At 45.0% G+C, this 144,179-nt stretch overlaps 1 protein-coding gene across 1 annotated transcript; it reads left to right on the top strand.

The window, feature by feature from the left end:
* Nucleotides 1-24,966: 24,966 nt before the first annotated feature.
* Nucleotides 24,967-126,471, top strand: PHT4;5 (phosphate transporter 4;5). The gene is made up of 14 exons (XM_086511249.1): nucleotides 24,967-25,130; nucleotides 25,726-25,825; nucleotides 25,912-25,964; nucleotides 30,814-30,888; nucleotides 31,000-31,080; nucleotides 52,926-52,984; nucleotides 54,004-54,101; nucleotides 76,479-76,594; nucleotides 94,776-94,812; nucleotides 94,903-94,998; nucleotides 95,157-95,298; nucleotides 125,447-125,499; nucleotides 125,792-125,878; nucleotides 125,956-126,471. The coding sequence occupies exons 1-14, from the start codon at nucleotides 24,967-24,969 to the stop codon at nucleotides 126,049-126,051; spliced, it is 1,257 nt and encodes a 418-aa protein (XP_086367375.1). The 3' UTR covers nucleotides 126,052-126,471.
* The last annotated feature ends 17,708 nt before the right edge of the window (nucleotides 126,472-144,179 follow it).

Genomic DNA, 144,179 nt, shown 5'->3' with positions numbered 1-144,179 from the left:
CCCTACCATTGCCACCACCGAAAAATATTCCTAATGCTTTTACCTTGTTCTTTGATGGAGCTTTTCGACGAGTCACAGGAAAAGCAGGGGGAGGGCTAGTGTTGCTCAACCCAAGTGGGGAGGTGGTCATGAAAGAGAAGGTCAATCTACTAGGTTCAACTAGCAACAATGAAGCAGAATATGACACACTACTTCATGGTTTAAAGATATGCATTGGCCAAGGTATACAACGTCTCATGGTAAAAGGGAGATGCACTTCTCATTGTTAAACAGATTTTAGGCATTTGGGCATGCAAGAATGAAAGCTTACAGACAAAAGTTCATGCCATTCGTAGGATGTTTAATCACTTTGAAGAAGTGCAACTATATCATATTCCTAGGAAACAAAATGAAGATGCCGATTTACTTGCACAACAAGCAGTTACATGTGTTGAGAAAGAAGTGCAGGTCATCATGGTGGCAGCAACTGTCAAGCAACCGAGATACCAGGGATTGGAGTCATTGACTCCCATTATTAGCTACATTTTGGAGGGTGAGTTTCCGCAAGACTTCACGAAGGCTCAGAAGAGGAGACTCATGAAAAAGGCAAGCGCGTATCTCTTCTTAGAAGGATCCCTCTATCAAAGAGGGAAGGATCAAGTGTGCAGAAGAGTAGCAACTATCAAGGAGATTCCAGCCATTCTAAAAGGTTTTCATGAAGAGGCATGTGGTGGTCATTTTGCCCAAGAGTTAATTGTGAAGAAGATTTTGCTTGCGGGGTATGTTTGGCTAAGCTTGCACATTGATATTCAACATTGGTGTAAAAGCTGTCACAACTGTCAGATTAATGGAAACAAGCGTCTGTTACATGGTCCACGTCAGTTACTCCTTGCAAATGGTCCATTTGAAAAATGGGGCATTGATGCTATGGGTCCATTGTCTAGGACTAAAAATGGGAAATTGTATATCTTGGTGGCCATAGACTACATGACGAGATGGGTAGAAGCACAAAGTGTGGCAAAGGTAAATGAGAGGACAGTGAGCAAATTTGTCTACACTCACATTTATTGTAGATTTGGCACACCTTTGGAGATTGTTTCTGATAATGGTCCAGGGTGTAGAAAGGGCTTGCTCACAGAGGTCTGTGAAGAACTTCACATTCTACATCGTCATAGTACACCCTACTATCCCCAATCCAATGGTCTGGTAGAAAAAGCTAATGGTGTCATTGCAGGCATCATTAGAAAGATGGTGAGAAACAAGACAAAGTTGTGGGATGACTTCTTGGATGGTGTCTTGTGGGCGTATCGAACCATATATAGGGAAGCCACGGAGTTCACACCATTTCACTTGGTCTATGGTCAAGAGGCTTTACAACCAATTGAGCTCAACATTCCAACAATGCGACTTCATGGCAAAGCAACACAAGATGATCAAGAAGCATGGATGGATCGACTTCTTACCTTAGCTGAGCTTGAGTGGAAAAGAGAAGCAGCATACGAGTGCTACAAGAGGAAAGCTACGCAGGTGAAGGAGAAGCTTGACAAGAAACTAAAGGACAAAGGCATCAATGAAGGAGATCTTGTGCTAAGGTATGACAATCGACTCGATAATCGTTTTGATGCCAAATTTGAAACTAGATGGCAAGAGCCATACATAGTTAAGAAGGCTTTCAATTCAAGTTACTATCAACTTATGGACTTGAATGGGAAAGAGCACTCTAGGAAGGTAAATGGTTATCGCTTGAAGCTCTATTTGAGTCGCCTTCTACCAAAAGATCTATCAAAGATCTGTCAAAGGGCAGCTGTCTCATGTAAGTATTGTTACATGAAGCATGAGTGTAACTCCAGCCAAAATTCTGAGGGACCAAACAATCAAGATCTTGTCAAGGATTCTGAAGCACTCTCTTTGGAAAAGATGCTCTATGATAGTACATGAATATACCATCATCCTGCGGGAGGGTTAATGATAGACTTTTTCGGCTCTCCGTAATTGCCATAGTGAGTTAACCCACCCTACCAAAATCATCTAAACAGTGTGGCTATCCCTACCATTTCACTGTATATAGGTGTGTGTGAGTTAGGAGACTTTTCCCATATCTTCTTAAAAACCCTTAATTAGCTAGTCACTGGGCTAGTTGAGCCAAAAAAATAAAAAATATATAAAAAATATAAGTATATTATGGCCCATTTGTGTGTAAATATTTCATTGTATATAGGGCTTAAATAAAAGGATTTTTTATAATTATTTTGGTATTTATTTAAATATTTCTACCTATGGTGTGTTATTTATGCTATGTACATTGACTCACCATTACGCTATTTTTTCTTACGATCTTGCATACTCTTTATTCCATATAAAAAATAATTTCATGCAAGCTTCTCTTATTTTTGGTGTAACTACATCCCAACAAAAATCCAAAAAAATTAGTTTTATTTATGTGTATATATTTTTACTAATGTGATTTTTCCTTCCTACATCTATTCTCTTTTACTCTCATAAATTAGAACACCAAAAATATTCATCTTTTTATGGAAGACTTATAATGAGACAGATTTATTTTGACCCCTTTATATTTTTTTCACTTATATTATTTATATTTGACATGTACATATTTTTTTAGACCCCTCAATATTTGATTTTCTTAGTTGTACTATTCACTTATATCATGATCTCAACAATATCTTCAACTATAGACCTACCAAATAAGGTCAAGGGTATGTGGAATGCATGCATGCACCATGGGGAGCTCACTCTTGGAGGTATTCAAAAGAATCATCCAAAGAAGGACCTCACAAGGACCTTGTGCAGTGGAAAAAACAGTCGGTTTTGCTGAATTTTTAAAGATCACATGCTCCCCGAATTTGAAAAGGTGATACAAACAAAAGTTGTAGCTCGTGGGCTGAACTTTCACCTCAAATTTTTTGATATTTTTTTGAGCTACGAGCTATGAGCTATGATTTTATTGGTGGACCCCAGTTTGCCCATGCTATGCAGCCACACTCCCTCTTCCACTTTACCATTTTCCTCTTTCACACACACCTCTCCACTCATCATCCCCACCTCTCTCACCACTCCTCTTTGCACACTACTCACCTTCTTCTCAACTTTGAAGAATAAGAGAAACCATGGTGAACTCATGTCTCTTACACACACTTCCATTCCAAAATTGACCACCTAGTCTCATTTTTTCTCTTCCATATTACCTATATTTATAAAAAAAACCACAAAATTCAACTTCTTCTCTTGAAAGACAGCATCATGGTGATTGATTACTCATGTTCACTTACCTTGGCTCCCAAGGAAGGTCAAGAGTGGAGAAAAAACGTATCGTCAAAGCTAGTGGACTGTCAACAAGCGTCAAAATTGACCCTACTCAAGACACTTGGAGCATCGACATTGTAAGAAATCCATGTTTCTTACCTATTAAGAGTTTTTTCTTCCTTATTTGTATCCTACATGGATACTCCCATTGTAAATATCCAATTCCATTTGTAAATCAATAAAAATACTAACTCTACTAATTTACTAACACTAACTTAGTATGAAAAGTCCTATCACCTCCACTTCTCTCCTCTCTCTCTTCTTCATCTATCTCCATCAACTTCTTGATAATTCCAAGAAAAAGAAATTAGATAAGTGCTGAAAATCTAACCCAACCATGGTTAGAGGAGTAACCCTAATCCTCAAAATTGCTATAAAAGGAGGGTGTAGCTAGCACAAAAAGGGAGAGCCATAAGCAAGAGCACTATGCTATAGCTTGAGAAGCCAAGCTCAATCTCTCTAGAAGGAGCTCTTGAGTAGAAGCTCATTGTCGTATGCTTGTGCATGTGTTGTAATAGGGGTGATTAGCCCGGGAACTCTATGCCATTGTAAGAGAGAGAGCGATCATTCAATTGAGAGTGGAAAATCTATCATTCCTCCTACTAGTGTAAGCCCAACATTTGCTGAATCAAGGAGGGTGGATTTGGACTAAGCTTGGATACTTTGTCTCTCTTCCAACGTGAAGTAATGGACAAGAATGATGTGTAAGTGTCTTGGTGATATTTTTAGTTCTTGATAGCTTGTGTCTGGGTGTTGTCATCAATTTAGCCATAAATCCCACATATTGTAAGAGGGCGACAGGGTGGAGAGGACTCCCCTGGCCTTAAGACAGTGATTGGGGTGGCTTTTCTTGTGATGTGTCGTGGGGAAATTTACTCAAGCTATGTTGAATAAATACTAATCTCACTTTGATCGGTCATGACAGATTTGTAAGAAGGTATTAGTGCAACAATCACCTCCTCCCCCTTCCCTCTTTTTCTTACATATATAATTGTGTTTGCTTGATCACTGTTGAACATTTCAAAGCAGTCCGAGCACTCTCTCTCTCTCTCTCTCTCTCTCTCTCTCTCTACGCGTCCTAGTTCGCATCCAAAACTAGGTGGCGCCCCAAATTTGTGTAGGGTTAGGTTGCGGGTTTGTGTGTGTGTTTGTTGTTTTTTCCAACCCCAACCCAATTGAGCAGTACAGGAGCCTAGAAGGGTGCTTAGAGGCCACTCTTCTTGTTGCCCGCCCCGGACCGCCTCACTGGCAAGCTCACAAGAGGGCAAGGAAGTGACCTAATCTGTAGGGCCACACTACTACTGGGGAAAGGAGAAAACATGGAGAAAGGAAAGGTCCATACTCCAACATAACCTCCTCGTACTGTTGTCATTGTTGGCTAAGGGTCTGGCACCACATGCTCCATCTCTAAACCTCATCCAAGGAAGTCAGATGATCAAACAAGAAGTGGTTCTGGAGGTAGAAATATCCCCCTCTGCCTATCAAAGCCAACTCCGACACATGCACTGGAACATGTACCTGAACTGCTGTATACCGGATAAACAAAAAGTCTATTGAAGTTGTAACAGACTTGGACACTCCAAGTCAAGAATTAATCGCGACAATGCCAAGTAACCACTTTAAAACAATTCACAGATCACAATAGATTTACACTGGCTCGGCGGAGTTCCATGCTTAGAGATATTGGCCCCAAAGACTGGGGCCCCTTTCGGTATTTCTTTATGTATTTATCAATCATCAAAGTACAAGAGAGCGGTTAGGGTTTCACTCTCAGACTCTGCGTCCAAATGCTCTGAGAAGTGAGGCCCTCACCGCATATAAAAAGGTGACCAGGGATGCCCAAAAGCAGAGCCCCAAAAAGCTTTCAGTTCAAAAAGCAATCTCCCTCTCTCTCAAGAGAGCAATTAAAATAAAGCATATTCTCTCTTTCTCTCTCTTTCTCTCACAGCGCAGCAAAAAGCTGGGATTTGCGTCGCTCAAAAATAACCAAATTTTTTTTTCCCCACCTTCGCGATTTCCGGAAATTAGGGTTTCTAGCAAAAATTAGGGTTTGCAAGAATTTTAGGGTTTCTGGCAAAAATTAGGGTTTCTGCTGTCGGTAGCCACGTCATCACTTTGTGACATACCCCCCTCTTGAAAGCATTGTAATTGACCGCGATTACGTCTGTAAAACCGACAAAAGCCATAAAGCGTCTTAGCAGACACTGAGTTTTAGTACCTACGTACTAGGGACACACATCTAGCACATGTACCAAATCGACAGTCACATCACACGACATCACTAGACATCACAGGACATCACATGAAATTCAGCATTCATTCGGATCTTAGACCATGATTTATCGGCAATGTAGCTAGCAATCACATCTAGGTCCAATCGGGATCTCATCGATGTCCGATTGACTAACCCCTATTGCAACCATGTCTATTCGAGATCAATCAGACCAAAATGCTGCAGTCATTTCGTTTATCAGTTCTTGCACTCAAAAGAAGTCAAGAACAAATCAGTATCATTATCAGGAATTCCATTTCATAAAGTCATCCAACAGATTACTGCCAGCTCTCAGTATCCCTGAAGCTCAAAGAGACATCAGTGACTTTAGTATCAAAATCAAGGCATCTGTTGACAAAGGAGCGGAGTAACTCCCCTCTTCTGCATCCCACTGCACTAGATCTTCGGCCAAGCTGAATTTCTGGGTTCCGTTTGGAGTAGACTATGCTAAACTGAAACATCGAGGTAAAGTTTCACAATCTGAGGAGTATCTGCTAGGTCCTCCTTCTCCATCTACTTCGCATCAAATGCAGGAAAGTTCTTGAACTTAACCAAGAACCGCCTTCGGACTTTACCTTTCTTCGTATCCTTATGTGCCAAAATCTGTTCAGGAACAAGGATCTTCTCGTTTTCTTCCACTTCGGGTTGCTCATCAGGCTCCCCATCATCAGACACGGCACATCACCATTAACAGGTTCCAAGAGACTCACATGCAATGCATTGTGAATCCTCCAAGTATCTGGCAGTTTCAACTGGAAGGAGACATAATTTATCTTTTCAGTGATCTGGAAAGGTCCGTAGTATTGCATACTAAGCTTTGGAAAAAGCCTGTCCTTTCCCTTTTTCTTTCTTAGGCGTGCCTTCTCAAAACGTAAGAGCACCCAATAATCCTCCTTCAATTTCAAGTCGCGACGATGGCGATCCGCTGCCTTTTTCTGTCGTTCTTGGGACTCTTGCAAAGTCTCGCGAACCTTGGCAAAATCCGTATCCAAAGCTTGCGAACATTCATCCTCTTCAAATATCTAATCTTTCGTGCTCAGGAAGGATGGAACCTTCGTAGCACTTTCAACAATCTCAAATGGTGTCTCCCCCGTCGAAGAGTGTATCGTGTTATTGTAGGCAAATTCCACCAAAGGTAAGTTCTTTTCCCATTGAGTCTTCTGATCAGAGATACAAGACTTCAATAAATCTAAAACCATTGAATTTGCAATCTTTGATTGCCCGTTAGTGTGCAAGTGGAACGATGACGAGAACTGCAACCGCGTGACCTTTTCCCTCAACGGCTGTGTAACGCACAACATAGTCTTTCTCATCAAGTAGCCTTCCCGAAGGGAGTATCCAGCTACTCTCTCCCCATCCCGTATCCGTGTGAAAATATCTGCAAAATCTGTATCTGTGGCATAATGATCGACCATATCCTTGAAGCTCCTATGATGTTTCGCGGAAATAGCCAGAACCAACGGCTTCCGAGACAAAGCATCTGCCACCACATTCTTCTGTGTCTGCACATGGACAATCTGGAAGTGAAACTGTGACAAGATGTTCGCCCACCGCATCTGCTTTTTCGAAAGACGCTTCTGTGACAAGAAGTAGCGCAAACTCTGATGGTCTGTAAGACAGTAAAATCCGCTCTGAGTAGGTAATGCCGCCACTGAGTAAGAGCATAGATAATCACCAAAAGCTCTTTCTCATAAATTTGTGCTGTCATCTCTGGCCTAGAGAACAATCGGCTCTCGTAAGCAATGACATGGCCTTCTTGCATCAAGACCGCACCCAGACTACGACCATAAGCATCACAAAATACTTCAAATGACTTCTGCAAGTCCGACAAAGTCAAATCTGGTCTTGTAGTCAATTTCTCTTTCAATGTCTCAAGGGCAGTCACCTCTGTGGATCCCCACGAGAAAGGGACTCCTTTCTGTATCAAGATATGCAAAGGGGAAGCAACCTTTGCAAACTTTCGAATGAACCGTCTGTAGTACGAACACAGTCCCAAGAAGCTTTCAACTTCATGGACATTCTTCTAATCGGGCCAATCACGGATAGCGTCTATCTTGGCCGGATCCATTTGCACTCCTGCTGTACTCTCGAAAAATCTTGTCCATCATCAGGTTAAATGTCGCAGGAGCATTGGCTAGCCAAAAGGCATCACCAAAAACTCAAATAACCCAAAAGTAGTCCGAAAGGCTGTCTTGTAGACGTCTTCTGGTGAAATTCGGATCTGATGATATCCACTCTTCAGGTCAATCGTGCTGAAGCACGAGGATCCTTGTAGCCTGTCGATTATATCATCGATCCTAAGAATCGGAAATGTGTTCTTGATGGTGATTTTGTTGAGAGCTCTATAATCGATGCACATTCTTCAAGATCCGTCTTTCTTCAAATCCAACAACAGTGGAGAGCAATACGGTGAAGTACTATGCTGGACAAGACCCTTTTCCAAGATGTCTTTCACTGGGTTCATAATATTTTCATTCTGTACTCGGCTCACATGGTAAGGTGGCCGGTTCGGTGGTGTGCTTCCAGGTATCAGATCAATGGTATGATCTTCAGGCCCTCTGAAAAGCAATCGGCATGAGTGTGGAGAAAAATCTTGGCGTTCTTTTGATCAGGTCAAAACATATTCAACCTTTATCCATCGTTCAGTTCTCTCCCAAAAGAATGAGTAAAGAAACTGAAGTTCATCAAGTACAATGTCTAAGCCCTTCATTTATCAAAGTCGCTTTCTCGGCCCGGTAGTCAACCACGGGGTAGTTCTTGTGGTACCAAGGGATCCCGAGTAGAACGTCACTCGCGTGCCCTGAACACCCCTAACATTGCAAAAGAAGTTTGCCAATGCTCGGTGTAATGGCAACATCCCATCCGGGTGCCAGTCGAACTACCTCCGCCTGTGGCGTCAGTCTATTGGGCGTAATTCCAAATCGAGCCGCCAATTCCAAGTGAAAAGAAGTTGGATTTTTTGATATTTTATGAGCTACTTTAGTTATTTTCTTTCTATTTTTGCTAATTTCTTGGAAAAAATAAAGAAAAATACAAGAATGATCAGTAAACAAAGGACATCATATGGTGAAGCCTATGCATAATTATGAAAAAAAGGTTGCGAAAGCCCAGTTTGACCAGTTTTTAGACGAAAGGGAAAATATCAAGAAATGGGTCGAACGGAGTCCAAATGGAATATTTTTTGAGCGTAAAGTGCAATTCATGACGATATAAAATCACATGTCAAATATCATGGCAAGTGGTCGGGAAACCCCAATATAAGATATTTCGACCTCACTTATTCTCTCATTTCTACTATTCATAAGTTAGAGGAGAGAGCTAGGGAAGAACTAGCGCATGAACTTTCAAAATCTTTGTATGATACACATAGGACACCAATGGGCGCTAGATATGAGAGGTAGGCTCCTCACCATGTACCCTATATGTTGTATGCTTACTTCTTCGCGAGAAACCAATGAAAACAACAATGTGGCATCGCGGGGAAGAAATTGAAAAGGAGTCGCAATGCAACAGCCACTAACCCGATAGCTATTAGACTCGATAGGGGGATAACCCTAGGCTAGTGGAACATGTCTATGTTCTCCTATATTGATTTAGACTAGTCAAAAAAACCATAACTTCTTGGAGCTTGTAGAAGCCGACCCGGAAGAAATTTAGCAAAACCCTACCAAAATTCAGGAATAGCTGCTCCTCAAGGGTCCCTACAAGCCTATGCAATTTCTTATAGAGTCAGAATATCAAGAGTTGGTCAAAACATAAAGCTAGGCTTCGAACACGCAAAGCGTCAATTGGCTTTCACGGCCAAACAGTGTGTTCGTTTGTCACCAAACTTTAGGGGCATCATCGACATATCACCAACAATCGTAGCCGACCATATCTTCCCAAACAGATGCTATTTGAGCGACAAATCGCCAAAAAGGGTATCTGTAAGGCCAAATGTTACACCAAAACCATGGAAAGGTTCCCTTCCTGATCTACAAGCTTGGGAGATGGAGCTCAAGACAAATCATTGCGGGAAGTCGTCTCCAAATGGAGAAATCTCTTTTAGAGAGTGAAATGCCAAACAGGGAGTTTCTAAGCTAAACATTTGACTTTTCAAGTTGAAAACTAGGTAGTAGGGCTTAGGGCACAAGCACAAAACACCTCAAGGCATCAAACTCACCTTTTATCAAGGTAGACATCTCACGTTCACCTTTTGCACAAAAACCACTCACTTGACTTCACAAACACATTGTGCATACTCTAAGCATGAAGCACGTAAAAGTTCATAAGGTTTGGAGCTAATTAGGATACTCAAGACCCAAAATACACAAAGTCTTAGTCTAATCCTATAATTTAGATTTGAACTTACCAAAAGTGCTCCAAATCAAGTGAAATTTTACACAAAGCAAGCACACAGCTCATGTCCCAATGCTCAAATATCTAGTTTGCAAAAGTAGACATCATATGCTTATGACGTCTAGACTTGTCATAGAGGAGTTTGTCTGAACATCCAGATTCATACAGCATGGTACATATATCCTCAAGACCAAGTTTGGGCACCTTTGGGCATGTTTTGAACACCACCCTAATCATTTTCCCAATCTAAGTGTCCTAGACCCCTTCTACGGCCTTGGACACATAAGCACTAGTCCAAGTTCATAATTGCACACATCAGAGAAATACACACATCAAGAGCTACCTCTGCACCAAGTTTGAGCAAAAAATGCGAACCTAGAAATCATACACGTATGATGTCTAGACCCGTTAAATTAACATGCTGCTATGGTTTTGGAAACTCTAAGAAGCGGAAGTGCAAAACAGACCCAGTGGCCTCTACACCAAGACTATATACGATAGCCTCATCATTGGAGGTACACAATAGGGGCACTACCTAGCAAGATATATGGCTAGGATGCATACATATACACAATCAAATATGCCATGGAAAACAATTTTAAAATCCACGCCCGTGTGGGATGGGGTGGTAAAAAAAAAAAGATGAGAGGAATGGTGAGTGAGTGAGAATGGGTTTGCTACTTGTGCATGTAGTAAGAAAGATAATGAGATAAGGGAAACATGAAAGTATGCTCACTTCTCATACCAAAGGTTGCAAATCCATACACCTTGAGATGCAAGTAGCAAAGTGATAGGAATATGAGAGGGAGAGAGAGTGTGTGTATGGTGGAAAATCCGCACACCTTAACATAAGCAAAATGGAAAGAACGAGCATAAACCATACTCACAATAAAGTGTATTTATCCCAAATGACACAAGGTATGTCACCAAGATGGAGTGTGTTGATTGCTTGCAAAAGACGAATACAATACGTAGCATAGGGAAAGAAGATGACAAGGGGACAAGACCATTGAAGCATAATGGAGGGATGGGAGTTGATGCGAGGAATATCATGAGTGTAGCCATCATTTGTCTTCTTGAAATTGTGCCTTCAATCCTTCATTATAAGTGTGTGGAGATATGGTCCTCATTTTGTGCATGGTGATGGTGATGGTATTGTGATTATGTGATTAGGGTTCATGCTACTAGCATGTAGCACAAGGGTGTGTATGTTTAGGTGTGTGGGTGTGTAGTGTAGTCTCCGTTTACAAAAGAGAAGGCCTTCTTTTATAGACCAAGAGAGTGATTAGGCAATAGATTATGAGCAAAAGGAGTTATTACAAAGTAACCTCATTTGAAGGCATTCCCCCAATGAGAGAGGTCTCTGTGCCTTGCTTATTGACCAATTTTCTCTTAATCGCCTTCATCATGGCGAGCTTCGTCTCCATGTCACCTTCCATAGCTTGAGTCCAAGAGATTTCTTATAATATTTGAGATAATCTTGACAAATAAGAGAAAATATAGCAATTATGGAGAGAAACCTATAAGAGATTGATGTGTGTAGCTGGATAACCATGACTTCTTCCCAATTGGACAGATAGGCTCCACCATTTTGATCATTTCTTCCAAACCGTAGCTCTAGAAATTATAAAAAAAATAGGAGTTAAAAGATCATCTCAATGCCTACAACTTTGGTGCTGAAAACATTTTCCAATTTGGAATGAACGAAATAGAGAAAAATCCCACAAAAATATGTGTCCGTCTTTTCCCTTCCAAAAGTGATTGCAGCAGTCCCTCGTGGTCTGATGAGCTTCAACATTCGGCGCTGATGGGACTTCTTTGAATACGACTTTACACGTTTTCTCGGCGACTCCTCAGCAGACCATGAGGCAGCCTGCTTCAGGGTTCATGTTCTGTTCCTTGTAGCTAGGGGGATAGAGGCCTTGGACTCGGCGGTTGGCTTCTCTTTTCTCCTTTGCGGCAAGGACCATACTGAGTGGACTCTCGACTTAGTGTTGGAGTGGTTACATACACAGGTCCTAGAGTTCTCTCACCACATGGAACACCTATGAGTTACAGACATGCATCAGACTTTGTGGCCATTGGCCAAGTTTGCGGTGACCTCTCCAGATACAGCAGGATGTAGACACATTGTGGTTCACTTCTTTGCTGATACGCAGTGCTTGCCATGCTATGTACACATTCATGAGGACTCCTGGACAAAGGAGGTTGCTTTATGTACGGCTCGCTCTACTTGGGCTTGGGCCAGGTACTCGTTGCAGTCACACCTATCTAGAGGACGCTCGGATGTGGATTACTTCCCATCCAAGCCAGCCTCGAAGATAGCACGTTTAATTGCTACGGCAGCATCTGTTCTCTCTCGCTCCCCATGAAGATCGTCTCATGGAACGTGCAGGGACTTGGTGGGCCTCAGTTTCAGCGTCAGTGGGGCCGACTACGTTAGGAGCTTCAACACTGTCTTGTGGGAGGAGAGATTGATCTCCTTATGTTACAGGAGCGTGATCTGTGTGAGAGCTGCATTAGACGTTGTGGTCAGCTCTTACCTGGACGATATGATACTTTTTGGTCAGCTGCTTTTGGACCTGGAGGCATCCAGGGTGGGGTATGTATAACTATTGCGGATTCTTTGCAGCAAGCCATTGTGGGCAGAGGGATTATTGTGCCAGGCAGGGCTCAGTGGATCACTATGCAGGTTCAGGGTTGCCTTGTGGGCTTCCTGAACATATATGCGCCCAATGTGGCGAGTGCACGAGCAAACTGCAGCCTGCGCAAATAAACAATCTAGTCTTTGCGGTAGGCAGAACATTGGTGCATAGGGGTGACTTCAACATGTTGGAGGACCCTTCTGACTGGATTGGTGGTAGCCATGCTACTGTGCATGGAGTTGAGCTGGCAGCTTGGGAGAGGTTTTGTATGACTCTGAGGGTCTCGGATGTGTGGCAGCACTCTAGTTTTGTGAGGCCCCCAGACAGCCTGGCCTTCTCTCGTTCGGACCACAGAGTGGGAGGAGTGAATCTATCGCGGATAGATCGCTTCTACACTATTGACCATTTCAGTGACTTGGGTGGGATAGTTGGCATTCTGGCAGGGACTTTCTTCTCGGACCATGCACGAGTGATCCTCATAGTGTCAGACAGACAGAGGAGAGGGAGCACGATGCTTCGCATCCTTGAGAGGGTCTTGCTGGACTCTGCACCAAAGAGCGAGTAGAGGCTCTCTGGACAGATAGCTTGGACATGCAGGATTCTCCTGCTGACAGAGTGGCCTCAGGATTAGCTCAGATTAGTCGTTTCTTTCTCCAGGAGTCTCTGGCTCGCCTGGCTACAGCGAGAGAGGAGGAGCAGCGCCTCAGACGGGGCGTTGCTTCCTTGCAGAGGATGCAGGAGTATCATCCAGACAGTCCTTGGTTGGAGGAGCAGCTACAGCAGGCTCGCTAGGAGCTTGTTAGCACAGAGGAGTGGCGCCATGAGTTTGCTTTCTATCGACAGGGATCGCAGTGGACCCAGGTTGGTGATAGAGTGACTGGTGCTTTCTTCGAGACAGTGGGACCTCGGTATACGCATGCCAAGGTCAGTCAGTTGAGGAGGCCTGACGAGGCCCGACGGGTCAGTTGCTCTGAGCCAGAGGACATGCGTGCGGTTGCTACTGACTTTTACCTTGAGTTATTGTCTGCAGAGGCTCAGTCAGAGTGTCAGGATGCATGCAGGGAGCAGGTGTGGGCATAGATGCCTTGCCTTGTGACTGAGGAGCTGCGTCAGAGGCTTGAGCTGCCACTTCAGCTTGAGGAGTTGTACACGGCTCTGAGTGCACTCCCCCGTGGTAGCTGTCCAGGTGAGAATGGCTTGACTCCCAGTTTTTTCTTGGAGTACTGGGACTTGCGTGGCCCAGATCTCTGTAGTGCTTTTCAGTACATCTTGCACGCAGGAGAGATGCTTGACAGCATGAGTGAGGATCTGATCTACCTCATTCTCAAGGAGGGTGGCTCCTTGGATGAGATTTGACAGTGGCGCCCCATCACCATCCTCAACTCAGCCTACAAAATTCTTGCCAAGGCTGTGAGTTTGAGGATCCAGCCACTTATAGAGAGCCTTATAAATGGGACTCAGACAGGTTTTGTCAAGGAGCGCATTATCCTTGACAACATCTTTACTTTTTGGGAGGCTTCTGCCCTAGCGCGGCTCCGTGGTGAGGATCTAGTGATTTTTCTTCTCGATTTTGAGAAGGTCTACAACAGAGTTGACTTGGACTTTCTAGAGGGCACTCTACGTAGGATGGGCTTCTCAGATGCTTGGATCAGAGGGTGTCAGCTTTGTATAGACGGGCACACAGTCAGGTACTTTTGTCAGGAGGAAGAGGTGACCGTTTCATGCTCGCACGTTCGGTCAGATAAGGCTGCCCTCTTGCCCCCTTCCTCATTCTGTTCTATGCTGAGGCGATGAGTAGGTTTTTGGTGTCGCAGCAGGTTGGTTTGCGGGGCTTAGCACTCCCTATTCGGGGAGATGAGCTACTGGACGCTGAGTTTGCTGACGACTCAGCCTTGTACTTGGATGGCGAGGAGGCCAACCTTCACAGGTGTGAGCAGGACCTCCTGTTGTGCATCTGGTGCACTGATGCATGGAGAAAGACAGTGGCTTTCTCGGTTGGTAGTGCTCTTGTGCCCGACTGGATGCCAGGCGATGGTTTCAGGTGGAATCCTAGGGACTGCAGCTCGGTACTTGGGCTGTCAGGTTGGTTTGGACTTGTCTCCCGAGCAGCAGATTGCTCCCCTCCTCCTGTCTATCAAGAGGAAGTTGTTACATTGGAGCTATGCACGACTTTCTTTGGCTGGCAGAGTTATAGTGGCCAACCAGGTGCTGTTGGCTAGTACATCACTTCTTGCTGGATCTTCTCGAGTTCTTGTATCAGCCAGGTAGAGCGGTTGATCAGGAATTTCCCTGGGTCAGGGCGAGACACTCTGACAGCCCGGGTCAAAGTGGCTTGGGAGGTCATCATTCTTCCTTGTTCCCAGGGAGGGCTTGGGATCATAGACCCAGCACAGCAGAGCAGAGCCCTTCTTGGGAAGTTCATCGTCCAAGGTCTTCTTCCAGGTTAGGAGCCCTGGAAGGAGTTCTTGTTACAGCGGCTTCGTGCTAGGGTGCCTCAGGCAGGAGGCCCCTGGCAACCTTCGACCAGATGGATCTTCATAGAGATGCGTAGAGTTGGTTTGAGCAGGACACTGGAGGATCGCTTCGCCGTGGGGTTGCTTTGATCTTGGGAGCACTTGCGGCGAGGCCTGGAGCAGCGTCAGCCTACTTGCACGGAGGAGCGTCTACGATAGCCCCTTGTTTGGAACCCCATGGTTAGCTCTCAGAGAGGTCACTTGGTTGGTAGTCGGCCTCATGTTTCCTGGGGTTCCATGGCAGCGGGTCCAGCACGCTCTTTAGGTGACTGGTTACAGTTTTCAGGCTTGTGAGAGGCTCTATAGGGCTTTCAGCTATAGGGCATGAGAGGGGTGCAGAGCATGTGCCAGGACATCTCAGAGGTAGTACCAGCTGAGTGGCTCACGCCTCTCGAGTCAGCATCGCCCAGATGGATGGGAGCCTTCACGTGACCGGAGGTTCTCATCTTTGTTCGGGCTTGCTCAGAGACTGTTCCCTCCCTGTTTTTCGATTTACAGGGTGAGGGACGCTTACAGCGAGTTGCAGTAGAGGCCCCGTAGGTGGCAGAGTGCTGTTTTCAGAGGATCCGAGTGGTGGGCATCTGTGGAAGGACTTCTGTCATCGATCCTGACCCAGCTGCTCTTGCGAGTGGACATTGGAGACTGTGGGCTTGGGAGTGCTGTCCACTGGCACGAGTACAGTGGGATCCTGGAGAGTGGCTTTGGAGGGACTCCTTCTCTTCTGCAGACCACCCAGGTGTCCCTTTCTTTCACTACACTTTTCGACTGGGATGTCACATACTGGCAGCACAGAGAGAGGCTCCCGCTGCTGCAGCACCTCATTGGCAGGAGGAGGGTCTCACAGCTGAGTTCTTGGTAGCTTTTTGGGAGAGGTTGTGGGACTCCAGACTGTCGAGGCGAGTCATTTTGTTTCAGTGGCTGGTCGCACACAGAGCTACAGTAGTTGGGAGGTGGCTGGTGCATAGTGGCCTCTCGTTTGCATGCACAGCTTGTGACCATTCTTGTAGAGAGTCAGCGTCACCGTCTTTGGGACTGTCCCTTGGCACAGCAGGTGTGGCTTCGTGTTCTTCGGCTGATGCCGGCTCTTTCCACGGCTCTGCAGTACACTTGGGGGGCAGTTGCTTGGTCCACTCTCACGGGGCCGGCACTTCAGTTTGAGCTATCATCCACCAGCAGGATGATAGTGATGCAGGGAGGGTGACCTACACTCCAGCCTGCCACAGAGCTTACTCCACATGAGTGGTGCAGTGAGAGAGAGGTGTGTTGGGAGCTCATCAGTGGCCTGACACTCTGGTTCATCTGCCCGGCCTGTTGCTTCCTTATCTTTGAGGCTCGACCTACCCTTCAGCCTGCCACAGAGCTTACTCCACAGGAGTGGTGCAGTGAGAGAGAGGTGTGTTGGGAGCTCATCAGTGGCCTGACACTCTGGTTCATCTGGCGGGCCCGTTACTTCCGCATCTTCGAGGCTTGCCGTATACCACCAGCAGAGATTGTTTGGGATCTTTGGCTTGAGCTGGTTCATACTCTCAGAGAACAATTTGAGAGACTCCAGGGCAGTTCCGACCGCATGTAGGAGTGCAGAGAGGCTTTCCTTCGACTTTGGCGTCCTGGGCCATTTTTCACCATGGTCCAGGGTGTGCTCAGATGGCACTACCTGTCACGTACACATCCCAACCCTATGTGTCCGTGGACAAGCTACACCACAGCAGGGTTCAATCAGTTCAGTCAAGTCTAGATTAGCAGTGATCTGGCACTTTTGTGAGTCTATTCGTAGACTGTGCATGCCCAGTCACTTAGCATAGATGCATATCCTCCGGTTGCACACAGCATGATCATGGGAATTCCCAAAAGAATCCATTAGCATCAGTTAGGGGAATTTTCCAGTGCAGTTAGCCTATTTTCCTATTTTTGGTTATTTTCACTTATTATTTTTAAGTGACTTTCCAACAAAAGTAGGTAGGGCAATTTTGCTAAGTTAATATATAAGCAAACCCAAGTTAGCACTTTCTGGCAGAAGAGGCAGCAGGAGCTTCCCTCTCAACAAGCAACTTCTCAGCAGTACCCCCTCAGCCATCTAGCGTTTTTGCATCTTCACCCATCCCTAGCGTTTTTGCATCTACACCCCAGCCTTGGTGTTTCCTTCCATAGCAGGACATCGCTATCGACCTTCAGCACCCTAGCGTTAGCAAATTGCTCCCATCGCCAGGAATTCACCAGCTTCCCTAGCGTTTTCCCAAACAACCCAATCAGCGTTTTTAGATTACAGAGTCAGATCAGCCCAGCGTTTTTGTTTTCAGCCTTAACCCGCCGCAGATACATGCAGTTTTCAGCCTATGGTACCGCAGCAGATCAGCCCCCAGTCGGTTGCAGATGTTCCCCCATTTTCAGCCATAAAAACGCAGCCAAAACAGTCATTTTCAGCCACCAAAACAGTCCCGAAATTCAGCGATTATAAGATCTCAAATTTCAGCCATCAATGCGTCGTGGTCATCACCGTCGTCGTCATCGGCATAGTCCCATTGCATCAATCCATTGCATAAGCATTGTACACCTTTGTGCAATCAAAGTAGACCACTCTCGCCGACGAGAGTGGGGCCTTCGGAGGAGGGTTTTACAACCTCTCGGGTGTTGTATCTCTTCTCTCTCCTTCTCTCAGTCTCATTCACTTGCACGCACAATATCCACCCACTTTGTTCGTGATCACAACACTCTCCATAAGACGGAAAGCTCTCTCTTTCCCTAAGAACTAAAAGGAACCTTGAGCAATAAAGATCACTAATCTTGAGAAAATACAACATTCATTCCGCTGCACCTTACATTGGTATTAGAGCTTTGGAAGTGTTCTGCATTACTCAATCAAAGAACCACAATAATTTTTTTTGCTTGTTGCAATCGCAAGAACCCAAGTTTACTTGGGCGTGGCGATTCCTAATCGTGTTTTGTTGAAGAGTGATAGGAATTCCAAGAAAGAAGGGCTTGTCTAGCCTCCCCTTGTGTCTCTTTTCACTTATTGAGAGCGGACCGTGCACTTAGCGGTTAGCCAATTGACATGAGGTGGGAAAAAGCAACCTTGGTGTGAGCGCAAGGCCGCCAAGGGGTGCGTCCGCAGAAAGGAGTAGAACTTGGGTGAAGAGAAGATCCTTCTCTAACGCGATTTGCAAGCGAAAGAAAACCTGAAGAACCCAAGACCCTCGAGACTCAAGAACCCAAGATTCTCACGAATCAAGGACCTCAAGAACCTCAAGACCCTCAAGACCCAAGTTCCTCGCGAGCTTAAGATCCCAAGATCGTAGTGCATGGTTGTCACCCGAAGCGGAATGGATACTTCGCATACAGGTGATGAGCATGAGAGAGGCGACGAAGACTCATCCCCACCCGGAGATGATTTCTTCAACCCTCCCCCTTCGCCATCTACGCCACCAAGTGCACGAGACTCTATGGAGGCAATGGTCAAGCAGATGATGGCCATGATGGATAGACAGGAAGACAAGCGCCTTGCTTTAGAACGTGAGCGCCTTGCTCAGGACCGTGAGCGCGATGACAGAATTGCAAGAATGGCCGCAGACCAAGCAGCCAAGGACCGCGAGCGCGATGACAGAATTGCAAGAATGCCCGCAGACCAAGCAGCCAAGGACCGCGAGCGCGACGAAAGACACGCAAGATTGGCCGCACAGCAAGAAGAAAATCGACTTGCTCTCGAACGCGAGCGCGATGAACGAAATGAACGAAAAGCAAAAAGGGACGCCGAGCGAGAAGCTCAAAGGGAGATTCGCAATCAAGAATTTATTTCCCAATTGCTAGCCTCGAAGACCGAACCACCCAAAGATCTTGGGAGTTCATCAAGTGGCGCAAGCCACGACGCGGATTCCAACCATCCAGTTATAGAAAAGTTGACTTTCAGTAAGTATGACGGTAAGATGGATGCTACAGTTATTCATTCTTGATTGCATCAATTTAATGCTTATTTTGCGACAACTAAGAAGACAAGAAATAGCAAAGTTTTGACGGCAGCTATGTACCTTGCTGGTGATGCCATCAATTGGTACCACGCATGGCAAGAGGCACAGCTAGCCGCGCACCTAGAGGCAGCCGACGATTTCACGCCCCTCTCTTTTAGTTGGGCTGATTTCCAGGACAAGCTCAAGGCGTGGTTTATGCCACCTCAGTACCTCGCACGATTGAAGGACGATTGGCATGCTCTCAAGCAAAATGGTATGCCGGTTATGTCTTTTTCTAATCGTGTTTTGCAGCTAGGTACCCAATTACGCATGTTGGATAATAAGCGCAAAGAGGCTTTTCTCTTTGGATTGGACGAGTATATCAAGTACGATGTCGAGGTATTCGATCCAATCGATCTCAACAAGGCGGTAGCGATTGCTCTCTCATAGGAGATGAAGCACAACAAGGGAAAGCCTAAGGAGAACAAGACTTCCATAAGTACCTCGTAGACTTCTCAAAACCCGCAGAACGGTAAGAACGGTAAGAATGATAACTCTTCTAACCAATCTTCCAACAATCTCTCATCAAAGACTTCTTCCAATGAATCTAAGGGTAAGGCTAACACAACTGCTAAACCTAAGCTTACTCCAGATGAAAAGGTAGCACAATGAATTGTAGGAGGATACATCACTTCGGAAGAACAAAGCACGTATTCTAAAGGTCGTTGTTTTCATTGTCACATTAAGGGTCACATAAAACGAACATGTCCTAAGCTTGAATCGAATGAATCTAAAGAACCCACAATACCCACTACATCTGTCAATGCAATGAATGATAACACGGGTGTGCTCAAAGTTTCTCAGGACCCTCCCATTGATGATTCTCTCATTAAATGTTATGGTCGTACGTCGGGGCACCGTTTTTTCATATTGTTCGACCCAGGTAGTATACATGATGTGATGAGTTCCTCTCTTGTTGAGAGAGCCCGCCTCGAAGTTAGTCCGAGATCTCCTATCGAGGTCTCTGGCTTTCGTCCTGGTATGGACGCTCTCATAACGAAGCAGTGCCTTGATGTGTTGTTTGCAATTCAACAGACTGCCTTCACTAGAAGATTTGTTGTTTCTCCTCTCTCAGGATGTGATATGATTTTAGGCATGAAATGGTTTCGTGAAGTGAACCCTCTCATTGATTGGGAGGCTAACACTTTAACTCTCAATGCCAAAAGTGATTCTCCTACTGTCTTTCATGGAGAGGACATTGTTCATTCTCCATCTCTCATTGCTAATATGCAGGACAAGGTTGAAAGGATTCGGGATAAGAAGACTCTCTCAGTCTTTTTTTCTCCACAGCATGACACACAGGATTTGCATAATTGTGTGAAGCATGATTATGATTTGATTGACAATGATTTGCATGATCAAGATGTGATTTCTCACAAGCATGATGAGTTGCATAAAGAAGATGTGATTGTTCACTAGAATGAGGTATTAGTGAATGCTTTTTCTAGCAAAGCTAACGTCATTGCAGATTCAATCAATCACGAAGGATCGATCTTGGCTCTCGAGCCTTGGTCAAAAGCACCCTCACAGGAAGTATTATGTGTTCGCATGATTGATACGCACCCATTGTTCGAGTGTTTCATTCGTGAAGGTTTCCTGTATTTTAGTCAGCATCGTTATGTGATCCCTTTTCCTAAGCATGACATATTGTATGCTGAGCACGTTTCTATCATGAATGAGCACGAATGTATGCGGATTGTTCATGAAAAGCTGAAAAGTTTGTATGTAAGGAAGTCGCATTCCATGTCTCTTCCTTGGCATGACACAGTTTCCGAAAGAGCAGATGATTGTATGAGCACCAAGCATGGGCATTTCCATGGTGATTTGCCACAGTTGATTGATTTCGATCAAACAGATAAGATTCGATCTCATTGTTTGCATATGTTTGATGAACGGGTTGTCACTCTGTCTCTATGTTCATCTACATTGCATACACAGTCTTTAGCGAAGACAAGATTTTTTTCCTTCACTTCACATGGAATGGGTATGTTCATGGTTTTGTGTTGGAAATGGTTTCAGGAATTTTCAGCCATGGAGATTCTTGAAGACGAAAGAAGTAGATCTCTAGACGAAGTTGACGCAAGAAAGGAGATTCAAATGACTTTGTGTCGCTTTCGGCGCAGCCCAAAGAAGCAAGCATTGCAGACCTTTATGAAGTTCAAGTACCGCCCGACCCACACAGCAGAGTGGGCCGGCGAAGAGTCCCTTCAAGGATTCCGGATGCTATTGGCGATCTCCCTCGACGCCATACAGTTCGGTACTAGTACCTCACTTTGAAAAGGAGGGGATGTCACGTGATACATCCCAACCCTATGTGTCCGTGGACAAGCTACACCACAGCAGGGTTTAGTTAGTTTAGTCAAGTCTAGATTAGCAGTGATCTGGCACTTTTGTGAGTCTATTCGTAGACCGTGTATGCCTAGTCACTTAGCATAGATGCATATCCTCCGATTGCACACAGCATGATCATTGGAATTCCCATCAGAATCCATTAGCATCAATTAGGGGAATTTTCCAGTGCATTTAGCCTATTTTCCTATTTTTGGTTATTTTCACTTATTATTTTTATGTGACTTTCCAACAAAAGTAGGTAGGGCAATTTTGCTAAGTCAATATATAAGCAAACCCAAGTTAGCACTTTCTGGTAGAAGAGGCAGCAGGAGCTTCCCGCTCAACAGGCAACTTCTCAGCAGTACCCCCTCAGTCATCTAGCGTTTTTGCATCTTCACCCATCCGTGGCGTTTTTGCATCTACACCCCAGCCCTAACGTTTCCTTCCACAGCAGGACATCGCCATCGACCTTCAGCACCCTAGCGTTAGCAGATTGCTGCCATCGCCAGGAATTCACCAGCTTCTCTAGCGTTTTCCCAAACAGCCCAATCAGCGTTTTTAGATTACAGAGTCAGATCAGCCCAGCGTTTTTGGCTAGCAGCAGGAACCATCAGCGTTTTTGTTTTCAGCCTTAACCCACTGCAAATACACGCAGTTTTCAGCCTATGATACCGTAGCAGATCATCAGCCCCAGTCGGTTGTAGATTTTCCCCCATTTTCAGCCATAAAAACGCAGCCAAAACAGTCATTTTCAGCCACCAAAACAGTCCCGAAATTCAGCAATTAGAAGATCTCAGATTTCAGCCATCAAGTCGTCGTCGTCATCACCGTCGTCGTCATCGGCATAGTCCCATTGCATCAGTCCATTGCATAAGCATTGTACACCTTTGTGCAATCAAAGTAGACCACTCTCGCCGACAAGAGTGGGGCCTTCGGAGGAGGGTTTTACAACCTCTCGGGTGTCGTATCTCCTCTCTCTCCTTCTCTCAGTCTCATTCATTTGCACGCACAATATCCACCCACTTTGTTCGTGATCACAGCACTCTCCATAAGACGGAAAGCTCTCTCTTTCCCTAAGAACTAAAAGGAACCTTGAGCAATAAAGATCACTAATCTTGAGAAAATACAACATTCATTCCGCTGCACCTTACACTACTGTCCACATGTGTGGCTCTTCCCTCCTCCCATCCCCTAATCTAGCCTCATTGTACATATGTTGTTTTTTCATTGGGAGAGTCTCCCCATCATGATTGTTGTAGTCCTCTCTTGTAGAGGAGGTTGTAGCCCTATGGGTAACTAATAGAAGGATCTTTTTCTCGAAAAAAAACTGTGCTCTACAGCCCCACGATCTGGTAAAAGTCACTTATTAATAAATAAATGCAAGATGTGGTTCATATGCACTTTGGGATAAAAAAAAGGGTTTATGCGGTGGAAAATGCTCATGCTGGGTATTGATGGTTGTGCAATCAGAGGGTATGCAGCTACTGTAAGTACCTGGACATGCACGGCCTGCGTACAGGCTCACAAGGGTGCCAAAACACTTCCTAGGCTACCTAAACCTTATAAGTAGGTATAGCTTGTCCACATGCTCATAGGGTTAGATGTGCACGTGAACCCCTCTGTTCAAGGTGAGGTACTGGTACCGAGCTGCATGGCTTCTTTGTAGTCTGCCAACAACTCAGGGTAATCTGTAAAAATATGCTTCATCAACCCACACTGCCTCGTGGGTTCCTCGATCTTTGAACTTCAAAAGGTATTGTCGTGCTTGTTTCTTTGAACCATGGAGAAACCGATGCAGCAAAATCTACTCCAGTTCCATGACTTCTGCTTCATCAATGATCTCGGGTCCTTCTTCTTCGGAAATGTCTTTTGGTGGGTCTCCCTGAAACAACTTCAACCAAGAAACATGGAAAACGTTGTACATTGATCATGAGTTAGGCAATTGTAATTTCATAGAAACCTCATTTATCTTTTTAATGACTGGAAATGGATCATATATACGAAAAGACAACTGTGGACACTTCTTTCCGACTTGCTTGAGATGTTGCTTTATGATCCTAAGATAGACCCAATCCCCTTCCTTGATAGTAATATCCTGACGATGCTTGTTAGCGTGACGAGAATAAGATTCTTGAGCCTTGCTTAGCCGAAGCTTCACTCTCTAAGTAATCTCATCCAAAGACTGGCTCTCAGCATTTATGGAGAGGGGAATAGAGCAATAGATAAAGAAAGGATCCATGCAAACAGTTGATAGACCAAGCTTCCATGTGACGATTGCTAGCATCAACCTCCACACATGAGAATCCATGTGCAAATTATGAAAAGGAAAAAAAGACTTACCACAGATTCTCACCACTGGCTTGCATGTGTCCCCCTTACTCTCCTAGCGTCCCATATCACCCTATGCAAGAGGGTAGAGAGTTTGTCACGCTAGGCCATCACGGCCTCATGAGCTCTAATGGTTTTTTGCATGTTGCCATGTCGAATGCCTGAGCAAGAAGAGGCTCGGATGTCATGTTAGATCCATCCTGCACACATGACGTGACACAAGCCATACTCTTGCATAAACGAGCGTGGAGAGCGGACATCAGGCTCACCCCCAGCCATAGAGCCAATATAGGCTCACCCGCAAGCCCGGGAGCATGCAGTCAAGGGGCTAGCCTGTACCACAAGGGCTAGCGTCCCATACCACCAAGCCCATACCGATTTGTGTGTGCGGGTAGAGCTTTTGAAGGCGTAGATTCCAAGTGTCGTGATCACACAAGATGGTTCACAAATGAGCCTAGGGTCCTATTTATAGGATTCGTTAACGGCCCTAACCATAGGGCCATGTTCACACTTGGCCAGACATAGCTTAAGCGCCCAACCTGACGTCCGGGGATGTAACATTCCCTTGGGCCAAATAGTGCATCTTGGAAATGTATGCTTAATAGTGCTCAGCCATGTTATGTTATATTCATGTCTTCAAAAGGCCAAAGTGGCCTATGAGACCAAAAGTTACAAGCGTATCAGATGTGATACAATCATCCGAGATAAAGCATAAAAGGAAACATCCTAGATCCTCAAACAATCCTAGCACGAAAGGTAATGAAGCTGGTAGGCAAGTAGGATACAAACTCATGCACCAATTTTAGGAGGAGGGGTATGGCAACGAGGAGGACACCCTAATAGGGGCTCGGGGGGCAAAAATAATGAGTCATCCCATGAACTCTCGCATAGGCCATTGCAGCATAGCATCAATCTCCTGCATGGTGAAAAGCCGGGGAGGTCTAACCTGGTCTGGAGCGATGATACTGTGTATCGTCATGTCTGCACGCCGCCTATGCATAGAGGATGGCCTTGTCATTTTTGAGAGACAAACTAACATTTGGCTTCTACCTGTTCATGTTTCTGAAACTGGTCCTTTCTTATAGTCCTCCTTGTTCATGTTTCTGAAGATGGTCCTTTCTCATAGTCCTGCTTGTTCATGGTTTCCTGAAGCTGACCCTTTCTCATGGGCCTGAAAAGCTATGATTTGACTTTGGTGTGGTTGATTTTTAGTATCAGTGGATAAGTTTTGGAAGAACATGTTGACGATTGTGCAGGTCAATCTCAGCGTGGCTATCATACCAATGTCAAATCAGCTACATTGGACTGCATCAACAGCAGGGCTTGTACAATCTTCGTTTTTCTGGGGCTACACTCTAAGCCAGATTCCTGGAGGATGGCTTGCAAGATGGTTCACAGGGGAGTAAGTGGCCTACAACTTTTCCTACTGCGACAAGCTTTTCTTGTAATGAGGTCTCGAGTGCACAATCAGCTAGAGGATCAATTGCAATGCTACATTTGAATTTCTTTTCTCCGCAAGAATTGGCCATAAAGTTTGCAAGCATAAAATAGAGCACTTTTAGAAGTGGAATAAAGACTCTACTTACCATCCATTGGAGGCCAAAGTCAACCAGACAGATCATATACATCGTTTCAGTGCATTTCACTCTATTGGCAAATATGTATGCGCAGAATATGACATGCAGCAGGGTAGTTGGTTTTATCATTTCCACAGGCCTTTATTAACGCTTTCTGTCGACACAAGCACCACATTTGTTCTCTTAGGCACTCACACCTCTGGGCTCAAGCTGATGTCAAATGATCTCCTCATTGAAACCATTTCTACATGTCTTTTGTACACTTGCCATGAGCACCACATTTGTTCTTTTAGGCACTCACACCCTGAGCTCCAGCAATTTTGAATGATCTCCTTACTTGATAATTAGCATGGCATGCTCATATTGTGTGAGACAACTTTAGCGCAAGGCATAATGTTTTTTCTATTTTTGAAAATACAGGGCAGTATTAGCAGCAGGTGTATTTGTTTGGTCAGTGGCTACAGCAGCAGTACCATTAGCGGCATCTTTTATCCCATCTCTTATCTTCTCAAGGCTCATTGTAAGTGGCCTTGCAATCTGTTGACATGCTTGTATGTTAGCCCTAATAAGTGGAAACCTAAGGACTTCTTTCAATGACTTTTGCAGGTAGGACTTGGTGAAGGAGTCTCACCTTCAGCTGTCACAGACTTGATTGCAAGGTATGTGTTGATCAGCTGAAACCCTTAACTCCTTTGTTACTGCATAGACAAGAAACGTGGTCTTCAGGTAAGGCTTGTGTTTTAAGGTGAAAAGATTGGGCCCTCATTTATTACGTATTGCTAATCGGTCTCACCCCGGTTTTCGTGTTTCAACTTTCAAGTATTGAAAGATTCTGTGGAATTTCTGGATTGCTGTGATCATGGTACAGAGTTGAATAAAGTCAATGCTTTGGAAGACAATGAGAAAGAACTAGATGCATGAAAACAAATCTCATGATAGGAAGGCCTTTCTCTGAAGGTAACTAAGCCCTATCATGCATGGGAAGAATTAATGCAATGCGGAATGGGGTTCTTGAGCCTTGTTCTCAAGGGCTTCTGCTGTCTATGCTTTCTTGTTCTATACTCAATAAGCAAGGACTTGTCCGTGTAGCCAAAAAGAATTGAAGCTATTTGGTGCGTTCCTTGCTGGTGGAAGGGTTGACTCGGCAATGGGATATCTGATTTATTGGTTTGTGGCACTTCGGGAGCCAGATCTATTTGGTTATTTGTGGTTGGCTAAGGGCTTTTGAGTTCTGGTTGAAGGTGTTACTTCAATTCCCGAAGGGGCTCTGCTGATAACAAGGTATAGCCCTAGTATACCCTGTAGAAGCAGGCTTCGCTCTGAAAAGGAGGAAAAAATGGAAAGAGTTTCTATAGGACACAGAATATCTCGACAGTTGTGGTGGAAATATTGATTTGGGCTACTGCCCCATGAGGCTGACCATTGCTCGCTCTTTAAGGGATAGGAACAGAACCACCCAGAATGTCCTGGCAGCTTTAAGCTTCCTATCTAAACACTAATTAGCATCTTGCACACCAAATACACTGACCAGTAATACTGGCTGAAAGGTCAAATATCTCTGTACTCGTGCTTTTCTGTCTAGCAAGGTTGGAAAAGTTAATAATGCCTAATATGGGCATCCTCTTGTTGTTTTGTGCCTAAGACTACGTAAGTCAGGATTCTAAAACAGGGGCGGGCCAAGTCCTCAATCAAGGGGATCCCAAGCCATTATGAGGTGTCACTCACTGGAAGTTTGTGCTGACCATTCTCCAAGCTAGATGTGCAATCTTAAACACCTGAAGGAAGCGGTCATGACACGGCATGTGCTGTTGCAAAACAGTACACTCATAAAATCAGCAGTCCCACTTTGTTCAACATGATGTTTCACCAAGAATGTTCTGAAATTCGTTTTCCTTTCATTTTCTAAGGTTTGATTGACTCATTGAGTTCGACCATCCTTCTCAAGATGATTACAATAGTTCATTTTGTTATAAGTATTACATTCAATCCCAAACTGCTCTATGAGCCTTGATAGAGCGATAATAAAGACCATAGAATTTTTTTCCAAAGGGCCTACCATAACAAAGTTGTCTATACAGGTTGATTGTTACCATACGTGTGAGTTGCATGCCACTTACGTGCATTGGTCACAAGGCATATTTCTTATCCTTAATGATTGTTCAAATGATTTTCTGGTTAATATGGCCAAAAGTTTTAAAAGTGGGGCAGAGGGGTTATTGTGCCAGGCAAGGATCAGTGGATCACTATGCAGGTTCAGGGTTGCCTCATGGGCTTCCTGAACCTCGCCCAATGTGGTGAGTGCACGTTTGGTCTCTGCCGCATGCAGAGCAATGGTGCATTGGGGGTGACTTCAACATGTTGGAGGACCCCTCTGACAGGATTGGAGGTAGCCATACTACTGTGCAGGGAGTTGAGTTGGCAGCTTGGGAGAGGTTATGTATGACTTTGCGGGTTTCAGATGTGTGGCAGCATTCTAGCTTTGTGAGGCCCCCAGACAGCCTGGCCTTCTCTCGTTCGCGGACCGCAAATTGGGAGGAGTGAATCTATCCGATGGCCTTCTCTCTTCGGACCGCAAATTGGGAGGAGTGAATCTATCTCGGATAGATCGCTTCTACACTAGTGACCACTTCTGTGACTTTGGTGGGACAATTGGCATTTTGGCTGGGACTTCCTTTTCGGACCATGCACCAGTGATCCTCACAGTGACAGATAGACAGAGGAGGGGGAGCGCGATGCTACATATCCTTGAGAGGGTTTTGATGGACTCTGCGCTCAGAGAGCGATTGGTGGCTCTTTGGATAGAGGCCTTAGACATGCAGGACTCTCCTGCTCACAGAGTGGCCTCTGGACTTGCTCAGCTTAGTCGACTTTTTCTTCAGTAGTCTATGGCCTGCCTAACTGCAGCGAGAGAGGAGGAACGGCGTCTCCGACGGGGCGTTGCTTCCTTGCAGAGGATGCAAGAGCAGCATCCTAACAGTCCTTGGTTGGAGGAGCAGTTGCAGTAGGCTCGCCAAGAGCTTGCCATCACAGAGGAGAGGCGCCATGCGTTTGCTTTCCATCGACAGGCATCTCAGTGGACCTAGGTGGGTGACAAAGTGACAGGGGCTTTCTTTGAGAGAGTCAACCTGGTTAAGCCAGATTCTTCTAAAAAGTCTTTGAATGATGCAATGACATGGGATTTAGCAATCAAAGAAAAAAGGTTTCGCAAGAAACAAAGGTTTAAGACAAAGGTTCCAGATTACTCAAAGACTGAAGATTTTCGGAGATTCAATGCTTTTCTAGAGTTCTATAAACATCAAAAGTCATTTTTGACACATGCTCTCATTTTAAATGGGAGGGAATGTCACGATTGTGACGTATTCTTCGTCTTTGTATAACCTTCTTCACTTGATTCTTTTGCAGATATGAAGATACACCAGATCCGAGACCCCCGATTCTCCTAAGGATGCGTCTCTTCGCCCAAGAGTCACACCTGTTCGGCGAATAGCCATGCCTCTTCAACGAATGGCTGCACCTTTAGGCTGAAGGGTCACGACTCTATAGATAAAGAACACGACTATTGGCCTAGAGTCACGACTATTGGCCTAGAGTCATGTCTTTTTATCGTGTCTCTTCCGTTTCTATATAAGAACGCCCTTGTAACACATTTCAAGGGAATCAACACACATTCAGTCTCTGAGTCTCTTGTCTTCTAGTTTCGTTCTTAGTTCAATTTTTATTTAAGTTCAGTTAGGAATAAACACATATAGTCAGCGTGTTCTTCATAACAAAATCAACGCATTTCCCCTGCTTTTCGGAGACAGTTTTGGTAATGTATTTGGACCCTTAAGATTAGTTGCACGATAAGTTATTTCATGTGGATGATTGCACATGCACGATTGCGTGTTGGTACTTGGGCGGCGATTACTGGTTATGATCTGACGTGACAGAGATGTACTTTGTAGCCTGAGTCCTTGAGGCATTATTTCTGGGTGCCCACGTGCTCAGCCAGTGTGGAGGGAAATTTATTGTTTGTTGATTAGATTGGGCATTCATGATGGGTTTGTGGCGTGGGGTGCAATTGCATGGCTTTTGCAATTTCCTGGGTCACACCCCTTTTTTGAGGGCTTACCTACATATCAGGTCTTCATGATTGCTTCATTAGGCTATAGACCAGACATTCCATAGATGATTCCAAATATAGGTCATCAGTTGAACTTCTCATAGAGCGATGTAATTTTTTTTAACGATCTTCAGCATTGCTCTTTGGACCATCTGGAAGGCTCGTGGTGCTCACAGTCTTCTCCTACATCCACCACTTTGACAGCTATTTGTGTTGAATAGCTACACACTCTTCATAGCGAGTGGAATACATCAGCAGGCTCTTCCAGGGCAGTGGAGAGGTGTAATACTCTTTTCTTCAGACATGGACGACATTTTCAGTTCTTTTTAGTTTGAACCTTGGTCACATCACATGGCATTATGCACCTTCCCAGTGGTTCATTTTGCATTCCTCATATAGGCCACCTTGATGTTTACACAGCCTTCACATTGTTCTCCCTGTTTTGCACATTGTCTGGGTAATAGGCCTTTGAGCATCTCCAGAGGTCTCTTTTGTACACTATATATAGCCACTTTTCCTACCAAAAAAAGGAGTTTGTCTTTGATGAAGAGATTGGCATGGGTCACCTTTCTAGAGAGAGAGTCTTTATGACTGGCTAAACGAACACAATGATCAATTGTGTCTATGAACTCGATGTAGAAACTTTAAACCTAAAACCTGTCACAGCATCCCTCTCCACCATCGTCTCCATCTCCATATACTCTCTTGTTCAGCTCGGCTAGTTGTCTTCGAAGTATTAAAGTATTGAAGTGTTGCAGATTGTGGTAGTTCATTGTTTCCAGTTTGACCACTCATCCGAAGTGGTTACAGCAGACATAGATAAACATGAATTTCGTATAATTTCTTCCAGCCTTCCTAGAGCCATTTGTACTGTTCTGGACACCAAAAGTTAGTTTCTTGCCTGGTAGGAGCATTCTAAAACTCTTGAGATTGTTTATTCATCAAAGCAGGTTTCTGTGGACCTAGTTTTTGTTAGGTAATTGCCTGTTTTCAAGCACGGAGAGGGTTGATAATTCTTCCGACCCTGAGGCAAAGTTGTATCTTCATGAGAGGTAGATATGTTTGTAGGATTGGTGTTTACAATACTTTTACTATGATTAAGTAAACGAGGGTTGATACTGAGATATTTTTTTGGCATAAGCAATCTGTTAAAGTAGATGGTACTAGGTAGGAGAACTAGTAAAACCTGTTTGCCCATACATATGAAGCTGTCTGTGGGGTTGCAGCATGGAATTTCCATGAGTTCGGAAATAAGAATGTGCAGGGTCTCATGTCAACTCGTAAAAAATACTTGTAACTATCTTAATAATATCCTGCAGGTTTTCATAAGTTATTCAATGATTTGAAAAATTTCTTTATTCAATGAGATGTTTTGGTGGTAACGTATGTGTGTGTTTAAATTGCAGAAATGTCCCTGCAACAGAGCGATCAAGAGCAGTGGCCTTTGTCTTCAATGGCCTTAATGTAGGCAGTGTTATTGGGTAAAGTAGAGTCTGCCTCTGTAATGCAGTTTGCTTGTGTTTGTATAAATTTGTCACACGATGTTTGAACTTCTCTAAACTCATATGCTAATATGGTTTGTTACTTTTCAGATTAGTCATTGCGCCACCAATCATTGAGCATTTTGGGTGGGAATCAGTGTTTTATATGTTTGGTGTGTTGGGTATTTTCTGGTATGCTATGTCTTTGGCTCTACATTTAAATGTAGTATTGATCATGAAATCTATTGTGTGTAATGTAATTCGAGTGCTGCTATGAAAAGATCCAATTTTGTGGTATGAGTTTTTGTCTATAGTTGTGTATCTGCTCAAAAGGCTGCGTTCTGTAGATAAACAAAGCCATGGCCTTGATTGCATCTCATGGCTTTATGCATGTATATGTGGTGCTAGTCATCAATAAAAGGGGCCAGTCGTGCCACGATAATAAAACAGCTCAGCATGCATTAGAAATTCATATATTGAATATGGATCTCTAAACAAGGATAATATAACCAGTACATAATTCTTAAAGTAATATTTTGAAGATGAGCTCCAATAGTCAACCAAAAAAACATTCCAGACAAAACTAGTTCTTCACACTCATAATTTTGAGGAAACGCAAAGTGTACAACTACACAATCATAAATTTTGGAAGGCCTTGCCCTTATCAACCAAACAACTGCATTTTTTTTCTGAGAACATGATTCTTCCATCAGTTAACAAACTGCCCACAGGGCTACAAACCACCTCTACTAGAGAGGGCTACATCAAGAAAATGGGGAGACTATCCCGATGAGTAAACAAAATATGTACAATGGGGCCTATATCACGAGATGGGAGGAGGAAAGAGACACATAGGTGGACTGTAGTGCCATTTGGGTGCATCTTGGACCATGGTGAAGAAGGGCCCTAGGTGCCAGAGTTGCAGGAAAGCCTCTCTGTGCTCCCCCAATCGGTCAGAGCTTCTGTGGAGGCTCTCGAACTGACCCCTAGGAGTGTGAATCAGCTCCAACCAAAAATCACGAACAATCTCTGCCGGTGGAGCAGGGCAAGCCTCGAAGATTCGGATGCAGCAGGCCCGCCGAATGAACCAGAGTGTCAGGCCACAAACGAGCTCCTGACACACCTCTCTCTCACTGCACCACTCCTGGGGGGTAAGCTCTGTGGCTAGCTGAACTGTAGGTCGACCCCCCTGGATCACTATCATCCTGCTGGTGGAAGCCAACTCAAAATGGAGGGCCGGGGCCGTGAGAGTGGACCAGGCTGCATCACCCCAAGTGTATTGTCGGGCTGAGGAAAGGGTCAGCATCAGCCGAAGAACGTGAAGCCAAACCTGTTGTGCCATGGGGCAGTCCCATAGACAGTACTGCCGACTCTTCAAAGGATGGCCACAAGTTGCACAAGCTGAAAAGCCACTATGTACTAGCCAGCCCTCAATTGCTGTATATCTGTGTGCAACTAGCCACTGGAACAAAGTGACTCTCCTCGGCTGTTTGGAGTCCCACAACCGCTCCTTGAAACTTGATAAGAATCTAGCTGAGACCCTCCTCCTGCCAATGAAGTGCTGCAGTTGGGCAAGCCTCTCTCCGTGCTGCCAGCATGTGGTGCTCGAGTCAAACTGTGTATTGAAAGAAGGGATCCCAGGGTGATCGGCTGAGGAGAAAGGCTCTCTCCAAAACCACTCGCCAGGGTCCCACTGCACCCGTGCCAGAGGGTAGCTCTCCCAAGCCGATATCTGCCCGTGGCGTGTCTCAAGATCTGGTGGGTCAGGATGTATGACACAAGTCCTCCCACAAATGCCCAAAGCTCGTATCCTTTGAATGGAACACTCTGCAACCTGTGGAGCCTCTACTAAGACTCGGCGAAGGTGACCCTTGCCCCGAACCTCGAAAACCATGTGGGCTATGGTCTCCTAGCAAGCCCGAACTGCGACGAGGACCTCCAGTCGCGTGAAGGCCGCGTGAAGGCCCCATCCATCTGGGAGTTGTTGTCTTTGGAGGGGTGAGCCAATCAACTCGTAAAGCCTCTCTAACGTCCTGGCACATGCTCTGCACCCCCCTCATGCCTCGTAGCTGGATGCTCTGAGCCGCCTTGGAGAAACCTGATAACTGGAGCGAGTCACCGAGAGTGCGGGTTGAACTCTCTGCCATGGGATCCCAAGAAACATGAGGCCGCCTACTACCAACCAAGTGGCCTCTCTGAGTACTAACGATGGTGTAAGGTTCAACGGAAATGAATGTTGAACTTTGCTCAAGATGAGTGCTCCGAATTGTGCTCAAGATTCCTTTTACTTAGGGAAGGGAGAGCTTTCCGTTCTTAATGAGAAAGTGCAATGGACACAACAAAGTGAATGGACACTGTGTATGGAAGTGCATGAGATTGAGAGATAGAGAGAGAAGAGAATACGACACCAGAGATGTTGTAAAACCCTCCTCCGAAGGCCCCACTCTCGCCACCATTGATTGCACAATCTGGTACAATGGCTGATGCGATGATCCTAAATGCTTGCTATGTCGATGTCGACGGTGTGGACGACGAGGACGAAACTATGGCTGAAAACTGAATGCTTCGAGTTGGTAGCTCCTGCACCAAGTCAGGGGCTGATCTGCTCGCTTGATGGCTGGAAAAAACTCTGCTTTCTGTGGCCTGAAAACGCTTGACAGCATGCACAAAAACGCTATGTATGCTGGCTGAAAAACGCTGTGCTCTAGTGCTGAAAAACGCCAGATTGATTTGGCTCCAAAACGCTGGAAGTGCGATCCCTTTGCTGGCTGAAATCACCCAAGGGCTGAGGGAAAAACTCTAGCATGAAGGGGAGGTTGTCTTGGTGAGAGGGGTTCTTGTTCTTGTTGAGAATTGGCTTGTTGAGCACTGCTCTTGTTGCCTCATCTGCTAGAAAGTGCTAGCTTTGGTTTGCTTATATATTATCTTAGCAAAATTGCCCTACCTAGTTCCCAACAAAAGTCACTTAATAAATAAGTGAAAAATGTCAAAAATAGGGAAAATAGGTTTAATGCACTAGAAAATTCCCTTGATGGATTCTGATGGATTTTGATGGGAATGCTTATGATCATGTTGTGTGCAACCAGAGGATATGCATCTAATCTAAGTGATTGATCATGCACGGTCTGCGAACAGACTCACAAAAGTGCCAGATCACTTCCTATTCTAGACTGACTTGACGGAACTGAACCCTGGTCATGCTATAGCTTGTCCACGGACACATAGGGTTGGATGTGTCACGTGAGATCCCATCCTTTTCAAAGTGAGGTACTGGTACTGAACTGTATGGTGTCGAGGGAGATCGCCAATAGCATCCGGAATCTTGGAAAGGACTCTTCGCAAGCCCACTCTAATGTGTAGGTCGTGCGATACTGAACTTCATAAAGGTCTGCAACACTTGCTTCTTTGGCCCGCGCCGAAAGCGACACAAAGTCTTTTGTGGCTCTTCAATGCTTCAACTTTGTCGATAGTCATGTGCTACCTTCTTCAAGAATCTCAGAGGCTGAAAATTCTTGAAACCACTTCCAACACAAAAACATGAACATACCTATTCCATGTAAGGTGATTTGAAAAACTCTTCTCTTTTCTAAAGACTGTGCATGCAATGTAGATGAACAAATAGACGGAGTGCCAAACCGTTCACCACATACACGCAAACAATGAGATCGAATCTTGTCTTGTTGATCTAAATCAATCAACTGTGGCAATTCACAACGGAAATTCCCATGCTTAGTGCTCATAGTTTCTTATGCTCTTGCTACGATTGTGTCGTGCCAAGGAAGAGACATGGAATGTGACTTCCTTGAATGCATACTTTTCAGCTTTTCATGAATAATCCGCATACATCCGTGCTCATTCATGAGTGAATCGTGCTCAACGTACAATATGTCATGCCTAGGAAAAGGGATCACATAAAGAAGCTGACTAAATACAGGAAACGATCACGAATGAAACACTCGAACAATGCGTGCTGACTAATCATTCGAGCACATAGTACTTTCTGTAAGGGTTCTTTGGACCTAAGCTCAAGAGCCAAGATCGGTGCGTTGTGTTTGATCGAATCTCCGGGGGGGGGGGGGGGGGGGTGCTGTGGACCTTGACTCGAAAGCCAAGATCGACTCTTCGTGATTGATTGAATCTGCAACGAGGTTAGCTTTGCTAGAAAAAGCATCCATCTACTAAACCATCATCTTTGTGAACAATCACGTCTTGATCATACAAATCATCATGCTCGTGAGAAATCACATCGTGGTCATCATGCTTGTCATTGTCATTCAAATCATCATGCATATCATTATCATTCAATTCATTATGCTTATCATCATGCAAATCCTGTGTATCATGCTTTGGAGAAGACGAGACCGAGAGAGCCTCCTTCTCCTGAATCCGTTCAATCTTCGCTTGCACATTAGAAATGGGAGATGGAGAATGAACAACTTGCTCTCCACAAATGACAATGGGAGAGTCACTTTTGGCATTGAAAGTGAACGTATTTTCCGCCTAATCAATGAGAGGGTTATGCTCACCAAACCATCGAATGCCCAAAATCATATCACATCCCGAAAGAGGAGAGACTAAAAATTTTCTACAGAAAGCACCTTGTTGAACTTTAAACAATACATCAAAGCACTCCTTCGTGATGAGAGAATCCATACTGGGTGCGAAGCCAGAGACCTCGAGAGGAGATTTCTGACTAACCTCTAGGCGGGCTCTCTCAACAAGAGAAGGACTAATCACATCATGCATACTGCCTGGGTCAAACAATATGACAAAACGCTGCCCCGTCATATGACCATAACATTTAATGAGAGACTCATCAATGGGAGGGTCATGAGAAACTCGGGGCACACTCGTGTTGTCATTGATTGCATTGATAGAGGAAGGGGGTTCTATGGATTCTTTAGATTCATTCGATTCAAGCTTAGGACTTTTTCTTTTTATGTGACGCTTAATGTGACAATGAAAACAACGACCTTCCTCAGAATAAGTGCTTTGCTCTTCCGACGTGATGTATCCTCCTAAAATTCCTTGTGCTACCTTTTCATCTGGAGTGAGCTTAGGTTTAGCAATTGTGTTAGCTTTACCCTTAGGTTCACTTTGAGAGAGCTTTTCTGAGAGACTATTGGAAGACTGGTTAGCAGAGTTACCGTTCTTACCATTCTTACCGTTCTGAGGGTTCTGAGAGGTCTGAGCGGTACTTGTCGAAGTCTTGTTTTCCTTAGGCTTTTCCTTGTTGTGCTTCATCTCCTGTGAGAGAGCAATTGCCACCGCCTTTTTGAGATCGATTGGATCGAGCACCTCGACATCATACTTCATATACTCGTCCAATCCATAAAGGAATGCCTCCTTGCGCTCCGCATCGATTTGCGTGATTGAGTGCCGAGCTGCAAAACACGATTACAGAAAGACATAACTGGCATACCATTTTTCTTGAGAGCGCACCAATTGTCCTTCAATCGTGCGAGGTACTGAGGTGGCATAAACCGCGCCTTGAGCTTGTCTTGGAAATCAGCCCAACTGAAGGAAAGGGGCGTGAATTCGTGGGCTTCCTGTAGGTGCGTGGCCAACTGTGCCTCTTGCCATGCGTGGTATCAATTTATGGCATCACCGGCAAGGTACATGGCTTCCGTCAAAACTTTGCTATTTCTTGTCTTCTTATTTGTCGCAAAATAAGCATTAAATTGATGCAACCAAGAACGAATAACAGTGACATCCATCTTACCATCATACTTACTGTACTGGATCTTCTCTGTGTTTGGGTTGTTGGAGTCCGAATCTCGGCTTGCGCCTCTTGATGAACTACCAACATCCTTGGCTGGCTCAGACTTCAAGGCGAGAATATGTAGTACAAACTATTGCATGTGTTGTTCACTCCGTGCCGCACGCTCTGTCTGTCTTTCTTCAGCCGCCAAGCGCGCTTGATCACTCTCACGCTCAAAGGTGTCTTGTCTGACTTGGCGTTCACGCTCCAAAAGGCTTTCCTGTCGTTCTGCTTTTCTTTCTAGTTGTGCCATCGCAACGCGATTCGTTTCGTGTTGTTGTGTGTGCCGTCGTCCCATCATCCGACTTGACCATTGCCTCCATACTGGATTTGGTACAACTCGGGGGCGTAGATGGGGACGGGGGAGGGTCGGAAAAATCTCCTGGTGGGGAAAACTCTTCTTCGCCACTCCCATGCTTACCACTTCCATGCGAAGTATCCATTCCGCTTCGGGTGATGACCATGCACTGTGATCTTTGGTTCTTAAGTTCACGAGGAACTTGGGTTCTTGTGGGTCTTGGGTTCTTGGGTTCTTGTGGGTCTTGAGTTCTTGAGGTTCTTGAGGTTCTGCTCTCGCTTGCAATTTGTGTTAGAGAAGGATCTTCTCTTCACCCGAGTTCTGCTCTTTGCCGCGGGCGCATCCCTTGGCGGCCTTGCACTCACACCAAGGTTGCTTTTTTCCACCTCACGTCAATTGGCCGGCCTCTAAGTGCACGGTCCGCTCTCAATGAGTGAAAAGAGGCACAAGGGGAAGCTGGACAAGCCCTTCTTCCTTGGGTTTCCTGTCACTCTTCAAAACACGATTAGGAATCGACATGCCCAAGTGGACTTGGGTTACGTGCGACCGCAACAAGCAAAAAAATTATGTGGTTCTTTCCTTGAGTGATACAGAACATTGCCAAAGCTCTGATACCAATGTAAGGTGCAACGGAAATGAATGTTTAACTTTGCTCAAGATGAGTGCTCCGAACTGTGTTCAAGATTCCTTTTACTGAGGGAAGGGAGAGCCTTTCGTTCTCAATGAGAAAGTGCAATGGACACAACAAAGTGAATGGACACTGTGTATGGAAGTGCATGAGACTGAGAGATAGAGAGAGAAGAGAATACGACACCAGAGACGACGTAAAACCCTCCTTCGAAGGCCCCACTCCCGATGGCGAGAGTGGTCTACTATTGATTGCACAATCTGGTACAATGGCTGATGCGATGATCCTAAATGCTTGCTATGTCGATGTCGACGGTGTGGACGACGAGGACGAAACTATGGCTGAAAACTGAATGCTTCGAGTTGGTAGCTTTTGCACCAAGTCGGGGGCTGATCTCCTCGCTTGATGGCTGGAAAAAACGCTGCTTTTTGTGGCCTGAAAACGCTTGACAGCATGCACAAAAACGCTGCCCTGCACTGCTGAAAAACACTCTGTATGCTGGCTGAAAAACGCTGTGCTCTAGGGCTGAAAAACGCCAGATTGAATCGGCTCCAAAACGCTGGAAGTGCGATCCCTTTGCTGGCTGAAATCGCCCAAGGGCTGAGGGAAAAACGCTAGCATGAAGGGGAGTTTGTTTTGCTGAGAGGGGTTCTTGTTCTTGTTGAGAATTGGCCTATTGAGCACTGGTCCTATTGCCTCATCTGCCAGAGTGCTAGCTTTGGTTTGCTTATATATTATCTTAGCAAAATTGCCCTACCTAGTTCCCAACAAAAGTCACTTAATAAATAAGTGAAAAATGTCAAAAATAGGGAAAATAGGTTTAATGCACTGAAAATTCTCTTGATGGATTCTAATGGATTCTGATGGGAATGCTTATGATCATGCTGGCAACCAGAGGATATGCATCTAATCTAAGTGACTGGTCATGCACGATCTGCGAAGAGACTCACAAAAGTGCCAGATCACTTCCTATTCTAGACTGACTTGACGGAACTGAACCCTGGTCATGCTGTAGCTTGTCCATGGACACATAGGGTTGGATGTGTCACTCGACAGATGGAGTTCCAAACAAGGGGTTGTCTCGAGCGCTCCTCCGTGCAAGCGGGCTGATGCTGCTCTACGCCACTCAGTTGCTCCCAAGACCTAAGCAGGCTCGTTGCAAAATGATCCTCCAACGTCCTGCTTAGACCAACTCTGTGCATCTTTGTAAAAATCTACTTGATGGAAGGGCTCCAGGGGCCTCTTGCATGAGGCACTCGAGCTCAAAGCCGGTGAAGCAACAACTCCTTCCAGGCTTCCTCTCCTGGAAGCAGTCTTCTGACCACAAACTTCCCAAGAAGGGCTTTGCTCTGCTGTGTTGGGCCAATGATCCCTAGCCCCGCTGAGAACATGGTAAGGTAATGACTTACCAGGCTACTTTGGCTCGGGCAAGCTCTGTGTCGCGCCCTGACCAAAGAAAATCTGATCAGCCTCTCAAGCTGGTTGATATAGGTGTGTAAGGTGTAGCGGAAGTGAATGTTGAACTTTGCTCAAGATGAGTGCTCCGAAGTGTGTGCTCAAGGTTCCTTTTTCTTAGGGAAGAAAGAGCCTTCCGTTCTTTAATGAGAAAGTGCAAGTGATCACTAACAAAGTGAATAGACACTGTGCGTGAAGTTGCTGAGACTGAGAGATAGAGAGAAGAATACGACACCAAGGAGTTGTCAAACCCTCCTCCGAAGGCCCCTCTCTCTATGGGGAGAGAGGTCTATGCTATTGATTGCACAATCTGGTACAAGACACTGATGCAAACTTGGAAAGCTACTATGCAATGAGCGGATATGACGATAACGACGATGACGACGACTACTTGAAACTGTATCTTCTGTTGTACAAGATGCTGATAGAAAACGTTGATCTTGCTGAGTCTTTGTCGCTTAATTTCTGCTGCTTCCAAACACCACTTGCTGCCCTCTTAATCGCTACTGAAAATGTTGCTTGCTGTTGCCTGGAAAAGCTGATTATGGCTGTAAAAAACGCTGGATAATGCTGTCTATAGGCGTTGCCCTGCTGGTCCTGAAAACGCTGATGGGTTTTAGGTCATGTGTAACAGACTTGGACACTCCAAGTCAAGAATCAACCGCGACAGCACCAAATAACCACTTCAAAACAATTCACAGATCACAAAAGATTTGCACTGGCCCGGCGGAGTTCCGTGCCTAGAGATATTGGCCCCAAAGATTGGCGCCCCTTTCGGTATTTCTTTTTGTATTAATCAATCATCAAAGTACAAGAGAGCGGTTAGGGTTTCACTCTCAGACTCTGCGTCCAGATCCTCTGAGAAGTGAGGCCCTTACCACTAATTTAAAGGTTACAAGGGATGCCCAAAAGCAGAGCCCCAAAACCTTTAAAAATAAAAAGCATCAGTTCTCTCTCTCTTAGAGAGTCTTTTCTCTTTTTTAATGAAAAAAAAAGTAAAATTCGCGTCGCTCATCATTTTCAAAAAAAAAAAAAAAAAAAAGCCTACGCGATTTCCGGAAATTAGGGTTTCTGGCAGAAATTAGGGTTTGCAGGAATTCTAGGGTTTCTGCTGTCCGCCACGTCATCACTTTGTGACATACCCCCCTCTTGAAAGCATTGTAATCGACCAAAATTACGGCTGCAAAACCGACAAAAGCCATAAACCGTCTTAGCAGACACTGACTGTTAGTACCTACGTACTAGGGACACACATCTAGCACATGTACAAAATCGACAGTCACATCACATGACATCACATCACATTCAACATTCATTCGGATCTTAGACCATGATCTATCGGCAATGTAGCTAGCAATCACATGTAGGTCCAATCGGGACCTCATCGATGTCCGATTGACTAACCCCTATTGCAACCATGTCTATTCGAGATCAATCAGACCAAAATGCTGCAGTCATTTCGTCTATCAGTTCCTGCACTCACAAGAAGTCAAGAACAAATCAGTATCATAATCAAGAATTCCATTTCATAAAGTCATCCAGCAGAATACTGTCAGCTCTCAGTATCCCTGAAGCTCAAAGAGACATCAGTGACTTTAGTATCAAAATCAAGGCATCTGTTGACAAAGGAGTGGAGTAACTCCCCTCTTGTGCATCCCACTGCACCAGATCTCCGGCCAAGCTGAATTCTGGGTTCCGTTTGGAGTAGACTATGCTAAACCAAAGCATCGAGGTAAAGTTTCACAATCCGAGGAGTATCTGCTAGGTCCTCCTCCTCCATCCACTTCGCATCAAATGCAGGAAAGTTCTTGAACTAAACCAAGAACCGCCTTCGGACTTTACCTTTCTTCGTATCATTATGTGCCAAAATCTGTTCAGGAACAATGATCTCCTCGTTTTCTTCCACTGCGGGTTGCTCATCAGGCTCCCCATCATCAGGCACATCACCCTTAATCGGGTTCAAGAGACTCACATTCAATGCATTATGAATCCTCCAAGTATCTGGTAGTTTCAATCGGAAGGAGACATCATTTATCTTGCCAGTGATCTGGAAAGGTCCGTAGTATCGCATACTAAGCTTTGGAAAAAGCCTCTCCTTTACCTTTTTCTTTCGTAGGCGTGCCTTCTCAAAACGTAAGAGCACCCAATCATCCTCCTTCAATTTCAAGTCGCAACGATGACGATCCGCTGCCTTTTTCTGTCGTTCTTGAGACTCCTGCAAAGTCTCGCGAACCTTGGCAAAAGCCATATCCAAATCTCACGAATATTCATCCGCTTCAAATATCTAATCTTCATGGTCAGGAAGGATGGAACCTTCGCAACACTTTCAACAATCTCACATGGCGTCTTCCCCGTCGAAGAGTGTATCGTGTGACTATAGGCAAATTCCACCAAAGGTAAGTTCTTTTCCCATTGAGTCTTCTGATCCGAGAGACAAGCCTTCAATAAATCTAAAATCACTGAATTGGCAATCTCAGATTGCCCGTCAGTTTGCAAGTGGAACGATGACGAGAACTACAACTACGTGCCAATGTTCTCCCAAATTGCCTTCCAAAACAAACTCATAAATCTGGGGCCTCTGTCGGAGACAATCGTCTCAGACGTGCCATGTAATCGGAAAAGCATCGTGATCTTTCTGTGTTCTCGGGAGATCAAAAATGAAATCCATTGCAATACTTTCCCAGGGGTGGGTGGGTATGGGTAAAGGCTGTAACAATCCCTGTGCCTTATGCCTGTCAAACTTGACCTTCTGGCATACCAAGCAACTGCGCACAAACTCTTCCACATCTTTCTTGAGTCTCGGCCAAAAGAAATATCTCTCTACCCCTTTCATGGTGGTAGCAATGCTGTGGTGACCCGTAAAAGGTGGACAGTGGCATTCAGTCATAACCTTATCCCTCAACGGTTGTGTAACGCACAACATAGTCTTTTTCATCAAGTAGCCTTCCCGAAGGGAGTATCCAACCACTGTCTCCCCATCCCGTATCCGTGTGAAAATATCTGCAAAATCTGTATCTGTGGCATACTGATCGACCATATCCTTGAAGCTCCTATGATGTATCGTGGAAACAGCCAGAACCAACGGTTTCCGAGACAAAGCATATGCCACCACATTCTTTTGTCCCTGCACATGGACAATTTGGAAGTGGAACTGTGACAAGATGTTCGATCACCGCATCTGCTTTTCCGAAAGATGCTTCTGTGAGAAGAAGTAGCGCAAACTCTGATGGTCTGTAAAGACAGTAAAATCCGCTCCGAGTAGGTAATGCCGCCACTGAGTAAGAGCATGGATAACCGCCAAAAGCTCTTTCTCATAGATCTGTGCTGTCATCTCCGGTCTAGAGAACAAACGGCTCTCGTAAGCTATGACATGGCCTTCTTGCATCAAGACCGCACCCAGACTACGACCACAAGCATCACAATATACTTCAAATGACTTCTGCAAGTCATGCAAAGTCAAAATAGGTCCCGTAGTCAATTTCTCTTTCGATGTCCGAAAGGCAGTCACCTCTGTGGGTCCCCACGAAAAAGGTACTCCTTTCTGTGTCAAGGTATGCAAAGGGGAAGCAACCTCTACAAACTTTCGTATGAACCGCCTGTAGTACGAACACAGTCCCAAGAAGCTTCTAACTTCATTGACATTGCTCAAATCGGGCCAATCACGGATAGTCTCTATCTTGGCCGGGTCCATTTGTACTCCTGCTCTGCTGACACGTGTCCCAAAAAGTGTATCTTTGGTAGGAAAAATTCACTTTTCTTTGCATTAATCACTAACGTGTGATCTCGTAATGCCTGAAAGACTTGAAGCAGATGATCTTTGTGTTCTGCCTCATTCTTGGAGAAAACAATGATGTCGTCAAAGAAAGTGGCAACAAGTAGCCTGTACTCTCGAAAAAAAATCCTATCCATCATCCGGTTAAATGTCGGAGGAGCATTGGTTAAGCCAAAAGGCATCACTAGAAACTCAAATAACCCAAAAGTCGTCCGAAAAGCTATCTTGTAGACATCTCTCGGCGCTATCCTGATCTGATGATATCCACTCTTCAAGTCAATCCTGCTAAAAGCATGAGGATCCCTGTAACCTGTCGAGTATATCGTCGATCCTAGGAATCTGAAATCTGTTCTTGATGGTGATTTCGTTGAGAGTGCTATAATCGATACACATTCTGCAAGATCCGTCTTTCTTAAAAACCAACAACACTGGAGAGCAATACGGTGAAGTACTAGGCTGGACAAGACCCTTTTCCAAGAGGTCTTTCACTGGGTTCATAATCTTTTCATTCTGTACTCGGCTCACACGGTAAGGTGGCCGATTCGGTGGCGTGCTTCCAGGTATCAGATCAATGGTTTGATCTTCAGGCCCTCTCAAAAGCAATCGGCATGAGCGTGGAGAAAAAATCTTGGCATTCTTTTCTTCAGGTCAAAACATATTCAACCTTTATCCATCGTTCAGTTCTCCCAAAAGAATGAGTAAGAAAACTGAAGTTCATGAAGTACAATCTCTAAGCCCTTCATTTATCAAAGTCGCTTTCTCGGCCCTGTAGTCAACCACGGCGTAGTTCTTGTTGTACCAAGGCATCCTGAGTAGAACGGCACTCGCGTGCCCTGAACACCCCTGTCATTGCAAACGAAGTTTGCCAATGCTCGGTGTAATGGCAACATCCCATCCGGGTGCCAGTCGAACTACCTCCGCCTGTGGCGTCAGTCTGTCGGGCGTAATTCGAAATCGAGCCGCCAATTCCAAGTGAAAAGAAGTTGGCCTTGGCTTCTTCAAAAGAGCTTCCCGATCCTTCACTTTGCCCCAAAAAGCGGCAGAGTTTGTACTTTCATTCATTTGATTCGGTGGAGGTCCCACGCCATGTGGTACCAGTTCTGCTTTTCTATCTGCCACATTCCTTAGCTGCTCTCGAACTGTCAGGCCTGTCGTCGTCTTTATCATTTCGTTCTTTCTATGCCTTTTTAGGGCACTTCGCGGAGATATGTCCATGTTCCCCGTATCCAAAGCACTTCCCCTCTCTGATGAAGCGAGCTCTCTCCTCAGGAGGAAGCTTGGGTTGTGCATTCTTTTTTTCTCTTGGTTGCTCTTTTTCTTTCTACTTTCATTTCCATAAATCTGTTCGGCTCCTTGTGTCATGGCCTCATCTATGGGGTAGGTCAGACTGCCAAAGTGAATGGCAAAGCCCCGCTTTGCATGACTCATCAACTCTTGAATAGAAGCTGACTTCTGTTCCAAGCAGTGATCTCGGATCTCTGTAGGTAGACCCAAGGTAAACCGCTCAATCTGTTCTCTTAACGAGATCTTCTTGAATGAAGAGGCGGGCAGAAAAGAGCTCCAGAATCTTGCACAATAAGCATCGATTGTATCTTTCTTGGTCATCCGAAGATGGTTCCAAGCAGCTCGTACATCTCGTTCATATTCTTGTGTCAACCAAGAAGAAATAAAAAGCTTCTTAAATTTCAGCCCCGTCCCCCGTCCCCCGTTCCCCCGTCCCGGAATGCGTCCCTTGTGACTATGATTTAACTGGCGCACTCTTGTTTAAAAGAAGCGTGGACCACCAATTACGAGGATTCCCCTTAAAGTAAGAGGCAGCTCTCCGAATCTTGGAGTGCTCTGAATAGCGTCCTCCCGCGAAAGCGATGTCAAACTGCTGTAGAAAAGACGAAGCTTTCGAAGCATCTGAGTATCCTGAAAAGTATCAAACTTGATCGAGTGGCCACCTTAAACTCTCGGACTTTCTTGCTTTTATCTTCGAGAAAGTCATATTGGTTGGCTTTGTAAAAATTCTTCTTGTTCGCATAAAACTTTCCGTCATCGGAATCTGAGCTATCTGTAGACGAGTCCTCAGTAGAACTCTCAGTCTCTGGGCGAGATGTAGCCTTCTTCTTGCCCTTTCCGAAGCTTTGTTTCTTGCTTCGCTTTTTACCTTTTCTGTCTTCTTCGCTCGAATCTGAAGAGCTAGAAGAACTGTCAGAAGAAGAAGAAGAAGAAGAACTGGGTACTCCTTCAAATCGAACATGCTTCTTCTGATTCTTTGCCTTGTCAAAAGTCGACCGACGACCCAAATATCCCGGGAAGTCAGTGCCTTTCTTCTGCTTTTTACCGTGCTTTTTGCCTTTCTTTTGCACGTCGAAAAGCTGAGCAATCCATGCATCAACCACGTTCTCCAGTTCCTTCTTCGTATATTTCTTGGAGGCAGAAGATTTCTTGAGAGCGGGTTTCGGGAGTGTTGTGGTGGTTCTTTGCCACTCCATGTGTACCTCTTCCAAAGAGGTCTGGGTCACATATTTTGCCATCTTCGGGTCCTTGGCAAAATTGAACATCATCTTTGTTGCATCGCCAATCAATCGACGACGCTCCATCTCTCTTTGCTCCGCCTGAGTAGGCTGAGGCGGGCCATACTCTGTCTGAATCTTCATTGTGATCCCAGCCCGCATCTCCAGATGCAGAGGGAGTCGACTGATCATTGCTTGAAGCCATAGGTGTCGCGGAAAAAAAATTCGAGGATCGGATTTCCCGTAGAAGAGAAATCGGCCGTGCTCTGATACCACTGTAACAGACTTGGACACTCCAAGTCAAGAATCAACCGCGACAGCACCAAATAACCGCTTCAAAACAATTCACAGATCACAATAGATTTGCACTGGCCTGGCGGAGTTCCGTGCCTAGAGATATTGGCCCCAAAGACTGGCGTCCCTTTCGGTATTTCTTTTTGTATTAATCAATCATCAAAGTACAAGAGAGCGGTTAGGGTTTCACTCTCAGACTCTGCGTCCAGATCCTCTGAGAAGTGAGGCCCTCACCACTAATTTAATGGTTACAAGGGATGCCCAAAAACAGAGCCCCAAAAGCTTTTAAAATAAAAAGCATCAGTTCTCTCTCTTAGAGAGTCTTTTCTCTTTTTTTATGAAAAAAAAAGCAAAATTCGCGTCGCTCATCATTTTCAAAAAATTAAAAAAATTAAGCCTCCGCGATTTTCGAAAATTAGGGTTTTTGGCAGAAATTAGGGTTTCTGTTGTCCGCCACGTCATCACTTTGTGACATCATGAAAAACACTGGCTTTGCTCATGAAAGAAAACGCCAGGTCCTTGGTTGGTCTTGCTTGAGAGGTTGCCTATTGAGCAATGCTTCTGCTACCTCTTCTGCCAGAAAGTGCTAGCGCTAGGTTTCTATATATTATATCTTATGCAAATTGCCCTACCTAGTTTCCAGCAAAAGTCACTTAAAAATAATAAGTGAAAAATGTCAAAAATAGAGAAAATAGGTTCTGTGCACTGGAAATGCTCCTGATGGATTCTGATGGTAATGCTGCTGATCATGCTGTGTGCAACCAGAGGATATGCATCTACTCTTAAGTGTCTGGACATGCACGGTCTGCGAAGAGACTCACAGAAGTGCCAGATCACTTCCTATTCTAGATTGACTTGACTGAACTGAACCCTGATCATGCTGTAGCTTGTCCACGGACACATAGGGTTGGATGTGTCACGTGACAAGGAGCTCGAGAAGATCCATCGACGTCATGTACCACATAGTAGCAAACACAACCTGGTTGGCCACTACAACTTTGCATGCCAAAGAGAGCTTTGGCGATCTCCAATGGAGCAACTTCCTCCTCATGAATAGGAGGAGAGGAGCAGTCTACTGCTCAGGGGACAAGTCGAGGCCAACCTGACAACCTAGATAGCGAACTGCAGTCCGATGGGGAATCCACCTGAAACCCTCACTTGGCGACCAATCAGATGTAGGAGCATTGCCAACCCAAACACCTGAAGAGCCTGCTCACACATGTGCAGATTGGCCTTCTAGCCCTCCAAGTACAAGGTTGAGTCGTTGTCACAAACTGCTGACGTGTCAAAGCCCTAAAGAATGGAGTGAACTTGCAGATGCCGGCCGAGTGGCCTAAACCCTAAGAAGAACAAGTAACAGAAGAAGAAGTCCTACCAACTTATGGGGACCCCGTCCAATGGGGCCCCAAGTGACATAAAGGATTAAAATAAAGCAGGAACCGCACACATCCGTAGCAGTTGATGACGTGGCAGTTTTTGGATTTTTCGTTGACAGTGCTGACGTGGCAGTTGTACGGAATTCCGTGATTTACGCTGGTAGCTTTTTGGCATTGCTTTTGGACCAGAAGCTTTTGAGTTTGAAGGCTTTTCATGTAAATTGCTTTTCATAGGCCAAGGGCCTTTAAATATGTGCTAAGGGCTCATTCTCTAGCATGCTTCTTGAAGAAGGTGCAGAGTCTAGAGTACTGGCTTGTACTTTGATGATGCAATATAATGAAATACCGAAAGGGGTGCCAAGGTTTGGGGCCAATACTCTCTGGGGTGGAATTCCTCCACTCCGTGTCGCGTGCTCTCTCTCTCTCTCTCTCTCTCTCTCTCTCTCTCTCTCTCTCTCTCTCTCACAGTTCAGTTCAGTTATTGAAGTGCTAAAAGTCTGTTTAGTCTGTTCTTTTCTATTGGCACGTGGTGCAAACTCAACGTCCAGTAGCTTGTCTCCCTAACAGGGAGCTTTAAACCACTCAAGCCAACCTGATGTGAAATCAAAAATCTGCTCATCGCCTCAGCATAGAATAGAAAAAGAAACCGGGCTAGAGGGAAACCTTGTCTGATTGAGCGTGTGAGCATGAAGCGCTCCCCTCTTCCCCCTGCCAAGAGGACCTGACTGTGCGCACAGAGAGCTGACACACCTGTGATCCAAGCATCTGAGAAACCCATCCTACGTAGAGTGCCCTCCAAGAAGTCCCGGTCAACTCTATCGTAAGCCTTTTTAAAATAGAGGAGTATCACGAGATCCTCTCCTTGGAGACGCGTGAGGCCTCCCAAAAAGTGAAGATGTTGTCAAGGATACTACGCTTCTTGACAAAACCTATCTTGGTCCCATGTATAATGCTCTCTAGTAGTGGCTAAATCCTCAAGCTTAGAGCCTTTGGTAGAATTTTGTAGGTTGAGTTGAGGATGGTGATGGGTCGCCACTATCGAATCTCATCCAAGGAGCCTCTCTCCTTTTGGGAATAAGGTAAATCAAGCCCTCACTCATGCTGTCAGGCATCGCGCTAGTGTGTCAGATGTACTGAAATGCGTTGCAAAGATGTGAACCAAGAAAGTTCTAGTACTCCAAAAAGAAACTGGGAGTCAAACCATCCTCCCCTGGACAGCTACCTCGGGGGAGGCTCTGAGGGCCTCATGGAGCTCCTCTAGCTGGAGGGGAAGCTCTAGTCTCTGACACATCTCCTTAGTAACAAGGCAGGGCATATATGCCCAAACCTGCTCTCTCTGCATGCATCCCGACGCTCTGACTGTGACTCAACTTACAACAAATCTTGGTAAAAGTCTGTAGCAAGTGCATGCATATCCTCATGCTCTGAAGCAACTGACCCCTCGGGTCTCCTTAATTGGTTGACATTGGTGTGCGCATGGTGGGGACCCACCGTCTCAAAGAACTCCATAGTAACTCTGTCACCCACGTGGGTCCACTAAGATGGTTGTCGATGGAAGGCAAACTCATGATGCCTCTTTAACTCTAGTCAGCTCTTGTCTAGCTTGCTGCATGTGCTCCTCCAACCAAGGACCGACTGGGTGCTACTCTTGCATCCTCCGCAAGAAAACGCCGCCTCGTCGGAGACGCTTCTCGTCCTCCTTGGCTGCAGCCAAGCGAGGTGCATCCACTCTATCAGCAGGGGAGTTCTACGTTGTCGTGCTGTGACACGTACATAGTGGGAACGCATGCTACAAGATCTATCTTATAACTTTTTAGATACATAATTATCTTTCCTATAATGTACATATGCATATTTAAGTATAATAATAAGCCTTCTATCTCATCCTATTATTTTTCTCAAGGGTAACCTATCTTTACTTTACCATCAGAAAATACGATGGGAAAAGCTCAATAGCTCCGCCTCTTTAACTTGGGGCAAAAAGCATTGATTCTTTATTTCTACTATCTCATTATCATCTCACACCCTAGCTAGATCCTATATTTAGGGTAAACTCCAATATATATATATTCTATGTATTTTTTATACTTTTTTTATATTTCTTTTTAAATAGCTACTAGGAGGGAATCAAATCCTAGTGGGACACTAGGTGGCATGATTTCAAAGATACACTTATTTTAATGCATTATTGCAAGCATGATTACAAAACTTTGTCAAGGAGCAATGTCATGCTTTCATATGGCATGAGGTGTCCTTTGGAATTAAATGAAAGTCTAGGCTAATGGGACCACGGGAAGACTTTTGCTGCTAGAAATGGACCCTATTTTGATGAATTTTTTACACAAGGTTCCAATCCGAATTGGAAAATGATTTTAAAATGAAAATCGTAGCTAATGAGCTGAAGTTTCTGCCTATATTTTTACTTTTTTATTTGGAGCCACAGTTGAGGAGATATGATCAAAATACTGGACCCCATTCTGCCCACATCATGCAGGGACAGCTCATTTCCAACTTTTCCAATTCCTATTCACACTGGCTCTTCTCTTTTTGTGTAAACCATTGGGGGTTCCCTTCACCTATAAAAGGGGACCTCTTCTTCCTTGAAAATAAACTCAAGCATTCAAGCCATTGATGAGAGGAATTGTTGAGGGAGTGAGTAGTAATGCCTAATTGTACTTAGCCCCATTAACATAAGCCCCAGCCTACACTTTCTCCTAGAGGAAGACTAGCCATTCTTGTACGCTATCCTTGGAAGATCAACTCTAATCAAAGAAGGTGTTGTACGTGGCGTATCAATCAACGTTGAATTCTCCCCTCTTCTTCTCTCTCCCATCAATAATGGTGCCGAAGGGTTTCAAGTAAGATGTGTTCTACATTGATGTTTTCTTGATTTCTTGTTGTTTTCATTTTCATCTCTAATCCAACATATATATATGTATCTAATCTCATCTCCTTAACCAAACCTATCTCTCTCATTCTTAGTAATTCATCCTCTCTAGGTTCTCTTTGCTACAGGTACATCTCTCTCCGCAGTATCCTTATTGCCTACGGGCAAGAATAGGGCTTGGGAGGGAAACTTCTCATCTCTTCACTTCTCTCATATCTACATTTCTCACATACTATCCTAGATGAATAACCCACATGATGATCATTTCTATCGCTTTCACTCTGTACGATCTATTAGAATTAACGTATGGATTAGCCGAAAAATACACTTTCAACAACGTATAGTGTTTCTCTTTGGCCCAGAAAGGCTTAATGAAATACTTCTATCACCGGATCCCATCATACTACCTCTCATAGACTATAACGTTTCTTTTGACGTAAGCGTAGTTATCTTGCTATGAACCAAGAGGATTTGTACACACAATTAATCCCAATCACTAGACAAAATATATATATTATGGTAAGCACAAAACTACAATTCCAAAGAACAATTCGTAGCCTATTTGGTCAGCCAAGATTGAATGCCATTAATTCATCTATTAACCCTTTCATATTACCCATGATACGATATGACCATAGCCTTGATGTTTTCATTTTCGTATTGTTTTGACATTCTCTTTTGTGTTATTTCTTTGTGTGTGTGAGTGCAAGAGAGAAAGAGTGAATCTTCCTTGATTGCATTTCTTTCCAAACCCTAGTCTTCATGGCATCTATGGTTTAACTCCTTCATATAGTTTTTGTTGAGTTCTCTCACAAACTCTCACAGCCATAAGCCCGGTGCTTTCCTGGTAAGACCGCAAATTTCTCGACAACGTATCCAAGCTCTCTGTTGAGAGTGCCACCACTCGCTCTCTAAGCTCTGGATCCAGCAAAATCCTGTGTGGGATGCGTAGCATCGTGCTCCCCCTCCTTTGTTTGTCTTGACAGTGAGGATCAGTGGTGCATGGTCGAAAAAGTAGTCCTTGCCACAATACAAACATATCCACCCATGTCACAGAAGTGGTCACTGGCATAGAAGCGATCTATCCGAGATAGATTCACTCCTTCTACTATGCGGTAAAAGCGAGATAAAGACAAGCTGTTTGGGGGCCTCACAAAGCCTGAATGCTGCCAAACATCAAAAACCCGCAAAGTCGTACATAGAGGCTCCCAAGCTGCCACTACTGCTCTGCATGCGGCAGAGAATCTACAATATGAGACCAAAACTCTGCTCGTGCAATGCCGAATTGGGCACATATATGTTCAGGAAGCCCATGAGGCAACGTTGAACCTGCATAGTAATCCGCCGCCGCGCCCTCATAATGGCCTGTTTCCATGAGTCCGCAATAGTCATACATACCCCTCCCTGGATACCTCAGGCCCAAATGGAATTGGCCAAAAAGTCTCATAGCAACCTTGCAAAATCTGACCACAGTGTCTAATGCGGCTCTCACAAATATGATGCTCCTGAAGCATAAGAATATCAATCGCACCACCCGGAAGGCATCGCTGAAGCTCCTGCCGCAACCGACCCCGCTGGGGTTGGAACTGGGGTCCTTCTAATCCTTGCACATTCCATGAGACAATCCTCATGGAGTCAGTGAGAGAAAACCAATGTTGCAACAGCAGCAAACCTCACTATTTTTGAGGCCGGCTTGGATGGGGAGTAATCCGCGTTCGAGCGACTCCAAGATAGACGTGACTACAAAGATTGTCCAACCCAGGCCCAAGAAGAGTGTGCGGTCTATAGGGCTACCTCCTCCGTCCAGGAGTCCTCATGTATATGTACATAGCATGGTGGACTTTGCGTGTCAACAAAAAAATGTATCATAATGTGTCTACATCTTGCTGTGTCCGGAGGTGTCGCTAAGAACTTGGCCAATGGCCACAGAGTCTGTACCAATTCTGTAACCCCCAAGTCTCCCGTGTGGTGAGAGAACTCAAGACCTTGAACTTGAAGCCTGAAGCCAATCCATCACGGAGTCTAGAGTCCACTCAGACGGATCCTTGCCAAACAGAGGAAAAGAGAAATCGATCGCGGTGTCCAGGGCCTCTATCCCTCTAGTTGCAAGAACAATACATGGACTCTGAAGCAAGCCGCCTCAAAGTTTGGTGAAGAGTCGCTGAGGAAACGTGTGAAGTCGTAGGCGAAGAAGTCCCACTGGCGACGGATGTCAAAACTCGTTAATCCTCGAGGGACTGCAGCAAAGGGAGATGTCTGCACAAGCAGGGAGGTCGTATGCTCCTCTCTTGTCAAACGGCTCGTGGCAAAAGCGTTGCCAGGAGACCTCCTAGCGGACGATGAAGGTCTTGCCCTCTGGCCGGCTGTGGGGTAGGAGCAGGAGAGGATGAGGAAGTAGGGGGGCTAGTGGGTGGAATGGGAGGGGAGGGGGTGGCAACGGGGGGAGGTGGAGGTTGGGGGGGCGGGTGGCATGGGGGAGGAGGGGCTGTTGGTGGTGAAGCTGAGGTGGAGGGTGGAACTGTGGCCTCCTTGTGCTGTAAGGGGTCAAAACAATTCACTGTGAGAACCCATTGCTGTTGGCCTAGTCTAAGACGGCCACTAGGGGGGCCGAAGTGTGGTGGTCCCTGGCGACGACGGTCATGGACCTGCTACCATCCCTCCTCTGCCTGGGCACCAAGCTTGGAGGAGGAACCTGCCTAAGCTCTTGTGCCAATGTCTGCAATGTCTGGCTAGCCCTAGAAGGCTGGGTCTGAGTTTGTGCCGAAGGTCTGGGCCTCCTCCAGAGGGGCGGACTGCAGGGTAGTGCGATGGGGGAGCTGGCGAAAAGGGCGCGGGGGGGGGGATGACGATGGCTATCATGTACGGCAGCAGCAGCAAGCAGTTTCGCGGAATGTCTTTTACAACTGCAATTTATACGATTCAAAGAGGAAAGTTATCTTCGTAAAGAGTCTCGGTCTATTGACAGATTTTACTCACCCAAAATGAAGGCAGAGCACAACACAACACATGCAAGCATGCAATGCAAGCACTGATACACACACAGCTTCTTGGAAATCTGATTACAGGTGCATCGGCTTTAAGCTCTCGTCTGAATGGAGTACCACATGGGAAGCATGGGACAGAGGTAATCTTGTCTATCAAAAGTTTTGAAAACATTTTTTGCTCTATGTGTCCCTCAAGATGAGTGAATGTTGCATAAAAATTCCATTCTTCGGCATGCTTCAAGAATGAATACACAAATTATGCATCCTATGATTTCTGGCGAGTTAAGGTCAGCCTTACTTTATACACCAAAAAAGGTTATGCTGCTGTATGCAGTGGATTACTTCTGAGCGAGGTTCCTTTATTCACATTTCTGAGCGCCTTAGTACAGGTTTTGGTTACAAACAATGCCATACAAGCCTAGCCTAGATCAGAGGCAATGTGAGACTTTCCATAAATGCAACAAGACCTATGAGTAGCTCTATTTTCATTTCTGAGGGTTCTAAAGGGCTTACAAGGATGTCTTGTTGGTTTAATGAATTACTGAAAAAGGTAACGTCTGGATCCTTGAATTCTGAAATTTACATTTACCTCAATTTACAGAAGAACATATCACTGCCAAGCTTGATACTTTACTGTTGAATCTGTCTGACCACTTTGCCGAAAAGAAGAATTACTTTAGAAAAGAAAATAAAAATTTGGTTTAGGTCCACAAAAACAGCAGGTTTTAAATAGTGAGCTCTCTATAAGGTTTTCGTTGTGCTGTCATGCTACAGTAGAATAATGTCTTTGCTATGCCTGCCTAAATGATTGCCCCATTTCCTGAGGTTTGGCTTCTATTATTCCAGCTGCCTGTGTGGGTTGGTGGGACACTCCTGGCTAGTAGTATCTGGCATCCCCAATCTTGTAAAGAAACTTTGTTTGTTGGAAGGAGACATGCTAGGATCATCACTGATCAGATTAAGCAATCTAAGTAGTACAGTACAAGTACTTCTGGCCCCTAGTTGTTCGACCGGCTTCATCTCAAATTCTGATGCACCTTTTGAGTTGATGAATGCATGTAAAAAAGTAGTGTTCCCTCAAGCATTTGCCTTTCAGTTGTGTGTAAATTCTACTTCTGAAACCAGGTTTGCATTAACATTAACGTTGATGACCATGCAGGTAAACTTGAGAATCTTAAATCCAATTATTCAGAGATGGAATTACATGGGAACTTTAGAAAACACCCCCACGGTGGGGCACCATTAACAAATCATGAGGTATATCTATGGTCTACCACAAGGGTACATTTTTTTAGTTTAGCTTATTGTCACAGGTTGATATACAGCCATACAATTTGATGTAGGTCGTTTATGTCAGATTGTGTCTAATCAATTCTTTAATTCAACATCGAAAGGACCTTCATTCACAAATCAAGGAAGCCAAGTGGTTTATTCTCCTTGGGAACCCTCATTCTTGCTGGGGTCACTAGATAAGACCATGCTCTACTCCATAAAGAAAGGATATTAACAGAACTGTATCTTTTGGTCTGAGGATCAAGGTTGAGATGGATGATGTCTGGCTGGTATGATTTGCATGAGTTTATATTTAATAATTTTAGACCCTTATGACATGGGAGTGCCATGTATTAGATAATCGAGAACATATTGGGAAACTGGTACTTTGTCCATCTCTAGGCAATGCGTTGTGAAATCAACGTACCATGGCTGTATACCATGTCATGCATTGTAGAGGGTTTTTTTGGATCAACTGTGATAGTAATTAAGGACCCTCTATTTATCTCTAGTTGTCTAGAAATAGTTTTGAACTTCACAAAGGCAACATACGTCATTGTTGGTATCATGTCAATGTCAAAAGTGTGGCCTCTTCAGGGCTTGTGAAATTGTCACCGATCACATTGTCTCCCTTATGTAGCAAGCAGGTATATCCTGGAGAACTAGGAGAAATGTTTACCAGGTCTTGTGAGAGTAAATCCTAGCTATACTCATGAAGACACAGCCTTCACAACTATGCCATATGCATAGAGCTTATCATAATGAGTATAAATTCTTGGGGAACCTTCTCTGCCAACGCTGCCGTTGCCATCGGCAATCTCATCCATGTACAATTTGCAAGCCATCTCTAGAGCTTCCCCCCTGCCTATTTAAATTGGTACTTCTATTTCCCAACCCTCCAAGTGGCTGTGTGGTTAGGCTTTTGGAGGCCTCCATCTTGGCTTCTTTTTGAAAGTTGTGTGAACTACAATGTCGAGGGGACCTCAAGCTGATGATTTTCCCCCTTCTTCACCACTTTTTTTCCCCCCAATTAAGGGGGGGTAGCAGGACTGCCTTTGCCTACACCTACAGTCAAACAATTGGTAAGTCAAGAATTGCTATGTTCACTCGGTATTTATCTGTGAAGGCATCAGTATTACATTTAAATGTGGAGAAGGCATCTCTTTTTTTTTCTTGAGGAAAAGATCCTTCTATTAGTTAATAAAACTGCCCGTAGGGCTAAAACCGCCTGTACTAGAGAGGGCTACATCAGCCATAAGGGGAGACTCTCCCAATGAGAAAACAGCATATGTACAATGAGGGCTAAATCAGGAGATGGGAGGAGGGAAAAGCCACAGGTGAACGGTAGTGCCATCTGGGCTCACCCCGGACCATGGTGAAGAAAGGCCTAGGGGGCCTGAGTCGAAGGAACGCCTCTCTGCACTCCTGCATGCGGTCGGAGCTGCCCTGAAGTCTCTCAACCTGTCCCCTGAGAGTGTGGATCAGCTCCAGCCAAAACTCTTGAACAGTCTCCGCTGGTGGCACAAAGCGAGCCTCGAAGATTCGGAAGCAACAGGCCCGCCAAATGTCGCGCTGTGGAAAGAGTTGGCATCAGCCGGAGGACCTGAAACCAAACCTGTTGTGCCATAGGGCAGTCCCACAGACAATGATGCTGACTCTCCAAAGGACGGTCACAAGCTGTGCATGCTGCGAAAGGCCACTATGTACTAGCCAGCTCCCCACTGTTGTAGCTCTATGTGCAACTAGCCACTGGAACAAAATGACTCGCCGCGGCTGTGTGGCGTCCCACCTCGCCCAAAAAGCTGACAAGAACTGAGTTGTGAGACCTTCCTCCTGCCAATGAAGTGTTGTAGCAGGATGAGCCTCTCTCGGTGCTGCTAGTGTGTGACATCCCAGTCGAACAGTGTACTAAAAGAAAGGGACCCCTGGATGGTCGGCTAAAGAGAAAGGGTCCCTCCAAAACCACTCTCCAGGATCCCACTGGACTCGTGCCAGTGGGCAGCTCTCCCAAGCCCAAAGCCTCCAATGGCCTGTCTCAAGAGCTGCTGGGTCAGGATCGATGACACAAGTTCTCACGTAGATGCCCACTATTCAGATCCTCTGAAACCAACACTCTGCAACCTGTGGAGCCTCTACTAAGACTCTGTAGTCGACCCTCCCCCGGATCTCGAAGAACATGGAGGGTACAGTCTCTGAGCAAGCTCGAACTGGGATGAGGACCTCCAGTCGCGTGAAGGCCCCCATCCATTTGGGAGATGTTGTCTCTAGAGGTGTGAGGCACTCAGCTGGTACCACCTTTGTGATGTCCTGACACATGCTCTGCACCCCTCTCATGCCCTGCAACTGGATGCTATAGCCAGTCGCCTAGAGTGCGTGTTGGACCCTCTGCCATGGGACCCCACGAAACATGAGGCCTACTACCAACCAAGTGGCCTCTTTGAGTGCGACCATGGGGTTTCAAACAAGGGGCTGTCTCAAGCGCTCCTCCGTGCAAGTGGGTTGGTACTGCTCGAGGTCTCTCCGCAGCCGCTCCCAAGAGCGAAGCAGGCTCACAGCAAAACGATCCTCCAGTCTCCTCCTTAGACCAACTCGGCACATTTCTATAAAGATCCATCTGATAGACCTGCCTGTCTGAGGCACTCAAGCTCTAAGCCATTGAAGCAAAAACTCCTTCCAAGGCTCCTCCCCTGGAAGTAGTCCTCTGACAAAAAACTTCCAAAGAAGGACATTGCTTTGTTGTGTTGTGTCTATGATCCCCAACCCCCCTGAGAACAAGGTAGAGTGATGACCTCCTAGGCTACTTTGACCCGGGCTATCTGAGTGTCGTGCCTTGACCAAAGAAAGGTCTTGATCAGCCTCTCGAACAAGATGTAATGTACCACATTAGCCAACAACACCTAGTTGGCCACTACAACTCTGCCTGCCAGAGAGAGACGTGCCGAACTCCAATGTAACAACTCCCTCCTGTTGGATAGGAGGAGGGGAGCAATCTGCTGCTTAGGAGACAAGTCCAGGCCAACCTCACAGCCCAAGTAGCAAACTGAAGTCCCTGGGGGAATCCATCTAAAACCCTCACCTGGCAACCAATCAGGCGTAGGAGCACTGCCAACCCAGAAAGCCGCTGTCTTCCTCCAGTTGATCAATGCAATGCAGAACAAAACGTTTCTAGAGCCTGCTCACACCGGTAGGTTGGCCTCTTGGCCCTCCAAGTACAAAGCTGAATCGTCTGCAAACTCAAGATCCAGTAGCTCATCGCCCGAATAGGAAGCGCTAAGCCACGCAGACCAACCTGCTATGAAACCAAGAATCTGCTCATCGCCTCAGCATAGAACAGAAAGAGGAAGGGGGCTAGAGGACAACCCTGTCTGACCGAGTGTGTGAGCATGAAACAGTCTTCTGTACCTCCTGTCAAAAGCACTTGACTGTGTGCACATTTCTAGAGAGCTGCCACACCCTTGATCCAAGCGTCTTAGAAACCCATCGTGCGTAGAGTGCCCTCCAAGAAGTCCCAGTCAACTCTGTAGTTGGCCTTCTCAAAATCGAGAAGAAGTGTCTTAGATCCTCACCTCAGAGGCACGCGAGGGCAGACGCCTCCCAAAAAGTGAAGATGTTGTCAAGGATACTGCATTTTTGATAAAACCTGTCTGGGTCCCATGTATAATGCTCTCTCGAAGTGGTTGAATCCTCAAACTCAGAGCCTTGGCTAGAATTTTGTAGGCTGAGTTGAGGATGGTGATGGGCCTCCACTGTCGAATCTCATTGAAGGAGCCACCCTCCTTGGGAATGAGGTGGATCAAGCCCTCACTCATGTCGTCAGGCATCTCTCTTGTGTGCAAGATGTACTGAAAATCTCTGCAAAGGTCTGAGCCAAGAAAGTCCGAGTACTCCAAGAAAAAACTGGGAGTCAAAACTATCCTCACTTGGACAACTACATCGGGAAAGTGTTTTGAGGGCCTCATGGACTCCTCTAGCTGAAGAGGCAGCTCAAGCCTTTGGTGCATGAAACTGGCCCGTGGGGCAGTAGGCGTTGGCTTTCACCCGAAATTCTTTACTTTAGACACACACACAGAGCCCTTTGCAAAGGAAACCTGCGACGGGAATTAACACTTAATCACACACATGGCTCGGAAGCTAGAATGCTCCGAGCAGACGCCGGCAACCTGTAGGCCCCAAAATTGGCGCCCCTTTCGGTATTTCTTTATTCTTTAGGAGGGTAAATTACAAAGAAGAGTCTTGGGAATCCTTTATCTGTATCGAGCTAGATACCACCTGTTTTGGCCAAATTTCGGCAGCATAACAGCCCTTGAACTTGCGCGAAACCAATTCCCCTGCTGGAACTCTCTTCCACTGGCATAAACCCTCTGATTCCTGCCCAAAAACAGTAAATTCAGATCGCTGTATTTACTGGGTTTTGCCCTGTTTCCAGCCCCAAACAGTCCCCTAGCTGTTCTTTGCCTGTGGGGCACGATTCCCAAGGGTTCTGGAGTCCATATAGCTGAAAAACAGTCAATTTTCTGTGCGTACACAACGCTGAGTTTGCACCTGTACGGTGAGGTTATGACCCTCACCGGTGCCTGCTTTGGAGTAGCAGCTAGCTACCCGTGTTCCTGCTCAAGGAGACTCTTGCCTGAGCACAAAAGCAAGAACCCACGTAGTTGTACATCAGTCAAATGAAGAGCCCTCTTGTGGGGCATCACATAACTGCACTAGGGGGGAGAGAGAGTAGTGTGTAGCGTGCAGGGCATCACTCCTGGCACCACATTGTACATGAGAGGGAAAGAAAGCACTCCATAGCTCTTAACCTGTGACACGTTCTCCATGAAGCATCCCCCAAGCATAAATCGAGCGCTCCCTCTTCTGCCCTTGACCTATAATGCATTTGTGAACAAATAGATGCAGATTTCCATGGCTGCCAAAACCTGCGTATCGCTGAAAGCGCAGCAAAACAGCCCTGTAAACACGCATCTGATGCCTTCCAATGCTGAAAATGAGCTCCTTGGTCCTAGGTAAGGTCATGGGAAGCTCAAAAATGAAGAGAAATGGCTGAAAATCACAGTTATCCACCTCCAAAATTGCTCCAAAAAGTCAGTTACGAGTTCTCTTCTCCCAAACTTGGTAAATTGACCAAAAAGTGCCACTTGGCACTCATGCATGCAATTTCCCCGCATTGGGCTTCCTGCTTAAAAATCTGTCAACTGTTGCATCAGTTGACTTTGCAGCAGAGTAATAAAATGTTCCCCTTGTCATACTGGAGGTAAGGACGCGAACACATTTCACGGCCCAAAATAGCAGTTCCCTAAATTTTAGGAAATGATTCCGTTGGGCTCCCACTGGTCATCTGACCATCTATCCTCATTGGAACCGCATCCAAAAGTGCAATGTGGCCCAACTGTCGGATACTTTCTGTTGGTGTTCTCACCTTGGCTTTGTGCCTTTATTGAGTTCACTTCCTAGTATCCACCAACTTGCTAAGTGCGATGGGGGAACCTACATGATCTTGAACTGAGCCTAGACATCCTTTTACTTTACGAGTTCCAGTGCCGACCAACTTCTCGTCTGTGGGTGAAACTACCGTTCACATTGGCCATACAATGTCCGACCATTTGCAACTTCAAAAAGAGGGTCTCAAAAATTAAACAAAAATCATTGGAAAGAAACCAACAACTAAGGTTAGCAGTTGCCACGTCCTCGTGACAGCGCATCTCCTCAGTCACAAGACAAGGGATCTGTGCCCAAACCTTCTCTCTGCGTGCATCTTGACGCTCTGATTGAGGCTCTGCTGACAGCAAGTCACGGTAAAAGTCAGTAGCAACTGCAGGCATGTCCTCTGGCTGTAAAGCAACTGACCCGTCAGGTCTCCTCAATTGGCTGACACCGGTGTTCGCATGATGGGGTCCCACTGTCTCAAAGAACGCCCCAGTCACTCTGTCACCCACCTGTGTCCACTGAGACGCCTGTCGATGGAAGCAAATTCCTGGCGCCTCTCCTCTATGCTGGCAAGCTCTTGGCGAGCCTGTTGCAACTGCTTCTCCAACCAAGGAATGTCTGGGTGCTGCTCCTGCATCCTCTGCAAGGAAGCAACACCCCGTCGGAGACGCTGCTCCTCCTCCCTCGCTGCAGCCAATAGGCGATCCGTAGACTCTTGGAGAAAGAAGCGACCAAGAAGAGCAAGTCCCGAGGCCACTCTGTTAGCAAGGGAGTCCTGCGTGTCCAAGTCCTTTGTCCAAAGAGCTACCACTCGCTCTCTGAACTCTGAGTCCAACAAGATGCTCTTAGGGATGCGTAGCATTGTGCTCCCCCTCCTCTGTCTATCTATCACAGTGAGGAGCACTGGTGCATGGTCCTAAAGAGATGTCCCAGCCAAAATGCAAATTGACCCACCTAAGTCACAGATGTGGTCACTGGCATAGAAGCGATCTATCCGAGAGAGATGCTCTCCTCCCACTCTACGGTCCAGGCGAGAGAAGGCCAAGCTATCTGGGGGCCTCACAAAGCCAGAGTGCTGCCAAACATCTAAAACCCTCAAAGTCATACATAGCCTCTCCCAAGCTGCCAACTCAGCCCCGTGCACAGTAGCATGGTTACCTCCAATCCTTTCAGAGGGGTCCTCGAGCATGTTGAAGTCACCCCCAATGCACCATTGCTCTGCATGTGGCAGAGACTCTACAATGTGAGACCAAAACTGTGCATGTGTACTTGCCACATTGGGCGCATAGATGTTCAAGCATCCCAAGAGGCAGCCTTGAACGTGCATAGTAATCCACTGAGCCTTGCCAAGCACAATAATACCTCTACCCACAATGGCCTGTTGCCAAGAGTCCACAATAGTCTTACAAAACCCTCGCTAGATACCACCAGGTCCAAATGCAGCTGACCAAAATCTCTCATATCAACCACGCAAAACTTGACCACATCGTCTAACGCGGCTCTCAGCATAAGAAGATCAGTCTCTCCGCCCACAAGGCATTGCAAACTCCTAACGCAATCGACCCCACTGGTGTTGAAACTGGGGCCCACCTTATCCCTGCACGTTCCATGAGACAATCCTCATGGAGAACAAGAAAGAACCGATGTTGCAACCGCAGCTAACCGCGCTATCTCCGAGGCTGGCTTGGATGGGGAATAATCCGCATCCAAGCGTCCCGGAGATAGGCATGGCTGCAAAGAATGTCTAGCCCAGGTAGAAGAAGAGTGTGACGTACATAGGGCAACCTCCTATGTCCAAGAGTCCTCATGTATGTACACGTAGCATGGTGGGCTCTGCGTGTTAGCAAAGAAGTGTACCACAATGTGTCTACATCCTGCCGAGTCTGGAGGTGTCACCGAAAACTTGGCCAACGGCCACAAAGTCTGTACTTGGTCTGTAACCCCCATGTCTCCCGTGTGGTGAGAGATCTTGAGGGACTGTGCCTGCAGCCACTCCATCATTGAGTCTAGAGTCCACTCAGAGTGGTCGTAGGGAAAACAAAAGCCAACCGCTGTTTCCAAGGCCTCTATCCCTCTAGCTGCAAGGAACAATACATGAGCTCTGAAACAAGATGCCTCAAAGTTTGATGAAGGGTCTCCAAAAAACTATGTGAAGTCGCAGGCGAAGAAGTCCCACCTACGACGAATGTCGAAGCTCGTCAGTCCACGAGGAACTGCTGCAAAGGGAGATGTCTGCACCAAAAGAGGGGTTCGTAAGAAAGGTTGTCCCTCTGTAGGAACGGGAGGAGATGTGGAAGCAGGGGGGCTAGTGGGGAATGGAGGAGTCGGGGGACGGGGAGCGGCGGAGGGAAAGGAGGGAGGCAGGGGGGGAGGAGCGGAGGAGAACTCGAGGGGAGGAGAGGCTGTCGAAGGTGAGGCTGAGGTGGACGGTGGAGCTGGGACCTCATTCTGCTTAAGAGGGTCGAAACGGTTCCCTGTGGGAACCCATTGCTACTGGAGTGGAGCCTGGCGACCATTCGGAGGGCCAGGCTGACGTGGTGGCCCCCGTCGACGCCGACCACGAACTTACTGCCAGCCCTCCTGTGCCAGGGCTCCAAGCTCGGAGAGTGAGTCTACCTGAGTACCATGTGACTTTGTTTGTTGCTGCTAGCCAGCCCTAGGAGGCTGGGACTGAGTCTGAGGTGAGGGTTAGGGCCTCCTCCATGGATAGGCCTTTGCAAGATGGCCCATCTGTCGACAAATGAAGCACTGATTCGGGAGGCCCGAATACTCCATGCTCTGGCAGAGCCAAAAACCATCACTCACCCGAGGTAGTAGAATGACCTTCAAGAGGGTGTGGGTGTCCCCAACCAGAACATGAACAGTGGGTATGCCAGCTACCTCGGCAACTACAGAGGCTACCGTGCGAGGTGTCTCCATGACGGTCCCTGTAACAGACTTGGACACTCCAAGTCAAGAATCAATCACGACAGTATCAAATAACCACTTCAAACAATTCACAGATCACAATAGATTTGCACTGGCCCGGCGAAGTTCCGTGCCTAGAGATATTGGCCCCAAAGACTGGCGCCTCTTTCGGTATTTCTTTTTGTATTAATCAATCATCAAAGTACAAGAGAGCAGTTAGGGTTTCACTCTCTGACTCTGCGTCCAAATGCTCTGAGAAGTGAAGCCCTCACCACTTATTTAAAGGTTACAAGGGATGCCCAAAAGCAGAGCCCCAAAAGCTTCAAAATCAAAAGCCCTGAAAGCAAAAGCTCTTTTCCCTCTCTCACAGAGAGTTTCTGAAAGCAAAAGTAAATTTTCTCTCTCTCTCTCTCTCTCTCTCTCTCTCTCTCTCTCTCTCTCTCTCTCTCTCTCTGCCTGCGCGTCGTCTGCTGCACTCTCTCTCTCTGCCTGCGCGCAGCGCGCAGCCCTGCCTACACGTGGCCCTGCACACCAGCAGGCCATGACAATCTGCTGCTCGCGCGGGACTCCATGAGCTGCCTGCTGCTCGCCACAGTCCTCAACAGCCCAGCACCCCTGCGCAGCATTGCTGTGGAGCACGCCTGCCGCCATTGCCCCCGCTAGCCCTGTTACACTGCGCAGAACTGCCGTGGACACCTGTGCGCAACACTGCAGCAAGGGTGAACCCCATATGAATGAGTGAACCAATCAACCTGCGGGTTTCAAGAAGTGGTTTCTCCGTGCGATCGTCACCTACAAGAAACATGCCAAATGCAAAGGATAAACAAACACCCCTATCGAAGATGGATACAAATACAGGGACAGGTAAAGACAGGTGCAGGAACCGAGAAATCGGTGCTATGCTCGATGCAAGACATTTGGGGTTTTATCTCATCCTTACAGGAAATGGTGATGAAGCAGGGTGAAGACATCAAAAATCTTGCACTAAAGAACCAGGAATTGGAGCACACAATCAAATGCAGAATCTGAAAATGCAACATCAAGATGAGAAAATTCAGGCACTACAAGATGCATTAAACAAACAGGTCTCCAATGTGCAAGACGCTCTAGCTACACACGACGAGAAGCTTGCACACATCAGTGATAATGTAACAAGAAATACGACCTCCTGGGCACATGTAGTAAGAAGTACTCCAAATGCCATTCCGTAGACACATGAGACATATGCAAATGTAGATGACACAGAGTATAATGAGCGAGAGAAACGTAGTATGAATATTGTGATCCGAGGCATACTCGAATCTGACAATGAGAAAGTACTCATGTTGAATGCGGAGGTCACAGACCTCCTTGCAAACACATTTGGCATGCATGATGTAGTGGTGTATGGGGCACATCGTGTGGGTAAGCAGAGACCTGAGAACAATCGCGCAATTGTATGCACAATGTTGGATGCACGTAAAAGAGCCATCATACTCGAAAATGCTCGCATTTATCTAAGGGACAGCCCAATTTACATCAGTGAAGACATGACACCCGCGAAACAAAAGGAAAGAAGACAGGCATATGAAGAACGAATGAAAAAGAACACCACCCCCACAGGGGCAACACCACCAGAAGCATGACAGGGGGAAACCCACGGGACCACGAACATACACGTCACAAGTTGGAATTGCCAAGGTTTCCCTTGGCAAAAAGGGGAAGGATTGACATAGGTTTTACCACAAGCAGACTTACTTTTTCTACTTGAAACGTGGGAACAGGACACATGTAGACTGATCTCTCCAAGAATGACCCTTTTAAGGACCTATATACAGATATTGCAACCTACACACCACAGGGGGCAATGATGATACTCGGGGATCTTAATGCTCGCATAGCCAACATACAGGTTCAATTGGTTGAATACTCAACCCATCCCGCCGACAAAGATGGCAATCTTGTATTAGATGCAATATGGGATAGATGCTCATGCGATCACCTCATGAATGAACAAGGTTCGGCTTTGATATCCATGATGAATTCTATGCAACTTGTAGCCATGAATGGCACCAAGAAATTTGCAAGCTCCGGAACATACACATGCTATACATCAAACCATGGAAGAAGCACTAATGACTATGCGCTATTTAGCCACAATGCATTGGATTTAATTGGACACTTTAAAATTGGGGCTCGGTCACCGAACTCGGACCATACTCCAATTCATGTATGTCTAGACCTCCCACACATGCCTACACAACGCATCCAAAAGACGACAAGTTGGGCATATCGAATGCAAGCCACAAAGAAATTCGATTATGCCACTTTTCTGGACAGCCTATTGAGTAGCCAATGCATGTCCCAAAACATTTCAGAAAATTGGGCTACCTTCCGTCAAGCAATAGAAGAGGCTGCAGAGGTCACTATGGGGCGATCTAAAAGAAATCACCAACAAGTGAAAGGTCTCCCTCATAACCCATGGTTTGATGCAGAATGTAAAGCAGCCAAACGCAAGTTAAAGTGCTTCAATAAGTCGACGAAGGAGTGGGAAAGTGCAGCCAAGGAATACAAGATGCTGAAAAGGAAAAAGAGAAGGATGCATGAACTTTTGAAGGAGGAGCAAGAGGTGATCAGATTTAAGAAAGAGCCCAAGAAAGCATGGCGCAACATGAAAGGAAAAAAGGAGGATATAATGGGAAATTTCAGCATGGATGAAATGTATATATATGCACAAATACTCTATGCTCCCACCGATGCTCAAATAATGATGAATGTTGAAATTCAGGTTGACACTAAGGAACCTATAACTTTTGCAGCGGCTTTGAGAGGTTTGAAAAAACTAGCCACTGGGAAAGCCTCTGACATTTTGCACTTCAACTCCGAAATGCTGAAATGGTCGGGCAATGAAGCCAAGAAATGGATACATTGCATGATGAATCAAGCTATCCACCAAGGCATGCCTGAAGATTGGCAAGAGAATTGGGTCAAAGCTTTGTTTAAAGGCGGAGACCGTAACCTACTCACGAATTACCGCACCATCATGGTGGGCTCTTACATGGCAAAACTTTTTGGGAGCCTGATGAAAAGGATATTAGCACATGGGCTGAAAATAGTGGAAAGAGGGCTCTCGGTCAAGCAGGTTTTAGAGAAAAACATAGTACCATAGATCACTTGATTACAATCCAGATTATGATGGAAGAGGCGCGACTCAAAGGGAAACTATGTACTGCTGTTTTGTGGACTTTAAGAAAGCGTTTGATACGGTACCTCGTCATGAATTATGGTCCCGCATGGAGACCATTGGGGTTCCCATACACTTGAGGGTTGCGGTGGCACGCCTATACCATGCAGTTCGATGTAAACTGAAAATGCAAACAGGCTTCTCCAAAGAGTTCTTTAGCACAATAGGGGTCAAACAAGGATTCCCTCTGTCCCCAACATTATTTGGGCTATGCATAGATGAGCTTGAGGACTTTATCTGCCAAACGACGCAAGATAATGGAGATGCACCAAACATAGGTCTCATTACTTTGCTACTCCTCATTTATGCTGATGATGTGGTTCTTTTAGCGCATAGCATGTCTCTCTTGAAAAAACTTTTGGATGCGGTACATACTTTTTGCGAAGCCACAGGACTTTCAGTGAATGTCACGAAAACAAAATGTATGGCGATTTGTACACACAAATCAAAGGATCAGCCCGCCCTTATGTATGATGGGCAAGAGATTCAAGCAGTGGACAGCTTTAAATACTTGGGCATCATTATACCCTCGAATCATAGATGGGGGCAATGTGCAAAAACAAGAATTGAAGCAGGACAAGCAAGGTATTACGAGTTTGAAAACATGTGCAAACAAAGCGTCACGAGAAGGTGGGAAATAAAGTCCATGGCTTTCAATGCGTGTGTGGTCCAAACGCTATTGTATGGGGTAGAGGTATGGGGACCAAGTATTCCGGCCAGCACATGGAATGACATTGAGAAAATTCAGAAAAAGTTCTTATGTAGACATATGGGGATAAAAACCACAACACCATAATCAGTGATGCTATTGGAGACTAGACAAAGACCATTGGAAATGCTTGCCTTGCAAAGAATGCATAGATATCTCTTGAAGGTGAAGCTGATGCCTCATAACCGTTTGCCTCACATAGCATGGGAGGTAGGATGTAAGCCGCAAAAGAACCACAAAAGCAAGTTTCTCACCTCTAGCCTTGTTGAGGACATCAGGAAATGGTTCTCTAAATGGAATGTGGGAGCACATGTGGACATGCATGTAGAGGCAGGTACCGAGCATGAGCACGAGCTGAATTTTGAACTACAATTACTTGAGGCCTTCCACAGCAAATGGAAGAATGCAATGCACAGGTCCAAGTTTGAATACTATTGCAAGCACATAAACACGAGATACTGGGAAGAGTACAAGACCGGGGAAACCCAAATACATATCAGGACACCCATGTCTTACCGTGCGAGACGGGCCATCACCTTGATGCGGACAAGATCACACATGCTCAAAAGTGAAACGGGAGGATGGCTGAATATTGATGCAAACATGAGGAGATGCACTCAATGCAACTTGAACTCATTGGAAAATGAGGCACATGTAACCCTTGAATGTCCAGCATATGCACACATTCGGGTCGACTTTCCCCAACTTATTCAAGGATGTACTACATTTGAGGAGCTTTTCTCAAGAACACATCCCTCTCCAGTAGCACTAGGCATCTATCTTGCCAAAGTGCTAGAACATCACACCACACTCACAAACAAAATCACCACAGAATCATGACACGTCCCCTCCTTCACACGGGAAGGGGGGAGTCTCATATATGAGACTTTGGGTCCCATGGCTCATTTTGGCCCCCTGAGGACGTAAATACATCATCATCATCATCATATCTCTCTCTCTCTCTCTCTCTCTCTCTCTCTCTCTCTCTCTCTCTCTCTCTCTCTCTCTCTCTCTCTCTCTCTCTCTCTCTCAATGCGAGCAATAAAAAGCAATTATGCTTTTCTGGCCAAAAGCTGAAATTTGTGTCGCTCAAAAATATCCCAACCAAAAAAAAATTAAAAAATCCGCGATTTCCAGAAATTAGGGTTTGTGGCGGAAATTAGGGTTTGCAGGTTTTTTTAGGGTTTCTGCTGTCCGCCACATCATCACTTTGTGACATACCCCCCTCTTGAAAGCATTGTAATCGACCGCGATTACGCCTGCAAAACCGACAAAAGCCATAAACCGTCTTAGCAGACACTGACTGTTAGTACCTACGTACTAGGGACACACATCTAGCACATGTACCAAATCGACAGTCACATCGCACGACATCACAGGACATCACATGACATTCAACATTCATTCGGATCTTAGACCATGATTTATCGGCAATGTAGCTAGCAATCACATCTAGGTCCAATCGGGACCTCATCGATGTCCGATTGACTAACCCCTATTGCAACCATGTCTATTCGAGATCAAGTAGACCAAAATGCTGCAGTCATTTTGTTTATCAGTTCCTGCACTCACAAGAAGTCAAGAACAAATCAGTATCATAATCAGGAATTCCATTTCATAAAGTCATCCAGCAGAATACTATCATCTCTCAGTATCCCTGAAGCTCAAAGAGACATTAGTGACTTTAGTATCAAAATCAAGGCATCTGTTGACAAAGGAGCGGAGTAACTCCCCTCTTGTGCATCCCACTGCACCAGATCTTCGGCCAAGCTGAATTTTTGGGTTCTGTTTGGAGTAGACTATGCTAAACCAAAACATCAAGGTAAAGTTTCACAATCCGAGGAGTATCTGCTAGGTCCTCCTCCTCCATCCACTTCGCATCAAATGCAGGAAAGTTCTTGAACTTAACCAAGAACCGCCTTCGGACTTTACCTTTCTTCGTATCCGTATGTGCCAAAATCTGTTCAAGAACAAGGGTCTCCTCGTTCTCTTCCACTGCGGGTTGCTCATCAGGCTCCCATCATCAGGCACATCACCCTTAACAGGTTTCAAGAGACTCACATGCAATGCATTGTGAATCCTCCAAGTATCTAGCAGTTTCAATCAGAAGGAGACATCATTTATCTTTTCAGTTATGTGGAAAGGTCCGTAGTATCGCATACTAAGCCTTGGAAAAAGCCTCTCCTTTCCCTTTTTCTTTCTTAGGCGTGCCTTCTCAGAAGTAAGAGCACCCAATCATCCTCCTTCAGTTTCAAGTCGCGACGATGGCGATCCGCTGCCTTTTTCTGTTGTTCTTGAGACTCCTGCAAAGTCTTGCGAACCTTGGCAAAAGCCGTATCCAAATCTCGCGAATATTCATCCGCTTCAAATATCTAATCTTTCGTGCTCAGGAAGGATGGAACCTTCGCAGCACTTTCAACAATCTCACATGGCGTCTTCCCCGTCGAAGAGTGTATCGTGTTATTGTAGGCAAATTTCACCAAAGGTAAGTTCTTTTCCCATTGAGTCTTCTGATCCAAGATACAAGACTTCAATAAATCTAAAATCACTGAATTGGCAATCTCAAATTGCCCATGAGTTTGCAAGTGGAACGATGACGAGAACTGCAACTGCGTGCCAATGTTCTCCCAAATTGCCTTCCAAAACAAACTCATAAATCTGGGGTCTCTGTCGGAGACAATCGTCTCAGACGTGCCATGTAATCGGAAAATCATCGCGATCATTCTGTGTTCTCAAGAGATCAAAAATGAAATACATTTCAATACTTTTCCAGGGGTGGGTGGGTATGGGTAAAGGCTTTAACAATCCCTGTGCCTTATGCCTGTCAAAATTGACCTTCTGGCATACTAAGCAACTGCGCACAAACTCTTCCCATCCTTTTTGAGTCTTGGCCCAAAAGAAGTATCTCTCTACCCCCTTCATGGTGGTAGCAATGCCGCGGTGACCTGTAAAAGGTGGACAGTGGCATTTAGTCATAACCTTTGCCCTCAACGGTTGTGTAACGCACAACATAGTTTTTTTTTCCATCATGTAGCCTTCCCGAAGGGAGTATCCAGCTATTGTCTCTCCATCGCGTATCTGTGTGAAAATATCTGCAAAATTTGTGTCTGTGGCATACTGATCGACCATATCCTCGAAGCTCCTATGATGTATCGCGGAAATAGCCAGAACCAACAGCTTCCGAGACAAAGCATCTGCCACCACATTCTTCTGTCCTTGCACGTGGACAATTTGGAAGTGAAACTGTGACAAGATGTTCGCCCACCGCATCTGCTTTTCCGAAAGCTGCTTTCGTGACAAGAAGTAGCGTAAACTCTGATGGTCTGTAAAGAAAGTAAAACCCGCTCCGAGTAGGTAATGCCGCCACTGAGTAAGAGCATGGATAACCGCCAAAATCTCTTTCTCATATATTTGATCTGTCATCTCCGGCCTAGAGAACAATCGGCTCTCATAAGCTATGGCATGGCCTTCTTGCATCAAGACCGCACCTAGACTACGACCACAAGCATCACAATTTACTTCAAATGACTTCTGCAAGTCCGGCAAAGTCAAAACAGGTCCTGTAGTCAATTTCTCTTTCAAGGTCTGAAAGGCAGTCACCTCTGTGGATCCCCAGAAGAAAGGTACTCCGTTCTATGTCAAGATATGCAAAGGGGAAGCAACCTCTGCAAAATTTCACATGAACCGCCTGTAGTACGAACACAGTCCCAAGAAGCTTCTAACTTCATGGACATTCCTCAAATCGGGCCAATCACGGATAGTCTCTATCTTGGCCGGGTCCATTTGCACTCCTGCTGTGCTGACACAATGTGTCCCAAGAAGTGTATCTCTGGTAGGAAAAATTCACTTTTCTTTGCATTAATCACTAACGTGTGATCTCGTAATGCCTGAAAGACTTGAAGCAGATGATCTCTGTGTTCTGTCTCATTCTTGGAGAAAACAATGATGTTGGCAAAGAAAGTGTCAACAAATAGCCTGTGCTCTCAAAAAATCCTGTCCATCATCCTGTTAAATGTCGCAGGAGCATTGGTTAAGCCAAAAGGCATCACCAAAAACTCAAATAACCCAAAAGTCGTCCGAAAAGCTGTCTTGTAGACATCTCCTGGCGCTATCCTGAGTTGATGATATCCACTCTTTAAGTCAATCCTGCTAAAGCACGAGGATCCGTGTAACCTGTTGAGTATATCATCGATCCTATGAATCGGAAATCTGTTCTTGATGGTGATTTTGTTGAGAGCGCTATAATGGATGCACATTCTCCAAGATCCGTCTTTCTTCAAAACCAACAACACTGGAGAGCAATACGGTGAAGTACTAGGCTGGACAAGACCCTTTTCCAAGAGGTCTTTCACTGGCCGATTCGGTGGCGTGCTTCCAGGTATCAGATCAATGGTTTGATCTTCAGGTCCTCTGAAAAGCAATCGGCATGAGTGTGGAGAAAAATCTTGGCGTTCTTTTGATCAGGTCAAAACATATTCAACCTTTATCCATCGTTCAGTTCTCTCCCAAAAGAATGAGTAAGAAATTGAAGTTCATCAAGTACAATCTCTAAGCCCTTCATTTATCAAAGTCGCTTTCTCGGCCCGGTAGTCAACCACGGCGTAGTTCTTGTGGTACCAAGGGATCCTGAGTAGAACGTCACTTGCGTGCCCTAAACACCCCTGTCATTGCAAACGATGTTTGCCAATGCTCGGTGTAATGGCAACATCCCATCCGGGTGCCAGTCGAACTACCTTCGCCTGTGGCGTCAGTCTGTCGCGGGCGTAATTTCCAAATCGAGCCGCCAATTCCAAGTGAAAAGAAGTTGGCCTTGGCTCCTTCAAAAGAGCTTCTTGATCTTTCACTTTGTCCCAAAAGCGGCAAAGTTTGTACTTTCATTCATTAGATTCGGTGCAGGTTCCACGCCATGTGGTACCAGTTCTGTTTTTCTATCTGCCTTTTCTACCACGTTCCTAAGTTGCTCTCGAACTCTCAGGCCTGTGGTCATCTTTATCATTCTGTTCTTTCTGTGCCTTTTTAGGGCACTTCGCGGAGATATGTCCATGTTCCCCGCATCCAAAGCACTTCCCCTCTCTGATGAAGCGAGCTCTCTCCTCAGGAGTAAGCTTGGGTCGTGCATCCTTTTTCTCTGGGTTGCTCTTTTTCTTTCTACTTTCATTCCCAGAAGTCTGTTCGGCTCGTTGTGTCATGGCCTCATCTGTGGGGTAGGTCAGACTGCCAGAGTGAATGGCAAAGCCCCGCTTCGCATGACTCATCAACTCCTGAATAGAAGATGACTTCTGTTCCAAGCTGTGATCTCGGATCTCTGTAGGTAGACCGAAGGTAAACCGCTCAATCTGTTCTCTGAATGAGATCTTCTTGAATGAAGAGGCGGGTAGAAAAGAGCTCCAGAATCTTTCACAATAAGCATTGATTGTATCTTTCTTGGTCATCCGAAGATGGTTCCAAGCAGCTCGTATATCTCGTTCATATTCTTGCGTCAACCAAGAAGAAATAAAAAAGCTTCTTAAGTTTCAGCCATTTAACTGGCGCAGTCTTGTTTAAAAGAAGCGTGGACCACCAAGTACGAGCATTCCTCTTAAAGTAAGAGGCAGCTCTCCGAATCTTGGAGTGCTCTGAATAGCGTCCTCCTGCGAAAGCGATTGCTGTATTAAAGACAAAGCCTTAGAAGTATCTGAGTATCCTGAAAAAGTATCAAACTTGATCGAGTGGTTACCTTCCTTAAACTCTCGGACTTTCTTGCTTTTATCTTCGAGAAAGTCATACTCGTTAGCTTTGTAAAAAAAAATTCTTCTTGTTCGCATAAAAGTTTCCGTCATCGGAATCTGAGCTGTCTGTAGACGAGTCCTCAATAGAACTGTCAGTCTCTGGGCGAGATGTAGCCTTCTTTGCCTTTTTCTTGCCCTTTCCGAAGCTTTGTTTCTTGCTTCGCTTTTTGCTTTCTTTGTCTTCTTCGCTCGAGTCTGAAGAGCTAGAAGAACTGTCAGAAGAAGAAGAAGAACTGGGTAAGCCTTCAAACTTGACACGCTTCTTCGGTTTCTTTGCCTTGTCGGATGTTGACTGATGACCCAAATATCCCGGAAGTCAGTGCCTTTCTTCTGCTTTTTGCCGTGCTTTTTGTCTTTCTTTCGCACGTCGAAAAGCTGAGCAATCCGTGCATCAACCACGTTCTCCAGTTCTTTCTCCGTATATTTCTTGGAGGCAGAAGGTTTCTTGAGAGCGGGTTTCGGGAGTGGTGTTGTGGTTCTCTGCCACTCCGTCTGTACCTCTTCCAAAGAGGTCTGGTTCATATATTTTGCCATTTTCGGGTCCTTGGCAAAATTGAGCATCATCTTTGTTGCATCGCCAATCAATTGACGACTCTCTATCTTTTGCTGCTCCGCTTGAGTAGGCCTAGGCGGGCCATACTCCGTGCCGGAATCTTTGTTGTGATCCCTGCCCGCATCTCCAAATGCAGAGAGAGTCAACTGATCATTGCCTGAAGCCATAGGTGCCGCGGAAAAAAAAATTGGGGATCGGATTTCCCGTAGAAGAGAAATCGGCCGTGCTCTGATACCACTGTAACAGACTTGGACACTCCAAGTCAAGAATCAATCACGACAGCATCAAATAACCACTTCAAACAATTCACAGATCACAATAGATTTGCACTGGCCCAGCGGATTTCCGTGCCTAGAGATATTGGCCCCAAAGACTGGCGCCCCTTTCGGTATTTCTTTTTGTATTAATCAATCATCAAAGTACAAGAGAGCTGTTAGGGTTTCACTCTCAGACTCTGCGTCCAGATGCTCTGAGAAGTGAAGCCCTCACCACTTATAAAAAGGTTACAAGGGATGCCCAAAAGCAGAGCCCCAAAAGCTTCAAAATCAAAAGCCCTGAAAGCAAAAGCTCTTTTCCCTCTCTCACAGAGAGTTTCTAAAAGCAAAAGCAAATTCTCTCTCTCTCTCTCTCTCTCTCTCTCTCTCTCTCTCTCTCTCTCTCTCTCTCTCTCTCTCAATGAGAGCAATAGAAAGCAATTATGCTTTTCTGGCCAAAAGCTGAGATTTGCGTCGTTCAAAAATATCCCAACACAAAAAAAAAAAGACCTCCGCGATTTTCAGAAATTAGGGTTTGTGGCAGAAATTAGGATTTGCAGGTTTTCTTAGGGTTTCTGGCAGAAATTAGGGTTTTTGTTGTCCGCCACGTCATCACTTTGTGATAGTCTCAATCTCTGAGCCAATCCTGGATAGGAGCGGAAGGTCTGCCTCCTTGACAAGAACGTCGGTAGCTGGGTCAAAACCATGGCGCCATTGTCGAAAATGAGCTCGAAGTGCTCGGATGGCCAAGGGGCTCATCGCAATGACCTTGGATGCCATCTGGGGAGTCTCAAACTTTATCTGGTAGTAGCCACGTTCGAGAAGCTGAACGTCGAGGATCTTGCCCACCTCTGCTAAAAGGCGGGCCTGGAGGAGATCACGCACCTCTCCTCTGCTAGGTCTAGTGTCGAGAATCTTGCAGATAACAGAGGTGGCTTGAAGGTGTGCCATGTCTACCTCTAAACTCGCTTGCTGTGTCGGTGAAAGAGAAAATCGGATGGTGGGTTCCGCGGGGTCGGGCGAGGGGCTTCTGTCGAGTCCCTCTATGGCAGGGCAGAATCCTCCATCTGTGTCTGCTGCTACACGGGAATGTGGAAGGAAAGAAGGTGAGACCAAGCCCTGCTGGAGAGAACGTAGCAAAAGCGAGTGAGCACAGGTGAGCGAACCCGTCAAGCAAAACGGGGGGGGGGGGGGGGGGGGGGGGGGGTCCTCAGCTGCAGGGTCCTTAGCTGCGGGCCTCAAGGCGGGCAGGCAGTGAGTGTGGGGGCAGCTGGCAGCGAATGAGGGGGAGTGGGGAGGCTGGCGACGGGCAAGGATGGAGGGAAAGCTCGCGAGGGCTGCGGCAGCTAGCTGGGCAGTGCTGCGCAGAGCCGGGGCAGCACGCAGGTGGGCAGGAGGGGGACAGCGATGGCGAGCAGGAAGCGAAGGCGAACGGGTAGCGAGCAGCGAGCCAAACCAAAGGCGTCTCTTATTAGGTGCAGAGAGAAAGATTTTCAACAGCCTAGTTGGCAAGGTTGTGGAGTACCAAGAGGCAGTATTGTACGTCATGTGGGCTATTCTATCGGTGTTAATCTTTCCAAGAAGAAATTACTTGAATTAATTTCAGGTCATGTTGGGGACAAGTTTGTTTATTGGAAGCTCAAGCATAGCCATTACATATCAGGTTAATAGCTGCACAGCTAATCATATTCTTCATGATTTTGTTTTTATTGCCCCTCTTGCTGTGGTCCCAAAAGGGTCTGAGAGTTTTCACACAACTAACATGATTCATGCTGTCAAAAAATCAGGTAACTACTTGGTTTAGCTTGAATTCCATGGGAGCATGTCATGTCTCCAAAACACTTCTGTGAAGCATCCTTATTGGATGCATGGTTGCGCTTGCTTGCCCGTTGTCCACCAGCCATATATATCCATCAGTGGATATGGCTGCTGCATTCCTTGAGGACATCTCTATCGTACATGGAAAAACCCAAATCACCACTTTGTGGTGGGATGCTTCGAATGCTTCATAGCATGTGCATGTACATCCTCCATAAACAAGCCAATTTTGAAGAGCAGTATATTCCCATAGAGTTGTTTGCTTGAGAAAGATCAAGACAACTCATAAGTCACTTTCATTTGCAATCCCTAGGATTTCTTTCCAAAGTCTTGTATGCATGTTATAGAGAGGTTTCAAACAAACATGAGATGGACTAGGACAACCCTAGATTGCATCCAAGAGGCAACAAAAAAATTCTTATTGAGACTTTTTAAGATGCCTATATTTCTCACACAATGTCGTGCCGCTATGCAAGAATAAACAGGAGAATGTTGAAAACCGGTGACTCATGTGTGAGTGTATATTTGACTCCATCAGACTGACTCTCCTACGAATCATGTGTGAGTGTTTACATGAATCCATGGCACTGACTCTCTGTCTTCTCCTTCTTTACTCAGACACTGTGTTTGATATTTTCCTTGAAAAGTTTTTTTGAGTTGTGTCCCATTGGTGAGATCTACCTCCAAAGTAAGTATTTTTTGTACCGTCACTCAAATTATGATCAATGTTAGGAATCAAAAAGAAAAAATGAGAAAGCAAGAGGGTGTCCTTGGCTTGGTGATTTCTCCAAGTGGACAGTTTTACTCAACCTGCCTCCTGTGTGGGGAAGACACCGTACGAATCTACTCATGAGAAAACATAATCTTAGTAGTGTATCACCCGAGAAAGTCTAGTCAACATTGTCACAGGCCTTCTGAAAGTTAGAAGCATATGGGACCGACTTTTTTTCCATGCACTTTTATTCTCGATTGTCCAAGTGATGATGACCTCGTACAAAGACCTTTGCAAATACTGTTAAGTTTTATTGGAGGCAATCTTCATGATCAAGCAGTTATTGTCTTTTTCAAGGCTGTTGAATATAGCAAGTGAAGTTTCTTGCATTCTCGATCTAGGGAAATATCAACCAGCCATAACACCAGTTTGGCCACAATCAATGCTTCATGCCGAGTTTTTGATAGAATACAAGATTTTGTTGATCGTTTCACCATTGCCACATAGCTTGCATGAATTGAGGAGAGACAGAAGTGGGTGCATTGTCAGTAGAAGAGATTGCAGAGTCAAGGACGACTGGCCTCAAGGCAAGAGTGTAAGGGTATATTTCATGGTAGAAATTCGTCAGTGAGTCTATCTACAAAGATGCATTTACCCTAAAAATTTTGGAAATTAAAAGGGTTCACAATCATAATGTTAGGGATTGCAATTTTGTCCTAGCTCCAGTTGCAGCTTGATGAATGAAAGCATCCTACAATCTGTTGGTATGTAATGTGTCATATTACTGTCAGTGAATTTGAGGTGTTTATCGTATCAATTAGCCAATTCTATCTCATCAGCTTGGGCAAGAAAACTTGATGGGTCGCCCTAGCTTAGATTTTTATATTATTGTGTTCATTTTCAGGTGTACTATTGTGTTGCCGAAGATAAAATACATTCCATTCTGGAGTGAGCTGTCTAGTCTAAACATTGAAATGTTGAACTCATGCAGAAAATACCATGGAGAGCCTTTTTCAGAAGCTCATCAGTATGGGCTATGATATACACACACTTTTGTGGAAATTGGGGTCATTATTGCATTTTGGCATGGTTACCTACTTATTTCAGGTGTGTACTTTCCATGGGATGTACGAAAGTTTGTCAATGTGTTTAACACTTAAAAGGTATTAGGTATAAAGAGCTAGTAATATTTTCTAAGTGCTTAATATGCTTGTTAACCTATTTATTTTAGAGGATGTAGCTGTGTGCGGATGAGATGCCTTGGCACATCAGCCTCCTATGGCACTCAATGCTAGAGTCGATTCATCTTTAATGAGGCTGTCCAAATCTCCTCCTAGGTGGATGTGGCTCACCGTCTGAATGTCCAGTGCTCTATTGAGAGAAACTTCTCTCTCCTCTCACATATGAATGGTGTTTCTATTTGGGGTAATGCTCTTTGGAGCGTGACTTCAAGCATCTTGAAAGTGAAGGCCAAGATGCTTGAAGTCCCCCGATCATGCATCCCGGCAGTGAAGCTTGTTAGAAACTATAATCATACTTAGCCCTGTTGACAATAAAGAAGTCGGTAACTGTACTCTGGCCGGATGGGCATAGCTGGCAGGGTCTCCTGTCCAGCAGAGTGGCTGCTCGGCACCTCTAGAGATACAAGAGAAAGAACTTCAAACATCTCTGGTCTGTAAACTGCATGACCCACCGCCTCAGGGAATGAAAATCCTCCCGAATGAAGCAGTGGTTTCTCCCTCGGATATTATATTGTACTATGCAATGCATCCTTATCTTCAGTTCCCAGATTTGATCCTCTACCTCTACACTCTCACATGTGCCTGTTTCTATACTCATCTAATGTGATTTGGTACAACTGTGTCCAGTAGAGATGAAAGCGGCGCCTATGGTGCTGAGGCCTTGTTCTAGGCATTGACTTCTCCCCCCCTTAAAACCCATATTATGAGAGCTCCCTTGACACATACACTTGCAACTATATTGGCTCCCTCCATGCAATTAGAGAAAGAGAGTCACAACTATCGATGGCAAGCCCAGCGAGTACATCATAGGGCCATTTGGGAGATTTGACTATGACATGAGCAGACCAAACAACGGGAGATAATGGGCCTTTTTAGACCCTGCTGCTATACTGAGGAGTCTCTTCACTTTCTAGCCACATATGCATGCCATACTATACCCCTAGTTTGATACCGGATGTAGCTAGCTAGCCGTTTGCATATCATGGTTGACTCCCCTATACATATCATGTTTGTAATCTCTCTCTATCACAGCTTTCCTACTTGTAGGAAGTTATGCCAGAGATTAGGGCGGCGAGGGAGAAAGGAAAAATAGCCTTCTATAGAGAAGGGAAGGTGGTTATTATGGAGCGACGCTCCACATGACGGTTGGAGACCTATGGGACCAAACTTAAAATAGCAATGTGGAACTACAATGGGTCTCTCAAGCTTGATGTGGTTGCCGTTGAGGACAGCTTTAGAGACAGAAATATTGTTTTCTATTCAGTGACTCACCAGGCCCAGCTCATCCAGTAGATGCGAGATCTGAGCATGGGAGTAGAGGATCAAGGGGGGTTGGGTAGTAGTTCTCTACAGGGAAGCTTTGCAATCGCTTGTACATATTGTTCGGAGAGACAATCATGCCCAGTACATGTGGGTGAGATTGAAGGCTGACACAGACAGATTTCTCTAAATTGCCATATGCTACTTTGCTCCAAGTACATGAACCTATGCGTCACCTAGAGGAGAGTCTCCTTTCTCTGTGCTTGATGATGACATATGGGAGTTCTCTAGGGATGGGGACATCATTCTCCTCGGGGACTTCAATGCCGGAATGGGCAACCATCAGACAGAGTCTTCTATAATACCCCGGAGGAGATGTTGAGGGAGCTGGACACCGTAGACATGGGGCTGGACAGACGCTCACAAGATACAAAATGTACAGATTATGGGAGATACTTGCTAGATACGGGCACAACACATGGGTTAGCCCTACTTAATGGCTTACAGAGATTCCCAGCAGCCGCCCACTTTACTTGTTTCCCACATCGTCACGGGGCTAGCACAATGGATTATAATATGGCCATGCCGAGATCTCTTTCCCATATTAAGGACTTCATAGTTGGAACCCGGCCCATTGGGGTAGCAGTGGACCATGCCCTTTTGACACTGGACATCTCCTTCCAGTTTACCACAGCCCAGAGGACACGAGCAGGTGGTCCTACAAGATATATTTTCGCTTCGGAGACGTACATGGATGGGATTTATAGATGCCTTTGCACAGAGGATTCAGGGCGACCTTTGGAGGAGCTCACCCATATGCTGACAGAGACTCTACGGGATGCAGCAAGGGAGGCTTATCCACATACACAGCCCGAGCAGAGACGCCGTTCTATGACCATGCCCTAGAGCAGTTGGTATAATGAGGAGTGCAGAGATTTGAGAGCCCGACTTTAGAGAGAGGTTTCTCTGGGAGTCATCATTCATAGACAGTCGTGTATTGCCTTCCAGAGTTTAGTATGTTGGAAGAAAAGGGCCTTTCTGGCTAGCCTTGAGTAGGAGCTATACCAACTATTTTTGAGTCGGGGTTCGGCTGAGGCTTTGCGGCTTTCTCATGAATCCTCTTCCGCTCTAGCTATTACTTCTCCGGAGGTGTTGTTAGGTGCAGCGGAATGAATGTTGTATTTTCTCAAGATTAGTGATCTTTATTGCTCAAGGTTCCTTTTAGTTCTTAGAGAAGGAGAGAGCCTTCCGTCTTGTAGAGTGCTATGATCACGAACAAAGTGAGTGGATATTGTGCATGCAAGTGAATGAGACTGAGAGAAGGAGAGAGAAGAGATACGACACCCGAGAGGTTGTAAAACCCTCCTCCGAAGGCCCCACTCTCGTCGGTGAGAGTGGTCTACTTTGATTGCACAAAGGTGTACAATGCGAATGCAATGGACTGATGCAACTTGGAGTATGCCGATGATGACGACGGTGGTGACGACGACGACTTGATGGCTGAAATCTGTGGTCTTCTAACTGCTGATTTTCGTGGTTGATTCTAGGGCTGAAAATGACTGTTTATGGCTGTCTTTAAGGGCTGAAAATGATGGGTCTGACGGGGGTCAAGCTGAGGTAAAAAACGCTGACTGTTGTACCTGTTTTAGCTGCGTTTTCTGCTGATGATGAAGGCTGAAAAAACGCTGGTTACTGCAGGCTTTTTCCTTGCCAAAAATGCTGGGCTATATGCTCCCAAAAACGCTGAGGATCTGCAAGTAATGCTGCGTTTTATGGGCTGGAAAGCTGAGGCAAAACGCTGTGATCTGCTGACTGCCTAGCGTTAGTGAAAACGCTAATAGTTGGGTTGAGTGTGTCGCGGGAGAAACGTCAAGGATGGGGCTGATCTGCTGGGGAACTAATGCCAGAAGGGGGAACTTCAATGGCGATGCTGATGCTGTGAAAAACGCCAAAGATGAGGATGGCGAGGGCTAAGTGCTGAGGGGGGGTACTGCTGAGAAGTTGCCTGTTGAGCGGGAAGCTCCTGCTGCCTCTTCTGCCAGAAAGTGCTAACTTGGGTTTGCTTATATATTAACTTAGCAAAATTGCTCTACCTACTTTTGTTGGAAAGTCACTTAAAAATAATAAGTGAAAATAACCAAAAATAGGAAAATAGGCTAAATGCACTGGAAAATTCCCCTGACTGAATCTGATGGATCCTGAAGGGAATACTGATGATCATGTTGTGTGCAACCAGAGGATATGCATCTATGCTAAGTGACTGGGCATGCACGGTCTACGAATAGACTCACAAAAGTGCCAGATCACTGCTAATCTAAACTGACTGAATTGACGGGAACCCTGCTATGGTGTAGCTTGTCCACGGACACATAGGGTTGGGATGTGTCACGTGACATCCCCTCCTTTTCAAAGTGAGATACTGGTACCGAACTGTATGGCGTCGAGGGAGATCGCCAATAGCATCCGGAATCTTGGAAGGGACTCTTCGCCGGCCCACTCTGATGTGTGGGTCGTGCTGTACTTGAACTTCATAAAGGTTTGCAACGCTTGCTTCTTTGGGCCGCGCCGAAAGCGACTCAAAGTCTTCTGTGGCTCCTTTGATGCTTCAACTTCGTCTAGAGTCGTGCTTCTTTCGTCTTCAAGAATCTCCATGGCTGAAAATTCCTGAAACCATCTCCAACACAAAACCATGAACATACCCATTCCATGTAAAGTGAAGGAAAAAAATCTTGTCTTCTCTAAAGACTGTGTATGCAATGTCGATGAACATAGAGACGGAGTGACAACCCGTTCATCAAACACATGCAAACAATGAGGTCGAATCTTTTCTGTTTGATCGAAATCAATCAACTGTGGCAAATCACAATGGAAATGCCCATGCTTCGTGCTCATACTATCATGTGCTCTTCTGGAAACTGTGTCATGGCAAGGAAGAGACATGGAATGTGACTTCCTGACATACAAACTTTTCAGCTTTTCATGAACAATCCGCATACATTCGTGCTCATCCATGAGAGAAACGTGCTCAACATGCAATATGTCATGCCTAGGAAAAGGGATCACATAAGGATACTGACTAAAATACAGGAAACCTTCACGAATGAAACACTCGAACAATGCGTGTGTATCAATCATGCGAACACATAATACTTCTTGTGAGGGTTCTTTGGACCAAGGCTCGAGAGCCAAGATCGCTTCTTCGGGATCTATCGAATCTTCTTGTGGAGGATTTGTGGACCTCGATTCGAAAGCCAAGATCGATTCTCGGTGATTGATCGAATCTACAACGAGGTTAGCTTCGCTAGAAAAAGCATCAACTAACACATCATCCTGGTAAACAATCACATCTTGTTCATGCAATTCATCATGCTTGTGTTTATCATCCAAATCATTATGCAAATCCTTATTCTTCAAATCATCATGCTTCTCATAATCATGCAAATTCTGTGTGTCATGCTGTGGAGACAAAGAGACTGAGAGTCTCCTCCTCCTGAATCCTTCCAATCTTGTCCTGCATATTAGCAATGAGAGATGGAGAAGGAGCAGTGTCCACTCCATGAAAGACAGTAGGAGAATCACTTTTGGCATTGAGAGTTAAAGTGTTAGCCTCCCAATCAACAAGAGGGTTCAGTTCACGAAACTATCTCATGCCTAAAATCATATCACATCCTGAGAGAGGAGAAACAACAAATCTTCTAGTGAAGGCAATCTGTTGAATTGCAAACAACACATCAAGGCACTCCTCCGTGATGAGAGCGTCCATACCGGGACGAAAGCCAGAGACCTCGATAGGAGATCTCGGACTAACTTCGAGGCGGGCTCTCTCCACAAGAGAGGGACTGATCACATCATGCATACTACCTGGGTCAAACAATATGACAAAGTGGTGCTCCGATGTACGACCATAACATTTAATGATAGAATCATCAATGGGAGGGTCCTGAGAAACTTTGGGCACACCCGTGTTATCATTCATTGCATTGACAGATGTAGTGGGTGCTGTGGGTTCTTTAGATTCATTCGATTCAAGCTTAAGACATGTTCGTTTTATGTGACCCTTAATGTGACAATGAAAACAACGACCTTCCTTATTCTAAGTGCTTTGTTCTTCCGACGTGATGTATCCTCCTACAATTCCTTGTGCTACCTTTTCATCTGGAGTAAGCTTAGGTTTAGCAGTTGTGTTAGCCTTACCCTTACATTCATTGGAAGAATTCTTTGATGAGAGACTGTTGGAAGATTGGTTAGAAGAGTTATCATTCTTACCATTCTTACCGTTCTTACCAATCTGAGGGTTCTGAGAAGTCTGCGAGGTACCTGTGGAAGTCTTGGTCTCCTTAGGCTTTCCTTTGTTGTGCTTCATCTCCTGTGCGAGAGCAATGGCTACCGCCTTGTTGAGATCGATTGGATCGAATACCTCGACATCGTACTTGATATACTCGTCCAATGCAAAGAGAAAAGCCTCTCTGCGCTCATCATCCGACATGCGTAGTTGGGTACCTAGCTGCAAAACACGATTAGAAAAAGACATAACCGGCATACCATTTTGCTTGAGAGCGCACCAACGTCCTTCAATGGTGCAAGGTACTGAGGTGGCATAAACCGCGCCTTGAGCTTGTCTTGGAAATCAGCCCAACTAAAAGAGAGGTGTGAAATCGTTGGCTTCCTCTAGGTGCGCTGCTAGCTGTGCCTCTTGCGATGCGTGGTACCAATTGATGGCATCACGGGCAAGGTACATAGCTGCCGTCAAAACTTTGCTATTTCTTGTCTTCTTAGTTGTCGCAAAATAAGCATTAAATTGATGCAATCAAGAATGAATAACTGTAGCATCCATCTTACCGTCATACTTACTGAAAGTCAACTTTTATGTGACTGGATGGTTGGAATCCGCGTCGTGGCTTACGCCACTTGACGAACTCCCACGATCTTTGGGTGGTTCGGTCTTCGAGGCTAGGATGTGGGAAATAAACTCTTGATTGCGAAGCTCCCTTTCAGCTTCACGCTCGGCGTCCTTTTCTACTTTTCATTCATTTCGTTCATCGCGCTCGCGTTCGAGAGCAAGTCGATTTTCTTCTTGTTGTGCGGCAAGTCTTGCGTTTCTTTCATCGCACTCACGTTCATGAGCAAGGCGCTCACGGTCCTGAGCAAGGCGACTTGCTTCTTGTCTATCCATCATGGCCATCATCTGCTTGACCATTTCCTCCATAGGGTTTGGTGCACTTGGTGGCGTAGATGGCGAAGGGGGAGGGTTAAAGAAATCATCTCCGGGTGGGGACGAGTCTTCGTCGCCTCTCTCATGCTCATCACCTGTATGCGAAGTATCCATTCCGCTTCGGGTGACGACCATGCACTATGATCTTGGGGTCTTAAGCTCGCAAGGAACTTGGGTCTTGTGGTCCTTGATTCGTGAGAATCTTGGGTTCTTGAGGTTCTTGAGTCTTGAGGGTCTTGGGTTCTTGGGATTCTTGAGGTTTTCTTTCGCTTGCAAATCGCGTTGAGTAGGATCTTCTCTTCACCCGAGATCTACCCTTTTCTGCGGGCTCACCCCTTGGCGGCCTTGCGCTCACACCAAGGTTGCTTTTTTCCACCTCACGTCGATTGGCCGGCCGCCGCTAAGTGCACGGTCCGCTCTCAATGAGTGAAAAGAGACACAAGGGGAGGCTGGACAAGCCCTTCTTTCTTGGGATTCCTGTCACTCTTCAACAAAACACGATTAGGAATCCCCACGCTCAAGTCAACTTGGGTTCGTGCGACCGCACAAGCAAAAAAAATTCTTGTGGTCTTTCCTTGAGTAATGCAAAACACTTCCAAAGCTCTGATACCAATGTTGATATTGTGCGTGCAAGTGAATGAGACTGAGAGAAGGAGAGAGAAGAGATACGACACCCGAGAGGTTGTAAAACCCTCCTCCGAAGGCCCCACTCTCGTCGGCGAGAGTGGTCTACTTTGATTGCACAAAGGTGTACAATGCGAATGCAATGGATTGATGCAACTTGGACTATACCGATGACGGCGACGGTGGTGACGACGACGACTTGATGGCTGAAATCTGTGGTCTTCTAACTGCTGATTTTCATGGTTGATTCTAGGGCTGAAAATGACTGTTTATGGCTGTCTTTAAGGGTTGAAAATGATGGGTCTGACGGGGGTCAAGCTGAGGTCAAAAACGCTGACTGTTGTACCTGTTTTAGCTGCGTTTTCTGCTGATGATGAAGGCTGAAAAAATGCTGGTTACTGCAGGCTTTTTCCTTTTCAAAAACGCTGGGCTATATGCTCCCAAAAATGCTGAGGATCTGCAAGTAATGCTGCGTTTTATAGGCTGGAAACCTGAGGCAAAACGCTGTGATCTTCTGACTGCCTAGCATTAGTGAAAACGCTAATAGCTGGGCTAAGTCTGTCGCGGGAAAAAGGCCAAGGAAGGGGCTGATCTGCTGGGGAACTAATGCCAGAAGGGGGAACTTCAATGGCGATGTTGATGCTGTGAAAAACGCCAAAGATGGGGATGGCGAGGGCTAAGTGCTGAGGGGGGGTACTGCTGAGAAGTTGCCTGTTGAGCGGGAAGCTCTTGCTGCCTCTTCTGCCAGAAAGTGCTAACTTGGGTTTGCTTATATATTAATTTAGCAAAATTGCCCTACCTACTTTTGTCACTTAAAAATAATAAGTGAAAATAACCAAAAATAGGAAAATAGGCTAAATGCATTGGAAAATTCCCCTGACTGAATCTGATGGATACTGAAGGGAATATTGATGATCATGCTGTGTGCAACCGGAGGATATGCATCTATGCTAAGTGACTGGGCATGCACGGTCTACAAATAGACTCACAAAAGAACCAGATCACCGCTAATCTAAACTGACTAAACTGACGGGAACCCTGCTATGGTGTAGCTTGTCCACGGACACATAGGGTTGGGATGTGTCATGTGACAGGTGTGGGGCCGATATGCAGCATCCCTATATGCAGTGTCGGGGCAGCCACTTCTACCAGGTCCACCACAACCATGCCCACATGCATGTCTTCTTTACAGCGTAGATGGTAAAGAAAGCCATTGACAGGATGAAGCATGGGAGAGCTTATGATCATGAGGGATTAGTGGCCGCGCATTTTATTCATGCCAGAGATATGCTTGCAGAACTTCTAGCTATGATGTTGAACCGTGCTATGTGTGATGGCCTACTTGAGACTTGGAGTTTGTCTACTATCGTGCCGATCCTAAAGGCAAGAGACCCTATGGAGCCTGGGAACTATTGTACTATTATGATCGGTCACACATTAGCATGGTTATACGCATTAATTCTTGAGCAGCAAAACTGAGCAGATGGGCAGAGACAGGGTATACGAGCAACATGACATGCTCCCTCTGGACAAATGACTTCTCGGTTCCAGATGCAACTTTTGTGCTTACAAACAAGCGGATTACACAAATGGAGAGGGAGATGAAAGACTGGAAAGCAGATATGGAGGGATGGTGGAAAGAGAAGGCCAACCTTCTTCAAATGTTTCTCAATGAAGGCGCGCAATGGAAGAAAGAGAAAGAGGACCTGCACGCAGAGCTACAAGCACTTAAAGGCGGAATCCAAAGCACTCAAAGAAGAGGTCTCAGCTCTCAAGCGAGAACTTGCGGATAGAGCGAGCAGTGGACCAGAGGAGGGGGAATTCGAGCCTTCGGTAGTAGAGGAAATCAAGGTCATCAAAGAGCAAGTACGGATGATCAAAGAGGAGGAGAAACAAAAGATGGTAAAGACGTCTTCGTGGATGGATGTGATCACGCAGACGCAAAAGAAGGCGGATGAGGCCGAGAAGTGGATAGAAGTCGCTAAGAAAGGCAAAGGGAAAGAAACCACATCTGTCTCCACTCCTACAATCATCAACATGACTCTAGAGGAAGAACAGCGAAGGAAAACTAGAGCTTTGCATATAAGAGTAACCGGTCTAAAAGACCGAGATGATGTGGAAGGGGAAGTTGAAGAACTTCTCCACATGATGGGTAGTGAGGCAACTGATACAAAGACATGGAGGGTGGGGAAGAAGACACAAGGCAATGGGGAGACTTCAAAAGGGAAAGCTTTAATCATCCGTTTCCCATCCATGGAGGCAAAGAAGGACTTCTTGAAGAAGCGTCCTACACTAAAGAAAACGGGCATATTCCTTGGAGATGACCTCAGTCTCACACAGCTTGCGCATATGAGAGAGGTAATATCAGAGATTCAAGCGGCAAGGGAGAAGGGAAAGACGGCCTTCTACAGAGATGGCCAGGTTGTGATTGTAGAGCGGCACTCCACATGACGGTGCGAGACCCATGGGACCACACTCAAAGTAAACGTGGAATTGTAATGGATCTATGCGACTTGATGTGGGCGCTTTTGGGAATAGTTTCAGGGGAAGAGACATCGTCTTCTACTCTGAGACACATCAGGCCCCTGGGTAGTCCATGCCTCACATTAGTGGATATAGATGGGAGACTGCCTATAGACAGGAGACACGATCAGAGCACAGAGAGCGGGGATCAGGAGGAGTGGCAGTGTTATTCAGGGAGGAGTTGCAGCCATTGATACATATAGCCCGCAGAGATGAGCAAGCTAGGTACATGTGGGTGAGACTGAGAGCAGAGATAGACAGATATCTTTACATTGCTATTTGCTACTTTTCCCCGAGCACGTCAGTGTATGCACCACCCAGAGGACAGTCCCCTTTCTCTAGTTTGGATGATGACATATGGGAGTTCTCTAAAGATGGTGACATCATCATTCTAGGGGATTTCAATGCTAGGACTGCCCATCATCAGACAGTATTTTATGATACTTCAGAGGAGATGCTGAGAGAGCTGGATGCTGCAGAGACAGGCCTATCCAGACTATCACAAGATGGAGAACACACTGAGTATGGACGACACTTGATAGACATGGGGACTGCACATGTCTTGGCCATCTTGAATGGCCTACAGAGATTTCCTGCTTCAGGGTGTTTTACATGCTTTCCACACAGACATGGAGCTAGCACGGTGGATTATGTCATGGCACAGCCGAGCCTCATCTCTAGTATCCAGGATCTCACGGTTGGACCCAGACCTGTTGGTGTGGCAGTGGATAATGCTCTTGTGTCAATGACCATCTCTTTTCAGTTTAGTGTAGCACACAGGCTACGGACAGCAGCCCCTACTCGCTACACCTTCACGCGGGAGACAGACTCTGTATACATAGATGGGATCTACAGACGCCTATGCACAGAGGAGCCAGGGCGACCTCTGGAGGAGCTTACTACTACATTGACACAGACACTACATGATGCAGCAGCAGAGGTATACCCACATACCCACCTGAGCAGAGACGCCGTTCGGGGAGCATGCCCCAGAACAGTTGGTATGATGAGGAATGCCGGGACACTAGAGCTAGACTTCAAAGGGAGGTGCTTTTGGGGGACATCACTCATAGACAATCACAGATTGACTTCCGACGCCTAGTGCGGCGGAAGAAGAGGGCATTTTTGGCTCGGCTAGAGCAGGATCTATATCAGCTATTCTTGAGTCAGGACTCATGTGAGGCATGGCGGCTCTTTCAGGAGCACTCTCACCCCCCCTCCGCCATCACTTCTACAGAGGACTGGGGCCAGTATGCATCATCTCTGTACACAGTTCCTGAGCAGCCCCCCCTTCCTGACCCTCCCGATCCATGCCCACACACATGTGCTTTTTTCACCGCGGAGATGGTGAGGAAGGCCATTGAAAGGATGAGGACTGGGAGAGCATACGATCATGATGGTTTAGTGGCTGAGCATTTCACACATGCCAGAGATCTACTAGCAGAGCTTCTAGCAGTGATGTTTAATCGTGCCATGTGTGAGGGCTTTGCCTGATACTTGGAGCCTATCTACTATTGTACCTATCTTCAAGTCGGGAGACCCTATGGAGCGTGGGGATTATCGCACTATCATGATTGGACACACATTGGCACGGTTGTACGCATCTATTCTTGAGCAGCTGAGTAGATGGGCAGAGAGGGAGGAGATACGTGCAGCCCGGCAGGCAGGGTTCAGGAGGGGTTTTTCTTCTCTTGACCATATCTTGACACTCATAGCCATCATTGAGGAGGGTAGATCGCGTGGGAGACGGATCTATTGTAGCTTTGTGGATTTCCGCAAAGCATTTGACACAGTACCTAGAGCTAGATTGATGCGCAGATTACAGCAGATGGCCACTTCCATTGCTTGTTCAGAGAGGGCTTTGGACCATTCTCCAGAGTCATGCAGTATGAGGATCAGAGATGCTTGGGTTTGTTTTTGCTCGAGCTACGCAGACACAGAGAGAGCCTGATGAGAGGAGAGGCTAGCCAGTCTCAGAGACAGATCACAGATTTCTTTAGAGCTGCCACTGGACACTCGGAGGAGTTACTACCACAGCAGAGCTCGTCGTCTCACACCAGCTGATCGACCGAGCGACTAAGCTGGGGAGATCCTGACGCCCACGATGACTGCGGAGGACTACACAACATCGGCGGAGGCTACATCAGAGGATTTGGATCACTGTGGCTCGACATGCACGACGCCCGGTCAGACTACTGACCATGGAGGAGATTGATGACACGAAGATGGCCGACTACAAAGAAACCTTCCTACAGCTATCTCAAAATGGATTTGTGATTCGCCCGAGCGACATGGATACCCACCTGTCTCATGGTTTGAGGTGTGCTATTGGTCAGATTCGTACATCCTCACACCAGCTGGAAATTGAATTTGGCAGATTTAGGGGAATCCCACCTGAGAGCAGAATTTGCAAGTTATGCGGAATGGAGCCGGAGACAGAATTACACTACATATGCCATTGCACTGTATACTATGAGATACGTGGGCGTTTCCATTGCCTATTTAAAGAAGGCTTTCGACCTCTAGATAGAGTCATGCAATACCAAGATCAAAGATGCTTAGGCTTGTACCTACTGGAACTACATCGGCACAGGGATAATCTAATGAGAAGACAAAGAGCACTACAGCCTCAGAGGCAGATCACAGATTTCTTCGGATCGAGAGAAGCAGGAATGGAAGGAGAAGCAAGAGGCCAGCACGAGCACAAAGGAGTACCCACATTCATACCAAAGGCACCCTCATTGACAGGGCGATCAAGCTTAGGAAATCGAGACGACCACGACCGAGATGCAGAAGCACACTTCACCGGAGGAGACTACAACAAAGGATTAGAAGCATTCTAGCCAGACACCTAGAATGGTCCTAAGAAGTTTGTCTGTATTTAGTTTTTCGCATTTATTTTCACACTTTGACACTTTTCAGACATTGTAACAGATTCACCACTTTTGTATCAGTTTGGTCTCATAGGTCACTCTGGCCTTTTGAAGACGTTAATACAACATTTCATTTCTCTCTCTCTCTCTCTCTCTCTCTCTCTCTCTCTCTCTCTCTCTCTCTCTCTCTCTCTCTCTCTCTCTCTCTCTCTCTCTCTCTCACACACATGCGCAGAATAGGCTACGTACTGTTGTGCCACGCTTGGGACTTTGCGATTTAATTAACCCCTAAGTTTTAATATGTAGTAAGCGAAAGTGGAAAAAAAAAATTCGCGTAAAGGAGTTGAAGCAAGTCATGCAGGAGGCAACCAAAAGGGTACGCAAGGCAAGGAGAAGCATGGATCATCAGACACAGGTAGCAATCCACCAGAGCAAGCATATGTAGCAAGAGCAGGGTCAGGAATGGAAACCACACCAACTTGCAAGTCTTCCCCAGCGGTCACGAAGTCAACTTTCATGGTCACGAACAAACGGATAACGTAGATGGAAAAGGACATGAAGGAGTGGAAAACGGAGATGGAAGGATGGTGGAAGGAGAAGGCTAGCCTTCTCCAACTACTTTTCACTGAAGGCAAGCAATGGAAAAAGGAGAAAGAGGACTTACACGCAGATATACAAGCACTCAAGGCGGACTCTCAAGCACTTAAAGCGGAGGTTTGAATCCTCAAACGAGAGCTTGCGGATAGAGAAAGCGGTGGACTTGAAGGAGAAATCCAGCCCTCGATGATAGAGGAGTTCAAAGTTATCAAGGAGCAAATACAGATGATCAAGCAGGAAGAGAAGCAGAATGTGGCAAAGACATCCTCGTGGGTGGATGTGATCACGAAGACATAGAAGAAGGTGGATGAGGTCGAGAAATGGATAGAAGTCGCCAAGAAAGGGAATGAGAAAGAAACAACATATATCCCCACTCCTACAATCATCAATATGACATTAGAAGAAGAGTAGAGGAGGAAGACTAGAGCTTTGCATGTACGAGTAACCGATCTAAAAGACTAGGATGATGTGGAAGAGGAAGTCAAGGAACTTCTCTTCATGATGGGTGGTGAGGCTACTCACACAAAGGCATGGAGAGGGGGGAAGAAGAGAGAAGGAAGTGGGGAGACTTCAAAGGAAAGAGCATTAATCATGTGTTTCCCCTCCATAGAAGCGAAGGACTTCTTGAAGGGGCGTCCGACACTAAAGAAAACGGGGATATTTCTTGGGGATGACCTCACACTCTCACAACTTGCCCATATGAAAGAAGTTATGTTGAAATAAGGACACCTCGAGAGAAAGGGAAAGTGGCCTTCTACAGGGATGGACGAGTGGTTATTATGGAGAGGCGCTCCGCATGACGGTGCGAGACCTATGGGACCACTCTCAAAGTTGCCACCTGGAATTGTAATGGATCTCTACGCCTTGATGTAGGTGCCTTTGAGGATAGTTTCACTGGAAGGGACATCATCTTCTACTCTAAAACACATCAAGCTCTTGGGCAGTCCATGCCACATGTGAGCAGATACAGATGGGAGACTACTTGGAGGAGGAGACTCGATCGAAGCAAGAGGACGAGGCTCAAGAGGAGTGGCAGTTTTATTTAGGGAGGAGCTGTAGCCATTGATACATATAGCCCGCAAGGATGAGCATGCTAGGTACATGCGGGTGAGACTAAGAGAAGAGAGAGGCAAATATCTCTACATATTGGTGTGTGTGGTGTTTGGGAGCATATGTTAGTACCTAGTTCTACACCCACTATTGGGCACTGACGACGTTAGTGGGGATGTCGTGGTATTTAGTCAATACTATGCATGATGGAGCTGATGGTTATATTGTCTTGTGGGTGACTACCATGGGTCTTTACCTTGCACTTTCCTTTAAGGGTGAATTTGGGCTTATCCTGGATTCATCCAGGTATATTTTTTAGTCGTATAGCGGACATGCAGACTTCACATTGTGAAGTTTTCGTCCGAGTTACGACCAGTTGATATTGTGCTAATTCTTTCTATCTTTTGTGGTGCGTATGCCCTATCAACTACCTCATTTTTGTGCTAATTTTTTCGATTAAATGCTTCTTTAGTGCTAAGCTTCATTATGGCTGAGTGTGCCCTTGATCTCCGGAGTCATGACAGAAACTCAGTACGCTGAACTTTGTGTTGATGTATGCTCATGTGTGTGTGTGTGTGGTGTGTGTGGTGTTTGGGAGCATATGTTAGTACCTAGTTCTACACCCACTATTGGGCACTGACGACGTTAGTGGGGATGTCGTGGTATTTAGTCAATACTATGCATGATGGAGCTGATGGTTATATTGTCTTGTGGGTGACTACCATGGGTCTTTACCTTGCACTTTCCTTTAAGGGTGAATTTGGGCTTATCCTGGATTCATCCAGGTATATGTTATTTCCCTCCTAGTACGTCAGTGTATGCATCACCTAGAGGACAATCCCCCTTCACTACTCTGACATATGGGAGTTTTCCAAAGATGGTGACATTATCATCCTAGGACTGCCCATCACCAGGCAGTATTCTATGATACTTCAGAGGAGATGCTTAGGGAGCTGGATGTTACAGAGATGTGCCTATCCAGACTATCACAGGATGAGGAGCACACTGAGTATGGCCGATACTTGATAGACATGGGGACTGCACATGGATTGGCCATTTTGAATGGCCTACAGAGATTTTCTACAGCGGGAGGTTTTACATGTTTTCCACATCGACATGGGGCTAGTACAATGGATTATGAGATGGTTCAGCCAGGTCTCATTTCATTTTTTCAGGATTTCATGGTGGGCACTAGGCCAGTTGGAGTAGCAATTGATCATGCTATCTTGTCTTTCACTCTCATGTTTCGGTTCAACATAGCTCCATTAGGGTATACCTTCATGAGGGAGACGGATTCCGTGTACATTGATGAGATATACAGGCAGCTATGCACTCAGGAGCCAGGACGGCCACTAGATGAGTTCACTGAGATACTGACAGAGAAGCTCCATGATGCAATATTAGAGGCATATCCCCACAGTCAGCCTACACGGAGACAATCTGGGAGCATGCCCCAGAACAACTGGTATGATGAGGAGTGTAGAGAGACGAGGATCAGACTACAGAGGGAGGTGCTCATGGATATTACCATACATAACAGTCATTGATTATCTTTCGCCGGCTAGTGCGACAAAAGAAGAGGTCTTACATATCTCAGTTAGAGCAGGATCTGTATCAGCTATTTATGAGTCATGACTTGGGCGAGGCATGGAGGCTATTTCAGGAGCATTCACCACCACCACCCATCACCTCCACAGAGACATGGGGGAATATGCCACATCTCTCTACATAGTATCAGGGCATCCACCTTTGCCGGACCCACAAGAACCTGTACTTTCTTTATTGTTGAGAGGGTAAGGAAAGCCATTGACAAGATGAAGACAGAGAGAGCACATGATCACGATGGTCTGGTAGTAGAGCATTTCATCCATGCCTGAGATATGGTTGCAGAGCTTCTTGCTATGATGTTTAATCGAGCCATGCTTGAGGGTTTTCTTGAGACTTGGAGTATGTCCACGATTGTGCCTATTTTCAAGTCAGGAGATCCCATGATTCCTGGGAACTATCGCACAATCATGGTTGGTCACACATTGGCTAGGTTGTATGCATCTATTCTTGAGCATGGTCTAAATAGATGGGCAGAGAAAGAGGGCATACGAGCATCAGGGCAGGCAGGATTCAAGAGAGGTTTCTCTACTCTTGACCAGATTTTGACACTCAGAGCTATTATTGAGGGTAGAGACCATGGCAGGAGGATCTATTGTAGCTTTGTAGATTTCCGCAAAGCTTTTGACACAGTGCCGAGAGCCAAACTTATAAGTAGACTACAATACATGGGTGTGCCCGCAGAGCTGATCTGGGGGATCTTGGCTTTATATAAAACAGTGGTGGACTGAGTACGCACTACTGAGGGCATGTCTGACATGGCCCACTTCACTATTGGGGTGAAGCAGGGATGCCGCCTATCTCCGACTCTTTTTGGGATGTATGTGGATGAGTTTTGAGACTACGTAGAGCGAGAGGGAGACAAAGGTGCTCAGCTAGCAGGGACATGGATTCCGTTGTTGTTATATGTTGATGATATTGTGTTGATTTCAGATTCTCCAGAAGGGATGCAGCGTCATTTGGATGCATTTCTTTGCCCAAGATAGTGGAATGTCAGTGAACCTTGGTAAGACCAAGGTAATGGTGTTTAACACCACGGCACAGTGGGTTAGGAGGTCAACTCCCACCTTTACGTATGGTCGAGAGACTGTGGAGTACACAAATGCATATACCTATCTTGGGATGGTCTTCCGTGACCCATTATTCTCCTTGAGGAGAGCAGCAGAGACGAGACTGACCACAGCTTACCCAGCATTAGGGAGACTGGAGAGGATGTGTTCGCAGGTTTAGTTTCAGGAACCTCGAACAAAGCTCTGGCTTTTTGACACTCTAGTGGCTTCAGCTATGCTTTATGGAGTTCAAATATGTGGACCCTCGGTGGATCACCATGGCAGATCTAGTAGCACCGATGGATGGAGATGTATGGAGACGCCTCTAGTCTCTTATGATTTCTCAGATGATTCGGGCTAAGGCTTCAGTGCCACATGACATTATTCGAGCCGAGCTAGCTGCTCCTCCCCTCGTGGTCGAGGCACTTAGATCAGTATCCTTCATGCACAATTTATGGGACCTCCCCAGAGACACATATGCTCGGTTGGCCCTTTAGTCCTCCAGACAGCTAGCATTGCAAGGTGATACATTATGTTGGTATGGGCAGATGACATCATGGTTTCAGTTACATGGGTTCAGCATGGACAGATTGCCCCGTTCTAGTACTCCTTGGATGCACCCTCCCTATCTATCACACGGACAGAGATCACTAGACTCATACGTCAGGATCTGATTCAGCTAGATACTAGGAGCACATGGATACAGCCGATACAGGAGTTGGGCACGAAGATGGCTTTCTATAGAAAGCAGCTTCTCCTACGCACGGAGGATGGATTTTGATGAGGCCTAGATACATGGATACACACTTATCTCATGGGATACGGTGTGCTATTGGCCAGATACGGACATCCTTGCATCAGCTTCAGATCGAGACTGGTAGATTTCGAGGAGTACCAACAGAGGCCAGGATATGTCATTTATGTCATATTGAGCCAGAGACAGAGCTGCACTACATATGTCACTGCTCTGTGTACTATGAGATCCGCAGCCGCTTTCACTGCTTGTTCAGAGAGGGTTTCGGACACATTCCTGTCTATTGGTAGGCATGGCACTTGACTCAGGTGGTTTGTTTTTCTGAATGAAGTCTAATCTGTCCTCATGATTTTTAACATCTATGAATGTTAATGACTTCGTTGTATTTGTGTCAGTTTGTGATGAATATTACTGTGTGCCGAGTTGTTTTGCAAGTTTTTCTGCATTAAGGAGCTTAAAGTGTTTTGTATGCTGATATATTGTGCAATTTTTTTCTGCAGTGAAGAGCTTAACCTATCCTTAACAAATGCAGCTTTGGTAAGATAGTTGATCTGCGTCAATCTTCATCCTTCGCACTGCGACCTTATGTTAATTGATTGAATTTTGTGTTGTCTTTTGTCACTACAGGTATCTGTTGTTCCACCTCTAGGAGGAATATTTGTTTCTAGCTTTGCAGCACCCATGGCTGATCATCTGATCTCAAAAGGTGTAGATACTACATTCGTAAGTTTAATTTGTTGTTTTTGCCTTCTTTTAAGAGTGGATAATGTCCCTGTTGTTTTCGCTTAAATGCTAACTTGTTTGACTGGTGAGGATCTGCTTGTTTTAGTTGATTGTAAATCCACCACAAATTCTCTGAAGGACAAAAAAACTTACTGCAGGTTCGTAAGCTGTGTCAAACAATTGCCTTTCTCTCACCAACAGCAGGCATGACTCTCTGCTCCTTGGACCCTGGGCTATCCCCGTGGGTGACTGCATCAATAATCACCTCTAGTTTGGCGTTTTCAAGTTTTTCATTGGGAGGTACTAAACTACAAAAATTCTGTTTTTGGCCAGATTAAATGGTTACTTTTGCTGTTACATTTCATCAGGTTGCTGCTAAATTTCATTAGTTCAGGTAAGCAGGGATCTCAGCTTTTGGTCTTGGTCCCATAATAAGGATGGCATCTAAGAGTACTCCCATAAGCTGTGTATGACTGCCACTGATCTCGTAAGAGCCTCCACCACTAGAGGAGGGGCAGCCAGCTTTGCTCACATGTCTCGTCCCCAACACGTACGTTCATACTGACAACTATGATGAGCTACTGAGGGTCCACTTATCTGCACTCCATATAGCATAGCTGAGGCAACCAGAGTGTGAAAAGGCCATAGCTTGGTGGGAGGCTTCTAGAACGGAACCTGTGAACGCATCCTTACCAAACCTCCCAAAGCTGCAAAAGTCGGTCCACTAAAAACCAGCCCAAGGTAAGTGCCCATATCCATATACTCCACTTGGTCCTGTCCATAAGTAAAACTGGGTGCTGATCACCTGACCCATTGCACTGTAGTATTGAATACCATAACCTTGGTCGTCCCAAGGTGTTAGGATTGCCCTAGCCATGGAATGCTATGGAAATACTCTCTCTCTCTCTCTCTCTCTCTCTCTCTCTCTCTCTCTCTCTCTCTCTCTCTCTCTCTCTCTCTGTGGGGCCCCTCAGTTGATCATCATAGCAGAGTTGGCAGTACTGATGGATGGAGATGTATGGAGAAGCCCTTGGTGTCTATGATTTCTCGGATGATTAGGGCCAAGGCCTCAGTACCACATGACATTGTTAGGGCGGAGCTCGCTGCTCCTCCATTGGTAGTGGAGGCACTCACTCGATCAGTTTCATTTATGCACATAGCACTTGGGCTCTCCCTAGAGATAGATATGCTCGATTAGCACTAGAGTCTTCGCGATAGCTAGCATTGCAGGGAGATATATCATGTTGGTATGTAGATAGCACGGTTAGCTGCTGCTGAAGCATCACTTCTATCTCGCTCCCCATGAGGATCGTCTCATGGAACATGCAGGGATTAGGTGGGCCCAGTTTCAGCGCCAGAGGGGCCGACTACATCAGGAGCTTCAGCGATGCCTTGTGGGAGGAGAGATTGACCTTCTTATGCTACAAGAGCATCATTTGTGTGAGAGCCACATTAGACGCTGTGGTCAGCTTTTGCGTGGGCGGTACAAGACATTTTGGTCAGCTGCATTTCCACCTGGTGGCATCCAGGGAGGGGTATGTATGACTATTGCGGACTCTTGGCAGAAGGCCATTGCGGACAGAGGGATTATTGTGCCTGGCAGGGCTCAGCGGATCTCTATGCAGGTTCAGGGTTGCCTCTTGGGCTTCTTGAACATTTATGCGCCCAATGTGGCGAGTGCACGTGCAGAGTTTTGGTCTCACATTGTAGAGTCTCCCGCAGGCGGAGCAATGGTGCATTGGGGGTGACTTCAACATGTTGGCAGACCCCTCTGACAGGATTGGAGGTAGCCATACTACTGTGCATGAAGTTGAGCTGGCAGCTTGGGAGAGGTTATGTATGACTGTGGGTTTCAGATGTGTGGCAGCATTCTAGCTTTGTGAGGCCCCCAGACAGCCTGGCCTTCTCTCGTTAGACCGCAGAGTGGGAGGAGTGAATCTACCTCAAATAGATCGCTTCTACACTAGTGACCACTCTGTGACTTGAGTGGGACAGTTTGCATTCTGGCTAGGACTTCTTTTTCAGACCATGCACCAGTGATCCTCACAAAGACAGATATACATAGGAGGGGGAGCACGATGCTATGCATCCCTGAGAGGGTCTTGCTGGACTCTGCGCTCAGAGAGCGAGTGGTGGCTCTTTGGACACAGGGCTTAGACATGCAGGATTGTCTTGCTGACACAGTGGCCTCAGGACTTGCTCAGTTTAGTCGGCTATTTCTTCAAGAGTCTACGGCCCGCCTAGCTGCAGCGAGAGAGGAGCAGTAGCGTTTCCGACGGGGCATTGCTTCCTTGCAGAGGATGCAGGAGCAGCATCCAGACAATCCCTGGTTGGAGGAGCAGTTGCAGCAGGCTCACCAGGAGCTCGCCAGCACAGAGGAGAGGTGCCTTGAATTTGCTTTTCATCGACATGCATCTCAGTGGACCCAGGTGGGTGACAGAGTGACAGGGGCTTTCTTTGAGACAGTTGGACTCCAACATGCGCATGCCAGGGTCAGCCAGTTGAGCAGGCTTGATGGGTCAGAGCCAGAGGACATGTGTGCAGTTGCTACTGACTTTTACCGTGACCTGCTGTCAGTAGAGCCTTAGTCAGAGCGTTAGGATGCATGCAGAGAGCAAGTTTGGGCACAGATGCCTTGTCTTGTGACTGAGAAGATGCGCCAGAGGCTTGAGCTGCCTCTTCAGCTAGAGGAGCTCCACGCGGCCCTCAAAGCACTTCCCGTGGTAGCTGTCCAGGTGAGGATGCTTTGACTCCCAACTTTTTCTTAGAGTACTGGGACTTGCTTGGCTCAGATCTCTGGAGTGCTTTTCAGTACATCCTACACACAGCAGAGATGCCTGATAGCATGAGCGAGGGCCTGATTTACCTCATTCCCAAGGAGGGTGGCTGGATGAGATTCGACAGTGGCGGCCCATCACCATCCTCAACTCAGCCTACAAAATTCTTGTCAATGCTCTGAGTTTGAGGATTTGGCCACTTCTAAAGAGAATTATACATGGGACACAGACAGGTTTTGTCAAGAAGCGTATTATCCTTGACAACATCTCTACTTTTTGGGAGGCATCTGCCCTCATGCGCCTCGGTGGTGAGGATCTGGTGATGCTTCTTCTCGATTTTGAGAAGGCCTACAATAGAGTTGAGTGGGACTTTTTGGAGGGCACTCTACGCAGGATGGGCTTCTCAGATGCTTGGATCAGAGGTGTGTGAGCTCTTTACAGGAAGGCATACAGTCAGGTACTTTTGGTAGGTGGTAGAGGTGATCGTTTCATGCTTATACGTTAGGTCAGACAGGGCTGCCCTCTTGCCCCCTTTTCTTTCTGTTCTATGTTGAGGCGATGAGCAGATTTTTGGTTTCACAGCAGGTTGATCTACGTGGCTTAGCGCTCCCTATTCGGGGCGACGAGCTACTGGATGCAGAGTTTGCAGACGACTCAGCTTTGTACTTGGAGGGCCAGGAGGCCAACCTTCACAGGTGTGAGTAGGCTCTTGAGACTTTTTGTTGTGCATCAGGCGCACTGATCAACTGGAGAAAGACAGTGGCTTTCTCAGTTGGTAGTGCTCCTACGCCTGATTGGCTTCCAAGTGAGGGTTTCAGATGGATTCCCCCAGGGACTGCAGCTCGATACTTGGGCCGTCAGGTTGGCTTGGACTTGTCTCCTGAGCAGCAGATTGCTCCCTTCCTCCTGTCCATCAGGAGGAAGCTGTTAGATTGGAGCTGTGCACGACTTTCTCTGGCAGGCAGAGTTGTAGTGGCGAACCAGGTGTTGTTGGCTACTATGTGGTACATCACATCTTGTTGGATCTTTTCGAGTTCCTGCATCAGCCAGGTAGAGAGGCTGATCAGGAATTTCCTTTGGTCAGGGCGCGACACCCAGATATCGCTGGCTAAAGTAGCCTGGCAGGTCATCACTCTACCTTGTTCTCAGAGGGGGTTGGTGATCATAGACCCAGCAGAGTAGAGCAGAGCCCTTCTTGGAAAGTTTTTTATCAGAGGATTGCTTCCAAGGAAGAAGCCCTAGAAGGAGTTTTTGTAACAGACTTGGACACTCCAAGTCGAGAATCTACCGCAACACCACAAACAGTTACTTCAAAACAATTCACAGTTCACAATTGATTCGACACTGGCCCGGCGGAGTTCCGTGCCAAGAGATATTGGCCCCAAAGACTGGCGCCCCTTTCGGTATTTCTTTTTGTATTAATCTGTGTTCAAAGTACAAGAGTGCAGGTAGGCGCTCACTCTCAGATTGCGTCCAGATGCTCTGAGTTGTGAGAGGCCTACCCGCATATTTAAAGATTACAAGGGATGTTAAAAGCAGAGCCCAAAAGCTGAAAATCAAAAGCCTTGTAAAAATAAAGCAAGAGCTTTCTGTGTTCTCTCACAAGCTCTCTCTCTCTCTTATGAAAATAAAGCAAAGAGTTTTCTTTCTCTCTCTCTCTCTCCAATTTGCGTAGAGCAAATAAAGCAAAATCTGGCCCCAAAAAGCTGCCACGTCATCATCCGTATGCTGTCCGTGAATTGTGTCGAAAATCACGGGTGTCCGTATTGCTGCCACGTGGCCAGTTTCTCCGCAATCTCAGGGGCTACCGTACAGCCAGCCACGTGAGCATTTTAGATGATTTTTCCCCGGGGCTGCCCATGACCAAGGGAGTGTGTGTGTGTGTTAGGGTTATGCCACATCACAGTTTGTGACATACCCCCCTCTTGAAAGCATTGTAATCGCCCTCGATTACGCCTGCAAAACAGACAGAGGTCATAAACTGTCTCAGCAGACACTGACTGTTAGTACCGACGCACTAGGAACACACATCTAGCACATGTACCAATCGACAGTCACATCACAGGACATCACATGACAAGTCACATTCAGCATTCATTCGGATCTTAGACCATGATTATCGGCAATGCAATTAGCAATCGCATCTAGATCCACTCAAGACCTTATAGATACCCAATTGACTAATCCCTATTGCAACCATGTCTATCGAGATCATTCAGACCAAAATGGTGCAGTCATTTCGTCTATCAGTTCCTGCACTTAAAAACAAGTCAAGAACAAATCGCTTTCATATTCTGGAATTCCATTTCATAAAGTCATACAGCAGAATATTGTCAGCTCTCAGTATCCCTGAAGCTCAAAGAGACATCAGTGACTCTAGTATTCAAAAATTCAAGGCATCTGTTGACAAAGGAGCGGAGTAACTCCCCTCTTGTGCAAACCCACTGCACCAGATCTCCGGCCAAGCTGAGTTCAGGGTTCCATTTGGAGTAGACTATGCTAAACCAAAAGCTTCAAGGTAAAGGTTCACAATCTGAGGAGTATCTACTAGGTCCTCCTCCATCCACTGTATCCGATGCACGATAGTTCTTGAATTTAACCAAGAACCGCCTTCGTACTTTACTCTTATTCTTTCTGTCCTTATGTGCCAAAATCTGTTCAAAAACAAAGATCTCGTCGTTTTCTTCCACTTCGGGTTGCTCATCAAGCTCCCCATCTTCAGGCACATCACCTTTAAAAGGTTTCAAGAGACTCACATGAAATGCATTGTGAATCCTCCAAGTGTCAGGCAGTTTCAGTCGGAAGGAGACATCGTTGATCTTTTCGGAGATCTGGAAAGGTCCGTAGTATCGCATACTAAGCTTTGGAAAAAGCCTCTCCTTTCCCTTCTTCTTTCTCAGGCGTGCCTTCTCAAAATGTAAGAGCACCCAATCATCCTCCTTCAATTTTAAATCGTGCCGATGGCGATGTGCTGCCTTTTTTTGTCGTTCCTGAGATTTCTGCAAAGCCTCGTAGACCTTGGCAAAAGCCGTGTTTAAGTCGCGCGTGTACTCATCAGCTTCAAAAATCTTATCTTTCGTGCTTAGGAAGGGTGGAACCTTCGTAGTACCTTCAATAATTTCAAATGTCGCCTTCCTCGTCTCGTGTTATTGTAGGCAAATTCCACCATAGGTAGAGACTTTTCCCATTGAGTCTTCTGATGTGAGATGTAAGACTTCAATAAATCTAAAACCACTGAACTGGCAATCTCAGATTGCCCGTCAGTCTGCAGATGGAAAGATGACGAGAAATGCAACCGCGTGCCAATGTTCTCCCAAATTGCCTTCCAAAACAAACTCGTAAATCTAGGGTCCCTGTCGGAGACAATCATCTCAAGCATGCCATGTAATCTGAAGAACTGGGCCACAAACAATCTCGCTAAGTGATTCGGCTTGATTGTTTTCTTCACTGGAATGAAATGAGCTTGTTTGCTAAATCTGTCAATAACAGTCCAAATACCATCATGACCAATTTGTGTTCTCGGGAGATCAAAAATGAAATTCATTGCAATACTTTCCAAGGGGCGGGTAGGTATGGGCAAAGGCTGTAACAATCCCTGTGCTTTATGCCTGTCAAACTTGACCTTCTGGCATACCAAGCAATTGCGCACAAACTCGTCCACATCCTTCCTGAGTCTCGGCCAAAAGAAATATCTCTCTACCCCGTTCAAGGTGGTAGCAATGCCACGGTAACCTGTAAAAAGCCGACAATGTCATTCAGTCATAACCTTTTCCCTCAACGTCTGTGTAACGCACAACATGGTTTTTCTCATCAAGTAGCCATCCCGAATGGAATATCCCGCTACTGTCTCCCCATCCCATATCCATGTGAAAATGTCTGCAAAATCTGTATCTGTGGCATACTGATCGGCCATATCCTTGAAGCTCCTATGATGTATCATGGAAATAGCCAGAACCAACGGCTTCCGAGACAAAGCATCTACCACCAAATTCTTGTCCCTGCACATGGACAATCTGGAGGTGAAACTGTGACAAGATGTTTACCCACCACATCTGCTTTTCCGATAGCTGCTTCTGTGACAAGAAGTAACGTAAACTCTGATGGTCTATAAAGACAGTAAAATCCGCTCCGAGTAGGTGGTGCCGCCATTGAGTAAGGGCGTGGATAACTGCCAAAAGCTCTTTCTCATAAATTTGTGTTGTCAATTCCGGCCTTGAGAACAATCGGCTCTCGTAGGCAATGACATGTCCTTCTTGCATTAAGACCACACCTAGACTACGACCACAAGCATCACAATATATACTTCAAATGACTTCTACAAATCCGGCAAAGTCAAAATTGGTCTCGTATTCAATTTCTCTTTCAATACCTGAAAGGCAGTCACCTCTGTGTGTCCCCACGACAAAGGGACTTTTTCCTGTGTCAAGATATGCAAAAGGGAAGCAACCTCTGCAAACTTTCTAATGAACCGGTTGTAGTACAAACACAATCTCAAGAAGCTTCTAACTTCATGGACATTCTTCAAATCGGGCCAATCACGAATAGTCTCTATCTTGGTCGGATCCATCTGCACTCCTGCTGCTGCTGACACAATGTGTCCCAAAAAGTGTATCTCTGGTAGGAAAAATTCACTTTTCTTTGCATTAATCACCAACTTGTGATCTCGTAATGCCTGAAAGACTTGAAGCAGATGATCTCTATGTTCTACCTCATCCTTGGAGAAAACGATGATGTCGTCAAAGAAAGTGCCAAAAAATAGTCTATACTCTCGAAAAAATCATGTCCATCATCCGGTCAAATGTCGCAGGAGCATTGGTAGGCCAAACGGCATCACCAAAAACTCAAATAACCCAAAAGTCGTCCGAACGGCTGTCTTGTAGATGTCTCCCGGCGCGATTCGGATCTGATGATATCCACTTTTCAAGTCAATCCTGCTAAAGCACAAGGATCTGTGAAGTCAGTCAAGTATATCATCGATTCTAGAAATTGGAAATCTGTTCTTGATGGTGATTTTGTTGAGAGCTCTATAATCGATGCACATTCTCCAAGATCCGTCTTTCTTCAAAACCAACAACACTGGAGAGCAGTACAGTGAAGTACCAAGTTGGACAAGACCCTTTTCCAAGAGGTCTTTCACTTGGTTCATAATCTCTTCGTTCTAGGCTCGGCTCACACGATAAGGTGGCCGGTTTGGTGGTGTGCTTCCAGGTATCACATCAATGGTATGATCTTCAGGATGAGCGGGTGATAACTCGCCTAGCAGGCCCTCTGAGAAGCAATCGGCATGAGCGTGGAGAAAATCTTGGCGTTAATTATCAAGTTCAGACATAATTGTCCTATCCTCATCACTCAACTCTTTCAAAAAGATCGAGTAAACAAACAGACTAGATTTCATTATTTTAGAAATGGCGGAAGCCGATACAATAGGGACAGACTCGCCCTTAAGTTTTACATCGAGTACAATGGTTCTGCCCTTTTCTGTGGTCAAAGTCGCTTTCCTCGCCCGATAGTCGACCACAGCGTTGTTCTTGTGGTAGCAGGGAATTCCCAAGAAAACATCACAACCTTCCAAAGGCATTATGTAAAAATCCTCATGCCCCAAATACCCCTGACAAAGCAACCGAAGTTTGCCAATGACAGGTGTAATGGCTACGTCCCTGCCGGGTGCCGCTAGAACTGCGTCTTCAAGTGGTCCCATCCGATCAGGAGTGATCTCGAGCCGCGCCGTCAATGATGTTGGCCTTGGCTCCTCCATCAAAGAAGATCAGGGCTTCTTGTCTTTCACTTTGCCCCAAGCTCAGCAAAGTTTAGTACTCTCGTCCATCGTGCTGGGATCAATATTCACGCAATCTGGAACCACTCCTGTTTTCATCTTGCCTTTTCTTCCACGGTCCTCTGCTGCTCTCGAACTCTCAGGCCTTTCGTCGTCCTTGTCGTTCTGTTCTTTCTGTGCCTTTTTAGAGCTCTTTGCAGAGATATGCCCAGTTTCCCCGCATCCAATGCACTTTCCCTCCTTGATGTAGCGAGCTCCCTCTTGAGGAGTAAGTTTGGGTCGTGCATCCTTTTCTTTCTGTTCTGGGTTGCTCTTTCTCTTTCTACTTTCATTTTTCGAAGTCTGTTCGGCTCTTTGCGTCATGATCGCATCTGTGGGGTAGGTCAGACTGCTTGAGTGAATGGCAAAACCCGGTTTCGCATGACTCAAACTCCTAAATGGAAGCTGACTTTTGTTCCAAGCAGTGATCTCGGATCTCTGTAGAAAGACCTAAGGTAAACTGCTCAATTTGTTCCTTGAACGAGATCTTCTAATGAAGAGGCGGGTAGAAAAGAGCTCCAGAATCTCTCGCAATAAGCGTCCACTGTATCCTTCTTGGTCATCCGAAGATGGTTCCAAGTAGTTCGTATGTCGCGTTCATACTCTCGAGTCAGCCAAGAAGAAATAAAAAGCCTCTTGAATTTCAGCCATTTGATTGGCGCTGTCTTGTTTAATAGAAGCGTGGACCACCAAGTTCGAGCATTCCCCTTAAAGTAAGAGGCAGCTCTCCGAATCTTAGAGTGCTCTGAGTAACGCCCTCCAGAGAAAGCTATATGAAACTGTTGTATAAAAGACAGCCTTCCAAGCATCTCTATAACCGAAAAACGTGTCAAACTTAATTGACTGTCCACCTTCCTTAAACTCTCGAACTTTCTTGCTTTTGTCTTCCAGAAAGTCATACTGGTTGGCTTTATAAAAATTCTTCTTCTTTGCATAAAAGCTGCTGTCGTCAGAGTCCGAACTGTCTGAAGAGGAGTCCTCTATAGAACTGCCAACCACGGGGCGAGATTTAGACTTCTTTGACTTTTTTCTTGCCCTTTCCGAAGTGTTTCTTTTTGCTTTGCTTTTTGCCTTTTCTGTCTTCATCGCTCGAGTTGGAGGAGCTAGAAGAACTCTCAAAAGAAGAAGAAGAACTGGGTACTCCTTCAAATCGAACACGCTTCTTATGCTTTCTTTCTTTTTCAAAAGTAGACTGACCACCCAAATAACCCGGGAAGTCAATGCCTTTCTTTTGCTTTTTGTTGTGCTTTTTAGCTTTGTTCTGCGTGTCAAAAAGCTGAGCAATTCGTGCATTAACCACCTCTTCCAATTCTTGCTCCGTGTACATCCTGGGAGTAGGAGGTTTCTTGAGAGCCGGTTTGAGGGGTGGCTCTGTGGTCTGCCGCCACTGTGAGTGTACCTCATTGAAAGAGGTCTCGCTCATATATTTTGCAAATTTTGGGTCCTTCGCAAAATTAAGCATCATCTTTGTTGCATCACCGATCAATCGTCGACGCTCCATCTCTTCGAGCTCCGCCTGAGTAGGCCGAGGCGGGCCGTACTCGCGTGAATCTTCATTGTGACCTCTTCCCGCATCGCCGGATGCAGAGGAAGTCGACTGATCTTTGCCTGAAGCCATAGGTGCCGCGTAAAAAGGATCGGATTTCCCGTAGGAGAGAAATCGGCCATGCTCTGATACCACTCTAACAGACTTGGACACTCCAAGTCGAGAATCTACTGCGACACCACAAACAGTCACTTCAAAACAATTCACAGTTCACAATTGATTCGACACTGGCCCGGCGGAGTTCCATGCTAAGAGATATTGGCCCCAAAGATTGGCGCCCCTTTCGGTATTTCTTTTTGTATTAATTTGTGTTCAAAGTACAAGAGTGCAGGCAGGCGCTCACTCTCTGATTGCGTCTAGATGCTCAGAGTTGTGAGAGTCCTACCCGCATATTTAAAGATTACAAGGGATGTTAAAAGCAGAGCCCAAAAGCTGAAAATCAAAAGCCTTGTAAAAATAAAGCAAGAGCTTTCTGTGTTCTCTCACAAGCTCTCTCTCTCTCTCTCTTATGTGAGGAAAATAAAGCAAAGAGTTTTCTCTCTCTCTCTCTCTTTCCAATTTGCGTAGAGCAAATAAAGCAAAAGCTGGCCCCAAAAAGCTGCCACGTCATCATCCGTACGCTGTCTGTGAATTGCACTGGGTGTCCATATTGCTGCCACGTGGCCAATTTCTCCGCAATCTCAGGGGCAGCCGTACAGCCAGCCACGTCAGCATTTCAGATGATGTTTCCCCGGGGCTGCCCATGACCCAGGGAGAGTGTGTGTGTGTTAGGGTTATCCACGTCACAGTTTGGTAGCCCTATGGGCAGTTTCATTAACTAATAGAAGGATCTTTTTCTCGGGAAGAAAAATGTAAAATGAACCACTATGGGTGTGCATAATGCCATGTGATGTGGCCCTGATCCCAACGGAAAAGAGCTGACGATCGCGCCCATGTGCGAAGAAAGACGCATTGACGCTTTTCTGTTGCCTTGGAGGAGCCGGTTGAAGAGTCCCACTGACTACGAAGAGTATGTAGCAACCTGTCCAGATGGAGATTGCTGTCAAAATGTTGGACGTAGGGGAGGACTGTGAGCCTAGAATGTGGGCACATTGAGCCTTCTACATGGTCCAAAGCGTGATGCCGCATATCGTGGTGAAAATTGTGTCTCGCTAGCAAAAATTCAACTGGTGACTTGCATCAGGGATTATGTCCAATCTATATCCAAAGGGAGTAAGTTGGAAGACCAGATCTGTTGGGAAGCCCTTAAAAAAAAGGGGTGTGGCCCCGGAAATTGCAAAATCCATGCAACTGCTCCCCATGTGTAATAGACTTGGACACCCCAAGCTGAAGATCTATAGCAACACATCTGAGAAACTGCAGAATAATTATGGGGGGGGGGGGGGGGGGGGGGGGGGGGGGGGGGGGGAGAGAGAGAGAGAGAGAGAGAGTCAACATGGCACAACGTAGTTCCGTGCTTAGATGCACTGGCCTCCAAGATTGGCGTCCTTCGTCGGTATTTCTTTATTATTATGCTTCACAAAGTACAATGTCAGAGGGTCCTCCTCTCAACGCTCCCAAGACAATCTAATGAGAAGAGAAGGCCTTGGCTCTGCTTATAAACTTACAAGGGGGCCGAAAAACTAGGCGCCACCAAAAGCTGATAAATAAAAAGTTCTAGGCTCTAAAGCAAGCGCCCCATGGGGAGGTCCGTACGTAGTTGCCACGTGTCACCTTCTTACGCAAAAATTTGGTTCTGCTTTATTTACGAGGTTTTAGGCCCCTCGGCCGGGTCCGTAAGTTGGGAGGGATTAGGTTTTCAATCCTAACCCCTTCCTTGCCTCTCAGCCACTATCTTGAAGTTGGTAAAACTTCTTGTGCTTCTCGAAGTTGGCCCCTTCTGTCCAGGCCATTCTTTAGGCCATGCCACGTTATCAATTTGTGACATATTCCGCTCCAAAGGTGACATCCGTATGTACATACTAAACCATACCGTACGGTACGGTACCTTACATACCGCACGGTACGGTACCATCCAAATTATTTGGGGGGGAAATCCAGTGTGCATTCAATACATACCACACTGTACGGTACCATCCAAATTATTTGGGGGGCAAATCCAGCATGCATTCAAGCGGACGAGTCCTTTTGCGTGGTGTAGGCTTTATTGAAGTGTGTGCCAAGGGTTACGATTTCGAGAGAGAATTTCTACAGAGACTTTCATAGATAGTCACACAAAGGCTTCTACTTGAGACTTTCCCGTGTAGAAAGGTAAGCTCCACTAGCCTGTATGCTCCCTCCACTCTTTCTTCCTACGTTGCGCGTACTCTTTGCGTCCCCCCTCCCTCTGAGCTTTTTTTCTCCTCTCACATTCCTCACGTGTTTGCAATCTTTGCCGGAATCATCATGTCGTGCAAGACCAACCTCAAATGGTCGCTCCACACTAATGTGTTGAGTATAATCACGACCGCTTCCCAACAAGGTTCTAGCACACGCTTATGGAAATGCAAGTATTGTGGGGACGAGTACACTAGAGTCTAGTACCATAACGCGAATCAAGAAGCACTTGACTGGCATTGGGTGCATTGATCAGATTGGTGCATGTGACAAAATATCATAGCCTTTTGAGGGAGCAGCTCATTGAGGAGTATGTTCCGTGTGGTGCACCTACTATGAAAGGTGGTCGCAGCATGCAGGATGCTTTGCATGATGCTTTTGTTGGAGAGCTGGAGTCTAGGTGCACAGACACAGGTGGGAGAAGGTTCGGCAACCCCCTACTGGCAAGAAGAGGGCACGTATTGGCGATGACGATGATGAACTCTTGCCACGTGAGAGAGGTACATCTAAGACACCAAAGCAAACCACTTTGCCTAGTCGCATCTCTTCGCAAGCTTGGTCAAAGAGTGTTAGAGGGTGGGAGAGATGGAGATATGTCGCAATCTTATTGAGTGCAACATATCTTTTAATGTTTTGCGCAATAATCAGTGGAAAAGAATGGTAAAAGCGATTGCACATGTGGGGCCTATTGAGACTTGGACCGGTCTTGATTACACCAAGATGCGGACCACCATGTTAGACGAGCAAAAGGCCTTAATTGAAAAGGCAGTTACTCTTGTGAAAGAAGGATGAAAGGAGTTGGGATGCACCTGGGCCAACATTCGTAGACGGCACATAATTAATATTCTTGTGTCCTCTTGTTTGGGCACCTATTTCTTGCGTGCTGTGGATGCAGGGAAAGCAGGGGAGAAGATCACAGCTGAGTTCATATTTGGTCATATCAAGGCAGCAATAGAGGATGTTGGGAAGGAGAATGCTGTGCAGGTGGTAACAGTAATACAGCTAATTGCAAAGCAATGGGATTGATGGTCGAGGAAAAGTTTTCCGGTATAGTGTGGACTCCATGTGCTACACATTGTCTGGATTTGCTTATGGAGGATTGGAAAACTTTCATGGGTGCAGGCCATAGTTGCAGATGCTACAAAGGTCACCACGTCCTTTTGCAGAGGCTCTACAAACATAGAGATCCACTCCTACAGACAGTTGTGGATTTAAAATGGCGAAACATGTTCAAACCCGAGGAGGAGCCTACAAAACACTTGCAGAGACGGATCCTTGATGAGAGTTTTTGGCAGGAAGTGCATGCTCTTTCAGTGGCAATCCAACCAGTGTACGTCCTCCTTTGACTTACGGATATGGAGGGATCGACCTTGGGTCTAGTCTATCATCTGTTTTTGCACATGAAAGACCATATCTCCAAATGCTCTCTATTGACTATTGATTGGTAAGAGGTTCCTCCTTCATGTTCTAATATCTATCAACGATCATGGTTGTATTGAGCTTAGACTCTAATTGTTATGCTCGACTCAATTTTCAGCCAATCCGATATATTGGAGTGTGTGGAAAGACGATGGACTTTTATGAGCCGTCGCATCTATGCAATGGCCGCCATGCTTCATCCTTTCCATAGGTGGCCAGAGCTAGGGAGTGATACCTTCCTCAGCACAAAACAATGTGAGTATGTTGGGCTCATGTTTTCAGAGCATGATCAGCTTCATATAGATAGAGAGTTCACCAACTACATGAACGGCATCGGGGCTTCTTTTATGAGGGCAGTTGCCTCGAGGAAGGAAGCCACAAAGTTTCCTTTGACGTGGTGGCACTCTTATGGGAGAGTTGGTCTTCTTACCCTCTCACGCCTTAATCTTCATGTTCTTTCTCGGGCAAGAATCCATTATACTTTTTCATCTTTATATTGTCTTGCAACCATAAATTCCAGTTACTTAATTCCACGCGTAGGATTGCTCGGTTGGAGCATGTGAGCACAATTGGTACTATTACTCTCTCATACGACTTCAGTTTGAAGGATACTTCAGTCTGAAGGATACTTCAGTGATCTTTTCTTGTATCTTGAAAGGTCCATAGTATTGCATACTTAGCTTTGGAAGAAGCCTCTCCTTACCCTTCCGTTTTTGTAGTCATGCCTTCTCAAACCGGAGTAGCACCCAATCATCTTCCTTCAATTGCAAGACGTCATGCTTGTCTACTGCCTTCTTATGCCGTGTTTGAGACTTCTCCAAAGCCTCTCGTAACTTGGCAAAAGCAGTGTCTAGATCCTATGGATACCGGTTTGCTTCAAAAAAAATTCTTTGACGATCAGAATGGGTGGAACCTTCCTAACACCCTCGATAATCTCAAATGAACTGTGTTATTGTAGGCAAACTCCACCAAGGGCAAAACTTCTCCCACTGAGTCTTTCGATCAAAGATATAAGACTTCAATAAATTTAAGACTACTAAATTGGCTATATCCGAATGTCCATCTGTTTGTGGATGAAACAAGGACGAGAATTTAAGCCATGTGTCTATATTTTCCGAGGTTGCCCTCCAAAACAAACTCGTGAAATGGGGATCTCTGACTGAAACTATAGATTCAGGCATGCCATGTAATCTGAAAATCTCCGAGACAAACAGCTTAGCCAAATGGCCAGCTTTAACTGTCTTCTTTGCTGGAATAAAGTGGGCCTGTTTGTTGAAACGATTGATGACTGTCCAAATGCCGTTATCCCACTCAGAGTCCTGCGAAGATAAAAAATGAAGTCCATTGCTATACTCTCCCAAGGTCGGCTAGGAATGGGTAAAGGTTTTAGGAGATCAGGTGCCTTGTGCCGATCAAAATTGACCTTTTGACACACTAAACAACTGCGAACAAAATCGTCCATATTCTTTTTGAGCCTTGGCCAATAGAAATATTTCTCGACACCTATCAAGGTGGTGTCAATGCCGCGATTCCCAGTAAAATGTGGACTATGGCACTCTGTCAAAACCTTGTTCCTCAACCCCTGAGCAACACACAACATTGTCTTCGGCATTAAGTAGCCTTCCTATAGAGCATAGCTTGCAACTACCTCCCCACTCTGCAACTGGTCAAATATGTCAGCAAAATCTGGATTTGTGGCGTACTAATCAACCATATCCTTAAAAAGTTTTGATGGTGGATCGTTGACATAGCCGATATCTGGGATAGAGCTCCCTGCTGCTATTCTATACCCCCCCCGCCTTGTTGCTTCCTCCTGCCCCTTCCCTCCTCACGCAGCTCACTCGCCTCTCTCCCAGCCATAGCAGCCACGGTAGGGGACGGGATGTTTAATACGTGGTGTACAATACGCATACTAGACATATTTTTTAGAATCAAAAATAAAATACGTCAAGTTTTTCAGATATGATACTTTAATAAGGACAAATAAAGTGGGTCATGCACCTTCTCAATGACTCTTCAATGTTTAATCATAGCATACATAAACAAGCACCATGAAGCTCTAAAACACACTTGATCAACTATAGAATAGAATACGTTTTGAGCAAAAAGACGCGAGAATAAGAAACATTATGAAATGTACTGTACGTTTCAATACGAGACGTCCCGTATTCTAAATAAAGTACGCGTATAATAGCTGCTATGCTACCAGCTTCGCTTTGCCCCTGCCCCCCTCGTAGCTTTCCCTTGAGAGCCTACTGGTAGTCTGCATCGTCGTCCTTGTCTTCTTTTTCAGGAGCAGACATGGAATGGAGGCCCCTATTTCACTAGGGACTCTTCAAAAGTTCCCTCGTCCGACACCATGGAGCCGACCCTTCGATTTGCTCTTTTGCTAGAATAGCAAGCGAGCTCGATGGCCACGGTGGAATGGCTTCAAGCCACCTTGGTCATCTACAATATTGTTGGCACATGGCCCAATAGAGGCAAGGTTTGGGACGTGCTTCAAGCCCGACTCCTCATCGAAGTGGGCAAGATCATTGATGTGTAGGTTCTTGAGAGAGGTTATTACCAAATAGAGTTTTGAGTCTCCAGAGATGGCAGCCAGAGTGATCTCAATGAGCCCGCATGGCATTCGGGCGGCTCGAGACCAAGGGCTTCTCCATACATCTCCATCCATCAGTACTGCCAGCTTTGCTATGGTGATCAACTGAGGGGCCCCATATCTCCACTCCGTACAGCATGGCCGAAGTGACCAAAGTGTCAAAGAGCCAAAGCTTTGTCCGAGGTTCCTGGAACTGAACCTGCGAACATATCCTCTCAAGTCTCCCCAATGCTGCTTAGGCTCTGGTCAATCGGTATTTGCTGCACGCCTCAGGGAAAATACTGGACCACTAAAAACTGCTCCAAGATAAGTGTATCTGCAATGTGCATACTCCACAGTCTCTCGACCATATGTAAAAGTGGGGGCAGACCAGAGAGAGAGAGAGAGGGAGAGATGAAATGAATTGTAATGTTCTATTAACGTCTTCAAAAGGCGAAAATGGCCTATGAGACCACAAAGTTACAACCTGATGTCTCTGATACAATGTCTGAGTACCAAAATAAAAGGAACTGAAAAAGCTGAATGCTAAGTCTAAAGCTAAATGCCAGCTAATCAGGTAGCTAAGACTGGGTTAATACAATGTCTGATATAAATGATGATACAAAATAGTCCTCATGTGGATCACAAGAGGTCCATCATCGGTCACTGGAGAAGTAGCGAAGCCCAGGTAGGCTGAGGAATGACAGTGCTGAATGGTGTCTTGTGGTGGTACAGGGCTGAGCAGGGTGCCTGCAGTGTGAAACAGGACGTGTAGGCTGATGCGAGCAAGGTGGGTGGCTGGGGGCAGACGTAGGGCAAGGCGAGCAGCTACAGGCCGAGGGCAGCTATGGGTTGAGGCGGGGTGGGGTGTGCAGCATCTGCAACTCAGGACAAGGAGACCAAAATGAAATGAAATAAATGAAATGTTATATTAACGTCTGCAAGAGGCCAAAATGACATATGAGACCTAAGGTAACAACCATGGTTATGAAGCTGATGGGTAGCTAGGATACAACCTCAAAGATATATCTATCTATATCTATATATATCTATCTATATATATATATCTATATATATATATATATATATATATATATATATATATATATATATATATATAGAGAGAGAGAGAGAGAGAGAGAGAGAGAGAGAGAGAGATAGAGAGAAATGAAATGTTATATTAACGTCTTCAAAAGGCCAGAATGACCTATGAGACCAAACTGATACAAAAGTGGTGAATCTTTTACAATGTCTGGGTACCTTAGTACTAAAGTACTAAGTGTGAAAAGTGTGAAAGTGTGAAAATAAATGTGAAAAACTAAATACAAAGTGTTAAATAAACTTCTTAGGAGCATTCTGGGTGTCTGGCTAGAATGCTTCTAATCCTTTGTTGTAGTCTCCTCCGGTGAAGTGTGCTTCTGCATCTCGATCGTGGTCGTCTCGATTTCCTAAGCTCAATCGCCCTGTCAATGAGGGTGCCTTTGGTATGAATGTGGGTACTCCTTTGTGCTGGCTGCTGGCCTCTTGCTTCTCCTTCCACTCCTGCTTCTCTCGATCTGAAGAAATCTGTGATCTGCCTCTGAGGCTGTAGTGCTCTTTGTCTTCTCATTAGATTATCCCTGTGTCGATGTAGTTCCAGTAGGTACAAGCCTAAGCATCTTGGATCTTGGTATTGCATGACTCTATCTAGAGGTCCAAAGCCTTCTTTAAATAGGCAATGGAAACGCCCACGTATCTCATAGTATATGGTGCAATGGCATATGTAGTGTAATTCTGTCTCCGGCTCCATTCCGCATAACTTGCAAATTCTGCTCTCAGGTGGATTCCCCTAAATCTGCCAACTTCAATTTCCAGCTGGTGTGAGGATGTACGAATCTGACCAATAGCACATCTCAAACCATGAGACAGGTGGGTATCCATGTAGCTCGGGCGAATCACAAATTCATCTTCAGATAGCTGTAGGAAGTTTTCTTTGTAGTCGGCCATCTTCGTGCCCAATTCTTGTGTAGGGTCTACCCATGTCCTCTTAGTATCCAACTGTATAAGATCCCGACAGATGATTTTATTAATCTCCGTTCGTGTAATTGCCAGTGATGGAGCTTCAAGAGAGTATTGGAAGGGGGGTAATCTTTCCATATTGAACCCGTGTCTCTAAAACCACGAGGACAATTGCGCATACCAGCATGATGTATCCCCTTTCATTGCTAATTGTCAAGAGGATTCGAGGGCCAGTCTAGTATATCAACAAATATTTGTATCCCACAAACCATGTATGAAGGACACTGATCTGGTAAGAGCTTCAATTTCTATCGGAGGGGCAGCTAGTTCAATCACGTGTGGTACGGAGGCCTTGGCTCTAATCATTCGGGAAATCATAGATACCAAAGGTCTCTCCATTGACTTCCAATTATCCTGATCCACAGATGGTCCCCAAATATGGACCCCATAAAGCATAGCCGAAGGCACCACAATATCAAAGAGCCAAAGTTTCGTTCATGGTTCCTGAAACTGCACTTGTGAACACATCCTCTCCAACCCTCCCAAGGCCGCAGAGGCTCTGGACAATCTAGCATCCGCTGCTTTCTTAAGAGTAAACTTCGGTCCTGCAAATACCACACCAAGGTATGTGTATGCATCTGTGTACTCTACTGTATCCTGGCCATATGCAAATGTAGGTGCCGATCTCCTAACCCACTGCGGTGTGGTGTTAAACACCATAACTTTGGTTTTACCCAAGTTTACCTACAGTCCACTGTCCTCCGTGAATTTATGTAATGCATCTAGCTGCCTCTGCATTCCATCTGGTGATTCTGCTATCAATACAATATCATCTGCATACAACAACAAAGGGATCCATGACCCTGCAAGTTGAGCACCTCTGTCACCCTCTCTATCAATGTAATCTGATACCTCATCTATGTACATACCAAATAAAGTAGGGGACAGCGGGCATCCCTGCTTTACTCCAACGGTGGAATGAACAATGTCAGAATCCCCTTCTGGAGTACGTACATAACCAGTTACTGACCCGTATAAGGCCATGATCCCCCAAATAATCTCTTTGGGGACCCCTAACTCTTGCATCCTGTGCATCAATCTAGCCCTTGGTACTGTATCAAAAGCTTTCCGAAAATCCACAAAGCAACAATACATCCTTCTCCGGCTTGCTCTTCCTTCCTCAATAATGGCTCTGAGCGTAAGAATATGATCTAAAGTGGAATAACCCCTCCTGAATCCAGCTTGTCCTGTTGCCCTTATGCTCTCATTCTCTGCCCATCTACTCAATTTTTATTCAAGAATGGATGCGTACAGTCGGGTCAATGTGTGACCTACCATAATGGTACGGTAGTTCCCGGGTATCATAGGATCCCCTGACTTGAAAATAGGTACGATAGTAGATAATTTCCAAGATTCAGGTAATCCTTCACACATGACCCGATTAAACAGACGAGCAAGGACTTCTGAAAGTAGATCCCTGGCATGGATCAGATGTTCTGCTACTAAACCATCATGATCATATGCTCTTCTTGTCTTCATCTTATCAATGGCTTTTTTCACCATTTCCGTAGTAAAGAAAGTACTAGTAGCAGGGCATGGCTCTAGCGGATCTGGTAACGGAGGCTGTCCAGATACCATATATAATGATGTTACATATTGACCCCAAATCTCAGGAGAAGTAATTGTCGGAGGCGGTGAGTGCTCATGAAATAAACGCCAGGCCTCATGTGAGTCCTGACTCAAGAAGAGCTGATATAAATCCTTCTCCGGTTTGGCTAAAAATGCCCTTTTCTTGCAACGTACTATACGCCGAAGAGCAATCCGAGACTGCTTATCTGTGATGATCCCAAGCGTAAGCTCTTTCTGGACCTGGGTTCTCGTCTCTCTGCATTCCTTGTCATACCAATTGTTTTGAGGCATGTTCCCAGATCCTCTCTTCTGATCAGGTTGAGTATGTGGGTATGCCTCTTGTGCTGCTCCATGTAGTATCTCTGTTAACTGAGAAGTAATCTCCTCTACAGTATATACTGGCTCGGCTGCCCACATCCTATTATAGATCTTTTCCACATAGACTGAATCAGTCTCTGGCGTGAAAGTATATCTTGTGTGTGTCTTCTTCCGTTGTACTTGAGAGGCATTGTATTGGAAGGAGATTGATAAGGTCAAGAGAGCATGATCCACTGCAATCCCAACCGGTTTGGGTCCCACCTTAAAGTCCTCGATACTAGAAATAAAGCTTGGTGAAGTCATGACATAATCCATTGTACTGGCCCCATGCCTGTGCGGGAAGCATGTGAATCCCCTAAATAAAGGGAAATTCTCTAGACCATTAAGTATGGCCAAACCATGTATAGTTGCCATCTCCATGAGATGTCTCCCATATTCAGTGTGTTCTTTATCCTGTGAGTTTCTAGTAAGCCCCCTCTGTGATAAATCCACTTCTCTGAGCATTTCCTCAGAAGTATCATAGAATACTGCTTGAGAGTTGGCCGTTCTGGCATTAAATTCTCCTAAGAGAACGATGTCTCCATCTCTAGAGAACTCCCATATGTCATTATTCAATATGGAGAAAGGGGACTGTCCTTTAGGTGAGGAGTAGACTGATGTACTTGGAGGGAAGTAGCATATAGCGATATATAGAAATCTACCTGTCTCGGCTCTCATTCTCACCCACATATACCTTGCTTGCTCATCTTTCCTGATAATCTGTAGTAGTGGTTTCAGCTCCTCTTTAAATAAGACTGTTGCTCCTCCTGAACCCCAGCTACCCCGTAGAGATCTCTTGTCTGGTCGACCAACTGTTTCCCATAAATAACCCTTCACATGTGGCATAAGCTGTCCCGATATCTGGTGTCTCTTTGAGTAGAAAACTATGTCTCTGTCCCTAAAGCTGTCTTCAAAGGCACCTACATCTAGCCTATATGATCCATTACAATTCCACGCCGCTATCCGGAGCGTCGCCCCATAGGTCTCGCACCGTCATGATGAGCGCTTTTCCAGAACCACTACTTTCCCTCCTCTATAAAAGGCGATTTTCCCCTTTTCTCTTGCTGCCCTGATCTCTGGCATCAACTCTTGCATGTGTGCCACTTGTGCCAATGTAAGGTCATCTCCCAGGAAAATACCGGTTTTCTTAAGAGTTGGCCTCTTCTTTAGAAATTCTTCCTTATTTCTATATTCGGGAAGCGGAGAATAAGTGCCCTATCCTTTACGTTTACCTTCTCATCAATTCCTTTCTTGCCCTCTCTCCATGCACTTGTGTGAGTAGGCTCTGTGATGCCCATGCGTTGTAGCAATTCCTTCACTTCTTCATCTACATTCTCTTTGTCTTTGACTCGTGTGACCCGCACATGCAGAGCCCGATTCTTCCTTTTCTGCTCTTCCTCAATGGTCATATTAATAATGGTGGAGGTAGGTGTGGTCTCGGGCATCTGGGCCTTCCCTTTCTTCGCATCCTCAATCCATTTCTCTGCTTCATCAACCTTTTCTTGTGTCTTAAAAAGACGTTCCGCCCATGAAGATGCCGTTTTCGATTTTTGTTCATCTCCTTCCCGTAAAGCTTTCATCTGATCCTTCATGTCCTCCAGCTCCTTCAGCACCGAAGGTTGGTCGTCTCCCTTCTCCTTAGTTGCAGATTTGCAAGCCGCAAGTTCTCCTTTTAGCTCCTCGATTATTGCATCTTTTTCCCCCATGTGCTTTTCGATATTTGTTCTTCATGCTTCAAAACTTGCTACTGCCTCATCGAGTTTCTTTTGCATAACGCATTCTGTTACATTTACTTCGGCCTTGATTAGGTTTCGTAATTCCGTTTTCAAGATCTGAATTTCCTCATTCTGTATCCCCCGGATCTCTCTCCTTAGTTCTCTCATCATGTCTCCATACATGGAGTTCCTGTAGCTCTCAGCGCTCCCGTGCATTTCCTTCCTGATGTCATCCCTCATATAGTTTAGCTCTGATTTGAGCATCACCTGGACCTTCTCCATCATTAGCTCATCATGTATCCTGGAGGTTTTCCCAACTCGTAAGGATCATGGTGATAGTACAGTATCTCTGTTTCTCCGTTTAAATGTAGCTGCTCTTTTTTTTGGGTTGGTGTAGCTATCTACACCCGGCCCTTCCCCTTCGGTAGGCGGATCCATCGAACCCGAGCCACAAATGTGGGGTAGGGTACTAGGGTACTAGGGTGAGGGACTAGAGAGATAGAGAGAGAGAGAGAGAGAGAGAGAGAGAGAGAGAGAGAGAGAGATGAAATGAAATGAATGTTATATTAACGTCTTCAAAAGGCCAAAGTGACCTATGTGTGGTGGATTTGATACAAAGTCAGAGTAACAAGATGACAAAATGACAAAATAAAATACTATGGAATCCTAAATTGCTAGGTGTGGACTAAGCAGCTAAACAGCTAGCTGGGATAGCTAGATCACAGGAGATCCAGCATCGGTCGCTGGCGGATCTCATCAATCTCCTCTATGGTCAGTAGTCTGACCGGGCGTCGTGCATGTCGAGCCAAAGTGACCCGAATCCTTTGATGCAGCCTCCGTCGATGCTGTGTAGTCCTCTGCAGTCGTGGGCGTCTAGATCTCCCCAGCTCAGTCGCTCGGCTGATCAGTATGCCTCTAGTGTAAATCGACGAGCTCTGCTGTGGTAGTAACTCCTCCAGGTGTCCAGTGGCAGCTCTAAAGAAGTCTGTGATCGGTCTCTGAGACCGGCTAGCCTCTCCTCTCATCAGGCTCTCTTTGTATCTGCGCAGCTCGAGCAAAAACAAACCAAGGCATCTCTGATCCTCGTACCGCATGACTCTAGAGAATGGTCCAAAGCCCTCTCTAAACAAGCAATAGAAGCAGCCTCGTATCTCGTAGTAGACGGGGCAGTGGCATGTGTAGTGCAACTCTGTCTCAAGCTCGATGTCACACAGGGGGCATGTTCCTGGCCTCTGTTGGTACTCCGCTGTATCTCCCAATCTCGACCCGCAGCTGGTGTGAAGATGTGCGTATCTGGCCAATAGCACATCGTATCCCATGAGACAAGTGGGTGTCCATGTATCTGGGCCTCGTCACAAAACCATCCTCCGTAAGCTGGAGGATATGCTCTCTATAGAAAGCCATCTTCGTGCCCAGCTCTTGTGCTGGTTGTATCCATGTCCTCTTGGTGTCTAGCTGAGTCAACTGGCAAATGAGCCTGGTGATCTCAGACTGTGTAAGAGTCAGAGAGGGCGCATCCAGTGAGTACTGGAAGGGAGGCAATCTGTCTATGCTGAACCCATGCGCCTGCAACCATGATGTCATCTCCCCATACCAGCATGCTGTATCTCCCTGCATGGTTAACTGTCGAGAGGACTCAAGTGCAAGGCGTGCATATCTGTCTCTGGGAAGTTCCCACATGCGGTGTATGAAGGAGACAGATCTGGTGAGTGCCTCAACCACCGGTGGGGGGGCAGCTAGCTCTGCTCGTACAATAGCACGTGGTACTGAAGCCTTGGCTCTAATGAGCCGCGAGATCATAGAGACGAGAGGCTTCTCCATGTCCCCGCATCCATCATCGCGGCCTTTCCTCCCGTGATGATCCAGTGAAGGTCCCCAAATCTCAGCTCCATAAAGCAATGCAGAAGCCACCAAAGTGTCAAAGAGCCAGAGCTTCGTCTGAGGCTCCTGAAACTAAACCTGTGAACACATCCTTTCCAATCTACCCAATGCTGCATGGGCTCTGGTCAATCTAGTCTCTGCTGCCCTCCTCAATGAAAATGCTGGCCCACTAAAAACCACTCCAAGGTAAGTGTAAGCATCTGTATACTCCACCTTCTTCTGGCCGTATGTGAAGGTGGGCGCTGACCTCCTGATCCATTGTGGGGTGGTATTAAATACCATGACCTTGGTTTTACCAAGGCTGACGAACAAACCACTTTCCTGGGCAAACCTACGCAAAGCATCCAAGTGACGTTGCATCCCCTCCGGAGAGTCGGAGATCAACACAATATCATCAGCATATAGCAATATTGGGATCCATGTCTCTATCACCATCTCTATCAGTTGTGCACCTCTATCACCATCTCTCTCAATGTAGTCAGAAACCTCATCTACATACCAAATAGAGTAGGAGAGAGCGGGCAGCCCTGCTTTCACCCCAATAGTGGAGTAAACCGGTGTGGATAGACCCTCTGAGGTGCGTACATGCCCCACTACTGACCTGTATAATGCCATGACCCCCCAAATGAGCTCTGTGGGTACTCCCATCTGCTGTAATCTGCGCATCAATCTAGCTGTGGGCACTATGTCAAATGCTTTGCGGAAATCCACAAAGCTACAATAGATCCTTCTCCCACGCGATATGCCCTCCTCAATGATGGCTCTGAGTGTCAAGATATGGTCAAGAGTAGAAAGCCCCTCCTGAAACCTGTCTGCCCCGCTGCGCGTATCCCCTCCCTCTCTGCCCATCTACTCAGCTACTGCTCAAGAATAGATGCGTACAACCATGCCAATGTGTGTCCAATCATGATAGTGCGATAGTTCCCAGGCTCCATAGGGTCTCCCAACTTGAAGATAGGTACAATAGTAGATAGGCTCCAAGTATCAGGCAAGCCCTCACACATGGCACGGTTAAACATAACTACTAGAAGCTCTGCTAGTAAATCTCTGGCATGCGTGAAATGCTCAGCCACTAAGCCATCATGATCATATGCTCTCCCAGTCCTCATCCTGTCAATGGCCTTCCTCACCATCTCAGCGGTGAAAAAAGCACATGTGTGCGGGCATGGATCGGGGGGGTCAGGAAGGGGGGGCTGCTCAAGAACTGTGTACAGAGATGATGCATACTAGCCCCAGGTCTCTGTAGAAGTGATGGCGGGGGGGGGGAGAGTGCTCCTGAAAGAGTCGCCATGCCTCACGTGAGTCCTGACTCAAGAATAGCTGGTATAGATCCTGCTCTAGGCAAGCCAAAAATGCCCTCTTCTTCCGATGCACTAGGCGTCGGAAGTCAATCTGTGACTACCTATGAGTGATGTCCCCCAAAAGCACCTTTCTTTGAAGTCTAGCTCTAGTGTCCTGGGATTCCTCATCATACCAACTGTTCTGGGGCATGCTCCCCGAACGGCGTCTTTGCTCAAGCTCGGTATGTGGGTATGCCTCTGCTACTGCATCATGTAGTGTCTATGTTAGTATAGTAGTAAGCTCCTCCAGAGGTCGCCGTGGCTCCTCTGTGCACGGCGTCTGTAGATCCCATCTATGTATACAGAGTCCGTCTCCCGCGTGAAGGTGTAGCGAGTAGGGGCTGCAGCCCGTAGCGTGTGTGGTACACTAAACTGAAAAGAAATGGTCATCGACACAAGAGCATGATCCACTGCCACACCAACAGGTCTAGGTCCAACCGTGAGGTCCTAGATACTAGAGATGAGGCTCGGTTGTGCCATGACATAATCCATTGTGCTGGCTCCATGTCTGTGTGGAAAGCATGTAAAACCCCCCGCAGTGGGAAATCTCTGTAGGCCATTCAAGATGGCCGATCCATGTGCTGTCCCCATGTCTATCAAGTGTCGTCCATACTCAGTGTGTTCTCCATCCTGTGATAGTCTGGATAGGCCCATCTCTGCAACATCCAACTCTCTCAACATCTCCTCTGAAGTATCATAAAATAGTGTCTGATGATGGGCAGTCCTAGCATTGAAATCCCCTAGAATGATGATGTCACCATCTCTAGAGAACTCCCATATGTCATGATCCAGAATAGAGAAGGGGGACTGTCCTCTGGGTGGTGCATAAACTGACGTACTCAGGGGAAAGTAGCAAATAGCAATGTAAAGATATATGCCTGTCTCTGCTCTCAATCTCACCCACGTGTACCTAGCTTGCTCATCCCTGCGGGCTATATGTATCAATGGCTGCAACTCCTCCTTGAATAACACTGCCACTCCTCCTGAGCCCTGCCCTCTGTGCTCTGATCGTGTCTCCTGTCTACAGGCTGTCTCCCATCTATATCCACTAATGTGAGGCATAGATTGCCCCGGGGCCTGATGTGTCTCGGAGTAGAAGACGATGTCTCTTCCCGTAAAACTATCCTCAAAAGCACCCACCTCAAGGCGCATAGATCCATTACAATTCCGGGTGGCAACATTGAGTGTGGTCCCATAGGTCTCGCACCGTCATGTGGAGCGCCGCTCTACAATCACCACCCGGCCATAGAAGGCTGTCTTTCCCTTCTCCCTTGCCGCTTGAATCTCTGGCATTACCTCTCTCATATGCGCAAGCTGTGTGAGAGTGAGGTCATCTCCAAGGAATATGCCCGTTTTCTTTGGCGTAGAGCGCTTCTTCAAGAAGTCCTTCTTTGCCTCCATGGATGGGAAACGGATGATTAAAGCTCTCCCTTTTGAAGTCTCCCAATTGCCTTGTGTCTTCTTCCCTACCCTCCATGCCTTTGTATGAGTAGCCTCACTACCCATCATGCGGAGAAGTTCTTCGACTTCCCCTTCCACATCATCTCGGTCTTTTAGACTGGTTACTCTTATATGCAAGGCTCTAGTTTTCCTTCGTTGCTCTTCTTCTAGAGTCATGTTGATGATTGTAGGAGTGGGGACGGATGTGGTTGCTTTCCCTTTCCCTTTCTTAGCGACTTCTATCCATTTCTCGGCCTCATCCGCCTTCTTCTGCATCTTCGTGATCACATCCATCCACAAAGACATCTTTACCATCTTCTGTTTCAAAGAGAGAGAGAGAGAGAGAGAGATGAAATGAAATGAAATGTTATATTAACGTCTTCAAAAGACCAAAGTGACCTATGACCAGAAAGTTACAATGTGGTGGATCTGATACAAAGTGAGAGTAACAAGATGACAAAATGACAGAATGACACAATAAAATACTATGGAATCCTCAACTGCTAGGTGTGAACTAAGCAACTAAACATCTAGCTGGGATAGCTAGATCACAGGAGATCCAGCATCGGTCGCTGGCGGATCTCATCAATCTCCTCCATGGTTAGTAGTTTGACCGGCGTAGAGAGAGAGAGAGAGAGAGAGAGAGAGAGAGAGAGAGAGAGAGAGAGAGAGAGAGATGAAATGAAATGAAATGTTATATTAACGTCTTCAAAAGGCCAAAGTGACCTATGAGACCAGAAAGTTACAATGTGGTGGATCTGATACAAAGTCAGAGTAACAAGATGACAAAAATGAAATGACAGAATGACAAAATAAAATACTATGGAATCCTAAACTGCTAGGTGTGAACTAAGCAGCTAGCTGGGATATCTAGATCACAGGAGATCCAGCATCGGTCGCTGGTGGATCTCATCAATCTCCTCCATGGTTAGTAGTTTGACCGGGCGTCGTGCATGTCGGGCCAAAGTGATCCGAATCCTCTGATGCAGCCTCCATCGATGCTATGTAGTCTTTCGCAGTCGTGGGCATCTGGATCTCCCCAACTCAGTCGCTTGGTCGATCAGTATGCCTCTGGTGTAAAGCGAGGAGCTCTGTTGTGGTAGTAACTCCTCCCGGTGTCCAGTGGCAGCTCTAAAGAAGTCTATGATCTGTCTCTGAGACTGGCTAGCCTCTCCTCTCATCAGGCTCTCTCTGTGTCTGCGCAGCTCGAGCAAAAACAAACCCAGACATCTCTGATCCCCGTACCGCATGACTCTAGAGAATGGTCCAAAGCCCTCTCTAAACAAGCAATGGAAGCGGCCTCATATCTCGTAGTATATGGGGCAGTGGCATGTGTAGTGCAACTCTGTCTCAGGTTCGATGTCACACAGAAAAAAAATGAAATCGTCCTCGTACCTCGTGATATACTGGGCATCGATGTATGTAATGCTCCTCTGTCTTTGGCTCTAAGTAACATAGCTGGCATATCCGCTACTCTTGGGGTATGAAAGTGTATTGATTTGTCTTTATGTGCAATTGATAGAACGACGCCTGAAGCTATCCTATGGCACATCAAAGCCCATGCAAGAGGTGTCAATCCATGTAAGTTGGCTGTAAAATATATTCCTTCTCCATAATGTGAAGAAAATGCCTTCTTTAAAAAGGCATTTTCTCTCTCAACTCACGAGGAATAGTCATCCATGTGCTCTTTATGTCAATCTGTGTGAGATTCTATCAGACGATTCTACTCACCTCTAAACATGTGAGTGAGAGTTCTCTTGCGACCAAGGAGTACGAAGGGTGGCAATTTGTCAATAGTAAAGCCATGCAACTGAAACGAGGCTGACATCTATGCATATCAAGAGCTAGAGTCTCCCCCCATGGCTAGCTGTAGCACTGACTTGAGGGCCAATCTAGCATAATGGTAATTAGGAAGCTCCCACAAGGCATCTATATAAGATATTGATCTAGGAAGTGCTTCAACCACAATCAATATATCGACCCCATGGTAGTACTACGGCCTTAAAACGTGTCATCCTAGTGACTAGTGATCTCTCTATATCTCTCCTCAAATCTGTACCCAATCAAATAATGTGGATTTTACCAATGTATCAAACAGTCACAGCTTAGTGTTAGGCTACTAAAAATTGCACATCCGCTCCAATTGTGCAAGGGTTGCATATCCTAGTGTTAGTCTCGAAGCTACTGCCTCTCTCACAGAGAAAGAGGGTCTCGTAAAACAAATCCTAGATATGTGTAGGACTCTACGTACTCCACCACTTCCTAAGCATAAGTAAGCATTGGTATTGATGCCCTCACCTACTGTGCTGTAGTGTTAAATATCATCACCTTGGCCTTGCCAAGGTTTACTAACAAATCCATATTCCGTGCTTAAGTTTGTAAGGCATCCAACTGTCTCTGTAACCCCTTTGGCGAGTCAGCAATGAGAACAATATTGTGCACATAAAGCAACAAGGATATACAAGTGCCCGATGGTTGTATTCCTCCATCACCTTCTCTCTCAATATAGTCTGACATCTCATCAATATACAAACCAAATAGTTTAGGAGAGAGGGGCCATCCATGCTTCACTCCAAAGGTGGGATGAATTACCTCTGAAAGTCCCTCTTGCCCAGGCACTTTACCTGACATTGTCTCATATAGTGCCAAGCTACCCCATGTAATCTCACTCACAAACCTGAATCATACAATCTATACTTCAATCTCGTCCTAAGTATTGTATCAAAAGCTTTGGAAAAATCCACAAAGCACAATAGATACGATGCCCATGTGCTCAACCCTCAATGATAGCTCAAAGTTAAAATATATGATCAAGTGTAAAGAATCCTCTCCTGAATCTAGCCTGTCCTCGTGGTCAGCCTATGAGACAAGTGAATGCATGTGTGGTATATCCAATGTCATCCCAAAAAGGAAATACTGATGGTCTCTGCCGCTTGGGGTTTTGGGCTTGCCTTGGACTCTTCAATCATTGGAGACCCAGGGTACAACTTCTTCTGTGGATTGATATGGCGCCATCGGCATGCTCCTCCAACAGATATCAAATCCGCGAATGACTGACCTTGGCGTTCACCCGTTGAGGATCAAGATTTACTGGTAGGCATCATTCTTTTCGGCAGAGGTTCTTTCATAGCCATTCTCTTTTCAGAGGAGTTTGCCTCTACTTTGGTCACAAGCCCTCCTCTCCCTGTGGAAGAGTCTGATCATCTTAGTAACGTGGTATGAGGATTTTGCTTTTCTTTTGAGGATAGATGTCAAGTTTGAAACAGGCATATGTGGTTTGCCTAAGGCGGCGTAAGAGTGTCAGCTTAAGAAGACTCAAATTCCATTCCTTTTGACATGGGATCAGCAGATAGAGCTATCCTTCATTTTCGGGTTGGAGATGGGGAAAGCCTAGATTGATTTGGAGCTATCATATGAAGAATAGCAAGTGAATTCTCGACCCTTTTGCGCTTCAAATCTTCGCCACTGCATTTTTCTCAAAATATGGGTTAGGCTAACCGAGTTGTGGCTTTCACACGTTGAGGGTTTTGTTTCATTAACTAGTACTGTAATAGAATTCATTGGTTGTATGTTTCAATATCTTTTGATATTTGTAATGCTTCAAAACTTCGAGAGCTTGCTAATTCAGATCCATTTTCAGGACTTTATTGTACACATCAAGACATTTCACCGAAGTATGCAAGCATTTTACTGGTTAGTTTTCTCATCCCAATTCATTGTTGAAATTATTTCGCAAGTGTTTTCTAAGTCTGACTTATATGCTCCTATTTCCAGTTTTTGGTGGGCTATGTATACTCTGTTCTTAGGTGAACATAAATTTGTACTCTATTCTACAGCCGCTATTGGGCACTTATAACATTAGTGAGAATGTGGCACTATTTGGTAAATAATATGCATGATGAAAGTGATGATCATATGTTCTTGTGAATGTGGGCTTTCCCCAGATTCATCTAAGCAGATTCATCAACTCGCATCATGTGTGCAGGGGATTACTAATACTGCAGGTGCAATCCCTGGAGTCCTTGGTGTCTATCTGACAGGCGTTTTGTTAGATCACACACATTCATGGACAGTAAGGGCCACTCTTTACAATCAAAAGCTAAGCCCCTTGAAGCTACCTCTTTGCTCAATTGTTTGTTGTTTCTGCAGATGGCATTGTTTGCCCCTTGCATCATTTTCTGGGTGACAGGAGCAATTGTGTGGAATATTTTTGCAAGCAGTGAACCTCAAAGTTTCGAGGAATAGGTAGTGATTGACTTGACCCAATTTATCAGATTTAGCTCTTTCTTATGAGCATGTAAATTTCGCCAAGGAGCATGTGGTCCTTAAAGGAATTTCCTTGTATTTTATCACCAAATTATGAGCCAATGTTTGTTCTTTCATTGACAAGAGCAAGTGATTGTGTTTTTGCTCACTAACCTTATTGTAGAAAATGAGCTTGGCCCTCAAAGAACGGGGATTAACTTTCATGAGAGAGTGAAGTTGGATTCCTGATCTTGGCAACTCTCTCCTCTCATTTTTGGCTTTGTGAAGCAAGCCTTAGTGAAGAAGGGAGTTCTGCATACAAGTGACTGATTTTATTTTATTTTTGGATAGTTTTCTTTGTAAAAGAGTCCTTTCATATAAGAGCCTCACGTGGGTCTATTTCTTAGAATTGTTTTAGGATGCTAATGTGACCCCTCACCTTGTTTCCAATACCGCATATTTAAGACTACGCACTTTGGGGTCAGAGGACACTTGAATGTCCTTTCCACCAACTTCTAGTTTTAATTTTGAGAGACAAAAGAAGATGAGAACGTTTCCCATGTCACATAATTACTTTCTAGGCCTTTGATGATCTATAAACAAAAATTTAATGGCTTATATTTCAAGTGTTGTTTTACTTTCATGCTTGATTTATGGGACAAAGTTCCCAAGGTACAACTTAATTATGATTATGTAAGCCCAAATGCATTGCCATGTGTTAGAGCTCGACCAATCACCAAGAGCAGGTTATCAAAGAGTGGATATTGAGAGTGTTGAGGGTTTAAGAATGAGGTGCTGGTGGGCATGCAGGCTCATGTAGACAAGTAGGGCACTATTATAGATAGTTTACAAAGTGGGCAAGCTTTTTGGAGCGATATTATCTTTGCACAAGCTCCACCAGTTCTACTATCATTGAAGGTCAACTTTAGCTACCTTATCTGACACCAAGATACTTCAAAGACATGGATGTAATGTTGCTAAAACAAATCCATTCAATCAACCCTGAAGAGATGATATTGAGAGAGTGTAAATAGGAAGCAAATTGCGTACATCAATATCTCAACAACATTGTACTTCGTCAATATTTTAAATGGTTATGTAATACTATTATGACTTAATGCTTGCACCCAAGGTTATTCGAAAGGGAAAACCATGTGAGGATTAGGGTGGACATGTAACGAGTTGGAATTGAACTAAATTATTAGCCACAAACTCACATTATAAGTTTGTACAATATGGACCACTTAAGTGGATATAGTGTAGTATAATGTAGTAGTACAAATGAATCTGGCTTTAAACTAACAAGGTGGTTTGGGCAACTTATTTGGATGCCAGTATATCTCATACACCTCACATGGAGGTCGCATGACAAGATGCCACTTGGAGTAGTGATTAAAATAGGGAAGGTATACACTATATGTTTGTGTGCATGTTAAAGGCCAAACACCTAGGAACCGTCCGACTTTGGACTAGTGAACGAAATGCACAGACTTATGCCACACAGGTCATTGAAGTCACACATCTATATTGCAAAGGCTACAAAAGTCTCATTAGATCATGGTATCATAGAGACTAAAGATTCCTTCTTGTGAATCATCCATATCCTCTATAAAATGTCATTGTAATATTCTCCTTGTATTGAACAAGAAGTTTGCTCCCTCTTCAATTTTTGGCAGGATGACTTCTCCTTCGGATTGGCTATTGTTGCTACCCCTCCTTTGACATTTGGACAGTGGATGTCTCTTCTTGTTGCATATTCCATAGTAATTTTATTTGGAGCAATCCTTCAAGAAGTTTACCACACTCGTACCACTTCTATTTATTTGATGAACTAAATGAAACTGTTAATGTTGATGATAATGCAACAAATGTTTCCCACTTGCTCCATCTAGTTGTGCCTTCTTCAATTGCTTCCTCTATTCCTCATGCAACGAGCTCACGAACTTGTGAGGCCACAATGCCTTGTTGTAGGTGGCCCAATTCACGTGTCCCACATGGGTTGACTTTGACTTGCGGTGAGGGGTGAGAAATGAATACTTATGCTTTACCTCCCTAAGATATCACACTCGCAAATAGACACTAAAATAACGAAGAAATAAAGGGGTAATTATTTGAGCTAATGAGGCTCAAATTGTGAGGTCAAGAACTCTATGGAAATCTATTGAGAAGGGCGTCGAGATGGTGTGAATAATACAAGGTGATAAAAATGTTAAAGAATTTAATTAGGGATGCAAATTAGGGAGAAATAGAATGCATTTTGCACTCAAAAGAACATTAATCATCCAATGATGTAATCAAAATTAGTCCATCAATCGATCATTTCAAATGATGTGGTTGGAATCAATTGGGGATAATTGAGGGGTTAATTAATGGAGCTTGGAAAATGAAAGCACACAAAATACACCTACTATCTAAATGTGCTTAAGGTCTTTCTAATCAAGCATTAATCAACTATGGAGTGTATTGGCTCACTTGGGTCTCCCTACTTGAGGCTCTCTTGGGTTATTCGTGTTGTCTTATGAATTAGCTGCTTGATAGCTAGGCCATGCCTACTTGGTACCACAAAAAATGTCATCTATATTGGTTGTAGCTTGAGCATAAAGGCTAATGAGGTAAAGTGCCCGCCGTTGTAGGACCTATACAACGATCTCAAGCCAAACTACAAGCCTCAGTTCTTCCTAAACAAAGTACCTGAAGCATAAACAATGATCATTGGAAAGGGCATGCCCACAGATGATTAATCAGATATTCGATTAGAGGAAATAACAAAACTTAGAATGCTACAAGCATAAGAAGCTAACTATTTCTCTTGGCTTTGATACCAATTGTAAGGATTGGAGTGGGTTAATAAGTGTAGCATTTATGATGGTACTTAAGTAATTATCAATGGTATAATACACAATATATAACATGCTAGAAATGAACAGTAAGGGCACTCCACCACAAAGGGCACTCCACCAGTAGTTGCTTTCATCAAAAGCTAAGCCCCTTGAAGCTACGTATTTACTCAGTTGTTTGTTCTTTTTCCAGATGGCTTTGTTTGTCCCTTGCATCGTTCTCTCAGTGATAGGAGAAATTGTGTGGATATTTTTGCAAGGAGTGAACCTCAAAGTTTCCAGGAATAGTTAGTGATTGACGACCCAATTTATCAGATTTAGCTCTTTCTTATGAGCATGTAAATTTCACCTAGGAGTATGTGGTTGTTAAAAGAATTTCCTTGTATATTATAACCAAATTTAGAGTCAATGTTTGTTCTTTCATTGGTACTAGCAAGTGATTGTGTTTTTACTCACCTACCTTATTGTAGAAAATTACCTTGGCTCGCCATGAACGGGGATTAACTTTCATGAGGGAGTGAATTTGGATTCCTTGATCTTGGCAACTCTATCTTGTCGTTTTTGGCTTTGCGAAACAAGCTGTAGTGAATACAAGTGACTGATTGTTTTAAAGAGTCCTTTCATGTAAGGGCCTCACGTGGGTCTATTTAATAAAATTGACTAAGTACTTTAGGGTTAAAGGACACTTGAATGTCCTTTCCACCAACTTCCAGGATTAGTTTTGAGAGACAAAGAATGAGAATATTTTCAATGTCACATAAATACTTTCTAGTACTTTCATGATTTTTAAACAAAAAATCTCAGCTGTGCAAAATCCTTGATAGTGTCTTTTTCATTATGTTTTTCTGCATAGGTTATGACTCGGCATGAATCTTGGGTGCATAGAAAGGGAGTGAGTTGCAATGTAGCGCGGCTTGTATTGAGAGAGAGAGAGAGAGAGAGAGAGAGAGAGAGAGAGAGAGAGAGAGAGAGAGAGAGAGAGAGAGAGAGAGAGAGAGTTTCTCCTCAACTTGGTGGGAATAACCTCTAAGCAGAGGTGCTTTGATGCTTCAATCTTAAGGAACCTCCCCTAAAGAGAGAGGGAGGGCTTTAGCCCTTGGCAAACCCGAATATGGTAGTAAGACAAGATGAATAACTCCATTGGCATCTGGGTGGTGCTTCAAAAAAACATTGCAAGCATGTTCCACCTTGCTTTATAGGCTTGATTGAAGACAAGTTTGAGGTTCGTCCAAGATTCTACACAAAAGTCAGGTATAGTGTTGACCCCACGACCTTATGAGGCCCCAGTGCCTTAATTTAGGTGGCCTAAACCACTTGCCCCATGTGGTTGACTTGTGGTGAGGGGTGAAAAGTGATTACTTATGCTTTACCTCTTTGAGATCACACACTTTCGCACCCACATTAAAATAGCAAGGAAATTAAGGGGTAATTGTTTGGGCTAATGAGGCTCAAATAGTGAGGTTAGGGGATTATGGAAATCTTATGAGACAGGCTTTGAGATGGTTTGAATAATACAAGGTGCTGATGTTAAAGAATTTAATTAGGGTTGAAAACTATGGAGAAATACTACTTTATGCTTTCAAAGCAAAAGATTAATCATCCAATGATGCAATCAAACAATTATTCCAACAATTGATCATTTCAAATGATGTGGTTGGAATCAATTGGGGGATTAATCAATGGAGTTTATTGGAAAATGAAAGCATCCAAAATACACATACTAGCTAATCATGTACTTAGGGTCTTCCTAGCAAGCATTAATTAGCTATGGAGGGGAGTGGCTCACTTGGGTCTTCCAAGGCCATGCCCACACATGATAAATCAAGTATTTGATTTGTGTGGTAATTTTAAAAAATCAGAATGCTACAAGCATAAAAAGTTTACTTTCCATGGCTTTGATACCAGCTCTGTAAGGATTAGAGTGGTTAATGAGGATAGCATTCATAATGATAATTAAGCAATTATCAATGGTATAATACACAATATATAAAAATCTAGAAATTAAATAGATTATTGACCATAAATTTGCAATGAAAGTGTGTACAAAACGAGCTACTTAAGTAAGTAGCTAGAGTAGTACTATGTAGTAACAACAATGATTCCGGCTCTAGAAGGCACCAAGAGGCACCCCAAATCATCCTTACAAATGTGGATTCAACCTATGAAGTTAGGGAGGTGGTTTGGACTCATGTACAACTCATTTGGATGCTAGTACATCTCATACACATCTTGACAAGTTGAAGGTACACACTGTATGTGGATGTGGATGTGCATGTCAAAGGCCTATATTCGACACACCATACTAAAACAAATATAAAGCTATGTTCGGCCTTCTCGATGATTTGTGTATGCTCACTTCAACAAGTAGACACAAGTTCCTCCAAATGCCTAAAACAACACTTTTGTCACAAACTGCTTAAAACACAATAATTTAATTCTCAATAAAAATAGGACCATCAGGTCTATGTTAATAAACATAAAACATAATAATCAACATCTTGACAAATGCCACATTTTGTTAACATGTGAAATGATAATAAAACATTCAATTAGCTAATGGCTTCACCTACTCTTAATGGTTAAGAGTTATTCTCACTATATGGAAGAGGTTCATGTTAATTGCCAGTGCAGGTTTGTAGTGAGCTTTGGGAGTGAGCTGTGGAGGGGCTTTTGAGTTTTCTCATGCCATGTGGCTGGTTCTTCCATAAAAAAAGCTCGCTCCCAACCAAAAAAGCTCACTTAGAAAGCTTGCTCCCAACCGAAAAAGCTCACTCAAAAAATATGGCTTTCAAAGCTACTTTGAAAGATCGCTCCGAAGCATAGGCACCAAGTTGTGTGCCCTTTTCTGATGTCATGAAGGAAAGTCGGTCCTCCCTCCATCTCATCCTCATGTCTTCATCTTCTTAAGTGCATCTTTTACTATTCCTTTGTTTGACATGTTAAGAGGAAGCTTCTTTGTGTGTATGAATATGTCTCCATTGACTTAGACCTTTATTTATGCATTTTAAATGTAGAGAGAGAGAGAGAGAGGAAGGCAGAGAGAGGGTGGGAGAAAATTAAAATAATACAATCCTTTTGGGAGGAGGGGGTGAAATCCACGGATGCAAGAATACGTGAGGCTAACTCTCTCTCTCTCTCTCTCTCTCTCTCTCTCTCTCTCTCTCTCTCTCTCTCTCTCTCTCTCTCTCTGCAAAATTGCACTAGTGTGGAAGCACGTAATTTGGGGTTTCCTCACAACTTATGCTGAAATTGACATAACTTGTTAGAGTGTAAGTGTCCATGACTTTTGTGCTCGCATCTTATGTTTGGAATGCGTGCACGACTATCCTATGTTCTTACCATGCTTCTCTTTTATTTGGTTTGTAGATCAATGTGGAGGTACAAGAAGATAAAGTGCACGCCTGCGAAAATCAATTGTAGCTACTCGTGCATAAAATCAAGATGCTACAAGGCTCCTTCTTCCCCACTCCTTCTTGCTTGTATGCAGCTACTCATGCATACAAGCAAGATGCTACAAGGCTCCTTCTTCCCCACTGCACTCTGTAAATTAGCTATGGACACTTTTATGGAAAGGATTGGAGGGGTATGCGACGAGACGATGATCAACCAGTGTACTGGCTATGGTCTTCCACTAGTACAGAAAATCATTGCAACGGTCAAGATGCCATGTGCGCATAGCTATCATCTTCTCTACTTTGTTGTTGCATGCTCCTTGGAAACAGAATGCAAAGCTTCCATCTTCCAGCAGATGATACCAACAAAATGGTGTTGCAAGCTCATAGAGCAAGGGCATCCAATCACACCAATCTCTGGTAAGATAATCATAAGTGGAAGCATGTTAATCAGTAAACCAGTATAAAAACAAAATATTGGTATGCTAGTTAGCATAGAGTGAATGCTAGTATGCATATTGTGTATGCTAGTTATGACAGTGGGCATGGTGGTGAGCATAGTTTGTATTCTAGTTAGCATACCTAGTTAGCATAGTGGGTATGGTGGCTAGCATACTATGTATGCTAATTAGCATACCCAATTTGGCTAGTTAGCATACCCAGTTATGCTAGTTAGCATACCTAGTTACGCTAGTTAGCATACATAGCTATGCTAGTAAGCATACATGCTACTTTGTGTGCTAGTTAGCATACCTAGTTATGCTATACACAGCTATACTAGTAAGCATACATGCTATTGTGTATGCTAGTTAGCATACCCAGTTTTGATAGTAAGCATACATGATATTGTGTATGCTAGTTAGCATACCCAATTATGCTTGTTAGCATACATGGTACTGTGTATGTTAGTTAACAAAACCAGTTATGCTAGATAGAATACACGGTACTTTGTATGCTAGTTAGCATACTTAGTTATGCTAGTTAGCAGATATGCTTTTGTGTATGCTAGTCAGCATATATCCTAATTATGTTATGTATGCTAATTAATAGAGTCTGTATGCTAGCTAGCAGAGTCTATATGCTAGTTAGAATAGAGGTTATTGTGGCTAGCATACTATGTTTAATTAGCATACCCACTTATGATAATTAGCATATCTACTTATGTTGGTTAGCATTAATGTTATTGTGTATGCTAGTTAGCATATTGGCTATGGTGGCCAACATACCCAACTATGTTAGTTAGCATACATGCTTCTATTTATGCTAGTCAGCATTGTTTGTATGCTAGTTAGCATACCCAGTTATTCTAGTTAGCATCTATTTTATTGTGTATGCTACTCAGCATACATAGCAATGAGCATACATGCTTACTATGATATGTATGCTAGTCAACATAGTCTATATGCTAGTTAGCATATTGGCTATGCTGGCTAGCATACCCAGTTATGCAAGTTAGCATGCATGCTATGACATTGAACTCTGCTACCTGTAGGGACTCTTTGAATTTCCCACATTGTTTTATGAATATCGGATTCTTCAACAACCATCTCTTTAAATTCTTGTCTTCTTCAAGGATTGCTGGTGTTGATTGAGATGTATTTCTTCCCGGGTAAAAGCCTGTTAATGCGACATGCTTTTGTGCTAGTTAGCACAATCAAGATAGCACATCTAAAAAACTTGGGCGCACGGCAAAATTTTCACAATGACATCAAAATTTGTCGGAGTTTGTACCTTTGGATTTCAACTTTTTATTAATATATCATATGTCATAAATCTTAGAGATCTAGCTTGTGTTATTGTACTAGCTAGTATATGTCAAAATCTTAGAGATCTAGCTCGTGTTATTGTACTAGTTAGCATATGTCAAAATTTTGCTAACTAGCATTGTCAAGGATAGCAAAATGCATGACACATTAACATACTTTCACCCTCCCCTTCCTGGTAAATTTTGAGTCACATATCTTGGTCTATGGGAAGTATTTTTTTCCTCTTGTGTCACGGTACCTATCGTTCTTTGCTTTCATGTGACTATGATATTATTTCCTTCCACATGAGGCCACTGGTAAATCAGGGTCCCCCCAATGGCCTCGTCTACCTCTCTAGAAAGCATTGCAACAATATGAGCATGCCCTTGCGATATTTTTCTTGCTAGTTTTTTTTATAGTAGGTCCAGTCCCATGGTATCTACCTGCCACAAATGCAAGCATCTTCATGCTTTGCAACACCAAGTTTGCTAGATTTGAAACCCTTGCATCATATAGACTGAGCATCCGTTTGTTTCCTTTTCCAACTAGCCAACTCACGTGTTTTGTCTCAAACAAATTTTTTGTTGAAACGAATGTAATGTCTTTTGGATCCTAAAATAATATCCCTTCATTATTGTCATAAAAAAATGATTCAAAATATGACCACCAACAACATGGACACTACATCTACTTACTGCCATGAGAAAATTTCTCCAACATGGATAGGAGACAGTCCACCAACTCATCCAACAATCCATTTGAGGAATATTTACATCTGACACCTTGCCACATGCCCACCAAGCACATATCCATCTATTCATGGTTGTAGCTTCTTCCTCACTCCAAGCGCAACACAACATTTCACAAAGACTCTTGTGTTCATCTTGAAAGTTCTTGTTTACAAATTGGTTAGTGTGAATATTCAGCCTTTGCTCCCAATGAAACAAGCAAGATTGTTCTCTACCATCCATCACATTTTGTGATCCTCCATTTAAAATGGTTCCGACTGCTCTCCACTTTGCAACGGCTTTGCCAGCCAATGAACCCTCAAAAATCTATTGGGAAATGTCCATTGTCAAGCATCACAGCATTCATCATCTCCCATAACATGACCTGTGCTTTTGTATCCTCCTCTTTCATTTCACATATTACTATAGTTTTCATTTCTTGGATCCTGCAATACAATATACGGCAAACTCATTTTCCGAAGCAATACTCCTTGTATTCACACAAACTTACGCTCGATCATACACATGTCTTGCCATGGTTGTCCAACCAAAAACTCATCAAACACGATCAAAGTAACTCAACTCCTACGTAGATCACCAGATCCATCTCGACGCATTCTATTCACTAGCTCAATTGGAGAACTAGGTCTAGTGGTTGATATTTTGAAAACATGATATCTTCTATCTGGGTTACTACTTTGACCAAAAAACAAAACTCTATGGAAAAAAGGATATCTAAAAGTGCTTTATAATTTTGGTAGCTTTGTTTTGACACCAACACTAATTTTGCTACCACTTGCCTCCTTCATTATTTGTTTGAATCCACATAGAACAAATTGTATAAGTGCTTAAAAATTAATAGGAAATATATTCAAGTCAAACAAGTATTAGGAAAAACATATGCATATGCACCAAGGGTCTCATCTCTTCTAAAATTGACAAGAGCTCATTACTGTTTAATTCACCACCATCCTCTCATATGATAGCTTCCATCACCATTTGTTTTTCAAGATTCAATTTCTTTCAAGTGTCTTGGTCCTGCCATGGGTATGTCTGAAATGACACGGGACAAAGATCATGTGTTCTTATGACAGAAGATCTCATCACTAATTTGGCCACTAGATGATTATGTGTACCTTGATGAATGAACAATTAAGTTTTGTTGTTGTCTGTCAACACATCATATACGTAGCAAGGTCAATCTTGTAACATTAATTTTTGTTGTTTTCTGTCAACACATCATATACATAGCAAGGGCAATCCTGTAACATTATTGGTGCTTCATCACAATGGAAGCAGGTGAGAGATCCATTTGCATTACTTTTCATACCAATTGATGGGATAACATGCAATAGTTTTCCTATCCATGATATCTTGTTTGGTGCACCTCTATGGGATCTAATGGGACAATACAATTATTGCACATTAGATGTATGCCATATTTTCTTCTCCTCACCACAACAAGAAATTTCAACCTAGTTTGCACCGACTTCACCCATCAATGACCATCATAATTCTTTCCATCCCCTCCATAGTTGATCCACCACCACAGACAGGGGGAAATTTGTATACACAATTTCCATAGTAGTGCTATGGAATCTCCTCAACCTGTTCAATAATTGTACAGCTTAAAATAATTTTTCTCAATCTATGATACTTGTGCTTAGCCAAAAGAATGCACTACAAATTGCTTTTTGTACCAATGGAATTGGGTTTAGTACACACAAAACCCTCCATGTTGTGATATGTGACATGGTTTCCAAGGCTTCCAAGAAAGCTAAAGTTGTTTACTATTTCTTCATTGCAATTGTCACTAAGAACCTCTTATTTAGAGAATTGGGAGCATTGGTTTTTTTCCAAGCTCATCCAAATAACTTGATAAAATATTGAAAACCAGCTCTCTGTTCTTATTGTGAAACATGCTAGGTGTCATCTGACTTGAGGATCCTTCATTTTGAATGATCAAAAATTTCACTGTAAGAGTCTAAAAGGGCGGTGGTAATGCATGTGCTAGTCTCCACCCAACCATGCTATCTTATAGCCTTCCCCTAGCGTACACATTGTACGGCCATGCTGGTGCCCTTGGCTGTAGGACCCATGTCCTTACATTACCCCCCCCCCCCCCCCCCCCCCCCCCCCCTTGGAGAATTGTTTTCGTCCTCAAAAACGAACGTAGGAAAACGTTTCTTAAGTGCGGAGACATTCTCCCATGTAGAACCTTCTTCATGTCTATCTATCTATTTTACCAACATCTGGCGTCTGACATGATGTCTAGTGCAAAGCTCGTGAGAATCCAAATTCTTTTCGGGCTCATGAGGAATGCTTGGCGATTCGATAAAGTCAACTAACACACCTATGTCAATGACATTATCATTTTGTCCTAGTTGTTTTCGTAAACGACTAACATGAAAAACAGGATGAACTCGTGAGTGCTCTGGAAGAGCTAACTTATAGGCCACTTGACCTATACGTTTGAGAATGGTAAATGGTCCACAATAGCGTGGTGAAAGTTTAGCAACTTTTCTCGTCTTCAGACTTTCTAAATGCTCTGGAACTTTGAGGAAAACCTTGTCTCCTTCTTTGAAAGTATCAAGATGACGATGCTCATCTGCGTACTTCTTATATCGATCTTGAGCTTGCTTAACATTCTGTCGAGCAACTCGAAGCATGTCAAAATGGTCTTGGAAGAAATCCTTTGCTTGTTGCATCTTCTCCTTAGCCAACCCCACCGTAACGGGGTGATCTAGGTTGAAATCCATATAAAAGCATAAATGGACTAAACCCTGTAGTCACATGCTTTGAACTACTATAAGAAAATTCCAATATAGGTAAGTAGTCTTCTCAATTGGTTTGCTTCTTGCTAACGTACGTTCGTAGCATATCCTCTAGCACTTGATTAACTCTTTCGGTTTGACTATCCGTTCCTGGATGATCAGCCGTACTTAGATTAAGTTTAGTTTCCAACTTTTGGAACATAGCTCTCCAGAAGTGATTATCAAACTTTCGATCTCTGTCACTAATGATACTAGCTGGAAGACTGTAGAGTTTATGTATATGCTCTACAAATAGCCTTGCTAATTCCGGTGTCTCAACCGTAGTCTAGTGGAAATGAATCGACCCATCTTTGTGAGACGGTCTACAATTACCCATATGGAATCATGGCCACGATTTATAGTAGGTAGTCCTACTACAAAATCTAGAGAGATACCCTCCCACTTACCTTGTGGAATCTCTAAAGGATGTAAAAGGCCACCTACCTTGAGGCGCTCTGCCTTATTAACTTGGCACTATTGGTAGTTTAGTACGTACTCTTGAACATCATGATGTAAGCCTGGCCAATAAAATTGCCATCAAACTAAGGCATACGTCTTACAAATACCTGGATGACCAGCACTTGGACTATCGTGACACTCAAATAAGATTTGGCGCCTAGTGTTTGAGTCCTTTGGCACACATATTCTATCCTTGTGGAGTAAGTAGCCATCATCAATGGAAAAATTCTTCCATCACTTAATTAAGCTCTTCCTGAGTAGGGGTGGAGCTCTGTGTGTTGGAGTTTTTATCTGCGCCTGTAGAGACATGTTGATATAGCTGTACAGAGACATGTGAGTGTGAGGGATCCCATTTTAAAATTGCACTCCACACTTTAGCATATGATTGATCTTGTGCATACTTGCCATGTAATGACTCCAAAAATCCACTATGTATTTCCGTGAAAGCAAGTGAATTAATCTGAGACATCCGACTTAGTGCATCCGCTACTACATTATATCGCCCCTTGTGATATCGTAGCTTACAATCATAATCTTGAAGGATTTCGGCCCATCTAGCTTTACGGCCCTTCAAGTCCATTTGAGTAGTAAACCATTTGATACTCTCATGGTCAAAACTACTTCAAACTCGGCACCCTATAAATAGTGTCGCCACTTTTGTAAAGCGTGCATTATGGCGTAGAGATCTCTCTCATAGAGAGAATAATTCTCTTGAGCTCTATCTAACTTTTTACTTTCAAAGGCTATAGGTCTTCCCTCCTGGAGAAGTACTGCACCAATTGCTTATCACTAGCATCAGTTTCTACGACAAACGGCTTAAGTGGGCAACGATTGCTAGGATGGGAGCAGTGGCTATAGCTACCTTGAGCTGTTCAAAACTGCATTTTTGGGCTTCTTCCCAAGAAAAGGTCTTTACCTTTTGCTTTAAGTTGATCCGTCATAGGGACCAATGATTTTGGCATAATCATGGATATATTTGTTGATAAAATCCAGCCATGCCTAAGAATATTTGAAGCTCCTCAACCGTGTTGGGATGTGGCCATCGAAGAATGTCAGCGACCTTGTCAGTGTCCATTTTGATGCCAGAATAAGAGATCACATGACCGAAGTAATGTATTTTTGTTTTAAAGAAATCACACTTGCTTTGGTTAGCATACAGTGCGTGAGCTCGTAGCTATTCAAACACTAATCGTAAGTGTTTTATGTGTTCATCTTCAGTCTTACTATAAATGAGAATGGCATCAAGGAAAACCACAACAAATTTTCCAATAGGGATGTAAGACATTATCCATGAGTGTCATAAATGTAGTTGGAGCATTGGTTAAACCAAAAGGCATAACCAAAAATTCAAAATGCCCGAACCGTGTTCTAAAGGCAGTTTTGGAGATATCTTGCAAAAGGATATGCACCTGGTGGTATCCTAAATGAAGATCTATCTTTGTATAGTATTTTGCCCCATGAATTGATCAAACAACTCATCCACTCTTGGTAGAGGATACTTTTTTTTTATGGTTATGGCATTTAATCCGCAATAATCTACGCACATACGCATAGTACCATTTTTCTTTTTTACCAATAGATTGGTGATGCCCAAGGTGAAGTGCTAGGTCTAATGAAACCACAGGCAAGGTAGTCAGCCAACTGACTCTCAACCTCCTTGGCTTCTTTAGCACTCATACAATAAGGTGGTTTACTCAACGGTTTAGTGCCTGGCAAGACATCTATGCCATGCTGCACATCACGTGTAGGGGGTAAACCCGGCGGTAAATCACTTGAGAATACATCACTACACTCCGTGAATAAATGAGTCAGCTTTTGCCGTGCAAAAGGAGACAGTAAACTAGAGTTATGTTGGATGGAGAATCTTGTAATTACTATAATGTTTGTTTTACAACAGTTGCACGTCGCTCTATAGAATTAAAATTGAGAGCACTTTTCTCGTTAGATTTGTTAACACTTTGTTTATCGTTAGAATTCATTGCACTTTGCATGCCATCACTAGAATTCACTGCACTTTGCTCTTGAGAATTCACAAGACTTGGAGACAAGCAGTAACACAAAAAGACTTCATCTATTAAATCTGCTTTCTGCAAAATAGAAAGCTTGGTTGTACATATAAGAGGTGCAGATGGTATTTTTTTCTCACCAAGCAAAATCACATGTTTACCATTGGCCATAAAGGATAAGGAGTTGTGTTCATAACTAGTGTGCAATGTGTTTCCTAAACCATGCAGCCACTCCTGTCCTAAAACTACATCAGCACGGTCCATGTTCATCACTTGAAAGTCAAGGGTCATTGTATGATCTTGAACAATAAGCTCAATCCCTTAAACTACCATGTTCCATACTTCTTTATCATTGTCAAACATCTTTTTGACAACATACTTGTGAGAGCAGGGAGTCTGTGTAAGCTTCAATTTCTTGACTAGCTTATAGTTTAAGAAGTTATGAGTTGCACCATCATCCACTAAAATACGAACATGTTGTCTGTTAATAGTGCCATGCATGCGAATCAAATCATGGGGGCCAAAGGTGGGCTGCCACATTGAAGCAGGCACACAATAGTTGTGCTTTTCTTCCATATAAATAATCTCTACAGCACAATATTTAGAAGATGAATCTAATGTGAGGCATTGCACCGTGTGCACGGCCTTTTTTTGCCTTGCAAAAGAGGACAATCCTTCTTGTTATGTTGGTCCGAAAGAAATCTAAAACACAAATTGTGTTTCTTTGCACGCTCAAAATCAGCACTGCTCAGAGAACCACGTGGAGTATCTCGTGATTGCTTAGGCTTCTTAGCCTCTTGTGGACGTGGAGAGGTAGATTGTCTCTTATTCCTCTTGGAACGTGTGGGAGATCTACCTCACCATTGGCTCTTAGCAAAATTATTCTTAGAGTAGGGAACATTTCCTTTCCTCTCTTGGTCACTCATCATATCTTTGGGCATGACTGATGGATTCTGTTAGGAAATAAGACGTAGCTAAATAGATAATTGAGTAGATTACTTAATGGAGAGAGACAGATTTATATACACGAGATTATAGAGTAGAGAGAGAGAGAGAGAGAGTACACACGATATACGTGGTTCACCCAATGTGGGCTACGTCCACAGGAAAGCAGCCACTCAATGGCTTTAGTACTTCAAAACAAGAAGTAGTTTACAAAGGGATTATACCCTTAATGGAGCTCCCGCCTTGCTTCACTCTCACCACCTCACACTCACCTTGTTGCATCAACTTCACACTATGAAATGTGTGTAGAAATGGCCTCCTTTTATAGGCCAAAAGGGCTGCCCTCTTTTATGAGAGACAGCCATGTGTAGCCGCCCTTGTGCGAATAAGTCCAAATCGGACCCTCCAATCCGCCCATGTGTGGCCGCCCTTGAGAAGACAAGTCCGCTTTTGAATTCGGCCACCGGCCATTGAATTCGGCCACCGGCCACCGGCCATTGACTTCCGACCACCGGCCACCGGCCATTGACTTCCGACCACCGGCCATTGGCCATTGACTACCGGCCACCGGCCAACCGACCGGTTGTTTTCCGACCACTTTCCGACCGCCGTCCGGCCATAATATTCCGGCGAAAAGGAATATTCCGGCGAAAAAAAAAGTCTCGGGGGCCTCCGCCCCCGAGGCCTTTAAAGTTGCCCCTGATTCTTGTCCGTGAAAATTTTGGTTTCCGGTGAGTGATTTTTCTTCACGCACAATGGCTTCTCCTCATAATGGGGGCCTTACAAATGTGCGCTTTTACCATAGAAAATTACAAGGGTAAATCAGGCTCCATACTTAACAGATTCTTCCAAAGTTTTTGGATGTTGGATCTTGACATGAAGAAAATAGTCTTTGTCAAGACCCCTATTAAAACCCCGTATCTTTTGGAACTCATCTAGACCTTCTAGTTTTAATATGATTTCCCAATACTTCAAAAGATACTATGTGAGAGAGAGGCCAAACATGTAGCATGCATCCCATGCTAACCAATTCTTATCTTCCTCATTGGAGTCCAAAAACTCTTTGGAGAAATAAGCTTGAAACGCAGCCCAAGACGGAGGACGAGCATCTATTGGAAATGTCATCCACCACTTATAGGCCTTGCCTTTAAGAGATACACTTGTTTCCATAGCCGTCTTTATATCCGGGGTGTGTCTTCCCACCTCAAGCATATCAATACGTTCTTACACATTTGTGTAAGAACGTATTGACCGCATCCTTGTTGCAATCACACTCTTCCCCGTGAAACTTAGGAATGGTGATATTTTTAAGTAATGCATTGCTACCTTCTGCATCTTCTGAAGCACTTGTCTCTTGGACTCCTTGAGTCGTGCGAGCTTGGTTGACTTGAACCGTGCCACTTGTGGCTCCTTGAGCCGTTTGTGAATGCATAAATTTCACAAGTAACTCCGTAAGATTGGTAACATTTGCATTGAGTGCAGAGAGGTTGCATTCAAGTACGCTTTGGCGATTTTCCAAATTCTTGAAAGTAGCCATATCTACAAGGCCATGATCTCTCAGATCATCATGGTCATTGCATATTAGTGTAAGCAGCACCCGTGGTGCCCTGATTTTGATCTACGTGCTCAAAATCAAAAGTGTGTGTAGGTGGGATATCCTCACTGGCCATGGTAAACACACACTAATATAAAGAGAGAGAGAAAACGTCAACTTGTACCTTGTGAAATTGAAGTCTTTGTGTTTTGCAAACCTCGTCTTGCGGGAATTGTAGCGCTTCATGTGTTGTTCGTCGTAAGAGCACCTTTGTTGATTCTTCACAAAAACTTGTCGTTTTTGTGAAGGCTTTTGTTCACTTTGAAGCTACCTCCTTGAGGAAAAAAGAATTTTTGGAGGAAAACTTGCCTTCCTCCAAGAAGGAAGGGTGAAACTACTTCCTTGAAGTTTGAAGCTTTCTCTTTCCTTCTAGCTTTCATTTTAACACAAGTATGTATCTTTCTTTGTTATACACAACAAGGGTCAATAGCTTGATGGTAAAGTGTTGGCCTCTTACACTCATGGGGTGGGTTCAAGCCTCCTTCATGCAAGGGTTAAGCGGGCCTTTTTACGCATGCAGCCAACGGCACCAAACGGAAGCCTTCGGAGCCTTGGTGCCGTAGAGTTGCCGGTCAAGTTTGCCTTGGCTGCCCGCTGTGGAGGGTGTAGGTGAGGCGGCCGCGATCATCTGTCTACGTTGTCTGCCTTCTTTTTGCTGCACAGCGGAGGTGTCATTGTTTGCGGAATGTGAGAGAGAAGCAGCGCGTCGCATGCACATGCAACCCGCTTTTCCCCCTTCCCCAAAAATAGCTCGGATACTAATGAAAGGGTGGTGGTAATGTGTGTGCTAGTCTCCACCCAACCATGCTATCTTATAGCCTCCCCCTAGCATACACACTGTCTGTCGATCGTGCCAATGGCCTTGCTCGTAGGACCCATGTCCTTACAGAGTTGAATCCAACACAACGTGGAAATCTTTACCTATTCTGACACCATATCTGACACGAGTTTGAATCTCATCCTCCGAGGTAGGCACAAGTGAAAACACCTCAAAGTTGCTCGACCCTCCATGATCTTTTGGGTTGATCATAGCATATCTCTATGGAATATCAATAGCAATAGGTTGCGATGCAATAGAGCCCAAAAACAAACTCACCTACTTAGAAGAATCCATGAGATGAGACTTGATGATAAAATAGTAAATTTTTGGTTCAATTTAATGCTATATTTATATATGAATAGGTTACTTGTTGCCAGACAACACGAGGATTTCTATCAACCACCTAAATATGGTTTCAACATACCGTATATGCTATGTATCCTATTTCATATTGGCAAATGAAAGACTTGGACCAAGATTATTCAATTAAAGAACATGAGTATAAGAGCATGGAGAAATCCATGCCAAAGGGGGGGAGAGAGAGAGAGAGAGAGAGAGAGAGAGAGAGAGAGAGAGATTCTTTAGAATAAAATTCACAATTTAGGTATCTTTAGCTTAGTGAATTTGGGGGAAAGTAACTTGACCCAAGTGTATTCAACTAGAGAGAGATAAAAAAAATGCAATATAATAGAGAGAGATATCGAATCTCTAGGTTAGCATTGTTATGGATATGGGATCTGTACATTTATTACTCAAGTGCTCATTAGGAGCTATGGTCATTTGTGCGGG

This window comes from Adiantum capillus-veneris, chromosome 4 (genome assembly GCF_014529385.1).
Source record: "Adiantum capillus-veneris isolate H3 chromosome 4, ASM1452938v2, whole genome shotgun sequence".
NCBI lineage: Eukaryota > Viridiplantae > Streptophyta > Polypodiopsida > Polypodiales > Pteridaceae > Adiantum > Adiantum capillus-veneris.
Note: the sequence above shows the minus strand (reverse complement) of the source record. Positions and strands in the feature narration are given on the sequence as shown.